The 123,852-nt window shown below is 37.2% G+C and overlaps 1 protein-coding gene across 3 annotated transcripts; it reads right to left on the reverse strand.

The window, feature by feature from the left end:
- Positions 1-3,072: 3,072 nt before the first annotated feature.
- Positions 3,073-121,160, reverse strand: TTC7B (tetratricopeptide repeat domain 7B). Of its 3 annotated transcripts, XM_036383856.2 has the most exons (22): positions 120,977-121,160; positions 106,671-106,825; positions 105,703-105,871; positions 93,166-93,296; positions 92,058-92,179; positions 81,621-81,699; positions 79,402-79,574; positions 76,087-76,150; positions 71,356-71,493; positions 69,073-69,156; positions 67,782-67,886; positions 66,385-66,502; positions 66,137-66,194; positions 62,538-62,610; positions 61,052-61,212; positions 46,893-47,009; positions 42,663-42,760; positions 39,107-39,271; positions 37,336-37,386; positions 32,268-32,408; positions 29,958-30,160; positions 3,073-4,072 (listed from the first exon to the last, which is right to left on the reverse strand). In XM_036383856.2, exons 1-22 carry the CDS (start codon positions 121,095-121,097, stop codon positions 3,851-3,853), a joined length of 2,748 nt encoding a protein of 915 aa, XP_036239749.1. In that variant the 5' UTR covers positions 121,098-121,160; the 3' UTR covers positions 3,073-3,850. The 3 variants fall into 3 exon arrangements, with proteins under 3 accessions (XP_036239749.1, XP_054371101.1, XP_036239748.1); XM_054515126.1 differs by lacking the exons at positions 37,336-37,386; positions 39,107-39,271 and adding an exon at positions 91,637-91,660 and having other exon boundaries at positions 120,977-121,158; XM_036383855.2 differs by lacking the exons at positions 37,336-37,386; positions 39,107-39,271 and having other exon boundaries at positions 120,977-121,157.
- Between the last annotated feature and the right edge of the window lie 2,692 nt (positions 121,161-123,852).

Consider the following 123,852-nt stretch of genomic DNA (forward strand, 5'->3'; position numbering starts at 1 on the left):
AAATTTCACACAACCAGCAGTGACAGCCGCACAGGACAAACCTGAACATTCTTTGTCTTTCCTGTTGTCCATGAGTAGAATCCTTACCAGCTAGTCTTTGTGATAATGTGGATGCATGTGGAGTGTAACAGAGTCCAGCAGAGACCATTAGTGAGATCAGAAAAGGTAGTTTGGCAGTGATGAGGTTAAATAGATGAAATGCTGGAGAAGTGCACTTGCTCAAAGCATATTTTAGCATTCAAGCTTTTAAACTTGATGCTAGAGGAGAGAAAGTATGATTGTGTGAAAAATATCATTACAACTCACAACTGAACAAACAAAGAATTAGCAAGGTAAATCTGGAACTCCAATATATCCAAGTTTCTGCTATCATTCCACAGTAGAACAGTCTACTCAGGAAAAAACAGATTTTCAAAGAAAATTAAAGCAATTTTATAAATAGCTTTGATGTTTAAAATGCATATAATTAATGACAAAAGTTTTCCAAGATAGAGTTGGATTAGTTCTGCTTGGATTGTTTCTCTTGTTCCTGTGATTCTCTATCAATCATAAAAGCAAAAGTAGAAATGAAATAAATTGTGGAGCAAAAATGGTTATCTGCATCAAAATTAGAGATGAACTTTTACCAATTACTTGAATGATAAATTTTCTTATTGCAGGCACTGCAGTCAGGCCTTTTATCAAGTGCAACAGAGATTGCTGCTACATTTTAGCATATGCTTAGTAAACGAAATGTTAATCATTTTGAGTAGCACAAGCACACTGCAGAATAAGGGGAGTCTCCCTTGCAACCCACTATTCCTGTCTTTAAGACTGGAATTTCAGAGAAGTGTATGCAATCCCTGAAAGGCAGGAGATCTCAGGCTTCTGCAACTTGTCTCTACATCGATACAAGTGCTCAACAATGCACTTTAATAACCATTTTATTTTACTTGTCTCCCAGCCAAAGGTTAGTAAAACCTTGAGACAAGGGAGCAAGGGGTTGGGGTGGTTTTCAGCCCCTGACTTACCTCACTGATCATTTGAACAGCTCTTATTCCTGCCACAGGCTGGGGGAGCAAGAGCACACACAGACTGTGCGTCCACATGGAGATTTTGCCAGCCACAAAGTCCAGGGGCAGCCCTCATGAGGATGACACCGACCCACAGGCACCAAGGAAACACTTCCCCAGGACTGGCTGTGCACATGGGCATTGTTTCCTTCACTCCAGTGACTGAAAAGCTATGGTGGTCTGAAAGCAGCAAAAGGCAGATCTCTCTGTATAGTAGTTAAAACAGATATAAAAATATCTTGTCCTTCTTACTCGATTTTGAAAAAAGAATGCAGCTGTAAAACCTAGGAACTTGTTGTTTTAACTTGAAAACTATGCTTAAACAAGCAATGCTCTTTAATTCATATGCTGCAAGGATTTCCTCTTCTGCCTGAAAATTCCTAAATGTACAGCCTTACAGAGATAATCCATTTTTAAAAATAGGTAGCTGAGGCTATTCCCAAGAGGTAGAAGCTTGTGGATTTACAGTGAAACTGATTCCAGTGCAAGAAAAAGGAAACAGATATTCAGGTTCACCTGAGATGCACAACACCAGTGACAACTTCTCCACTAATAAAAGACATGACACCATTAGATTGCTAACCTTTCCACATTGGGAGTTTATCAAAAGAGGCCAGGACTTGAAATGGAATGAGAAGAATCTAAACTGAATTCTGTTACAGAATTCTCCTATTCTCTACTTTTGTCTGAAGCTCTGTGGAAAAAAAGACCACCTGCCTCAGATGTAGGTGCAAATCGCCTTGATAGAAAAGCTTTGATATTATAGTAAAAGGTGAGTTAATACTGAGAAGGAGCACTCCTGTGAAAGGTATCACAAGTTAACTAATGGAATTGGGACAGGAAAAGCACTCAGGAGGAACTGAATTAAACCAGTAAAGGTTTTGCACTATTTTTTTGGTATCATGTAATGGGTGCCAAAAGGCAGCAGGGCCAGAACACAAATTACAAACTGGGACTAGAAAAGAGAACAGTTGGCAAATAGAAAAGAGAAAAAGAAAGCCAAGGACAGTAGGAAGAAAAAATGCCAAACAGGGACTTTAAATGGGAAAACAAAACTGATGTTTTTCGCAGTGAGCAAGAAGACACAATTTCTACTGCCTTTAAAATAGATTTGAAAGCACTACCTATTACAGGGTTTTGGTCCATTTTACAGAGAACATATGGTCCAAATACCAAGCAGATACATTTTCAAAGTAGCCTCAGCCTAAGAGGCATTTGAAATGCCAGGAGGAAAACTGAAGAGCTCCCCAGGTTTAAGTCTTCTGCCATTTGAAGATGCTCACTGGGAACCCACACTGCCACAGCAAGGATCCTCCATGTGTTTGAAGTGCATAAGCTCTGGTGAGGGACAAAGAACAACATTTGCTGTTATTTTCCTGAATCATCTGCTATCCTGTGCTAAGCACTTTAAAACCACCTCTTATGACAAATCAGCCAAGTTATCAAGGAACACCCAGTCTAATGGGGAACCTGGAATTCTTCCCAGGCCCCAAATGTGCCCAATGCTGTAAATGAGCGGGCAATGCTACCCCAGCTCACGCACCCTGAACCGTCACTGCAGCAATGACTCTTCTCACACCTCCCAGAGAATCTCTGGCAAGTATCTGTATACTAAGCCAGCCAACTTTTCTTTCAAGGCACACAAAGGGCAGGAGATGTTGAGAAAGAACTATGAGGACAGTAAAAACCCCAAAGAATATTGTATAAATATTTAACATGCTTTTCCCAATCACTACCAAGGTGTATGTAAATCTCCATGTATTATGTAGAGGCAGTGTAATCTGGCTTCATCAAGAGCTGGAGTGGAAGGAATAAAAAAGGAGTTGTGAAGATTTAAGGAAAACTGAAATCTAAGATAACAGTACCATTGGTAAAGAGTATAGCAGCTTCTTTTCTCTAGACTGGCCTCGGAATATCTAATTTTGGTGTTGTTCATCTTCAAGGCCAGCCAGCCACCTCATAAAAATGCAATCATAAACCATCTATTTCCCCCAGATTGTTAACCAAGACACAGGAAAGGTTCCATTTAAAAATCATTTTATTATTAACATAATCTTCCCATTAAGCCAAGTCTGGGTTCATGTATAAGGAATGTCGGTAAATATTCCATTTGAGGCTTCTTTTTACATATTTCCATTGATAAATAAACTCTGAATTCACATAAAAAAGTTAAACTTAAATAACTAATATATTTTTTTTGTAACAGGCATACATTGGTAAAATATAAATATTCTTGTACTCAGCCTTTGCTCTAGATAACAGTTAGCCACACATCACAGTTATTAACAACTAAAAACAAGAACTCAACTGATTTTCTGGCCTGGACTAAAATGGAGATGGAAACAGAAAATTCACATTTTGACTTTGGGCCAAAAGAGGTTGAGAGGCAGGAAGAGAACAGTTTTATTAACAGCCTTGTTAAAAATAGTCTGCTCTGCCACTGAATCTTAACTTATTCTACAATTGGTAGTCGATTCCATTATAATTTTATGTAACACTCAAGTTTCACTAACAAAATATGGCACATCATCCATGAACAATATAACGATGTTTTAAAACTACCAGGGCAAAACTGCAGGCAATAAGAGTGATTTGGCTCTGGCTCACCACTCTGTCCTCTCAGCCTGACATCAACATATGGTGGCACCTCCCTGCTTTGGCCACTTTCCCACAAAAGAGTGGAGTTTGTTACCTGTAGCTCTGAAGTTTCTCCAACTAACCAGTTACCAGGCAGTCTCACACAGTGGGTTTGCTCACCCAGAAGTCAAGACCAAAAACCTGTTGATGGAGATGCCCTCTCACAGGACCCTGGGGATGATGGTGAAAGGGACCACGGGGCTGCTGGCCTCGAGCTCCAGTGCCGTCAGGAAGCATTCGGTGGCGGCATCGTCATTGCCTTGAGCCTGCAGCACCTCTCCCAGGCTGTTCCAGACCTCGTGGGCTGTGGAGTTCACCTGGACAGCATCTCTGAGAATCTTCTCTGCCAAGCTATAGCGCCCAAGCTGGTGAAGGATCAGAGCCTGCAAGAAAACAAAGGGAAAATGGCTGAGAATGGCCAGGAGGGCTTTCCTGAAGCTCAAACAAGGTCACTGCAGTGAAATAGGGGTAGGCAGCTCTTGGGCTAAATGTGTTAGAGTCCGTAATTTTTATTTGTTTTTTAAATTTAAGAAATTACCTGATGCAGGACCGGAGCAAGCTACTCCACACCAACAAAGTCAAGTGGCTTTGGACAAGAAACAAAGACTAAGTAACAAAAACTCCACCTATTTGCCAAGAAGCAGGAAGTACCTGGGCTTTTGTGCAAGCTCCTGTTATCTGAAGTCCTAAGGTGTGTGCCCTGAAGTTGTCACACCCTCCCTGTGCATCTCAGCACAGGGATGCTGTAACAAGACTGAGTTCAGCTCAATGGGCAACAACCACAGTGCTTGATTTAATCTGTGGAACAGGAACAGGGACTGATATTGCCCCAGTGATGCACAAAGCACCAGCAGGCACAGAACCTCCTCATGAGCATACTTGTTACATATCCTCTATCTTCCTCTGCGAGATGGGATCCAAATCAACACTACACAATCCAGGGCATGTCCAGAGCCACTAGGATATGGGCTGAATGAGGCCATGGAAATCTCCATCCATCATATACAGCCACATTACTGTGCCAGAAAAGTCATGGAATGACCCAGTAAGAGAGCTTTATTTTGGGATTATAATAATCCTAACAATATTATGCATTTTTACATTGTGATTCTGTATTGCAAAACACATATGGAGTGCAAATCTTTGTTTTGCAGAGAGGTGTCCCAATTACATGCTTACAGAGGCCTTGTGCATTCTGCCCTCCCAGCCCCCACTCCTTGGACCACCATTTCTTTTATCTCTCTGCACATCTGTCCCTCAAATCCTTATTAACCTAAGCACTGCTGATTAGAAAGTACTGACATTCTATGCAGCCCCTGAATTACCCACCATACATTTCTGGAATTGTGCCCACCTGGCTGCGTTTCAGCTTGGGAAGACTGTTAACTCCATCCTACAGAACAACTGAGCACACCCTGCTCTGTAGAACAACATAAAGAGTGCTGTACAGTACTGGCAAGTGAATAAATAAATGCAATGCAGGCTAATTTCTAGCAGCCTGCAGATGTTCTCACATAAAGGTGCTAGAGGGCTTTTCTGGGTTTGGACTTTTTCTGAGCTGTCAATTGAGTCAGCATTTTCAGAGCAAGTGAACAGTACTTCCAATACAAAACCTGGATAACTCACAGGGTCAGAGCTTTTTTCCCCTGCAGTGAAGTGATTGGCAGTGACTGGTAGGTATCAGATGTGAAACTACAAAAAAATGAAGCAAGAAGATGGAATACACAAAGCTGTCACTGCAATGCACCTAACCTTAATAAAATTTAAGTGTTCTTATTCTTCAAGATAAGAAAATTTTCATAAGCCTTGCTTTTTTGTTGTGCAGATATGTATATTTTATACTAATTAAACATGTGAATTATTTGAATATTGCTAATAACTTTTTTTTCTTAAATATGCCAAGCCATTTTCCCTGCCTGCTAAGGATGGAAACTGTTCCTTTCCAGACCAAAGAAAAACCAAATTTTGCAGATATAAGCTTGTTCATAGGAAGAGACACATATTACATCACATCTGCCCTATTGTGTATGGCAAAAAGGATAGCTGAGATTTTCCAGGTGATAGAACTAGAGCAAATACTGGCAGTTGGCCTGCTTCTATACTTTCCTAAGAATACAAGCATTAGTGTTGAAATTAGCATTTATAGCAGTAGTGAAGGAACCATTCTTGCATGGGCAATGAGGCTGCATGCTGTTCCCTCATGTTTTGGGGACACAGCTTTCTCCAGGGAGTGCCTCCTGAAAGTCAGCCTTTCACTGGTGTCTCAGCCTGGGATGGGATGAAGGCTCCTGCCTCAGGTGGTAGCCCTGGGACAACAAGCTTTGCTTCCAAAGGACCAACAGAAAATTCCACTTGTTTCATGCAGAGCATTGAAAGGATGGTGACATTTGATCACTGTACCTGTGGGCTGAACTCAAATAAGTGATCTAGAGAAAGAACACAAAACACTCTCTGATTCATGAACTCTGTCAGAATGATGGTCAGATGTCACGCACTGTAAGTGTCCAGCTTGTAAATCCTCTTCCCAGATGAGTTCATTACAATTCTGAGGCACAGAACATTTAAGATTGTTTGCAGTCCTTGCCTGACTGTGCTCTATTAAGCATTACAGACCACAGGCAGAAGGAGCTGTGTCTATCACACAGCAATATCCTTTGGTGACCTCACACCAACACTCATCCAAGAAAACTAACTTCAGTTTACCAGCTGTCAGCATACAATTGCTTTCTGCATTAACTCTTCAGGAAAAAACCTGATCCACTAAAACTAACAGCAACAACAAAACCCACCCAACTAACCCCCTTCCCAAACCAAAATTCCTCTAAGATTTTCCAGAAATGATCAAATTTATATTATTATTTAAATTATCCCAGTCCTTCACTGTGTATATTCCTCTGCTTTCTGACTGGAAACAAAATCTCAAAGCTACCAGTTCGGGCCTTCACCTGTTTAACAGCAGATGTACAGACAACATTTATTTGCAGAATAATGTTAAGTCTTTTGCTTTATGGCTGAAGATGGGCCTGAAAAACACATCAGCTCTGCAGAAACACAGAAGGGTACCTAAGTGGCATATGGTTCACACCCTAAGACTTGGCATGTTACCTTAAAACCTAAGCAGAATGCCTTTTCTGTATATCCTCTCTATAAATCTTTAAGAAGATAAAATATGAGAGGGGTTCTGGAACCTGAATCAATTAGAAAAAGTGCTATATAGTAAATGTGCAAATAAGAAGATCCAGTCAACAAAATATAATACGACCAGTAAGTTCCTAAGGCAACCTATTTGTTCTTTGTACATTTAGACTGCTGCAGTACTTGACAGAGGTGTTCAAGACAACTGTTGGCATCTGCAGGAGAAAGCAGGATCTTTCCTGCTACTGCATCTCTTTCACCTGAAAGAACAATAAATGTATGACACTTGCTTCTAACACAGTTATAAAAGCCTCTAATGTGTGCAAACCTCTTCATTTTGCAGTTCAGTACAAATGTTGCTTATTACTTTACTCCATGTTTGGTTTGCTGAGAATTTGGGGGTTCCTTTGAGGTTGATTTTTTTTTTCCTGTCAAATCACTGATCTTCCCTAAGTTGTTAAGGCTTTCACTTTCTCTCTGGTTAGGATGTCTGTGTGTTGCAAACTCTCTATGCGAACCTTATTTTTGTTTTAGCCAGTTCTACATTGTAGGGGTGGATTTTGTAACTCAAAAAACTCCAAGAGAGAACTCTAATGAGAAATGGCACAGGCAGAAAGTGAAGAGAATCTCTGAAGAAACAAAGAGACTTTTTTATGCCATCATCACAACCAATGAAACCAGTGCAGTCCGCTGATATTTATCCCAGTCACTTTGAATAATCAAGAGTACTCCAAGATCTGTGGAGTTCAGATGCTCTCTGCTCAAGGAAAGGTCAACAGCCCTTTACAGTGCCCAGCCAGAGCTGGGGGTAAAAGGGATTTTGCAATTCTGAGAGCCTCCAGGGCCTCTCCAAAGGGGCTTTCTAAAACAGCAACACTGTGAAACACTGTGTGCTGCCCCAACAGGGAGGTGCTGCTGTCACCACAGACAGGTTCTATGCAAACTTCACATCCTAACAGAACAAACCCTCTAGGAATTGATCAAAATGGGGAGGAAAGTGCTTCCAAATTTTGCCACAAGTTATTTTCAAGATCTTGACAATTCCTTCCTCACCCTGTCGGGAGTCACAAAGTCTCCCTCTTGTTGGGCAATGATTTTACATGTGTTTCCTCCCTCTGCCATTGCATTTACACTTCATTTTACATTGCCCCACATACAAAACTGCTATTCTTTGCTTATTTCACCCAAACATCTCTTCAAGAACTGTTTTTTACAATGCTCAGTCAAACAGGGTCCATTTGTTCATTAGACAAATGTAAGCATCTTTTAAAAGGAAAACATTCAGATTAATTTGGATTTTCAAGTGGAGCATTACAGTCTTGAAATAAAATTTCCAGTTAGAAAATGCACTATTTTTTCATTACTAAAATATCATGACTCAGAACCTGAACAACATCATATAATAAGCAATTCTATAAAGTCATAATTGATTAAATAAGCATGTAGTGTAGTCTTCACTACAAAGGTATGTTTTTTCTGCAGAAGGGCTTTCTCTCTTTGCAAATTAACCTGTCATAATGATTAACCAAACAGTCAATGCAAAACACATATCTAGACAAATAAACATAGGACTAAAATTCTGTAAATAACTAATTTTTCATTTTGAAAAACAGCTATCAAAAGAACTATTAACACCAGCCATTTACAGCAGTCTACTAAGGTCACTTTTTTATTTGCTTCTAGGCAAATGAGAAGCTGACGTAAATTTTTTTTTCCATGGAACTGACATTGAAAATATTACAGTCACAGTTATTGCCCATCATATGTCTCACCAACCCAAAGCTTTATCATAAAGTGCTAAACTATATTTGCATTAACTGGAAAAAAAAAAGGTAGAAAGGTAACACTACAGATATCACTGTGGTTTCTTCAGTGTAACCAAAAAATTTGTCTCAAGAGAGCAGATTTCCTTCAGGTTTAACTGTCCGACTCCTTATCCCCTGTGCCTGAAAATAAACTGTTCTCAGCCTCAACAGAAGCACCACTTGAGATTTTTACCTTTATTCACTTGATATCAAGAGGAATCTTTTCATTTTCTTTGAGAAAAATATAGACTAGAAGTGGGACATGTTCTCAAACGCAAAGAAATTTATTTAAAAGGGAGAAAAAGAGGAACTGTGACCATGAGTCCGTTTGCACTCTTGCATTTTTCAGGGAGGCAGAGAAGAAACCTGGGAAATGGGAGAAATGGACAGAACAAGAACAAGAAATGCGGCTGATTTAACACACAAAAAAGTGCCAGAGATTCTCACCATGGTTAAGAAACAGTCTGTTGACCTACAGAAGTCTCAACTATGGAGATTTGAGTAGTACCAGATATGATATTCATATTAATTTATTCCTGGCAGATCTGTTACATGACTTGTTTGCTAAAAAGCTTCCTATACTTGTATGATACAAATCTTATTTAGCTAAAAAATAGCCCTCAGAGCTAAAAGTTTGCCTTGTAAAAACAACAGCTATGAGAAAACATTATAAGCATATGAAAATAAAAAATTGACTGATTTTGCTTTTAATGATAAGGGCAGGGAGACAGAAGAACAGTGGCCTGTTTTGCTGATGACTTGCTGAAGCCCAATAAGCTAACAGCTGATAATGTATAAGCAGACAGAGCTATTCAGATGTGGAAAACAATGATTCTTAAAAGCTACAAAAGATTTAAAGAACTCACTACATCCAACTTGACAATAATATCCCAGTTCACTACCTTACTGTTTTAAAGTGGGTCCCAGCCTAAGAGACGATCAACTTTAAGCTGTGAGAAATCAGAAGGACATGCTAGAAACATCCCCTTCCTATCTAAAAACTTCAAAATCAGGGATTATGACCATAAATAGTTACAAAACTCAATGTGCAATGTATGCATTGCAAATCCATATGCAGGGTAATTTTAGCATCAAAAAAACTGCCCCTTGTTACATGCTGCTTTTTCAGCCTATTTTGCAAGTGTTAAGGTGGCTGCTATTTTTAAACAAATCTATCAAACTTGAAGGTTTACCAGAGACTTGACAGTGTTATGCTATAATAATGAAACAGAAGTGTTAGTGAGACAAAATGAGAAGAATTTGCCATGATATATGGAAAAACAAGTAAAATTCTACAGCTGATGCTTTCCAACCTCTGTGATAAAAATACGCATTTTAAATGTAGTCTATAATCAATATTTTACACTTACATAGAGTGAAACAGAACATTATTTATATACTGTGCTTGCCTATTTTCATTTTAGCTGGTGACTTTGTGCTGAAACATGTCCATCTAGTCAAAGTATGACTTTGCATAAGAAATCATTTATAAACTCCTTTCAAAGGCACATGCATCTTGAGTCATTGTGCATAATTATTTTCTGCAAGTACGAAAAGATTGTGACACAGTACATCAGTTAGAAATAAACCATTCCATCAGAAAAATGATGAATAAACATAGTTCTGTATCTGCAGACACAGGTTGCACTTTAATGCAGAGATTTTGAAGGGTGGTGACCACATTATAAGGTTTAAAACCAACTGGACTGGCAACACTACACTTACTTTACAAGTAAAGGTGATAATAAATATGTTTTTTTTTAATTGGAAAAGAAACTGCAACATGTATATTATATACATAACACATTATATATATAACTTGCTTTCCAAAATGCAGAATAAAAACTACTTATCTTATTTTCTCTAACAAGGAAGTTCTTTTGAAAAATAAAAAGCATATTTCTTCAAATATGGTCTGGATAAAGCTTCCTAGCAGCTCAGTATGGATTTTCTTTTTTAAATGAGAACAACCAGCTAATAATACTACATTTGATCACTCACTAAACCAAACAAAGCAGCTGATGAACAAGCCTGTGCCTTGATCCAACCCTTTTGCTCAGAGCCTATCCCAGATCATCACCTGTGCCTCATGTCCCTCTCTGTCTCACCCCTCCCTCCATGCCCAGCCCACTCTCTGTGCTCTCTGTGGCCCTACTGGAGCCCCAGTTTGTTATTTCTCTGCCCTTCCCCCAGTGCTAACATACCCTCTAAGGTATCCAATTGCTTCCCCTGCTGCAAAACACTTGTTGCTAGGAGAAAACCTACTGCTTGGCAACAGATTCTTAAAACAACAACTTTGGCTTTGTTACTCACTGAACTTCACATCACCAGCATGAAATAACGAACCCGTGTGGCTGGGAGTGCATCTCTGTGCTTGTAACTCCCTTGGAAATGACTGACCCCTTCCCACAAGGATGTGATTGCCTTTTAGTTCCCTACTGCTCACAGCCCAGAATGCAGAAAGGTTCAACATTGAAGGTTGTTTTTAAAAACTGCTGATTGCAGTCTTCCACTGAGAGGGAAGCCCCTGGGGGACTTCTCTTCCTATTAAGACAACATATTCCTGCAATAATCTGCTGTAATTTTGATTTACACCTTATGTGAACGTCCTGATAGCTTTAAAAAATAGCATGACTACCAGGCTACACTGCAAGATTTGACTATATAATTTGACTATAGCAAGCACACTGGAAACAATAAAACACCTTATGATAAAATGAAGCAGTTAGAGACTCCAGAGCTCATTTAACTTTTTACCTCCATCTGAAAATTACATTGAGGGCCTTATTTTATACACTGTGGCTACCAACATAGTAACCCCACAATGGCTCTCCCTTCAGAAGTCAGATGGCTACAGCTGTGGCAAGTACTGCATCACCAGTGGCATCAGGGAATAATTAAGCATAGCCTTAGCCCTCAGATTATGGCCAGTCCTAAATTTGGAGTACTTGTCATCTGGGGCAAATGTTTTACATCTCGTCCCAGGTGTGACAGCATGAGGTGACACTGTAGTGTGTGTAGGTCTCTGGATCACCTCCCTCCATTTGGCACCACTGGATCTTCCCTTCCCTCCCTCCCAGCACTGAAGCCACATCATTGTCTTCTCACCCTTCCCACAAACCAGAAATGAGGATTTCCCAGATGTACCAAATACATGCACTTGTGATGAAAAGGGGTGCAGGAGATCACAGCTTCACACAGTGCTGTTTATGAAATGGGCCCATAGCCATTTCTATATTTTGGTATGTTCTGGTCTTTTGTGATTCATACCCCACCTCTTCCTCTATGTAGACAGCTCATAGATATCAACACATCCCAGTGAGTTCCCTACAGAAATCCTGCCATGTTATCAGTCTCATCTGTAGCTGCATTTCAACACTGCCTGGGTTCAAAGCAAGGCCAAGTTTACCACTTGTGCTCCATACAGAGACTCCAAAGCACTGTTTGTTATTGATGCCATTATTTTTACAGTATTGAGTCAAAGGGTCAGAAGTATAGCAAACTGTATTTCTGTTATTCAAAACCTAGGAGTAACATAGAAGTTTCAATATCCAAAAGAGGAAAAAAAACCCCAAATCCTCCAAAAATTACACAAGTACCAAACAGGATAAACAGATCAAGTTTTTGAAGTGAGGAGCCTCAAAGTCACCCCACTGAGTCAATATTCAATTATTTGAGCTAAAGCTGGATTTTTCACAAGAACTGAGGATACCAGGAATTCAGGATCTTTACTCCACTGCCTAAAACTAGGTTTGAGTTTAGAATACCTGAAGGTTCCTGGTTTTGAAAGCTTGTGCTCCATGCAAAACTATTATAATGTCAAGACATTAATGTTTTCTGTCCATCAGTCAATTAGAGATAGAATTAAAGAATAAATAATTAGAAATAGCAAGCAGTGACTTTTTAAGAAGCTGTTTTTCATTAATGACAGTTCTATACAACCACATTGAATACACTGCATTGTATGTGGCTTCTGGAAATAGTAATTAGAGAAATTGATCAAGTGTTTTAATGAAGAAATCAATCTGAAGTCAGGGGAATAGTTTGTGTATCAAAGGAAAAGCAGAGTTGCAGATCAAGTACTAGGCTCTGTGAGTAAAATTTATAATTAATAGAACTGTCAGAGTCTCCAAAGATCTCCAATTGAGCTTTGGAGATCTTTCACCAGATTGCCACTGTACTGAAAGCCAGCACTTGCAGTCCATCAGTACTACAGAAACTAGCATGCACTTGTCTGAACTTTTGAGACTATGGAAAAGGAATCAGAAGAGAATAATATTCTTCTGAAGTACCTTTTTGCATTTATGCATGTGCATTTCTCTCAAATATTCTGAAAAATGCTGTATTAAATATTCAAAGTCAGAACTGCAGTATTAGATAAAAGATGACCAATCTTTTCATTACTAAAATAAAACAGAAATTCTCAGATTAAAGCACATCATTCATTTTTTTATTCCTTTTCCCCTTAGCCAAAGAGAATTCTGCATATAAAAATATGTACATACATATGTTATAGCTATGACTAATGTCACTGTTTCAAAAGTGTTATGACACCACAGCAGCACTTACTACACTGGCACTGCAGTAACCTCTAAGAAAAAGAGATTATTTTTAATTCAGTATTAATAAATATATATGTTTATAGCATCCCCAGGAAACAGACCACTTCCTCCCACACAAAACAGATGTGAAGTGCCATCTGCTGCTGGGGCTCAGCACACTCTGCAAGGGCATCCTCATGGCAGTGTGCACAGCCCTCCTGGCAGGAGAGGGAATGCACCCCCTCTCTGCCTGGCTTCTGAGAGGCAAGGCAGAAGCTGTAGGTAGCTGCTAACCTGCCAGTCTGCCAGGACAGCTGCCAGCAGATCCTCCTTTAAGGGACAGCTATTTTCAGTGTGAAAGAAGGGCCCACACCCTCCCATCTGTGCACCATCAGGCACAGGTCAGAAGAGCCAGAGCCTAACCATTGGATAAGAAAGGACTTCTAGCACTTCAGAAAAATCAAACAAACACTTCCCTATATATTGACTTACCCTGCACAAAATTGGAAGAAGTTGAACATACTGAAAAATCTACAGGAAAAAGCTCTGACAACTAAAGGGAGAAGTCCAAATAGAAGTATTTTGGGGAAAAATTATTAAAGAGCTAAGAATAACATCAACATACCTCAACAAATCAGCTTTTGCTAGTACTGACCTGGAAGTAAACACACTACTATAACTGAAGCATCACCTAAGTTTTATAATTAAATTCCATATAAGCTTATCACATTTTCTCTCAACTCTTTTTTGTGGATTAATGGTTAATTTTTTAACTAAAACTTGCAAAAGTAAGGTATTTTCTATTTAATCAACATCAGATCAGAAGAATCCTCTTAGGTCACTCAATTCTATCTGGACAACCTTACACCAAGATTTCTTGCTCCACATTTTTTAGCCTGAAAGTGCTAGGAATCCTATTCACATCATCTTCTGAAATTTTTCCCTAGCTAGTTTGTTTTCATTTGCTCCAGTGCCAATGCCACTTAGCCTTATTTGGATTATACATATTCCTCCCAAGTTTACAAGGATCATATATTATTATTAAAATTTCCTACTCCTCCCAGACAGTGCTGCAGACATTTCCAGTGCCACAGTGCTGTGCAGTCACCTCAGCACTGGCCAAGCCACACACTGGGTTTGCCATCCAGCACATCACTCAGGATTTCAAGAGAATCACAGCCCCAGCCTGGGAGGAACCAAAGGGAAACCTCTGCCCTAGTGCACACTGAGGCTTCACTTGCCCCAGGGACCAGCCCCAGCTGGTTCCACTGGGCATGGCAGATTCTCTTCTGGGTACATAAAGCAACCAGTGGAGCACAAACACCACCATTCCACAAGGGAAGGAGAATCTGTAGGCTCACAAAACTAAAGGTGAGACTGCACTCTTGACAAGATCATGATGCTGATAATGGGGACAAGATGATGCCTCATGTTGTGCCCAGCCAGCTCACAAACAATTGAGATACAGCTCTGATCAAGTACTTATCCCCAGCTCTTTATCCTCCCCAGTCATTTCCATACTCAGTCTTGCTCTTGCATTTCTGAAAATTATTTTATTGCTTTCACTGAAGGGTCTCCAAGTCTCACTTTTAATCAAACCTTGCCTTCGTCATGCAACTCTTCTCACTGAGTAGAGGTACTGCATGAACTATTCTAAAATTTTCTGTTAACAAATCCAGTAATATTCAGTGAAGCCTCAGTTATTCCATCAACTAGTTCTTCCAGAATTCTGGTCAACTCCTCCATACTCTTCCACCAGCAAGTACTTACCATCATTTCCATACTTTCATTTCAACTGCTAATTTTACCTTTGCCATTCATGATGAATATCACATTCCTGTTGAAGATGGAGGCAAAATATGACTTGCAGTTATGGACTTTTTGTAAGTTTATATCCATCACTGTTCTGATTGACGCTGCATGTTAAATCATATTCTGTGGTTGGTTTATGGCTCTTGAAATACATTTTTCAGACTGTATAATAAATTAGTGCACAAGGTTGGAATCTGCAGAGAAAATGTAATTCCAAATGCAGTTTCTTCCTCAGTCCTCTCCTTTGGTTTACTATTCTCAGCTGACAGGCAGCTGGAATAAACTGGAGCCCTGCTTCCCCAAGTGTAAGAGCCTTGTCCATTTGAGTCACTTTTCTAGCTCACTGGAGCAGAGTTGGCAGGAAGAACAAGAGTGACAGAAAAGGCACTCCTCCACAAAGCTAGGATTTGATCAGAGTAAGCAAACTGGGAAGTTAATGCTCTCTGAGTAAAGAGCTGAAATGCAGAGTAGCAGCTTCCACTTTTCAAGGAAGGGATTTTCATGGCATAAGAACTACTAGCATGGGTTTGGTGGGGAAGGTGGGAATTCTGGAATTTAAGTGAGCTGCTGAGTCTGAGGTGAGATACAAACATTTCCTACCACCTATTGTGTTAAACAATGGATTAATCTTCACAAAAATATTCAGATATAAATCTCATATTAAATAAAATATAATCCACACGGCAGATAGACCACACCTACTCATAACACATCCCTAAATTTTTGAAGCTCAGGCTTTGATTCTGCACCAAATGAGGTGAGTTTGGATGGCCAAACTAAAGCTACCTCATTTATTTTCCAGAGATCACCAGCTGCTCATACTATCATATCACAATTTGAAAGGAAATGAAGTTTGACGTGTCAATTAGTTTAAAAGATCTGACAGCATTTCATACTGTTTTCTACTTTATATCAGAACCAGTTATTTCTGGCAACTGTAACCTACAAACTCGTGGCTAGGCATTCAGTTAATATAACAAAGCATCATCACAGACTGCCTTTGTGTCATAGCATTTCATAGCCCTCTGCTAAATCTTTGGGTCCATGACCCTCACAAAGCCATCTGTTCCAACACTAGTGTGGCTATCACTTTTTCAATGGTCATAAATTAAAAACCAGACAGAATCCCAAAGAAGCTATTGTCAGCTGTCAGGACAAACTGTAATAAGGACTATGGAAAAATGGAAATTGAAATGGCTTTGCAGCTGACAGAGGTTCACCTGCTCATCTTTTGAACATTTGTAAACACATGACAATACCTGCCTTAATTTGTTACTTGCACCCATTTAGAAAATAAGGTTGTTTTGTTTTTAAATGAGAGGATGTACTTTTAAAACTGTGTCTTTATTTTAAAATACTTATTTTAAGGTAGCAAAACCCACTTACCATCAGGGACATTTTAATTCAGAAGCCAGGGCAAAATCCATTTTTTTAGTAAGTCAGATCAGTTCTGATAGATGGCAAATATTATTAGATGGCAAGCATTCTTCCAAAGTGCTACCTAACACCACCTTTGTCCATGTAGATTTAGAGCTTTGCAATCATTTTCACACAGCATATTGTACAGAAGAAATGTTGAATCCACATGATCTTTTTGTTATTTCTGTAGCCCTTTACAGATAAGGTCTTTACATCACACATAATTCACTCTTTCATCTAAACATATTATGCAATGCAGGAATACAGCTAACTAAGCTAATGTAGCACAATACATTATGCTATGTTCTGGAATAATTTTAAACCATCAACTTTTAACAGCACTGACTGCAGTGAAGCCTGGTTTGGGTTTCTAATGACTGTGCCTTACTTCGCTGCAGCTGAGAATTTACAAACACTCACTCTTGTGTGTTTGCTCATACCTAATAAAAATCTGAAATAATAAAAGGTCTTGGTAGTCTTTCCTCCTGCCTCTATTTCTGTAATATTTGCACAAGCTTTTTTTTTTTATCATTCCTTGTTCTGTCCAGATGAAACAAAAGTGTTAAAGAATGAATTTGTATGCCTGATTTCCTAAGGATATTGGTCTTAAGTAGTAATTTCAATGTATGAGATGTAAACAGTGTATTAGTAGTGGCTGAGGAAGACTGAACACACTGAGCTGCAACAAATAATTTCACCAGCATCACTAATTAAAGACTAATTAATTAAAACCTAGGAAAAAAAACGGAACTCACATGTTAATTTCAGATACATCCATAAAAGAAGCATTTGTAAATTCACTTACAAAGTTTAGTTCCTGGAAGAACAGGAAAGCATTTTAAAACTTTTTGATTTTTCATCAAAGTATTTAGAAAGAAAAAATAGAAAGAATCAAATATCTGCATCCTAAAGGGCCTATTAAAGCTCAAGTGGTTTTGGGAAGTGTCTTTCCTTGCAGGACTTAGCTTTCACCAGTGTGAACAATGTACATGTTTTCATATTTCTGCTAAGTAAGTGCTTTGGTAATGAATTGCTTTGCTTTGTTCAGCTGAGCAGTACTGAAAGACTGAAGATTTCTTCCAGGTCAAATGCTTTCTGTATAGATACGTGGCTCTTGAATATGAGCACTCCATTTTAACTCTGTGCTTTTCTAATATTGCTTTTTCCTTCAATTCTATGCCAGCTCTTAAGAAGAAGAAAAGCTGCTCCTAAAATCAACTTCAAATCTAATTTAAGGGCTATTTCTTGAAAGCCAGCTAAGCATCACACCAGCATCTACCAAAACACAGGATTTCTGAGATTAGTGTGAAAAGCCACACATGTATAAACTACATATCAGAGATTAGCAGAAAGAAGCTGTAATGTGTGATGCAGAAAGTTTTTTCAATTTCCCAAAACTCCAGTAAGTGCATCTTAATACAAAACTACATTCAACCTCAACATCTGGGCAGTAGAATATACTCACAACCATTGTGACAATCCTTTTTCCTTTAGATTTCTATATCCATGTACTTGATATTTAGTCCTGGTTTGAAGTTAACTTTTCTTGAATTTTATCTTACTATCAAGTAAAAATGTAAGATAAGAAACAAAGATTTATAGAAGTAGTTTACCTTTATCACCTATAAAAGTATGTTACTAAAAAACAGTGCAATGCTTAACTGAGCTCTCAAAACCAGAGCAAAAAGTAATCTCAGAAACAATGTTCTGATGCCTCAGGTAGTTCAGAACCAGTCTGCTATCCAGCCATCTCCTGCACCAAGCATCTCAGCTGCAATGACTTGGGAAACAATATATTCATTGAGCAAATCCAACACTGACAAATCTTCCATAGAGGAGAGAACTGGGAGAGAGATGTGAAGTGATGTATTATTTAAGAGTATTGAAAGTGAATGATACACGCGAGGACTTCATTTTACACAGCTGAGCTGAACGGCTATCGAGGAGATGCCACAGATCCCTTCACTTAAACTGCAGGCAAAGGCAAGAACTATCAAATTTGTAATTTTCACTGATAATCAATTTTCAATGATAGAACTGATTTAATAATCTACATTTTAATAGGAGGTCCATCAGTGAGAGTACTAAATTCAAATATCGTAAGGGAAAGTCCTCCTAAAAGTCTGCCAATCATTTGCAAGTCAAAACCCACAAAAGACACTCCACAGACTCCTTTCAGCAGGCAGTGGGAATACTGATACAAGACTGACACTGGAGATGCCTATGGGGAAAATGATTTTCTACACATTGCAAAGGCACTGGAAAGAATAATCACAGGAATTAAATGTGAGTCCCATGAATGTGATGCTCAGAATGAGAAATCAGGAGGTTTGTACTGTATATATAGCCAGGTATGTCACAGCACCTACAGCACCACAGCACCTTCAGTTTCCCCATTTCTTACTGGGAATACATGTTCAGGGCCAAACATATTTGAAACTTAACATGTTGAGCACTCAAAATTATTATGAAAAAAATACTATAACCTTTTTAAAATATCTAAATTTTTGATTTAGAAAAAGAATAAAAAAGATTTGAGCTATTGTCTTACTGTCTGACATACCAACTCTTAGTTGCCATAACACTTGCAAATGCTCAGCTTAGCCACTTACTTTTTATTCTTCCAAATTTCCTCAGATACGTAAATATCCATGCCTGAAAATATAATAACTATAACTAATGGTATTTTTTTTCAAATGCCAAGAGTTTTTTGCAAAGCTAGTGTTTTAACAAAACATACAGACTAGAGTCATGGTTAACTGGTGAAACTAAAGAGCCCTTAACTCTTGGCTCTCTATAAAGTCCACACACATTAGTATCAAAATTTAAAAGGCGTAGATCAACACTGTACTGCTGACTGAAAAAGTGATGAAAGTTGAAAATAGCTTTCTGTTTTCAAGTTCATCATTACTTAGTCTCATTCATGATGTATTTTTCCACCCATCTCAGATTAACCAGGTTGTTTACCATGATAGAAGTAGCATTAAAAGCATTAACAACTCTAAATCTGCAGTCAGTTTCATTCAGAGAAGACACTGGCCTTCTCCAGTGAGATGAAGTACACAAAGTGGCCAGAGAGCATGTCTCCTCTCCCCTGCTGAGAAATCAAGAGATGGTAGATTTCTGAATAGCATCACCACATAATTTTCTTCATGCCATTTGTTGCTACTTGTTGAAGAGAATATACTCTAATAGGAATAATAATGGAAAAATAACCATCACACCTTCTAAATAACACAGTTTCCAGAGATGCACAAAACCCACTTCAGATTTTCTCACAAATTAAAGCTCCTCAAAATAACTGCTTTCTCTTTAATAATTTGTTCATCTAGATTAAACACATAACTTGACATAAAATATAGTCCATCACTAACCTTAAAGGCCAATTCCCTAACTCCATCTAGCACAAGTTTGCTACCAGAAAACACAGTCTATTATAAAAGAAATCTAATCTTGGAGAAAATATATTATGCTACTCACACATAGTAAGTTGGTTGAATTCTTCCAAAGTGCAAGGTGCAACTCATCTTTAAACAGTAGACTCATGAGCAGGGGAATTACTGCTTAAGTATAAAACTGGCTAGAAGAGAAGCTAAGCTTCAGCAAATGGAAAAGAGGTGTTCAAATAAAATTTAAAATGAGATGAGCTGAAGAGGGAGAGATAGACATAAGAAGACTGCTCCAGACTGGGGATTTGCAGAAAAAACTCTGAACCAGAGCAGACAACTTATCTGGGGAATACAGCTGCTTGACATAACCCTGCAAAAATGAGGATTAAAATTATTTCCTGGGGGACAGTTGCTTCCAGATCTCCAGTTTTGCATGAAGGTAAGCCACTTTTTGCTTGATAAGGATAAGATAAAGCACAATTTTCAAGAACAAATTGTTTATAGTTCCTAGTCAGAAAAAAAGAATTATAATTGATTAGGTAACTTCTGGTCCTCTCAAGAGCAGTCTGTTTTCTCAGGAAATAGCTTCTGCCAAAGCAAGTAAAGCTCCCCTGTGAGAAATACAAAGCAAAAATCAAAAGATCATTTAACCAGTGCATAGAAATGCACTGAAAACTGCATGAGATTTATAGCAAAATACATGCACTGATAACTGCTACACCAGTTTATAATAACAGGTTATTCTAAGAGAGACTGAGAAAGAGTCAGGGCTCAGACACCTGGTGTGGTGCTGCAAGTTTCTGACACTCATTTACTCACCACCTCAACTAAGCCACATGGAATGGTTTATCTCTTTCAGATTGCTGTTGATGGTAGTACTCACTTATATTTCACCAATTTGCAAAGTTATGCAGCACAAGAAAAGAAAAGAAAAAGAAAAGAGAGACAACATGTGTAGACGATCGCAAGCTTCAAACGTCCTGTAGCTAAAGAGTTCTTACCTACAGAATTCTACAACACAGCCTTTCTCAGGAGAAGGAAAATAAAATATCTCTTGTTGATTTAAAGATGAGGATGGCTACTCTCTCACAGCCTTTTTCCCATTCTTTATGTTTACGACCCTCCCATCCCAATCCTTAACAATATTTCTTTATTCATTATATGAAATTCAGTTATAAGTGATTAGATGCCAGATGTTACCTACAAGCAAAGCATACCAGGTGCTACATAGCTTTTATTGCTGTGTAAGTTCTCAGCCCCAGCTATACTTTAATAAATTCAATGAGCACAAAAATGCCCAGGGAACCAAAATAATCATAATTAGCTCAGTGCATACTTCAGCAGAATGACCTAATTTAAAAAGTGTTTTGCAAAGCAATTCTCATATTGAAAGGCAATTACACAGAGCAAAATAAAAATAGAACTTTTGAGATCCATGCAAAAAAGCACCAGCAAGTATCTATGAAAAGGGATGTAAGAGACTACAGAGGATAGCAGGGAAGAGCACACATTTTCAATTTTTTCCATGCCTTCTCTCTTTTCCTTTTTGTTCTTTTTTTGAAAATAAGGAGAACTTAAATATCAAGAACAACTATTAGCACTTCACTGGCACTAGGCCTCCTGGCCATTTCCTGAATTACTAAGACTACTGACATTTTCCTTATGTTAAATTAGTCATCCTTGTTAATGTTTTTTTATTAGTATAAATCTGTATGTTTTACATTCTATTTTAGGCAGCCAGTTACCCAGAAAAAAAGCAGAGAGGAAAAGGGATGTCAACAAAACCCATCTGTCAATGACTTTTATGTAGTCAGCCCTCCAGAGGGTAAAAGGCATAAGAAGCTGGAAAGACTCTGGAAAGACTTTTAACAGGAATTACCCTTTCTAAAACCTACAAAAAAAAAAAAAGCCCAAGAAAGGAATTTTTTTATGCTGTGATCAGATGCTTTTACAATTTTGCTGGCTCTTTATCATCTCTACTTAGTACTACAAAAGAGATACTTCCCATGTAAAAACGGTAAAGAGCAACAAATATTTTGTTTTCTTTAAATAATATTCGACACGTATCTGTCTACAGGAGCCTCAATGCAGATAATTAAGGTATACTTGAACCTTTAAGAAAAACATTGAGAGAGACAGAAGCCCAAAAACCTAATTTCTGGAGGTCCCAACTCAGCCTTTTCAGTTGCACTGTTTTGCTACTGACACTTCTGTATGCAAAGACAATAAGATGTATTCAAAATATTAAGGCAGATTTGTAGGACAGAATATATGTATAGATACATACATGTGGATATTTTACATGCATATAGTTGAGTGACATCAGTTGAGAAAGGTATATTAATCTCTTGCACCTTCCTTCCATGATTGCCATGGGTAATGTACCATGGAAACAAGAGAAGAAAGAACAAAATTTGTGCTTTATAGATTTTTACCACTGGTAAAAATACAAGAAGTCTTGCATAACAGGAAAATGTAACAAGACTTTGTCCACAAAGTGTTCCCATTGTGTTTCCTAACACAAATCATTACTTCTATCTACAAACCTTGCCTTGCTTGCATTCCTAGAATGACAGGATGACAGAAGTAGGAAGGGAACTTAAGATTTTCTACAGCCAAACTTGAAATAGAGTTAGCTACAGTGGGTTGCCAAGGGCTGTCAGATTTTGAGTATCTCCAAAGATGTGAGACCCCCAAAAACTCTTGGCGAGTGGATGCATCTTACATGTGCATCTAAAATACTGTCACCATCACACAAATGCAATCTCACCATGCTCCTGTTCCTGTCAATTACCTGAAACAGTGCAGGGCAGGGAATCCCAGCTCAGGTGCTTTGTTATCATGTCTAGAAAACCAAAGCCCTGTTCCAGACTGGGCCATCATGATCCCTGGATTTTTTCCTCAAATTGAAACTATACTTGGTTGCTACTTCCAAAATTATAATATTTGATCCATAGTTGCTGTATATGAAGTGAATTAATAATAGCTCAGTTTTGATTACAGAACCCGATTCAAAGACTTTATCCTATAAAATGGGAATCAAAGCTTGAGATGAACACTATTTATATTTCAAAAACAGAAAACAAAGATTCTTAAAATCTTCCAAGCAAAGAGAAGGAACTTTGGAGTAATACTGCACATTGCAGACTGACCTGCTTCAGCAGCAAATTGTCATGAATTATCTGGTGGGTGAAATTTTATCAGTTCCACACAATAAAATAAAACAGTGGAATGATTCGTGACCTGCCAAATAAAGAGCAGTAACTCTAGCCAAAGCATCCCTTCCTTCTGCCAGCATCTGCCACTAATTAATTTTCCACTTTTTAAAATGGGAACAAACAGAAGTGATAAAATGGTTTCTGGCAAGCTGTGCCTGAATAGATAAACTGTGGAAAAATCTATTACACAGATAACACGAAAACAGAAATTTAAAGCTGAGATTGTGGGCAAAAATCCTTCTGCTAAAAAACCCCTACAATCAAAAAAAAACCCCAAAAAACAAACAAACAAAAACAAACAAACAAACAAACAAAAACCCAACCCAAGAAACCCCAAACAAACAACCCCCAAAGTTAAAAAAACCCAAACAAACAACAAGCCTAACTTTCTGAGCCTTTAAGTGTTTTGGGGTGGGTTTTTTTTTTGGTCTACTTTTAAATTAACTTTCCTGAGATTTCTATTTGAAAGAGTTTCTCTCTGTATTCAGAAAGCTGCCTTCACCATTGCAACTAGATTCTCAATAAATAGTACACCTCACCAGCTTAGTTTCTCCATGAGAGTCCAGTTCCATTCAATGCAACTACTGTGCATGCAGCACAAAATCAGATTGCCTTTTGCATCTTCTGCTCCTCAGATTGTCTAACCCAAACACCCATTTAAGCAAGCTGCAGAATTCCTCTTGGAATGGCTGACAGATGAGGACAGCACTAATGAGTTGAAGAGACCTTAGGGAGCTCACTCTTTGGGTGAAAAGCATCCAAGAATGGAGGTATTTTCTTGTTGAAAGATCTGCTCCTGTCACAGCTGCTTTAAGCCATTTGGAGTAAATACAGAGTAATGTGAAAAGAAAGTCTGTTATGAAGCAGGACCTGTAATAGCATCAGCCCCATAATTCCACTTACAGAACAGTTCACAGGGCATCAACACAGTCCTGCCTGAGTAAATGGGAGCTCAGTGCTTCAAGCTATAAACAAAACTAGTGCTGCAAATTCCCTTTCTGTTTCCAAAAGGGAGACCAGGTTCTAGTTTAAATTCAGATTTGTAGCAGTTACTGTTGTCAAATACTGAACATACATAGATCTGTGTTAAAAGAGTACTGTGAAATTCAGATACAGCATTTAGGACTTAAGAAATTCTACTAATCTTTCTCCAAGTCAGTATGAAATAGTTAACTGCTGTATTTGATCTCAATTAAAAAATAAAATAAGGTAACTTTGAAACAAACAGGGAAAAACACTTCCCCAATTTTTCACCTTCATTTCCACTGTAATATACTTCAAGCACTAATGACCATGCAAGTTGATTTTATGCAATTTTTTACTGCACCAAGCACTGATGGTTTTCTCTTGTAAGGCTAAAAGGGGAAATAATATTTTCATGACAGAAGAGAATATAGCCTGTGAGTGCCTCACAGCAGATAAAGTATTTAAAATGTATCGAAATGGTCCTTGAACTCAATGGTTTCCACCTCAAAATGCAAGCAGAATGGCCACTGTTTTGTCAGGGTACTGAATGCAATCACTTGAAATATTTAGATGTTTAGATGTGGTCAAATCACAGTAAAATGCACTCTATAAGGATCAGTGAGTATTTGGCCAAACATGTATTTTGCTTTCTCTACATTTTGTGAAATGATTTTGAAGTTTCTGAAGGGCAAACCCACAACATTTTATACACAAATCTAACAAAACAATGACCTACATTTCCTCCACTCTTTGTCAAGCACCCTGTGCATAAGGATGCACTTAGAGAGTGAGTCAAAGGAGCACTGAGATTTGGCATCAGCATTTAGCTCTGTACTAACCACTTACAACCCAAACCACCCATGAGAACCAGCACAATGTGCTTAGGACAGACCTGTGAGGCCCAAACCAACAATGTTACTGTGCAGGGCCTGAGGATGAAAATCAAATGAGTTACTGAATGTTTTCCACATGAGAATACTGAATTACTGAAAGAAAAAAGTTAGCTGGGTGACTGTGTTTCTCTTCCTTAACTCCCATGACCCTTTCAAACAGGTTCTGAATTCATGTTTTAAAGTATTCTCTGTTTTTCCTTTTTTTTCAGTCAACTCAACATCTGTGACAGGCTCACAAGCACATACAACCCATACAAACCAGACTTCTTTCTGGCAGTGTCTTTGGGTTGAAAAAAAATATAAGAAGTCAGTATAGTACAGTAAGAAATAAATAACTGTATTTATAACTGAGAGTTAAAGCACACATAGTTAATCTAAGCCTTATGGGATCTGGTTTAGCTATGCATAATTATAGGAAACTAACAGGTATCTAACAGTGTGAAGTAGGAAATGTAACTCCCTAAGATATTGCTTTTTGAAAACTAATTTCTACATGAGCAAATTGCTTATGTAATTTCTCCCTTCCTGTTCTAGTTTTCTGCTCTTAGAACCTAAATTACTAATAAAATTAACTGGCAAGTGCTATGGTTTTTTGTGGTATTTTTTGATATTCAGGAAGTACTACAGTCTTCTGGGATTATAGCAGCATACAAATGCTGGATACCTATTTCACCTCAAAGCTAGATTTAAGTAGGAAATTTTAGCCTGAGAGAGAATACACAGATTTGTTTCCTGGACAATGGATTGAAATATTCATTGCCATTTCAGGCATTACTGAATGATGGTCTGTTTCAGGAGTTTCCAGACGTCAGCAGTAGGGCTACTTTCCACAACAGCACTCTGACTGCAGAAGATAAAAGAATGTTTGTTCCTTTTTTTTTTTCAGGGGAGGAAAACAATGAGAAAAGCAGGAAGGCAGCAATAATGCAGAAATCTGGACGTAGTGATAAAGGGTAGGGAGAATGGAGAAAGTTGCATAAATAAATCCATTCTGGCCAAAATCAGGCAGGTGATAACCATAGGTATATGACACTGAAGTGTAAATCATCTTTTAAAAATTAAGTAATTAAAGAAAATTTTAAATTTCATTAGGTGTGAGAAAAAATATTTGAAATACAGAAAACAAACCAAAGCATTTCAAAGCTTTAGAACACAAGTTCATGTTGTTTTTTCTGAGTGCACTATACAAACCTTAAAAAGAAGAAAGGACACTGCATTTGTTCAAAAGAATTCTGTAAAGTATACCTAATTAATACTGACATTATTGCTTCCCTCTTGACATCTTGTGAAGAGTGAGAGCTAGCCAAATAGCAAGTTGGTATCACCTCTGTCTTGGAGAAAATTTCAGTTAGTGACAAACAGGAAAAAATAGCACCTGAGAATAAGGCAGAGTTTAAAATGAGCATTGCTCAACAAAATAAAGTGAATGAACATATGGATTAAAACACTAACTGTGCAGGGAATAATTTAGCTCCACAAGGAACTGCAGAGAATTTAAACAGCATTTCTCCTTGAAAAAAGCTAGTTTTGTTGTTGGGCTGATTTAATTAATGAGCCCCCCAACATCTTAGAAGGGGTGGAAATAGCAGTGAGCAGGAACATGCTGCCCCTGCAGCCAGTTCTCTGTTGGAAGAGCTCCCATCTTAGATAATGCAACAGTATGGCCCAAGCAGCTCCATTTCCCAAGTTCAGTTGAGCAGAATACAGCTAAACCATTTTTCATTTACTCATGGATCAAGACTCCAACATTTGGTGTTATGTTGTCTTAGGCATTTCATTAGTAAGGTAAAAACCTTCCCTGTCAAACCCTCCCATTTGTGATCATCATTTTGTTGGCAAACAGATCTCTTTCATCACTCTTAACTGCTCCAATTTTCACACCATCATCAAGATCTCCTGGTTTTCATTTTAGTAACTTTCTTGAAACAGGAGTAAATCTGTGAAGACCTTAGAGACAGCAGCAAAATGAGTAAGGAATTGTTTCTTTAAAAATATTGTAATTTTGCAAAAATGATGATGCCAGCCAATAGAAAGCAATTTCATTCAGATAGTACACTAGACTTCTGCAGAGTCTTCATGGCCACACTGATAGAATGTGGATCTGCATGAGAGACAAATCCAGGAGTCTTTTGGCAGAAACTCCAAAGCACAGCACATGCTGTAACTCCCAGGAAGAAGTACAGCACCTCTGGAGCCACAAAACTAACCTTTCTGGTCTTTACTCACACAGTTCTCCAGTAATTTAAATTAACAAGGTTGTTTCTGTGTAGAAACAGTAGATCATATTCAGGAATAGGTGCTTAGAGAGAACTTATGGTGAAAATATTGTATGAAATGTTGCATGAAAAATAGTAAATTTTTCTAAGTTTAGGTTTTCATCCTTCTTACCAGAGTGATATAACTTCATTAAAAGGATGGATTATAAAAGGAGAAAACTCCTATTCCCAATATGCTATTTTTATTCATACAAATTGAAACATATATTTTATATAGCTTCCCCCCTCCCCAGACAACTACAAAGGCTCAAATCAAAGATCCAGATTTTCAAATCATTTAGCATGAGGAAATTTTGAGTGTCAGGTGTCACTCATTCTAAAATTTTAATAAAAACAAACAAAAGTCCTTCCAAACTGATTTCCAATTCAAATATTCAAGTAATTTCACTTGGAGAAGCAGGCCTGGATACAGATGCTACATGCTAGAATTCATGCCATCCTTAAATCTTTCTTGCTTTTTGTTGCATTTTATACATAAAGCTTCTATAATTTATACTCAGCATTTGCCCCTCAAAAGGAAATTCACCAAAACTTATTAAATAAATATAGGCTCTAAGGTAATTTTTATGTGGAAACAGTTGCATTTGATATTATTTTGAAGCATTGCTAGAAAGCCATATAAAATATTTTTTAAATATCAAATTAATCACAGAAAATAAAGGGGTTTTTTGCATAGAACTTTCATTCATTAACCAATTGTCAGCTTAGAATTGTGAATACAAATATTAGAAGTTAATGTTTGAGCTGTTGTCACAGAGGTTGGTACCTCTACATTGCTGTTGTGATAGCTCCCCTGCCACTGAGATCATATTTCTTTATAATAAATAGGTGAATATACACAAACAATGTGTTGGGATGTACAGATACTCATCTATACACACAGGCAAGAGTAAACACTGCAGGCCTCCTCATTAAAATAATTTTTGCAATAGTCAAAAGGTCAAGAAGGATACAGAAGCTTGTACTTTCTCCTGCATGAAATTACACAGACAAATATTTTTATAGCACACGTCTTGAATATTTGTATTTAAGCAGCATAAATCTCTCAGAATCTACTCAAAACATCATCCTAGAGCAGAAAAGGTGCAGAACAGTAGAAAAAGTTCTTAGAAACAAAATTTTAAATTATAAGAATCCTTTAAAAGGACTGTCCAATCCAATGAAATGAGCAGTTATCTACAAGCTAGGACCTGTTCTCAAACAGAAAATCTCATAAAAAGGAAACCTAGATTAGAAGCCCAGTAATTTTCATCTCACAACACATGTCTCTTAGACAGCTAATTTCTCAGTCATTCTGAAGAGCACTGTGAATTTACAGACTATTTATTCAAGAGTGCATTCAGAGGAGGGGCAAAAAGACACCCAGCAAAACATGAGCTTTCATTTTCACTGAGTTGCACTGCTTTAGATTGACTGCCTGCTTCTTCAGGAAAGGCAATCTTTTGGCATTTGTCAGCAGGCTCCAATATCCTGAAATGCTGAAAAAGGTGAAACAAAAAACTTTCTCTGCGCTGCCTTCCTATCTGATCTTTTGTCTCATATGTTTCCCTCAGGGATGCACAAGAAATTTATCTGAATAATTCATAAGTACCTAGGCAGAAACCAGCTTCTATTTCTGAACAAAAAGGTTGGGTAAGAAGCTGATTTCAGTTGTTCTATTCTGCTCTATCTGGAAGAAAACTGGATTAAAAGTAATTTTCTTAACATACTAAGCACACAATATATACATGTATGTATCCATGAAGTATATAAACAAACATATGTTTATACTGGGGAAGGTACCTTTGTACTCAGAGCTATACATTCATTTAGGGGCAAGACTGATTCTCTACCTTTCAAAAACCCAAGAAATGACATAGCACAAAGGTAATCAATAAACATGCAGAATGCAGAAAACAGCTGTACTCTGCACTGGTGTGGCCTCGAGTGCTGTGTGCAGCTTTGGGCACCGCAGTGTCAGAAGGACATAAAGGCACTGAAGGCATCCAAAGGGGGGCAATGAGCACAGTGAAGGGCCTTGAGGGGAAGGTGGGTGAGGAGGGCTGAGGTCACTTGGTCTGCTCAGCCTGGGGGAGACTGAGGGGAGACCCCACTGCAGAGACAACCTCCTGTGAGGGGAAGAGGAGGGGCAGACACTGATCTCCTCTCGTGAACAGTGACAGGACTGAAGGAATGGCCTGAAGTTGTGTCAGGAGAGGTTTAGGTTGGATATCAGGAAAACCCAGAGGGTGTTTAGGCACTGGAACAGCTTCCCCAGGGCAGTGGGCACAGCACCAGTCTGACAGAGCTCAAGAAGTGGTTGGACACTGCTCTTGGACACAAGTGGTTGGACACTGCTCTTGGACACATGGTGTGACTCTTGGAGTCTCCTGTGCAGGGGCAGAGTTGAATTTGATGATCCTTGTAGGTCTCTTCCAACTCAGAATATTCTATGATTTTATGAACTTAACTTTTACTTCAGAATACCAAAATGACTGGTCTTTCCTGTACACTATCCAGCTACAGTATCCAACTCTTCTCTTACCATAAGCCACCTTCACTTCCCAATGGCATGAATATTAGGCAGATGCAAATTGCTTCTTCTTCTATAGCCTCTACTAGGATTGGAATAGTCTTATGGCCTACAAATCCTTTGTATGTCCCAACACACAAAAGACAGAATAAATGCCAGGAAAGACTGTTTCCAAAGCATTTTGTAATAAGAATAAAGATCCCAAACTCACAAGTTATGGTTACCTACATCAAGTCAGGACTTCACAGTACAGTGTCACCAGCTGAGATGACATTGCTCATGACCATGGGCCCAGGACTTACCAGCCTCTGCATGCTTTTCACATGGGTAGGGCTAATGGATAAGGCCTCTTCATACCAGCGTTTAGCTTCATCAATGTTTCCACGCAGTTCAGCCACCTGACCCCTCATGTAGAGAACATAATGTGACATTGGAAAGAGATTAGCTGCTTCCTGGGTACATGCTGTAGCCTCAGCAGGCTTCCCAATTCCTATGTAGACTTCAGCTGTGGAAGGAATGTCAGGACCAATTAATGATTCTTGCTTCATCATACCACGACTAGATGTTGTCACATGTGCTTTATTTGTAAATAGTTTCACTTTAGATAAAGACTATTTTCCTAAAAATATTTTGCATCTTAAAGAGAAATTATTACCTAAATTATTTCAAATGCATTCCTCTTTCAGGAAAGTTGTTTTTTTAAGTGTATCAGGACTTACAACTTCTAAATAGCTGTTTGAAACCCCAGAATACTCTTTCTAGTTTGTTATTTTTATCTTAAGTCTTGGATTTTTTTTTTTTTCTTGTGGACAAGTCTCCACGGCATGGCGAGACTCCTCTCCCTAAGAGAACTGAAGAAAGACTATTTTGGAGGTGGTAAATGACTGAAAGTCCCAGGTTTTGCCTCTTTATGATGTTAGTGAGAAAGAAACGAGGGTGTGGGAGGAGTAGAAGTGTTCTGGTTTATTCTGATTCTCTTATTATTTTATATTTTAATTCTGTTAATAAAGTTTTCTTTATACCCTTTAAAGTTTTGAGCCTGTTTTGCCCTCCTCCTAATCCATATCTCACCACAGGAAATGAGTAAATGATTCTAGTGAGTGCACTGGCATTTGGCCAGCACTAAACCCACCACATTAATTGGTGCGTTGGCTGGGAAAGAAGAAACTCAGATTGGCAAACCAAAACCGCCACAACCCACAAAATTTTTTTTAAAAAACAAAAAAAAAAAACCCCACCAAACAGAAAATAAGTAGTGGAACAAGCTGCCACAGAAGGCTGAGAAATTATCAGCATTATAGATGCTGAGAGTTACTGTAGATGGTCATCTGTGGCAGTTTCTAAGTATTTAAAGTCAATGCTGCCACAATGCAGAGCAAGTGACTTTACTACACCCTGTTGGGCCTGGCCCTATTCTAATCTGTGTTGCTTTTGAGTAGCCCAAATGAGATCACTATTATTAATCACTGTAATTGCTTTCTTTCCAATCTTCTGGGCTTTTTCTCTAAACCACTAAACCATTTATAACTGAGAGCCATGACCCTGCAATGACTTTCACACCACACAACTGTAGATATAAATAGGTAAATTTAAATGCTATATAAATGCTAAATAAAGCACTGTTTTGTTGAAAACACGAAAGAAAAAAAAAAGTCACTGAAAAATGGTCTGAAAGCAGAACAAAGCATAACAATTGCTGGCTGATTTCTAAATGACATCTTTCTGATCCAGCTATCAATAAAAACAATTGCATGTTATACATTTTTAACTGTATAAAAATACACTGGATCATAATTTTCTGGTTAAAATTTTATGTAACAGCTACTTGTGATACTGCAGTTAGCTTGAGGCTTGAGGCATCATAAGAATACTAAATCCACTCAACATGACTCCACATTTAGACAAACAACCCTGAATCTTTAACATTAATGAAACCTGAAGGAAAAGAATGGAATTCAGGCTCATTATCACAGCTGCAAGGGACAGGTTGCTCAAAACTACTACTACTGTTTCTTTCCCTGCACATGCCGAGTTATTTCTTTTCTATTATAAAATTTTGTAGTTACAGGAAAGCTAGTCAAAAATCTTACAAACATATTTTTCCATTCAGCAGATTCAGTGATCTGGGATTAGCTCAGTTGGTTGGAGCATGGTGCTAGTAATGCCAAGGTCACAGGTTCCATCCCCATCCCCTCACAGATCATTCAGTTAAGAATTGCACTTGATGATCCTTGTGAGTGCCTTACAAATCAGAATATTCTGGGATTCTGCAAGGAAACCCAGATTTCCAAGCACTAAGATACTCTAGGTAGCTCAGAAGCTAAATTCTTCAGGGATAAGGGAGAGAGTACTGTATTTGTTCCCCAGAACATATGACTCTACTGGTAACAGCTACATTCTAAAACTACTGCCTTATCTTTCATAAATGATCTTACACAGAGAGCAACTCTAGCATGCTTTTGATTTCTTGGCTTGTTTCAGTGCCACACACATGGAAAAAATATGATCTGATAAGTGGTAACAGATTCTGAATGAAGCAAACAGATTTTAGTAAGTCCTTAGCCTAGCAATAAAGGAGAGGGCATAAAAAATAAATTTTACTATCACAATACCTGCATGTAGCCATATTTGAGCCAGAGTCATCCAAGGATGCAGGGGACCTTGTTTAGGGGCACTGCTTTGCAGGGAAGAGGCAACCTCGGACAATGCTTGCTCCACTCTGGAAGCTGCTATTGATGTGGCATGGACTGAACCTGTAGAAGTAACAAAAAGAATTTACCAGCACAGAAATAATGAACGCCATATGTATGGCATAAAACATTTAATTTCAACCCCTTTCATAAGAGGCTGTACCCCAAACTCAGTATTTATTTTACATTTACCATCTTGAAGAATTTTTTAAAATGCCAGATTAATTTTCTTATAAAAGCTTTTATATTGGTCTGAAAATCTATATAAAAAACACACTAAACTTTGGTAACTGTACCTGACATTTTTTGGGGTTGCTAATATGAATACTCTCTATTAAACTTGACACCTCTTTTCTGGCAATGTGCAATCCAAAAAAGGTTTGTGATGGTATCATACACTGTAGTCTTCAGGTTGCTGCATTCACTTTGATGTTAGTATTAACTTCATCTTTCCACAGAGTGCAATTAGAGGATTAGTTTACAATAATAACAGAACAAAAAAGAGAACTAAAATACACACAGTGATCACCACATACACTACCACAAATACACCATTAAACTTCACTGAATGTAAAACTTGTCTAATCAAGAAGGCTGAGTGTAAGTACCTTGTGGCAAAAAAGTCCACAAAGTTTTTTTGCATAGAAAACATTCCCAGAGCATATTAAGGATAATTCTCATAAAATGTATCATTTCCAAGTCAGATTAGAATCTCATTGGCAAATAATAACCTTTTCAAAGTACTGGAATTAAAAAGCTTCTATGACTAGAGAATATCTAATGGCAACTGTACTTTGGATAGTCAATTACTGCCAGCATATTTAGTCATGACTTTTTTTAAAAATCAAGACCATAAATGTTTTAAACTACATTCCTTCTTGTCATCTAAGCCTCAGCATTATCTCTAGTTGTTTTATAATTACAAATTACAAAATCTCATACTGATTAGGCCTGATTAAAAAATAAAGGCAGTATAATATTCCATAATGGATCAGATGAGAAATTGTCTAATCCCATCCCCATATCCATAATGATCAACAATGGCAGATACTCCAAAAGATAGTATTGAATCCTGTACAAGTTGAACTGCACCCAAAAGCTTGTCCTCATCATTACAAGTTAAGAAATAAACAAAACCTTCACTCAATGTTGCAGGTTTTCTAAGAATTTTAATGAGAAGAGATCTGTCACATGAAATATACATTTTTAAATGTGACAAGATAAATCAGCAAACCAGAAAGCACAGGAAATTCCTAGTAAACAGATCAGTAGGAAGAGGAAGTTAGTCTTAAAGTATGCATCATAGTTACCTTAATTGAAAGAAACAAAGGCAAAGCAACACAGGACATAATTAGCATTTCATGTCATTATGAACAAGGAATTGCCCTGGATATCTGAAACAGTGTCTGGCAGTAGAGTTTGCTTTCCTTTTTACTGGCTGATGAAACAACTCAAAGTTCAGCCTGCACAACTGAACATTCGCTATAGTTTTTGTGTCTCCTATTTTAAAGCTTAAATTCAGAAGAAATTTAAAAGGGAAGTCTAAGCAAGAAGCACATGGAGTGAGTTATAAGAAAAATACTAGCAAGTGTACCAAAAATAAGCACCAGTCACGAGTAATCCTCTTCTTGTCTGACAGCCATTTCTGTACAGCACATCACTGCAGCCTGGCACTTGTCAGCCTGCCAGGGACTAATAGTGAAAGCACCTTCTTCCCTCCAGAACAATTTGTAAAGAAAAGGTGCAATTCACTGCCATAAAGGAGATCATCTAACCTCTTCCTTTGGAAAAGCAAGAATGCAATTTAGTGTTAAAAAGGGCCTATATTTTTTATTATTTAAAGCAAGGACTCTGCCTGCTAGCCAGGCCACAAGTAATTTCATAGAGAAAGTGTGCTGTTGGATTTTATGCTTCCAGTATTTAACCATAAAGCACATATGATAATACACTATTAAAACTTTTTTAATATCAATTTACTTATAAAAAAGAACTATACTATGATAAGATTCTTAAGAGTTTCTGTGCCATCTGTATTAAGATTAAACAGAGTGAATACTGAGTGCTTCCTACCCTGGACTTTTTATAAAGAGTGGCATAAAAAGAGGAAAAAAAGTTTAAAGTATGTCTAAAATTTTTCTTTCAAGTGGTATTATTCAAATTGTTTATATTTCCTCTTTAGGAAAAAGGCATCCCTTAACATATTGCAGCAATTAGTTCTCTGAAGAAAACACACACATATACAAAGCAGTGACCAATCAGGCATCTTTCAGGGACATTGCATTCATGCTAATACTCTAACCCATAAAGCCCTAAATACTTTTTTAGTACTGCACAATTAGCTGTCATCTGAAAAATTTGTGGCTCTTTTTGTTAAAACCCATTTAGTAAACTTTAATAAACTAAACATCATTTAAAGATCTTGTGTACTAAGAAGTTTTTTCCCACCTTCCTTCATATTTTACTCAAGTATTTTCATACTAGAACTAACTTATCTGTACCCTTGTCCTTACCCAGGATGTCCTAACAGGTTCAGATCTTTTTATTCACATGACAATTCTAAAACCTAGAGTAATTTCACCTACACTGGTAAAGATACAAAGTGGTTTGTGAGAAATTGAGGGTAACAAGTATGTCTTAGAGTCTCCTTGAGGCTTTATAGATCCTATGAAGCCAGTTTATTTGGAGGTTCCCTGCTGGTTTTGTCACCAGCTCTGCTCCCTTGTCTCTGTCTTATCTGCATTTGGCTTTCTTTGGTCTAAGGTCGGGACCCACAGCCAAACACAAACATATCCTCACTTTCACTTACAATTCACTGTGTTGCAGCGTCCTTCAAATGCTCAGATAAAGTTGCAGCAATTTCTCATTTAAAATTTTACTGATCTTTCATGTACAAAAATACCTTTGCTCTTTCTGGGTAACTTCTATACCTGCTGTTATAGCATGTCATTTGAGACTCAAGAACAAAAAATTCCCTCCAAATAACACAAGTAGCAAAGAATATTTATTTTGAAATGGAAATCATGAGGCCTGGAAAATTAATATATCACCAAAATAGATCCTGGCTACTCGCTTTCATTTGTTTAGCTTTGTTCTGAAGCTTGTTTATACTAAAAATGCCAAGTGTGAAACAGGGACTGTCTTTGCAAGACCTAGAATTCACTAGTTAAATTGATTAACATCTGGAATCACAATCACATTGCAAAGTGTGACAGAAGGTCTTAACCATGACAAAATATTCCTAAACCAAAAAGGTATAACCTCCCACTCAAGCTTCCTATAATGGCACTTGCCCAGAATCTAGTTTCTTCTCATCATGCTTACATCCTATCTGCAACAACCATGCTGCAGATTCAATGTTTCAACTCAATCTCAAATAGAAAACCTACCAAGAGCTTTGAACAAAAACAATTTACCCAAGAAGTTAAGTCATGTCACAAAAACCTTTCTTTTCCAAGCCATACCTACAGTTAAACTTTTGTGAATAACGTATTCAGTTTATTCTCTTCAGGCTTTTTGTAAATGTTACATGAGAGTCCACATGAACTCACCCATTAAATACCATTTAGAAATACCACACACCCTATGGAAATGAGCATGTCATGACTTCTTCAGTTCTTTCCTTGGTCATTTCCACATAAATTCTTCACAACGCAGTGTAATGGACATAAACTAATATGTGGGACTCTATCAGCACCTAGATGGCATGGCAGCTTTGAGAAAAACAAAATCACTTTGCTGTGTACATCAATTTCCCTTCTGAAAATGAGTAATAGAATGGACTGTCATCCTTCATGGAACATGTACACATCAACTCACAAAACCACTATTGGCAGGATTTCTTTTTATGCCATAAAAGAGAATGTTACTCAATAGTTTTACATTCATCCCATTTCAAACATTTCAATATTTACATAAAGAAAAAATGCTTTAACTGCAATGGTCATGCAGGAGAAAAGATGAAAACCCCCATGACTCAACTTCACATGCACACAAAGAGCTGGAAGTAAGAACATTAGTGGTGTGACACACAGAGAACTGTAAGAAAAGCAATTACATAATACAAAGAGGCAGCACCTTCTGCAGGACTATTACATCCTTGAAGTGATGCATTTGATAAGACAGATTGGCAGATTTAACCAAAATTCACAATTTTTTTCATCTAAAATTCATTAAGAGTCTGAGATACTTTTCACAATCACAAATTACAAAGCTATCTTATCTCTTGCTACAAAGTTGTGCATGGAGACGACAGTAGTCAAGTAAGGACAGCATCATTCACAAAGCATCCTCTCAGCTCTTTGAAAAAGATTTTCTGTGCTTAGTCACTGTCAAACATTGGCTTATGTATCTTCTTATTTTTTTCTCCTTCACCAAATTGATCTCCTGTACTACCCCCAAGAAATTTATGCAAAGGTAAAGTAATCAATGAAAAACACAATTGAATGCTATGAACACAACTTTATAAGGTACCTTGGTTAGAGAAAAAAAATATTAATTCATATCCTGATTAGAACAGCAGGTTTTTTTATTGATCTATATTCTTCAATCTTTCTTATTTAGTCTGCTTTTAATAACTTCATTATTTCAAAGTGTACTCTTCATTTATTTTACCATAAAAAAAAAGTAGTAGCTTATTATGAGTCACAACAGTAGCTTCAGTATTGTGATCTGGATCAGCATACTTCTTTAGGAACAGCAGTGCTATAATACAATGTACTGGCAGTTGGCCATTGTGTTACACAAGACCTGCCTAATATATCTTTATTTGCAGTCCTCTAGAAATGAATACTGCCTCTTTAATTATTAAATGCAAGTGTTAGTTGAGTGCATTCAGGTCTCGTAAGATTACAGCCCTTAGGGTGACTGAATGGGCAAACAGCTTCAGCCTTGCTTTACACACTGATGGACAAAACATGTATGGCTTGTGCTAAAGGAAAAGGTGGTTTTAGTCCTTCAGAATTAATAGAACTGCACAGTCAATACTACTTACAAACTGAAAAAAGGGAGTAAACCCCATGAAAGTAAGCATCTGATGGATTGCCTTTGGATAGATCAAACCACAAATTACAATCCAAAGTAAGAAGCAAAAAAAGAGATATATAAGGCAGAAATTGTAAGAAAGTCAAAGGATTTCTGATAACCTTCAAACTGTAAATCAGGTTGACAGGATTTCAAAAGATAAAAAATACTAAATAAGATGCTACACCTCTAAAATCATGTTCCTGTTAAACAGAAATTGGAAGTCAAGTCAATAATACAAAATGCCCTTGGCTTTTTTCACTAGAAAAAAAAAATTGAATTGAGCAAGATATCGAAGATGAGATTTTCAGCCCCTAAAATTATATTAACATACTATAGGCATCTAGGAAAACTGCTCCTTACTCACACAGCTTTAACTTTCATTAATTATTGACACCATACAAAGGACTCCAATATCTTTTTTCTTCTTTTTCATGGTTGTGCTCTTCTCATACAAATGGTAGAAACTCCTTTCCCTGAGGATACAGGAACTTGGAAATGGAAAACTTGGGCTTCACATAATGGAATCTGTGCTGACTTCATCATTCTTTCAGTTTGCCTTCATTCTTGAGTAGGTTCTTACTAACTTAGTGCTTTGCAAAGAACAAGAACAAGTAATTTAATGTTAACTGGGAGGTACTGTTTACAGTATAGGTCTGAAGAAGTGCAACTCAATGACACCCAAACCTGTAAAAACAGCCAATCAGTTATTCAAATGCTTCAAGGAAGTCAGACTCAAACTTCTGTAGGACACAGATTTCCTGGCACTTCCAGTTACAGGCTTACATATGAGCTAGTGTTTTCAAAACTCTGGTCTTATGTCAGCTATTTAACAAGTGCATTTTGCTAGTATGCAAAGATTTATTTGCTATATTTTGCTTGGAATGAATATATTTGTCATGAAACCAGTCTAAAGACCAGGTGTCAAAATCAATTTAAGATCAGATTATAGTAAATTCAGTGACAAAATAAAGTGCTATTTATAAAGATATAAGTGAAGAACCATTTAAGAGAAATTAAATGCAGTTAAAATGTAGTGGCTGAAAAACTATGTTGATTTTACCCTGTCACCTGAACTCCTCCGGCAGCATTAGTGTACACTTTGTAGTTAAACACCATGGAGACTGATCTTACAGCTGGTTTAAATTGGCATCAGTTCAATTCACAGAAAGGCTCTTGACTTGAAACAGCAGAATGCTGATTTTCACTGCTCTAATGCCTCCTCCAAATCATTCCAATATGCCCTACCTGCATCATGACACACTCTGATATTTAGGCAATGGTTTCCTTCATGTGGATTTTCAGGGAATGTTTTGGTTGTAATTAGTTAAAGGCTTTCTGAAATTAAGTTATTAAAAACTGTCCAGATAAAAGGAGATTCTGTGGCAGGGACAGTCTTGTTAGGCAAAAGATGCAGCACTGGAAATAATTTACATCTGTAAATGCTACAAAGCAGCTTTGACCGATAATCTCTTTCACTGAACACCTATAATTCTCTGTAACATCCATGAGAACATGAATATGTCTGTAGCTTTACATCTTTTGGGATGAATAAAACAGTCTAACAGTCTTCTCTGATGAAACTCTTAAAACCCATGCAGTATTTAATGAAAAGCAGCTGAAAGGCCAGATTTCCCTGACACTGTTGAAACATAATCTATTCAACCACGGTTTATCAGCTGTGAAGATTATCAGAATAATACAGCACAAACATGCTCATCAGGAAGAGAAAGCCAATTTACAGTGAGTAGGTGAACAGGGCTCAGGAACTTGGTCACAGTATGGAGAGGCTGCATGGGGCCAGACAAAGGTGTCTGGTTTAGGATGAGGATGAGGAAGATGAGAAGATACAAACAGTTGGAGAGGAGACTCTGTTCTTGAGAGAGAAGATGAGGAAGTATCAGAGGCTAAAAAGCGAAACAAAGAGAATGGTAAGGGGGTGTGGAGGGGGACAGGAAAGAAAAAAGATCCAACAGGGTTTAATGGACTCATGGATGCCAAAACCGCAAAGCATTTGTTTCACTGCTCGGTAAGATCAAAATGGCTCCTACATAAAATAAACATCACTTCTGAAAGTAACAACAAACATACCCCTTTACTTATATGTGCTCTTCTTTCATACTAAATTCAATTTAAAAAGCAAATAAATATTTTGTCCTTATGTTCCACAGCATAAATTAAAAAAAATATATATTTATGGGGGAAAAAGGCCAAAATCTAAAACTCACATAGTATTGTTTCTTCCTATGATAAACTAGGTGGACTGCAACCAAACTGAACAGAAAGGTTTTAAAAAGATTGATTGGAATTTATCTTTAACAAATAGTCAATCAGTCTGTAGAGATTTGCATATTTTTGTCTGTCTTAGAATATGAAATGTGGCTGTGTCCCTGTGAGATTAACTGATTCATCAAAGCTCTTTTTCCCCCCTGCCCCTACATTTATTTCCTTCATTGATATACACAAATATAACTGCATGCCACTCATGGCAAGCCAACTGAAACAGACAAGCTTGAAGTAAATGTGACACAGTTATTGATCAGGACATTAGAATTGTAATTGTAATTGTCTAGCATTGTAAGAAATCCACAATACATTCTTTTGATACTTTAAAGGCTACACAAATTTAAACTTGAATCACTTAATCATTATAGGATTGGTAAGAGCTCCATATAAAGCAACTTTTCAATCCCTTTTTTTTAAGGGTCAACTTCTACTTAATTGATAGATTTTAAAAGAAGAATTTACATCAATTGCACCTGGATTTTTTGGAAGGATTTTACATAAACTTAAAATTTTAATTTTAGCTCTCATTTCTTGGTACTTGGATGACTGAATTCAGACTAGATAGGCAAGGGAGATCATCATCATCATCACAGATGGCAAGCAAAGTTAGGAACGGGAAAATTTCCAAATGTTTACATGTATCCAGACATACAAATGTATTCACAAAGTAGCATTACACGAGGAGGGGATCAAACATTTCCATCCGAGAGGATTTTCAGCCAGAACTTTCTTGCATTTTAACATTTGTTACTTATTTGCCAAATTCCTTCTGCATTTCTAAACACTGCTGATCCACAGATTTTGCAGGTGAGCCCTTTCAGCCCTACAAAGGTCCAATATCTTGACCATCCATTGTTTCTATCATTTATCTGTTGTGAATATTATTTTATTGACAGTCTGCTTAAGTTTTCTCAAACATTATGGCAAGCTTGACTGTTTTTATTCTTGCAGTACCATAATCTTTTAATTCCTGCAAAAGGTTTATATAATATTCTGATGAAGAATTCTGGACAAATACGGGATGTGGAGCTTTTTTGTAGATGTAATTACATAGATTCAGTAGATAACAAAGTTCTAGTCCTTGCCAGGAATTGAGTACTGGTACTGCAACAAGGTTTCTTCTGCTAAAATTAAGAATTAACAATTAAAAAAACTCACCAATAACCAAAATCAACTCTATCTCCCCTTAAAAAACACCCAAAAACTTAAGGGACATCTACCCACTGATCCTCCACAATTACCTTTTATAAGATAAATAATCAAAACCAGATCCCATATTTTTAATTTTCCATCTTGTTCTTCTTGACAATAGAGAGTTAAGTTCTAACAATACAGCTGAGATTCAGAAAAAAAATCAATTTGGACCTGCTAGAAAAATCAGAATGTATGCAGAGATCCTATTTGGATCAGGATATTGGCTGTAGGATTTGAATTTGGGGCAAACTTCTTGAAAAGCTCACTGTTTTGAATGAGGGTTTATTTTTACTTGAAAGCATTGAGGACTATGCAATCTTTAAAGTGCACCAATTCACTGTGCTCTCAAGTATGGCAGGCATAAAATGGGACACCCTGAAGGTATAAATCAAGGGCTGTATGTCCTCACTGGAAAAGAAACAAACAAAAACCACCACTAACCACAAAAAACCTTTCACAATACCCATCCCCAACAAGCACTTTTTGAAGGCATAAAACTTTATCGATAGTTATGTCTATCTATATATATGAAACCCATAAAATATAGTTATGCTCTTAAAAATGAAACAATCAGCTAGACTAGAATATGGAATGATCACCATAGCATGATACAATGTTATCTTATCCCTTTTAATTATAAAAATACAAGAAGACAGGAGATTCCATGTTAATTACTCCAAATCATATTGCTAGTCTTGAAATCAAGTGACCTGATCTTTGCAATTAAAACTGCTTGCACTATAGCAAGCAAAGAACTCAACTTTATATTCAAATTGAACATTTAATCCAATTTTAATTTACAGAAGTTAAATAATTAAATTGGATTTTTCTCTACTGCACTATTGTGATATTAAACATACAGTACACTTTTCAATATGTCTTAATTTATGGGTCAAGTGTAGTCAAATTCATAGGCTGTCATATTTTCCCAGAAGGTGTTTGTGTCAAATAGTGGTTGAGCAGAAATACCCCCCTGAAGGGTCCCAGGAAAAGCTTTCTATCATTTTAAAACCCAGAAAAAAGAAAACTCATAATATTTAGAACACAAGTAAGACATGGCAAAAGTTTTTGGAATTAGCAGCATCATGAGAATTCCTTCTGCAATCTCTGCAGAATGCGTGGCTCATGTACTTTTTGATTGCATAACTTCTAAGGTATATTAGTTTGCATTGGGATAACTGAATATATTAATACAGGCAAATTATATATTGTCAGTATTTACTGACATGTAACAATTCTAGATTTTATGTAGCATACCTGTGCACCACAATTTTTTATATGTATGTAAAAATACCACATTATGTTTGATTTACAACAAATACATTTTGCTTTTAATGTCAAAGAATGACCACAGTAAGCCTAGCCACCCATGTAATTATATTTTAACATCTATTTGAGATTTTAATTAATTAAAAACAATGTATTGTATTCTTTTGAGATTCAAATTTCTCTGAATTTTTTAAAAAATTATCTTTTAAACAAAAATGTGCAAATATCAAATGAATGAAAATGCCTAGCATTTTGGCAAGTAGGCTAGTTCAGCATACTAATTTTTAGCCCTTGCATAAGGAAATACTACTAAACTCAGCAAGATCCATACCATAGATATTTTAATTTATAGAGAACATCGTCAGCAAGTACTTCATAAGTTAAAAAGAAGGAAAAGAAATCTTATATCACACAATGTCTATTTCCACTTATATGACAATAATTAAAATATAACTTCATTTTGCAAAATCAAAAAAATAACTAATGCAAAATCTAGCTATGGCCAGATCACTTAACCTATTTTATTGTTCATATTGTTTCATTTCTTACCTGTTTCAGGATCACTGAAATCTGGTAATGTAATTGTATTGAGCTGTCGTCTGTCAGCAATAGCTCTGTCTAACAAGCTGCTCCCACGTCCAGAATCACTGTAATGAAGTACAGAAATTGTAAGCTATTAAAATACAAAATTATATACTGATATACAAGTTTCATGCTGCCCTACTCCCACAAAGGTTCTTGCTATAAAAGTTACTGTTATGACCAAATTTAGTAGCAAGCACCACTAACCACTCACAGAGCGATAAGCCAGTTGCATTAAAACAGAATTAAGCTGAGCAAAATTAAATCCTTATTTATTTCAGCACTTCTCTTTCATAATTAATACAACCAAAAAGAGAATAGTGGCTTTTAATTTAATTCATAACTAACACCTCTACAGAAAGAATCTATTGTACCTTGAATACGATATGGGGTACAGGTTTCACAGAAAGCTGAGAAGGCAGTTATAAGTTTGAAAATCCACACTTTCTCTGGAATGTATAGAAACACTAAAGCCAGGACATCCAATTTTAGGTAATGATGTTATAAAGAGCTTAGTTTTGTGGTTTTGTTTTTTTTTTTTTAATATATGCACATATTCATATTAACTGCCTAATGTTCAACTTGACTCTAACAGCATAGCAGAAACATTTTGAACACTTCTAACATCTCAGGAGCATAAACAGTAGCTGTGATTTTTACTGACTGCACCTGTGGGCAAATGCACTTCTACTTTAGCAGTAAATCAGTATCTGCCCCTCAGGCTTCTTGTAGATATGCCTCCTGGAAAACTAACTGCTCCTAGAACTACTATTAAAAATTCAGCACAAGAACTGGGACTGAAGAACTAAGTGTTTTTTCTCCTTCAGATGAGGCAAGCATTGAGACACATTGTCAGCAAAGTGTAAGGAAGCACATATGGGCATTCCCTCTTTAACATTCTATGGTTAATACAGTAATTTCATTTTTAGGATTGTTAAGTCTAGTACTATTCATTATCAATAACTATTTTCTTTAAAACCTCGTTAAAAAACCAAACCACCCCACAAACTTAAAAGTAATTAAGCTTTAAAGCAGTTGAACTGTTAGCCCAACTTAGCAGAGTGCAATCTTTTGTCTGATTCTCCTGAAGAGAAAGAACTGTACAAAATTCCTTTAAATTCTTACAAGTTTAAAGTAAAGCCTGAGAAACTTTAATCTAAACTGCAAGCCTGGAATTCAGCACATCTCTCCATCTGCCTTGATTTTACAACTGCCTCCTTCTGAATTTGGATTGAACTAATGACAAGAAATCTCCCAACAGTTCTTAATAGTTGCAAAAGTCAGTGAAACAACATTCCCTCTTTTTAGAGCTGTTACTAAAACGGTAGAATTAAAATTTTACATTACCATGACATTATTGCATTATTTCCTTACAAAATGACATCATTGTAGAAATCCACAGGAAACAGAGGGGAACTTTCTGGGCCATGCACTATCAGCTATAGCTGTAACATCACTTGGTGTAAATTTTCTGTGGTAATCACTTCCTCAATCCACATGCAACCACATGCCAAATGTTGCTGACAAGTAGAGCCAGACCTACTGTCAAGATCTTCTAAGCACAGCACTGGCACTGTGGTTTGTTCCTTTTTCAAATGCAAACCATGAAGTGGAAAAGAATTCAACTATTTTCTAATGCATTTTAAGCAGTAGACTAATGTCAGACACTTAAATCTTCCAAGACTTGCACCACAAAAAAATTTGAAATTCATATTAACCATCTAATGAGAAAAAAGTTTGTATTTCAATTAAAGACAAAAGTTCTATATTGACTGAACAAAGGTAATTCACAGGATTGCATTTGGCCCTTTTTAAGGTATGTCTAGGTATTTGTGATTTATTTTTATTATTAAAATATTATTGAGGACACTAAACCCATGTTCCCACTAAATCTGATTCACTGCAGAAGAAATATTTAATATAAACCACAGCTTATCAAAAAAGTAAATTCTTATCTTATTAGGAAAATGATACACCAAATTAGTTTTCAGTCTAAATCATAATAGAAAAAGATATTTCAAGTAAGCATAAAAGATATTTAAATCTTTGAAGAACAATGTTATAAAAAGGTTTAAAATTATTAAAAGACCTTTTATTACTGGCTCAAAGAACTTCTTTTAAAAGGCTTCCATTATTACCAGCAGGAGACATAATTTTCAAACGACGCTTTGCAACAAAATTAAGTCTGTGTTACAACTACAAAGTTTGAAAAATTAAAATTTTCACAACAATCCTACATCATCATTCTTCAGCACAAGAGGAGTGCAGCTGGGTGAACAGAACTTCCCAGCCACATTTCAGGTCTCAGTGATAACTGTTACCCCTGGGTAAGAGGTGGATGGATCTGGATCACTGTGATATAATATGTAGGTACTCAGTCCTTCCATTTCCCACAGACCAGTCAAAGGAAGACTCCAATTCTGTATCCTCATTCACTGCTTGATGTAACTCTAAATGTGTGATTTGGGAAACCTGGCTCCTTCTATCATGACACTTATCCACAGCTCCTGTTCATTCCATTCTGAATTTGATTTTAATGCACTACCATAACTTCAAGAAAAGACTTAGATGTCAAGATAAAAAAAATCAGTCTGAAAAAAAAAATCACATGAAAAGAAATCCTCACTAATTTTTCTACTTAGATGTTCTTGAAGGAGAATGGTGCCAAGGAGAGTTATCAAGCACTGCTGTTTGAAGCTGACACAGCCAAGAGTAAGTTTTCACAGTCCCTGCTGATGTCTGAAGGAGGCATTACTTAAAGTGTGTTTCATATGGCACAGTAGCTCTTAGCACAAGAACAAGAACAACAAGGCAGTAATGACAAGTTATGATTAGAGCCCTGACATGTGTAAAGGATATAACAACAGAGATGGAAGGTGAAAAGTTGTGTTGGAGTACATGCAAAGCCAGTCTGAAATTAGGCTTGCACAGAAACTGTAGCTATTCTGCAAAGTGCAGTATTCTGATACTAAACTCTTAACCCTGCCTGCCCACACACACAACCAGCTAACTAAAATAAAGCACCACCCACTAGGTTAGAAATTTTCTCCCTGGCCCCTACTCCACATTCAGTCACTTTGAATTGAAAAGATTCAGCTCAAGCCTGTCTGGTTGCTGACATATTTGCTTTCTGTAACCTGAGAGATGCTCCCTGCTCCACAATGCAGTGTCAGGGTCTCAATATGCTGTGATTGACTCAGGTGCCCTCCCAGGCTTTTCCTGCCGTACCCTCCAAATTTTGCTGCTCTGAAAGCTCACTAGCTCCCTCCCTAAGCAGAGAAGCAGTTTGCCCTCATCTGCCATTAGGTCAACTCTCTCAATCTTCTAAAAGAGATTCATGTGTTTACATGCCTGGACTCAAAGTACAGCAACAACTGAATGCCCATCACACTCCTACACAGGTATCTGGTGCCACCTGGTACAAAGCTCTTCTGCTGTAGCATGTCTTCTCCAGAGGCTGTCAACCCTTCAAACAACCAGAGAGCAGGAAATTCTGCTTGTCTCCTTCACCAGGTATTTGATAAACATATTGAATAATACCAGCATGGATTTCTGCTAGGTACCCTTCTCATTTGTTTCACAGCTTATCTAAGAATATATGGCAAAGGACTTTCACAAAAGCATTTTGGAAACCCTAACAGGACTATAACAGCTTATGTTTATATATTTATTAATGCCTTGGAAGAACCTAAATAGGTTCATAAGCAAGACCTCCCTTGAAAAAAACAGCCATGCTGACTATGCAAGCACATAATTTCTATCCATGTGACCACTGATGCTTCCATAGTTCTAATTAATGTCTTGTCTTCTTACATATTATTCAGTGAAAACCCTTGAACTAAATTCCTATTACAGCAATCTCTCCACTAGCCAATATAAAAGACTAAAACCCTGATCAGGAAACAAAACAAGACCATACCAGTACACTGAGAATTGGATAACTCATTCAAGTTACCCACTCTATATAACCAGTCCTTATCATTGCAGAATTTAGTAGCTTTGGCATTTACTTCATAGAACCCTGGGTAGTTCCACATGACCATCAACTGGTGTCTTTGAACCTGTCTCTAGATTTCAGAGGATTCATTTGTTTATATGAAACACCAAAACAAGTAAATGCAGGACTTCTGACCTAATATTGCCCTGAAAAGCTACTAAGCAAGGTAGTGAGCAGACCAGCACTCTACAGCATCTTACCTTGGGTTAGTTAGATTGTAGCAGGATTTCCAAATCTGGAGCATGTGTTTACAGGTAAGGAGTGCTTCATCTGGGCCTCTGCACAGGGACTCCAATTTGACTTTTGTAAACAGCAATCTAGTGAAAAGGAAAAACAAGTTAAAAGAGATTCCAATTCAAGAAAAACATTTTTAAAGACAGCATCATACCAAACTGGAGAAAACTAAACTTCAAATAAAATAATAATTAAAGTTTAATGAAGTAATTGCAATAAATGTCTAATGCCATCAAAGTAACAGTGCTTTTTACAAGATGCCTTTTTCAACTGGACAGAAGCAATAGGTGACAGGATTTTTTATTTTATTTAAAAAAAGTTATAAAACAATGCAGCTTATTGAAATTAACAGTACCACAGGATTCCACAGGATGTATCAAGTTGTAGGCTCTCCATCAAGATTAACCTAGATAGCTTCCTAGTTATTTAAAGAGTCCAAATACAATGTGACAATAAAGGAGCTAGTCCATTGGTAGGCACATTTAGAGGAGTCACAGCACCTAGGAACAGATAATACTAGAAAAATACTCATTTAAAGGCAATTTTTAGCAAAATCACAGATTAAAGAGCACAAAGCATATATAGGAGGAGAGCATGCATATAAAACTGTTAGCCTACTTTCTGTTTTAAAACCCAGGTGTACTTTGGCATTTTATTTCACTGCAACCTTAATCATACTAAGTGAAAAATTTATATGATTGCTCATATGGTTTGCGTGGGAAGACTGAGAAGGGTGTAGAGGGGGGGATGTGTGAAAGCTCAGAAGTTTCTTATCCCAAAGACAAACTTGGAGGCTGCTAATAGTAACTGAAAAGTGCAGAGAGTTTTCTCAAGAATAAGAAATTACATCAACTTATAGTAGTTAAATCTTCAGCACTGCGCTGAAAATCCTTGGCAGAAACTACCCAGCATGTAAATCCAAAAATGAATCACACAACCTTAAGTGTGCAACGTGTGCATTGTGGGACTGAGGAAGAAACCAAAGGCAGTTTGCTGTGTTAGTCAAGAAAATGAGCACCTGCCAGGTACATAAGGTCATAAGAAGTCTCCCTTGATATCTTGTAAGAATGTAGAGCAGTGTAATCACTCTGTAATGTAGAGCAGTCATACTGGCTTAGCTTTCTTCCTATCAGTAAATTGGATTTGAGTTTAAAGGGTATATATGGATCATTTAAAGTTGCATTTCATTTGGCAGGGATGTCCTCTCTAGATACTCATTTAACAGAGACTGTATCACTGAAAGAAAATCATGTCCAGGTCTGTCCATCATTTTACTGACAAGAGAAGGAAATATGACAAATTCCTTCACACTCCCCTCATCGAGTCTACCCTTAACACATGCATATGCAAGCCTCACCCAAAGAGCAAGACCTAGGCATCAAAACCTGAAACCAAAATCACAGGAATCTGTCTCATACAATCCCTTTCCTGCTTCTCTGTAAGATAGTACATTAGACATTTTGAAGAGCCTAGAGAAGCTCAATTTCTTAAAATTTGTGATCATAAAGCATTTTACAAAAGTTATGGAACATAATCAATTCAGAAGCACTGAATTTGGAAGTCATTCTACAGTCAACAATCATAATATATACCTTATTATGTACAGTTTACAGATAGACTGAATTTCCATAAACAGTATTCAAACATTTAAGAATTTTAGAGATTTTTTAGCAGAGGGAAGGCACAGGGTCAGCAAAATGCTAAGATTCAACAAGCAAAATTTAAAAGGAAAAATGAAGCAAAGAATAGAAAGGGAGGGGATTTGGTTATTAAGAAATTACTTAAAAGCACATGTACAACATAACATGAATCAGTGCAACAAAAATATTGGAACATGGGCTACTAGTGTAGGATTCAACTTCAAGACAGCAGAAGACAAATATACTTGTAAGAATGAAAGCAACACATCAGTTTGGTGCTTTTGGATGCACGTGTTGCAACATCATTCCTGTTTCTTGTGCATTATGGCAGTCAACAGGACAGGGTGTTCACACACTTTCCAAAATACAAACAACAAAGTATATGATGGAAAAATATTCAGAATTCTAATAAAGAAAGGCTAGGACATTGTATCTAATAAATAAAGTACACTGGTGGAGGATTATCCACACTATAGAAAAATTAATCTTGTGAGTAGAAAAGGTTGCATTTATAAATCCACATAGAGCAGCTTCCCTAGACCCAATTAATATTTGGACTATTAATTTTAGAAGAACTAAGACACCTCAGAAAACTGAAGCATGATGTTAATAATAAAATTAAAACCTGCCAACTACGCACACCTGACAAATGGGGGAAGGAAGGGAAGAGGAAGGAGGCAACAGAAAGAAGGAACACCATGTGACAAAGAGATCTCCCATATTACCTTAATTTTATCAAGTTCCCTTGAAACATGGCTGGAGGTATAAGCAGCTCAGGGACAAGTATTACCAGGAAGGTTTTAGAAACCAAGAGGTAAGTTATCTGAAAAAAGATTTTCTGAAAGGTCAACTTCAAGCATCTGTGAAAACAGCTCTTCTGGAATACAGCCGGCATTACAGACACAGAGAATTTTAAGCCTTACAAGAAGTTTTGATACACTACTAAAATTATGAAGAATAGATAAAAACTACCAAGTGATAGGATGATAAAAATTAAGCTGTATATTTTATGAACATCATTATCTGTTTGTGCCTGTTTGACAACCAGAAGTTGAAATTACTGGCACGTGGTGGGATAGCACTCCATTAAGAATAAAAGTACTGAAGAAAAAACAATATTCAAAAAAGAAATTAAGAGTAGAACAATGTGTGTCAGAGATGTAGAATAAATACAACAGACAAAACCAGAAATCTTCTTGGGTCAAATCCTTTGGGGAAGGGAAGTAGGTAAAACAGGTTCTTTCAAAGACAGACTAATAGGCCATTTGTTCCAGCATTAGTGTTTTCTATGGATGCAGATCCTTTAACATAGCTATAATAAAGTGAATTGTATCATTTTAGGTGACTAATTACCCAGACATAAAATAAAGAACAAATCAAACTCTTAAGTGGAAAGACTTAGTTATTCTTGGAGCTAATAGCTGATCAATTTATGAAATAGCTACTGAAGCAGCAAATGAGTCCATTACTTGAAGACTGTTCTCACTAACTAATGAGGATATTATAAAACACCTGCTCATAACCTAATCCATATATTACTGGATTTTTATTTAAATAAAGAAGGAAAAATTCCAAACAGGTTTAGTATTAGGTCTTTGAATGTCAGTGACAAATAACTTGATAGCAAAGGTTAGCAAAGACATCCATGATGCAGCAGAAGCCTAGTGTTTAACACAAGGGTGCTCAAACATTTAAGGATCTGTGTCTCAAGTTGAATGGGTAAAACTCCATGTGTGACAAGCCAATCATTGATAAGATGTGGAAGTAAGACATCAGAAATGTGCAGAGATCCTGTCAAGAACAGCAGGGGACAGGCAGGGGACAAAAGAGCAACACAAAAAGCTGCATCTTATGTACATTAGTAAAAAGCAAAGCTAAACTACACTTAAACAGTAGTACACTAAAATTATAGTATTTTAAGGCTTTTTTGTATCAAAGTAGAAAAAAGGAAAAAATGTGTTTACTAAATAGGGATGAATATTATGAATATTCAGGAATGAGCCCCCAACCTTCAGCATAATCTTTACCTATGTTGTCTGAGATGAAAACTATGACAAATGGGGAACAGGAACACTTTAAGAATGACTAAAGTTAAGGCAGTCAAAAATAATCCATTTCTCAGAATTATGGAAACAATGATGCATAGGATTGTCCTTTTCAAAGCAAAACTTCAAAGAAAATATCACTTCTTGAATGAGTGGGGAACAGCATCTATATTGCCAATTATTTTGTTAGGAGAGAAGAAGCATTAAACAACCTGTGTAACCATTATTCCAAACCAGAGCTGCCTGTCAGCTGGGCTCATCAAGGTAAGACAGCTGTGAAGAGGCCAGGTGCAATTCAGGGACTACTCACTGGAACAGAAGGAGAAAGACACAGTGGCATTGTACAATATCCCAGTGAGACCACACCTGGAATGTTATATGTAATTCTCATTGGAACAGCTAAAAAACCCACACACTTGAGGAATTTCAAATTAGAGCAGCTGCAGAGAAAGGCTGTAAGAGTGATCCATTTACTGGAAACTACAGAGTACAAAAAAATACTTCACTTAGTCAGTCTAGCAGAAAAAAAAAGGCCAAGAAGAAGTACAAATTCTTTCTATAAATACAGATGAGAGAAGCAGCAGGAAGGGAAAAGAGCAATTTATCTAGAGGAAATTGTTTCCACAAAAACAAGTATATCTAAAGGCCATTCAGACTACTAAAACACTAAGGGTGGGAATCAGGTCTCCTAATTTATAATTATGTTGTAGAAAAGACTGTTTCCTTACAGTTTGTTTTCACCACAGAAGAGGTGGTGAAATAACCTAACTTCTTAAAATACAACTGGTAAGTTCATGAAAAGTATTACAGATAGGACTACTATAATAATGGGGCCTTGTGCCATCTAAGGTTCTTGCTACTGCTTTATTGCCTAATCAGTGCAGACTAATCTATTAATCCATGATCTGAAGCTTTCTTTACCATCCAACCAGTGTAATTTGTAGCAAAGAACTTATGAATCTCCAAAATAGAATTGTTGTTTTAATTCTCATCCAGCCCATTTCACTTTTTGAAAATGCTGCAACCACCCCAGTTTTCTTCCATAGCAACTCTCTTACAATGTCAGGAGATCAAGAGAAGTTAATTGGTCCAATAATGGCTTAAGCTATTGAAGGTATTTCTAATCTGTTGACTGAAACAAAAATTTGAAGTATGGAAGACTGAACTCTGCTATGTGACAAGTAACACTACTAATACTGAGAACTCTTGGTTATGTCAGTGAACAGATACTGGTCACCTCAAGCATCATTTTAAAACCTGCTGCTTTGCTTTTGGGATCAAGTCAGCCATTTCCACAAGCTGCTGTGCACTGAGAGGCACAATGGCTTGGATCAGCCATAGTTGGATACCTGTATTAATTCACTACTGCATGGATGAGACCTGCCTTACATTCTGTGATCCTTTCTTCAAATCAAGCAACGTGACACACTGTGATGCTTCCCCCAGACCTGCCTGCTACAGCCCTGTCACTCAATGCAGTAGAAATCAGGAATCTCCCTAAAGTCCCTCAGACTAAGCAACATCCTACAGGAAACTTATAGTCCCTAGACCTCTTTTGAAGAGTCCATATCCCCATATCCTTATAAAAATTGATCAGAATGCTCTATTCTCACTTAGTGTTGGAAGCAAATTTCATTATTATTCTCTTATTATACAAATTATTTACATTGTTCAGAGCTTGAAGAAAATAAGAAAGATTTGTACATAACACTTAAAAGTATGTGCATTGAAAATTACAGTGTAAAGCATCAAAAGTCCTGTTAGGAAACCTAAGAACCACCCTAGAAAAATAAAATTTAAAAGAATGCATCAAATCTCCTTGCTTAGAATGCAGGATTAAAAACACAACTACTTTGGTTTATGTTTAACCTACTTGGAGTAAACTTAGTAAGTTTTAAGAGAACCTTTTTAAATAATTGAAGAGTTTGCTGAGAGTAACTTCAGCTAACAGTATTTTTACATGACAATCAATTATTTAAAATGTTAGGAAATAATTAATATACTGGCAGTCCCATAAATATGGGTACAAGCAACAAACAAGCCACACAAAATATCAACCAACAGCCTGATCTCCCAGAAAACCACATCAACTTATACAATAGCTTAACTAGAATAATAAACTTTAAATATAATAAATTCTGATATATAGTCTGCTACTTATGAGAGCATAAAGGAAAGGTGGCAAATATCAGTTCTGTGTGGAGTTATATAATACTGCATTTTTCACTTTTAAGTGCTTATTTGATATATTCCACAACTTCAAATCCTCCAATGCTCGAAGAATTCAAAAGAAGTTCTGGCTTTAAAACCAAGCACTATATTAAAAATGCAAAGAAAACCCCCTTAAAAAAACCAACCCCCACAAAAACTATCAAACAAACAACACCCCCACAAAACCCCCTCACCAAGTCTTATCTCATGACTTGTAAAATCCTAGACTAACTAGTTTGACAATAATTCTGTACTAAGAAAAAACCACAAAAAGGATGATGCAGAATGTAATGCTAAAGATACTGAACTCTGAAAATAAACTCTTTTTTAACAGACAATGTAGACTTCAGATTATCTGAATTTAAGGAAAAAAATAAATATGGTGATGTAGAACTTACATTCACCTGCATACTTCATACAGTTTGATGTCATTTCTGTAACAAACTGATAGTGTCACCTGCTTGTGCAAATTAAGGCAGGTTGACTTTGAGAGCCCACAGAATAACTGAAGTGGGAAAGCAGTACACAAAATTAAGGTGGAACAAATATTATTCAAAATTGATTATTTGCAAGAATATAAATCTATTGACCTTTCTAGATAAAGTGTTAGCAAGGTGCTCCTTGCACTCAACAATTACATACATAGGAAAACTTCTGATGATTGACAGGAACTGTAAGAAATGAGGAAGCAGGAGGGAAGCCAAATCTTGGCATGGTCAGTTTTCTCTGTGTCAGTACATGCTGTGAGCAAGTGTCCTTCTAAAATCCTTGTAATTACTCATAAATGCATAGTTTAGAAGAAAAAAGCTAAAATGAGAAGAAAATCCTGAAGTTCCCAGTGTTTATGTCATTCACAATCCAGATTTTGGCAATAGTTTACTGTCTGGAGGTTGATAGCTTCTTATAGAAGGAGAAGGTAGAGCTGACTGCCTTAAAATTCTTTACTTGAGAATTTCAATTGAATCCAACAGGACTCTAATTTACATGTAATATACCCCCTAATGAAAAGATCCTTATAAAACACAGTAGGAAACTTTATGAAGAAACTGTTCAGCAGCATGGCTTAAAAGCTGTCAGGCCAAATTTCTTTTTAAAAATTAAATATATAGGTATTGGAACAAATACATGTGCCTTTGCAATCTATATGTGGAAACACATCATAAAAATAACAAACCAAGACAAATAAGAATGCCAGCAAACTGGTAGTCGAATCAAAGTCCCCAGTGAAGCAATTATGCTCAAATTAACACAACCCTTCCCAAGAGATGTGATGCAGGTGCTTCTCTGTGTAATGATGCAATAAATGTTATTGAAATATTTTGTGCAGTTCTGGCTCACATGATGTAAAAATGGCTACAGTGCAAGGCATAAGTGAAAGGCTGGAGAACATGCCCTTAGAAACATAAGAAAGGATGTTGGGAGGTGGTCTTATTACAAAAGCTACCATCAAGAGAATGGAGTCACCAGGACTGCAGATGGATTAGCAAACTATGATATAAAAACCAATGGCTGGAAAGAAATCAAGAAGGGATCAATTGAAATTGGAAACAAAAATGTAGTCTTAATGTAGAATGCAACTCCAACATTGAAACAAGCTACCACATGCTACAATGGCTTCTCCAGGTTTTGATGTGCTCTTACCAAGACTGAAATTCTCTGGAAGGGAGGCTTTAGATAAACCTATATTAATATAAAAAGTAAAGCAAATGTAGGAACTTCTAATATATAGACAGTGAGGGGGTTTAAGATTTAATCCTCCTGGCCTCAAACTATTAATTCAAGCATCCTGTTTTGACAGCTCTCCCTTTAACACTTGCTGTAGAAAGCTTACAGCTGGCTCCATGTTAGTCCACTCCCAAATACCTGCCTCATCAGCAAAACACAAAATGACACAATTGTAAAAATTTAACCTACAGGGAGAATGACAAATGGAACTGGACAGACTATGAAAGATATATAGTTTTATAAAGGATGTATTTATGCTTTCAGTGATCTTAGATGCAACCATGATTATCAAACTACAGGAAGAAACTTATAGAGGTGTCTTCTGCAATTGCAAAGTGAGCTGCTGCACAGCCAGTCTACTCCATGTTGAGTATTCAAGGAAAGTGCTATTATCAGGAAAGACATAAATATAAAGAGTTCATTATAAAACATGAAAAAGCATCATTTTTAAGTACCTTGAAATCACTAAATGCCCAACACTGGCAACAGGAGGTCAAGCAAACAAATCTAGTTTTTTAAAATCTCCAGGAAAGCATTTAGCTTAATAAAAAAATAAATGTCCTGAACTGTTTCTCAGTCAATCACCAAACCTTCTCCAACCCTGGCTGCACAGATCCCAAGTAGTGGGAAGCCCATATACACACAGAAACATGGATGAAGTAAAAATAGGCCGCTCAGATTGTTATTTGAAGCATGACTCTCAAAAAAGCATAAGAAGCAACAAAACCAGCCCTCAAGCCCCAAAATAACACAATTTTGTTAAAATCCTGAATAGGTTTGTTTGGTATCCATTGGATGGCCTTCCTTGCACCCTATTATTCCCCATATATTTGTTCCCAAAGCAGTCAGACCTGTGATTTTTGGTGCAGTGTATGTATACTGTATTCCATATCATGAACTCAATGTCCTTAAGAAAATGTAGATCTCTAAACTATAATGAAGATAGCTTCTGACTAAAGCCAGAACAAATTAGTTATACTTGAAAACTTTTTGTTTGCCTGCCTTGAATTCCCTGCAGCATCCAGCTCATGACCCAAACTGGGATTCTTTCAATCAAGTTTCAAAGAATCTACAGCCTAGCAAACATAATTCAGGGGTAAGACCCTGAGGCCAATGACCAATTTGTTATATAAAGTAATATCTACCTATCAACAAAGTCTTTTTTAATGGACCATTCAGTAAAAGCATATAACAACAACCAAAGGGGAAGAGGGATGGGGGAGTGAGATAGAAGAGCCCAGGATAAAAAGGAAAAACACAAGCAATGATACTGTGCTTCATGACTTACAGAAAAATAATTCCTGAGAACTAATTCATTTAACTCCCAATATAAACAGGATCAAAATTGAATAAATTTGAAAATTCCTGTTGTCAAATATTGACAAGAATGCATACACAAACCTGTAAGGCATGATTTTGGCAAACATAGAACATCACTACTTCTTGTCCAATCTTATATTATCACCCTTTCCTTAAATAATTCCCAGTGCTCTATTTATCAAGGGAAAAAAACGTACAAAAGCACAAGTTTTTCCAGTACCACATCTGCAGTGCAACTACAACTGACCTTGGGAAAGCAGAACAGGGTAGTCCATTTCCTTCAGTTGATAAATATCTTCCTGTCCCATAAAACATTTTGTGTATATGTATAATCCAACACTGCCTGTACCAACCAGCTCTTTTTTATGCCCACCTGGACATTTCCAAGAAGGAAACAAGTTTTTTACTCACTGAACTGAGAGGAATGTTAAAAGGCCCTGTGATTCTGGGAAATCTAATGTAGCTCAAAAGAGCCCTTGAGGGTCAGGAAGGAAAGATTTAATAGTTTTCAGAGGAATGACATATTGGCCTGATGCTTCTGTGAAATATTCTTGGAAGAAAAAAAATTTCCATCACACTTCAAGAAATGTAAATGTTTAAACTGTGAACTAAGTCTTCAGTTGTCCTCAAACCTGTTACCATATGCCTTTCTTTTTTGAGTGTACTTAACATTAAAATAACATGCTTGCACTCCTCAAATAACCCATCTGCTGTTCCCTACTTCTGCTACTTTAAAAGCTTGTCAGCTGCTATCCATTGCAGTTCCAATTTTTAGCATAAAATTAGCAATTTACTATTTATTTTGCCTAATTACACTAATTGTAGGCATTATATTTGTATTTAAGTGCCCCAGCATTTGAAATGTTAAGGGAACCCCAAACAGTTAAGATTAAGAAAACAATATCCCAAGTACTTCACTAGGAAACCTGACTCCACCTCTCTTGACTGAGATTAATTATTTTTAAAATGATATATCTATATATGTAATAATTATGAATTAAAAACAGAAGTGTTGTTTCAAGATTTCCCATCATTCAATACACCACAAAGATATAAATTCCTTGTAACAAGCAGATAAAAGAAAGAGGGACTATTGTAAATAAGGCTGCTCAGGTAATTGCACATGCAGGGTATATATGGTATATATCACAAGCCCAATATGAACCAATGCAATGTAACCACCACTATCTTGCATCACTCTAAACACATCCTCAGACTGGAATGCACACCTCTGGGACTCAAATAAAACTCAAGGAAAACCCAAGCAACTGACCTGAAGCCTTGCCCATGGCTAAGTACTTTAGCAGTTGAGGATATATTGTGGCTCCTTCCTGCCCAGTCTCACATTCAGAGCAGCACGTCCCGGCTTCTGTTTCAGGAGGAGAAAGGGATCATCTCACTCAGCTTCCCACATAGTTTGATGGTTAGGACTCTGAGCTGCATCATTTGTGGGTTAAAATCCTGCCAAGCTGGAGAACTGAATTTCCTATTTCTACTACTGGGACAAGTTCCTAATGAAAAGAGGAAACCCTTAACTTTCAGTGAATTCAAACAAAGTAGCACCTGACTGGCATTACCTATTCAGGTTTATTAGTGCTGGCACCTTATTCCCACCCATCTCAATATTGATACTGAGTACAGTATTCATACTTTTCATTATCTTAACTTGTTCAATAATCTTTTGTCTAAAGATCTTTTTGTCCCTAGGTTAAAGCATGCTCGGATTGCAGGAGGCTTCAAAGATTAGCCAGCATTTAAAAGGAGATTGATTATTTTCACACAGCTGATTTCTTTAAATAGAAATAGAGTGGCTACAACCTAGCAATTTAAGCCTACAAGAATTTTGAAAAAATAGTGCTATAAGTATTCAGCAAATAACTTTCTTTTTAGTATCTCTGAAAAAAAATTACTACATATCTATTTCACTTTTACAGGTTTCTTGGATTTTTGTCAATAGTTTTCCCAATACCTATTCAGATCTCAGAGCAAACTGCACATTTATGCTGCCAATATAATGAATATAGGAGGAACAAGCAACTCTCTATTCAAAGAAAAAGCTATACCTTGCTGCTAACAGCCCATTGTGTTTGCTCATTCCTTCCATTCCTTTAGATAATGCTTGGAAAGAATTCTTTGGCTCTGAGGAATTTCTTTCTACTTATTGACCTAAGATGCCCAGGGCAAAATCATGATCTGATTGGCCAACTCTCTAGCTTTATAGTGCAGGAAGGGTAATATTAATTGCAGATCCAAAGGTATGCTTGCTGTACACTGCAAATATTGAACTTGAACTCCAGGAATGCACCAGGTTTTCAAATGTCAAAAACTGACAGCCAACATATTTACTAATTGATTACAACAGAAGAGTGCTGGAAAGGAGCCACTTCTCTGCATTATTCATGGTGTATCCTATGAGTTCGTTGCAACCTCTGGCATTTTACAAAGGTGCAGTATTAAACTCGTGAAAATGCAGATACTTTTTAAAGCAATGCAAAACAAAAAGAACATACAGCTGTGAAGAGAGCAAGAACAGCACTCAGTGCAGCAATGCAATGACAGCATACAGAGGTGTGTAGATAGGAATAATGCCCAAGAAATGAGAGAAATAAGAAATAAAACTATAAAAGCATTATATATATATATATAAAATATAATATATATAACTATTAAAGCATAACTATGCTTTAAGATTTCAAGTATAGAGATTTATTACTCTGCAAAGCCATCACAGTATCAATTTGCATAAAGCTGTAGTAAAGTATCCTGACAGAAACACAGAGAATATCAAGAGAACTCTTATGGTATTTAGCTTACTGGATTGCAGACATAACTGAAAGATAAAGCATAAAGACATCTGAAGTGTTTACAAAACCCAATAAAACACCACAGGATAATAATGAAATGTTTCAGTGTATCTAAAAATCAGCAAGCTCTAGAGGAACACAAGAGGATCTATTCCAAATCAACCAGGAAATACCATGAGATTATATTGTTTATAGAAGTTGCAAAATAAGAACATGGATTCAGCAATACACTAAGCTGTTCTGTTCTGTATTCCATGTATACACACGTACACGTTGTCAACCATTTCAAGAGCATTACATATTGCTTTCAAAAGCTGATAAATCCTTGCAAAAATAACCCAGTTATATGACAGAATCAATCCAAATTTATATTATTGACCAGATGTGCCTGTCTGGCTGTCAGTATCAATTGGAGACAGCAGACAAGAAATCTCAATCATATTTTCGACTTCTCTGGGAAATTGACAGCACTTTCTAGAGATACATTTAACTGTTTCACCTTGGATTCTTCAGCATTTGTTACTGCATCTGATGGTGATTACTACTGCCAAGAAATTCCCAAATCTGTACCAGTACACTGTAACACAGCACACTGTATCACCACAGAGTCCATATTATACAACAGGACCAACAATTTAGAACCACTACTATATTATATTATATATTATATATTTATATTTATATACACATACCTTAATACAAAGATCATTACTGTAATGAACAACTTGGACAACATGTTTAACCAGAGTTGCAGCATAAACTACTCTGGAAAAGCCCTGAACCACATTTGAAAAACCCATAAATACCTTCTGAATGCCCACAAGAGTATTTTTAAACATTTTACTGAATGGACCCTTGTTCTCCCATTACAACAGAGATTAATATAATAGGGAGTCCTCTTATAACAATAGGGAATACTGAAAGTACAGTCTCAGAAATACTTCTGGACTATTACTACTCTGAGACACAGAGCAGTTACAGCTACATTATTTACACTGCCACTAAGTGGCAGAAGATGAAACGAGAACAGACAGAAGATGACAGTCAAAGTGCTTTGAACATATTTGTCTTTAACAATAATAGGGTATAAAATTAGGAAGCTGATACTTCGATTACCTCTCAAACCTTGACTTATCGACAAGTCTCTCAGTCCTGAGGAAAGCACAAACAGAATTGAAGAGAAACTACTACATAGTTCTGAAATTGTGAAACATGTATAGAAGCCCCTGATAAGAACTGAAACACGTGACAGGTGTGTAGATAAACTAGGAAGTGAGATACAGCAAAAGGCAACAAAAGCCATTGCACAGAACTGGCTGCAAGCCACAGAAGTTCTGACAAGAGGCGATATCAACAGAGGTCCTGGTCAGATTTGTGAGGGAAAAAGCAACAGTACCTTATAGAGACAGTCAAATGGAGACATGACATGTCAAGGAACAGGAAGGGCAACCATCATAGTTTCTATTTTCAAATGAATAATACTTAAAGAAATCATGTTTTGCTGGTAGGCTGATATAATAACAATTTATGATATAGGCTGGTCATTTAGAAGTTAAGAATGAGGTAATTTCAAAAAATTGTCCAAATAAGCATTTAGGATATGTGTAATATTATGTATTACAACCTTAGTGACAGCTGCTAAAGCACCAAAGCAGAACACTGAAAGTTAATGAATTAATGGAAGCTGTCCCTGAGATATTTTCCTATAAAGAATTTTATTAGATTTTCTTAAGAAAATAATTTTTTAAAAAACCAACCAACCAAAAAAGCCAACAAAAAACCCCTTACAAAAGTACAAAATCCAAATGCATGTTAAGATGTACTTAACCTGAAAAATAAACAGAAAGAATGATTTCTTTCTTAAACAAGAGAACATTTAGCAAATATGCTTCTTCCCTGTTCACTTATGTAGTTGTTCACGAGCTAACTTCAGATGACTGTTATCTAAGCAAATGAGGAGATTCTCTGTTTTATGATGTATTTTACAAACAGATTCCATACAATATCCATAGAGTTATCTGTAAGATGGATAAATGTAGCCTAGCTAATAGTAAAGTCCTGTTTATACTTCTTGCAATGTTGCATAAAAATAGAAGACACAAACATAGTACAAAGCATGCAACAGGGAGAATTTATTTACACAGATGGTGTAGAAAAAAAACAAAGATCAACTATCCAGTTCTAACCTCCCTTCCAAAACAAATCCTTTATCACAAGCCTTTAATAAGCAGACTTGCAATAAATGGGCAGGAAAGAAGACTGCTGGAAAAAAAAAATTGACCCATCTTCAAATCCATCCCCTCTTGAAATGAATGAGATGAGAATCCAGGAAAAATAAATACAAGAGAAAGCTTAGAAAGGAAACATGACATTCACTCACATAAAATTTTCTGGATATTCACTCAAGGCCATATCAATGATATTCAAAGCATCGTGATAATGTTTCTGGGCTGATAGCAAGAGTGCAAGGAGATGAAGAGAGTTGGCATCATCTCCTTGTAGCTGCAGAGCCTGACGAACATAACCCAAAGCTTCTGGTATCTGATTTAAAAAAAGAAAAAAAAGGCAGAAAAAGGAAGCATCACTGTTAAAAGTATTGCCTTTTACTTGACTGACATCCACAAAAATTTCAAAATGCTCACTCAGGTAACATGTAGAATTCTATTCACTCTTGTAAGACACTACTCAGAAGTTTAAAATGGACCTGATGCTCTACAGTAACACTGAAAATTAAATAATACATTAACCCTGGAAAGTAAGATTAATGTTTTTATAAAACAGTTACCTTCAGCCCCTTAAAATATTCTCTTTCCAGTCCTAGCTGTATTTATATGTTTTATATATGTTATATGTATATTTATATTATATATGTTTAAATATACATATAACATATATACATATATGTTATTTGTATATTTATATTATATATGATTTTGAAAATATTTTAATTGCAATGCTTAACTGAAATGGACAGCAACAGCAACTTTTCTTTATGTAGAATTTCATTGTCTCCTCAGCCGTCTGTGGTTTTGTTCAAAGTACAGTAAGTGTTAAAACTAAGAAATTTAATTAAGCAACACAAGTATTTTGGAATTCAAAACAGAGTCATAGCCTGTTCCTCAAAAATATTTTGTGCTAGTAAAGTGACAATCCATTCCACTCTTAAGTGACATAGTCCAAGTTCTGCACTACTCATTAGCAATGAAAAGTAGTCACTAGAGAATATAAACAACTGTGCTCAGGGGTACTTCGTGAAATAAATACAACATAGGAAGAGACTTACTATGATACACAGAAAGCAGTTCCACATTAGCCAAATTCATTTGATGTATGGTAGAATGCCTTAAACATAACAGCTGTACAAGCTGGACTAAGCTCTGATCTCTTTTACAGTGATAAAGTATTTTCCAGTTTTCTTAAACACTTCTTTATAATTTTGTCCAAAATAATCAAGCCTCACACAGGTATTCAGGATGGGCACAGATATTAGCAGGTAATCAAGAGCACCATAAGGATTGTTAAAGACTGGATTCAAGAGCTCCCCTCTCTAGGATCTCAACAGAGATTACACATAATAGGTTAAAACACCTTAAAAACTGACTTTTTTTTCTCTCTGTCTGATGAAGTAAGTGGAATTATTTCTGTCTTATTTCTGATCCTAGAACTGGAAGTAATGGCAGAATTCTGGAGAACTGCGTAAGACTGAAGGGGTTTGGAGAGAGTATTTCAGGGTTTTTTCCATATATGTGAATATGTGCACAAGGAAAACCATGTTTTTATTGAGGAAATATTCATCTCTAATCATCAACAGATACAAATTCTAATCTTTGTATGGCAGCATGATGCTGCACGTTTAAACAACTAACCTGTCTGGAAATGGCAAGCTGCAGTGCCAAGTAAAATGCTGCCAGATGATCTGTTGGAGACAAACTGTGAGCCCTTAAAAACAAAGAAACAAAATAAAATTAATTTTCCCCCTGTTCAGACAGGTTAGACAGACCCATAAATGCATATATATTCATTTATTTATAGTCAGATCTCTTCACTACATGCATACTCATATTTTGATAAAAGTGGTGCTAATTTCAGCAACTTTTCTTATGCCTCTCAATCATCCTTGATTTAAAGGAAGCACCTTGGGACATGAAAAGTAATTTTCAATAGAAAATAATTATGTCATTTCTGCTTGCATCTTAAAATAAATCTTTAATACAAAATGATTCTTCAAATAAATTATACTCCTAAACAAACACTAGATGTCATTACTTAGAATATTTATAAGAAAAATTAATTTTAAAAAAGTTTTCTTACAGAAAAAAGGGGGAAAAAATCCAAACATGAATTCCCCAGAACACCATGCCTTTAAAGAGATGAATAATATCAACTTTTTTCCACTTTTTAAAAAATTACGTTTGTTATCTTCTTTTTAATATTTTGGTCAAATGCACACTCTGAGTCTTAGTCATTTTAGTATCCCATGGCAATTGTCCTTGTAATACACTCTACTATTTCCCCCTGTAATACAATCTTTCTGCTGCAAGGTGAGAGCTTTTTAGCAGGGGGATGCTTGAGCAGAAGGACAAAAATAAAATTATGGCTGTATCCCAAATGATGTGCAGTAAGTACTGGGCAGGAAGCCTGGGACTATTTTTTTATTTACATTTGTTGCATTCTTTTAATGGAGTCTCACTTAGAACTCAAATGTGCAATAATCATCTTTGGAACATCTAGTGAGTCACTTCCGTTGGGAGGAAGCATCAAAACTGACCTTTAAACCACAAAAGCCACAGAGAACTTTCTGCTTCTGACCTGTGCATTTCTGCCCTCTCAAGTCCAAACAGCTGTAGAGGTCCATTAGCTTAGTAACTACACCCAAGATGTGTCAAAAAAGTTTGAAGTTATTAAGGGACAGCTCCATATTTTGTTAACTTCACCTGTAAATTGGAGACTAGATGCACAGGTAAAGCCTAACAGGGTCCAGGATCAGTCCTTTTTTTAATTTTAATTCACAAATTAAACAATACTAAACAAGAAGAAGAGATTTTTACTTAGAGAGTACATCTTCAGTAACCCAAGCTTCAGATAGTGAATTATTACTATCTATCTACCATTTGGTGAGTTCTGGGAAACTCTAATTCACACCAGCTACTGGAAAAGTGCTGAAAGTCTTCTAAAATTTAACAACAAAAAAAAAAAAAGTTAGTGAGAAAAACACCCCTCAGTACTGTGTGAAGACAGCAACAAACACGTTCTTGAATGGCCACCAATGCAAATTGGTAAGCCTTGAAATCTGACTCAGACAAGGGTCCAAAAGGCAACTGTATTTCTTCAGCACCTCTATTTCCTCAGGAACTGGCCCTCTAGGTAGATGATTTTAAAAATCCACAAAAAAATTTATTGGAAAAAAAAAGCACATCAAAATACCAAGTCCAGTAGAGGTTGCTTGCTTTATGAACTGGTAGAAGACAGAGAATTTAACTTCCATCTCCTGGAAAACTTATTTTTCAGATGTGGTAAGAGAAAGTAGGCATGACTGGTGTGCTGGGTGAAAGACAATGTAACACACAACCAAATAACAATATTTGAACAGAGATTAAGAAAGAGTAATTTCACAGTGATAAGAACTGAACATTGGCAAGACCTGGCGATGTGCTTTTACTGGCCACAACGCCAACCATGTGTTGGGCTGCATCAGAAGAAGTCTGACCATAGGACAAGGGAGGTGATTCTCCCCTTCGACTCCACACTGATGAGACCCCACCTGGAGTGCTGTGTCCAGGTGTGGGGTCCCCAGCATAGGGAGGATGTGGACCTGTCAGAGTAAGTCCAGAGGAGGGCCACCAAAATGACCAGAGGGCTAAAGCACCTCTCCTTTAGAGACAAGCTGAGAGAGGTGGGATTGCTAGGCCTGGAGAACAGAAGGCTCAGGAAGATGCTACAGCACCTTCCAGTACCTAAAGGGGTCCCTCAGGAAAGCTGAAGAGGAGGTTTCTACAAAGGTATGTATAGATAGGAAGAGGGGTAGCATCTTCAAACTGGAAGAGAGTAGGTTTAGATTAGCTATTAGGAAGAAATTCTTCACTATGAAGATGGTGAGGCACTGGAAGACATCCAGAGAAGTTGTGGATGCCCCATCCCTTGCAGTGTTCAAGGCCAGGCTGAAGATGGCTTTGAGTCATCCAAAAAGTTGACTCAGAATTCTGAGAATCACTGTTCTGAACTGGAGAATAGGGTCAGCAGACACTGAACTGGAATGGGTTAGCTTCACACTATGGTCCATTTCATCCCTTGCTGTTTCAAAGAACCCTCAAAAGAAAGCAATTCACTGTTAGGGTCTCAAAAGTAGTGAATGCACAGAATTGGTGAAAAATGGTTAGCATACTATTTTTGAAACTGTGATGATTAAGTCAGTAGTTGTAAGAGGGATAAGTGAGGAAGTGAGGTATAAACCAAGAGGTAGAAAGCTCAGTTTCAACATGGAGAAAATACTGAAGTAGTAAAAAAACTATTAAAAGCACGAAGGAACAGAAGAGCAAAAATGTTAAAACATATTTACATACAAAGGAATTGCTAAGCAGGACAGGAAAAAAAAAGGACCAACACATACCAGCCTCACTCTGAAGTTACCTGCAAAACACTTTTTCAACCCTACCCCCTCAGATATAAAATCACCACCAAAAAGCCAGGGCTTCATTTTCACATTAACGCACAAACCTGCTTCCCTACATTTAGGCTTATCTCACCAAAGAAAGGTTTTCAAAGGTATATAAACATAAAAGACTTATTTAGATACCGCAGCACTTTTGTCAGCTTTGTCACCAAGAATTTTTTCTTCTATACTTGGGGTAGAAATGTCCTCATTCACCTGTTTATTGTCATTTCATTTGCAGAGTCCATGAGAATGAACTACTGTCATCCCCAATGGCACTGCTTCCAGGCAATGCACCTGGAACATGACATTTGCACTGCCATTGCCTACACTGTTACATTTCCAGATAGAATTTTCATTTTCCCCTAGCTTACTACCTCAAAACCTGCACTTCACCCTCAGCCCCAGCAGCACAGCCTCCATTATTGCTCTGCTTCTACAGAGATAATTGCAAAGGCCTCCTATACAATCTGATCAGTGGACAGCTTTTAGAAACATTATCTCATTGAACCATGGCTTGAAACCTTACACTGTGTACTTTTTCCTACTAGATGAAGATATTTGAGCAAATATTTTATACTAGAGAGCAACACAAATGTCTTTAAATAAAGGGAAATCCTTAGAAATAAATTTAGGTAATGCTGGCAGAAAATGATGGAAATAAATGCTAAAAAATACATTCTGTTCTCATGATGGGAGACTCCCAGAGGTGAAGTTGTCATTACACCATCTTTTACAAGCGTCTCTTTTTAGAACATAATAAAGGCTTTGCACTACATATAGCAGAACAAAATGGAAAGATCAACACCCACTTACCTCTGAAATGCAAGAAGAGCCTTTCTCTGCAAGACCTCTTGCATCCCTCGCAAAGATGCTGAAAAGGATATATTTAATCAGTGACACAAACAATGAGGAGATTTCATTCCACACACTAATTGAAGAAGCTTTTATACATTGACTGAAAAATGGTTGCACACAGAAGATTTAATGTCTATCATTCTGCCAGGTATCCTTCTTTAGGCAGCATTGGAATTTCCAAGTGTGAATGCTTATTCCTATCTTACCATCAGTAGCCTGCAGACTGTAAGTCAATCCCAGTGCCAAGTAGCCTTTTGCTTTGAACTCCGATGTTTTGTCCCCGAGATCAACAACTGCTTTGGCAAACCTTTCAGCTTCTTCCAACTGGAAATATTACAAAACATCCATGTGAGTCTAAAACTAGCTAAATCTTACATTATAATGACAAGAATTCTCAGAATGTATATTATGCACACTGAACCCGTTAAAATCTCAGCCATGATTGCTTTGAAGGATTACTTCATTTTTTATTAGACTTAGTTTTCTTGCAAAATATTGAGTAAAAACCACAGATTTTAAGCTGAAACACCTGTTCCTATGATTGAGAGAAATCTGGCACAAAGCACACTTACTGTGCTTTTGCCTTTTTTCTTCTTTTTTCCTTTACTAGAAAGGTATTTCTGGTCCATATATGCCATCTACCATTTTTTCACTTTATATATAGAGTTCTTGACCCATGGACCATTTATTTAAGAAAATCAATCACAAGAACTATGGCTCCTAACCTGTAAAAAAACAGTATACCATGCAGAACTCTGCTTCAAATACTGTATTGCTGAATGAATGCAAACTCATAAACAGAGAAACACATAAAAAAATAAAGGTTTAGCTGCCATGCTAGCACATTATTTAATAATCTAGAAAGAAAAAAAGCCCATTTGAATCCATTCCAGTAACTGTAAATGCTAAGTACAGTAAGCTAGTCCATACGGACTCAATCCACAGGGAATAATTTACAGAACTAGGATATACCTTAATTAAGGCTGTATTTTCTCAGTCTCAACAAGTCATGTTTGTGCTACTGCACCATTTTCTCAGTTTCTCTATGTGACCTTTCCCTTCTTTTTCAAATATACTCATTCTTGTAAAAATTACACAAGTATCTTGAAAACATGATGATCTTTGATCACTTTAATGTTTTTGTACAGATATACCCATTCCAAGTTTATCTAAAATACTCAACTGTCCCTACTACAAATTCATAAACCACAGCTACCTGTAAACATGGTACCACCAGAAGAGTCTCTTGATTGTAAGAGATTTGTCTCATTATCTTCCAGAAAGTTATTTTTCCCTTGCAGAAAATAACCAAAATCTAAGTTGCATTTATGATCTTCCAGTCTTCCACTGTTTCAACTTCAACTTCCATATACTTAAAGCAATGTCTTAGACCAGTATCAGAATATGCTACCTTGATAAACATAACTTCTGTCAAGTATTTCAAATTAGCTATTCAAACAGGGATGTACATGTGCATGTACATTCTGTGCTGTGTTTTTAGATATGCCCAAGTGCATGCAGTCACTGTGCAAAAGTATTTGCTGCATCTGTAAGTCAAGATTTTAGTACAGGTCTTGCTGAGAAGACAGAGGGCAAAGCTTACCCAGTGCAGAGATCCCATGCAGAGCTTTGCAGCAAGGAGTGGAATCGTTGCATCATCTGGTTTCAAACGTATACATTCCTTCAAGACTTTAACAGCTCGAGCAGACTGTTTAAAACATTTTCCATTTAAATTACTGAAAACATAAATGTGTTTCACAGATACACAATTCCTGTTTACACCATTTACTTTTATTTTTCCTTTGTGAAGTAGACATTACTACACATTTTGTTGACAATTGGTCAAAGCTCCTCAAGCCAGTGAATGACAAGACTTTAGGCACTGCTGTTGTTATTTAACTCCTACAAACTTTCATTAAGCATCCCCAGAAGAATGTAATTCCAATAGTTCACAATTTAGTTTTGAGATGCATCTAAAACTTTGCTAGGGCTGTAAACTTACAGCATTTGAGCCAGACAAACGAAAGAGAAGGAGTGGGACAGCATTTTCTAAACAAGTAGTGTTTTGGTGTTCTTTGGGAGTCAAAACAGCACACAGGAATAGGTCTGATATAAGATAGAATGGCATTGCTCCTCTTTTTTTTAACTTGTTTGGCTCCATCCAATCACAGTTTGGAAAATAACTCAAAGTAAATAGAGTTGGAAGAAAAATCAAGTCTCTTCAGAACCCATCTGTGCTGCTACAATATTTCCTAAGGAAAATACATTCCTTTCCCCCATTCTGAAAAGAAGCAAAATATCCCACTGAAAATTATATTTTAGAAAATTAGTTGTTTACATTACATAATGAATGTATTTTCCATAACATGACAGCAAAAAGCAAAAATAACTGAAAACAAAGAATTGCATCAAAAAGCTTAAGTTCCTGGTTTATATAATTTTTTTAAAAATCCATTAATTGCACAGAATACACAGTCTCAAAGGCAGCAATATTAAAGAAGATAAAGTCAGAAATTTCCAAAGGAAAAAAAAAAAGAAGAGCGTCACGAATCAGCATTAATTTGTACCTAAGTATAAAATAAATTAAGTCATCAAAAGCACACTTAAACAAGTTTTACAGGATAATAGGATCTGGTATAATTCACTGTTTGTACTCAACCAGCTTATTTTAAGATTATTGGCAAGATAGTTGTTATCATCCTCTAAGTTAGAAACTATTGAAATAACAAAATCCTTTGTACAGCACTGGGAACAAATTCAGGAGTACAGAATACTTTGTTGATTCAAGAATTAGTATTCTTTTCAAAAACACTACAGATGAAAATTATGGAAGTGCTAAACATTGTTATCAAACGCCATCAATACAAGAATTATATGAAAAAATTTAAACTTACTTTTCCTGCTGCCATCAAGGACAATGCAAACTGATACCAGAGATGGAACTCTTCAAATGCAAACTTCATGGCTCTTTCTAAACACTAAATATGGGGTGGGGGGAATTGTTATTTAAGCTCATGTTCTTCAATTACTCAGAAGACACACTAGTATTAAGATTTCTTACAGAATCTTATCTAGCATACATGTAATAAAAAAATTAAATTATTCAAATATATTAAAATAGCTGGCAGATTCTATATGGAAAACAATTTAACAGGTCTGGAAGACATCTCTTCTTGTAGGACACTTACAAGCTCAGTATCATGCATCCTACAAAGTTTAAAATGAAATTGATTGCAACCAGAGTACTATTGTTTAGAAAAGAATTGACAGTATAAAGTTCCTTCATCTAGTTGAAGCTACCCTAAGAAATTGAAAGCCCATTATATACAAACTTGACAAAAACATGAGCCCTTTTCCGTAAAGAACGTGACTTGGCATTAGAACAGTTTAACAAGGATGAGACAGATTTTTGATCATTTCATATTCTTATATAACAACCAACTACTTCTGTAAGGAATCAACTATAGCTAAACCAGGAGGGAGCAATAAGATACTGGAACTGGTGGGTGAATACTATTTCCACAGTTAGAATAATTTCCCAATTTCTGATTTAATCTACAACAGCTCCACCAGAGCAATCAAAATCAGCTCAAAGACAATGAAGCCCTAAAAAATTAAATGCCTATTAGATAACTGAACAGAATGTTTTAACATTTCTGAATATGTGTTTATTACAATACTTCAAATTTTAAAAGTTACAGACTATTGGGAGCAGGATTTGAGGGCAGATATCTTCTACTCACTAAACCTGCAATGTTCCCATAAATATAATGGTTCTTTAACATTCTAAAAAAGACAAAAAACCCACAACAAAAAGCCCTGCAAAAAAACCATCAATGATACCAGACAAAATGTAAGAATCAGATTTGGAACCCAGGGCTGCTCTATCCCTGCCTAGCTGTTAGTCTACTATATCAAATTGAAAGGTTGTCAGTCACTTAGAGAAAAAAAGAAACCAAAGTTTTCAAGGTTTTTTGGTCTCATTTGTTTTTTTAAATACTTGTTGACATCTTTTGTTTAAGAAGTTCTAGACTGAAATATATGGAGGCCACTTCTTGCACCTTTACTGCAACCACCTAAAATTACACGAAGGTGATTGTGTCTGTAGTGACAAATAAATGGAAATATTCCTGATTAGATTATGCTGTAGGGTTGGTCCTGTGTGATCTTTGCACTCCTTTGTTCTGTGAAACACCTTCCATTGTACTGATTTAAACTGACTTGTATCCCAGCTGGCAGCTATGAAGTACTTTCAAGAAAAAGAATACACAAACTGAGTGTTTAACATCATGGGAGATGCAGATAAATGGGTGACCATCAACGTATAGCAGAGAAAAACTAGAGCACTTTTATTCCATCTTTTTCTTAATAGCAGTCCTCTTATATGGTAGAGGCAAACCATTTCTCAACAAATCAATTCCTGGGTATGCCTTCATATTCTTTCTGGAGACTAATAATTAATTGTGGTTGGCAACAGTACCGTGCTGCTGGGTGAGCACTGTTTCAGCAGTAGAAAGATCTGCTCTGCCCAAAGAGCTGTAGCTGTTTCACAGACATAAAACTGTCAACAATACTTGGCAGTTTCCTGAAGAAGTTGCCACAAACAACAAACACAAGCAGGCTACATAATGAAACAGACACTGAGGTAAGTAACACACTTCCCAAAGACCTGAAAGTTTTTTAACTTTATTTTCTTTTTATTAACTTCAAAACGATTATAAACTGTAAGGACTATGGATCACCTCAAATATTAAGAAATGTAAAAGAAAGTTTTCCTCTAAAATCCTTTTTCATTCATTAATAATATTTTTTCTAGGAAATTATAGTTTCTATATCCAGAACAGCTTTTATTTTTTGCCATTCCTTCTTGCTCTCTCCATTAAATGTGTACCCTTTTAAGCAGATCCACGCATCCCCACCTAAAAATCATGTGCATTTCCGTGGCATTAAACATTTACCACACCTTCCATGCAACTTTTCTTGTTTGGCCACCTCAAGTCACTTGTATAAATTTAGACAGTAAACATTTTGGGGTGGAAACTACCTCCTGTATTCATAAAGCAGTCAAAATAACAGTGTCCTATATTTGTTTCAGCTCTTTCTTACTACCACAATTAACATGATTAACAGAAAACAGCAAAAATGCCACAGATGAATATTCACTACTATTAACAAACCTCTGAAAGCATTTCATACTGGCCTCTTCTTCCCAAGGCTATTGTAAGTAAATCATAGACTACAGATGCACTTTGCAAACTGATGATGCGATCATTCTTGTGTTCTGGTATTCTGCTCAGAACAGCATCACGGTTAGCCTGAAACACACCACAAAGAAAGAAACCAAGGCAGCCATTATAATCCAAGCTATTTTTTCACCCCAGTTACTACCATTCTACTCAACCTTACAATCAGTAGTTGCTATAAGGGATACAAAGATATCTGATACTAATTTATAGATAGAAAGAATTACCAATTTTATATATTAGTGGCAAGACTGGTGTTTCTACATGGACCTATTTTTAATTACTTCATTCTAATTCCATAATCTAAGTAATGTATTTAAAGTTATTGTTATCAGAAAAAGAAAAGAAGGTATATTTTCAATATAATGGATATACATCTACAAAAATATCTCTTTATTTTTTGTGTGCTAGTAAAACACATTAAAAGGATCTTCAAGTCCTCTATTCCAGCTTCTGTAAAATAAGGCAATCAACTTGTTTTCTCTTCACAACATTATGACACTCATCTCACTTGTGAATGGTAACATGCCCAGGATAACCCACTATCACCTTCAGCAGTTACTACTGAGAAGTGAAAACTGATCCTGGTTCTGGGCACAGCTTTGGAATCAGGCCATGTTTGCAGTAAGAGTTTGTACTTTCAAACCTGTTTTGTGAAAGGCATGTTGCAAACCTAATTCCTTAAGTAAAGTGTTCCTTTTGGGAAGGAAGAAAGCTGAGCTAGAAATGGATTAAATGAATTGACCATGGTCACAGAGAAACCATGTTCAAGAGCAAAGAACAAAATTCAGGTCTCAGAGTAGTTAGTACCTCCCTGAACTATCCAGTGCTTCTCCCAGTTTATGATCAAGACTCTGAAAACACATTATCTTGCTATCCTAACTATTTCTAGTTTTCTTGGTGTTTAATATTCCCATTGCACATTGGTACAAATGCTAGTATATCTGGCAGTCTGCAATCAGAAGTCAAAGATACTTCGCTCTCCTTATCCCCCTCTTTATTTTTAATTTCACAGGGCATGGCCCCCTTAGCATATTTACTTAAAATCACTAAATTCTAATAGGTAGCTTATTTCCTCCTCTTTCAGATGCAAAAAATGACACACAATAAGGGATAATAGATTTTTTCTCCACTTTAGCAGGGTAACATTTTAAGCTCTGAACAAACTCAGTACATCTTTAAAATCAGAATAAATAAATACTAAAAATTTTTCTAAGAGATACATGGAATGTAAAATGCACAGACACGTCAGGAATTATGAACTGAATAATCCACATCTTAGTTCGAAACAACCCCACACATGCATGCACACACACAGACACACCCCCCCAAAGAGATATTTTGCTTTCTTTTGATCAAGAAGTCTTTGGCTTTTACTTTTTACACTGCATAAATATTCAGTCAACTTCAAGAACTTCTTTTTAACTCCACCTCTAATCGCTATTTGACTCAGTTCCTTGCAAGTGTTGAACAAGCTGTGAACTAGCACTTCTTGTGAAACAGTGGTTGACAATGCCAAAGCACAAGGATGTCTCATAATTATTACAGATATCTTGTGTATCTGAACAATCATCTTCTTGGTAATTATAAACAGAAAGTATGTAGGAATGGAAGTGCTCAGTATTTCAGAAGTGCCATGGTCTCAGCCACTCTGTGGTGGCAGTCAAACTGCAATGCCTCATCTGGCCACACTTACACCTGTAACACACTTGAGCAGTGTAACTCAGTGCAGCCTCAGAGCAAGGAAGGATGTGCTCAGCCATCTTCCCACTGGTTAAGAATCTCCCACAAAGCTGAGCCCAAGAGGTGGTGAGGAGTGACACAAAGTCTAGTTGGAGGCCAGGAACTAGTGGTGTGTCCCAGAGATTGATACTGGGTCCGATCCCAAGCGTGTTTGCTGATCTGGAATGCCAAAGGGCTGAGCTGCCATGCAGAGGGACCTCAACAGGCTGGAGCAATGAGCTGACAGAACCTCAGCAAAGCCCTCAGCAAAGTCCTGCACCTGGGAGGGAACAAACCCAGGCACCATACAGGCTGGGCACTCCCCAGGTCAAAGGCAGCTTGACAGGGATACACCTGGGGGTCCTCGTGGACACCCAAGGTGAGCAGGAGCCAGCAAGGTGTCCCAGCTGGAAAAAAGGCCATTGATAGCCCAGGCAGCATCAGAGGAGTGCTGCCAACAGGTTGAGGGCTGTGATCCTTCCCCTCTGTTCAGCACTGGTGAGGCCACACCTGCAGTACTGGGTCCAGTTCTGGACTCTCTAGTACAAGAGACATGGAGCTACTGGAGAGAGTCCAACAAATGCCAACCAGGCTGCATTAGACACCAGAGGAACTCTTCTATGAGGAAAGGCTGAGAGAGCTGTGACTCTTCAGCCTGGAAAAGACAATGCTCAGGAGGGGGGCCTTATCAGGGTTAGAAATATCTGCAGGAAGGATACAAGGAAAAGGGAGCCAGGCTCTTTCCAGTGGTGTCCTGTGACAGGACTAGAGGCAAGAGGCATGAACTGAAACATTGAGGGTCTCCCCTGAAGATCAGGAACCTTTTTGTTTTTTGCTCTGAGGGTTAATGAGCAGTGGCACAGGCTGCCCAGGGAGGCTGTGGAATCTTTCTCCTCAGAGATACTCAAAAGATGTCTGGAGAGAGATGCAGCCTACTCCAGGTGGCCCTGTGTGAGCAAGGGGCTGGACAAAATGACCTCCAGAAGTCCCTTCTAAACATAATAATTCTGTGATTCCATTACCACAACTCAGCTGACATGCAGCCACACATACATGCACCGTTAACTTGAGGATGTCAGATCACAGAACCACAGGATGCTTTGGGTTTGAAGGGACCTTTTAAAGATCATCCTGTCATGATGGGGGACACTTTCCACCAGACCAGATTGCTCAGAGCCCTGTCCAACTTGGCCTTGATTGAGGTGTTTTCTTACTAATTCACAGACAATGAAAGTAAGGGATCATAGTACTTCAATAACACAATAGCATATCAGAACACCAACCATTACTCAGTCTTCTGTAAGTGCTATTTCTTTCCCAGATACTGGTTTTAGAATCATAAATCACATACCACTTCACAACTACTACAGCTAGAAAGTTAGCATGCACTAAGCTGAAATTACAGGTCTCAACTCTCAGAAAGGTAAGTTTGTAATGATGTATATTTTTATGCTCAATCTTCCCCTTTTCCCCCTCCAAAACTAATTTGAACAAATGACTGAGCCAAAGTAAGTCAATCATGTCAAAGATTATACTCCCCCGAAACAAACTCTTTTGCCTGAAATAATCTGCAATAATTACTGTAAAAAATTTGAAAGCTTGCTAAAGGTATATGCTCTACAGTGACAGCATTTGATATAATTAGGCAGAATTAATTCACAAAGGAAAAGCTGTAAGTAACCTGAAATGACACTTAACAAGGCAGTACTTTTAATTTGGCTTTTGGCTTCTTAATGATGATATGTAAGGAACTACACAGCAATCAGCAGTCAGATCTTTCACTTCACACCAAGACCACAGTTCACATCAGAATTCTCTACATCTTCACTGCTGCACATTACAGAGACACAGGCAGCACCTCTCAGTGCTAAGCATATACTGCAGCAAAACCAACATAGGATAAGTGGAAATGTTTGCTCAGCAGATTTTTCTGTCTTTGAAAATCAGAATCTAGACAGAAATTCTAGATTCTGTCATGAATACTGCAAGGCAGATCACTAGGAATGAGGAAAGCAGTTAGCACTACAATGTAAATATCTGCCACTTTAAAACACTTAAACTAGGACAACATTCACTAAAATGTTCTGATCCTACTTAACTGTAGCAAAACAGAAATTATGACAAAACATGTAAGCATTTGAATCACCTGCAGAACTTAAAAGACTACATCTCATTGATGTGAAGTGAGACAGACTGCATGATGCCTGAGACTGTAGAGATTTTATCCCTCTAGCTAAAAAAAAAAACAGCAAAAGCTCCAGCCTTTTATTTTATCTGAGAACATAAAACTGACATGGTATGAAAATGTCAGTATGTGGCAGTTGATTGATGACTAGCAGAAAATATGGCAGGCTGATAAAGGGCACAAGTAGACCATTGAAAGAAATTGTTTATTGAGGAAATGGGGATATTTAAAAAAATAATTCAGTAGCCAAGACTGAAAGTCAGTATCATTAAAAATCATTTACAAATTTGAGTGACTGAAGTTTAATGCACAAAGGAAGGTACTTTTTTGATGATGTTTATTATGCTCTTCTAGTAGTTTTTTATTTGCTTTTTACAACAAAAATAACTTAGATTTTGTGTCTGTCTGAATAGCAACCAACTGGTGCAACAATGCTTCATACTGGTAAGTAATGCCAAATGAATGCCAAATGAAGGACCTGGCTTGTTCACCTGCCTATGGCTGGAACAAGGCTGGGTACAGCCAGCCCAAAGGAGAAAAACTCCATAACACTTGCAGACCTCATCTAGCTGGCTCAGAGGAGCAAAAAATTTGAGTTTCAGAAATAACTGCCTGCTTTCCTAACAGAAAATAAAAGAAAAAGCAAAGGCTTGAGAAAAAAAAAAGGTCCATTTTAATTAAAAACAAAACAAACCAACCAAACCAAACAAAGAAAGCACACACATACAGCAAATGCACATTCACTCTATTTTACCTACCATAGATTCACTAATAAGCAGCAACAGTAAGGCTTCTTCTGTATTTTCTTGAGGACAGAAGATGCTGTTCAAAATGAAAATTTAATTATTTAAGCAGAACACATTACTTTTATGAGTAATTCACACACATATATTAAAGCACTGTAAAAACTGGAAAATGTCCAAAAAAGAAAAGGAAAGTAACTTGCATTAAAAAAATCAATTGGTTAAAATGCATTTCCTTGCAATGCTCTATATTTGCATTTCAGAAAAGGTGGCTGAACACAATAAAAGAACAAAACTACCACAGCTGTCAGAGTTGAACTTATTCAAATATCCCAAAATTGAACATAATTTGACAACTGTAAACACTAAACCCATAGTTTAACTAGCCTGTTACACCTAATCTGTCTGAGCTCCATCTACATCACTGATTCAAGTGCTGGCAAGAGGAAACTCTCAGACAAGAGCAGGAGAACTTTAGTATTTTAGGCTGTATGTGGAGAAGAACTTCTATCAGTCTTAAAAAAATTTTTGCTGATGCTTTCAATAGCTATGAATATTTTTAAATAGATCCTTGACAATCTCCACCTGTTTGCCTTAGCTACTCTTAGCTCTAAGTAGTAGAATTATTTGCTTGTAATGAAGTACAGTTCCGTCCAACTTAATGCTGAAGGTTTGCATAGGACTAGTTTCCAGACTTTAGTGCTTTCTCTGAATACTTGATACTTCCTGAAAACTCTTCTATGCTGGTGGACAGACAACAGTAATCTGCATTGGGTACTGGAAGAATTCATTAATCCATCTGCATACACATTAAAAAGTCCCCCAAATCAGTGACTATGTTTTATCTGTTCAGCTTTCTTCCTCTAAACTATTTCTGAATTAGCCCAAGCAGTATTTCCTATGAATTCAGTCTATTAGTTCCACAATTGCCTATTTAAATGGAGAAAATTATTTGTTGCTGTTAGTAATCAATTCCTATGGTCCCAAGGATGTTTAAACTACAATACATTATAGATAGGAAACAAAACTTGTCTGACATTAAAACATCTTTTCAAGTTTTTTTAAAGCACTAGAAATATAAGCAGTAATTCAATGCCTGAAAGAAAACAGAAACTAAAAGACATCTTAATTCCAGGCAGTTTGAAAGCAACATTGTGAACGTATTGTGGTAACATACAACAGCTATGACCCCAGGGCAGCTGTTCTGTTGTTGTATTTTTATTTTTTAATCAATGCAACTGCTCACCAGATTTTTAAGAGTATTCCAAATCTTAGAATTTAGCATATAATTTGTTATTACATAACAAAAGAAATTTCAAAACACAGTTAGTCATGAATAAGAACCACCCACGATAAGGAATGAGGAGTGATGAGGAAGCATCAGAGTGCTCCTTATTTAACAATCCACTCCTCTATGCAGAATTTAACAACCTGGAAGAGGATTTAACCTGACCAACTGACAATGGCACCCAGAAAGCAGAATTATGACTGGAAAGAGTTGCTGGAGAAATTATTCTCTCAGAGAAAGAAGGGATGCTGCCCCAAAAAGAGCTACTAAAAAGCCACTTATCAAAACAAAAGCAAACATTATTTCCTCTAGCAATTTCAAACATATTTTTGTAGATATGTTGATGTTTGTCTCAAACAAAATCCTCCCCGTGCAGAAATTAGTGAGACATTTCTTTGACCTAAGCAAAAAAGCTCAGTTAAATTGACTGAACTCATTTTCTGTTTGTCCTGATAGATGCAGGCACATGAGTAAAACAATTTCAGTGTAACAGGGCAAAAGAAGCAACTGAAAACATGAAACAGCTATCAACCAAAGACAAACCATGGAAGTTATGTTCATTTGAAGAACTGGTTCAAGTAAACTGAAGAAGCAATAACACACAGATCTAAAAAACTATAAATGCTATTAGCCAAATTACACCCATAATCCTCATAAGAACACAATGCAGTTATTTAATGTCAGGCAACATACTTAAAAAAACAGTGCATTGCAGATTCAGAGTTGGTGGTCAAAAGAATACCTAGGAAGAAATTTCCTAGACATCATTGTCTTTGACACTTGCTTTCAGCCACTGCTGGAGATGAGATGCTTGGCTGGACATATTTTATGTGGTATGGTATTAACCAGTCTGACCTGATGAAAGGACTTAATTATATGCTCTGTTGAAATTTTGGAACTCCTCATCTGCACATGCCAAGAACAAAAGAACTAAACTGAACAAAATCCCACTTTTGCAGGAAGCATGTTGCTGTGAAGGATGAGTTGAGAATGGAGAACATAAGTTTGAAAGACTGAGCCTGAGAAATCTGCTGTAATTATTCTGGATGCAGGAAGGAGAATTTCTAGAAGTCTTTGAAGATAAAGGCTATTCTACTTGATAATATTAAAGACACCATGATTGATGTGGGCTTGCTGCTGTGTAAAAGATTCATTAATGGAACTCTGAAATAAATACAGCAAAAACAACTCAAACGGCGTCATATTGCAGGCATTTATGTTACAATATAAAGATACTGTAAACACTAAAACAAAACATCCCTCTGTTAAGTAAGTAGGGCTACTTCCATAGTCAAGATACTAACTTCTAAGAAAAATTTCAAATTCAAGGAAATGGCTATCTATATTTAATAGTAATCCTAATGGTGATGAGTTTGGGAAAAAAAAGTTACATTTTCAAGAAGGAAGAAATATACCATAGCTACTCTAGAATTCACTATGAGATATATCAGACAAAAATGAACCAAAAAGTATCACTTACCTGATTCAATGAAAGATTAATACTGAATTAAAAGGTGGAATCATAAAAGAAATGCCAAAAGTAATCTAAGATAATAAGCTAAAAGATTAGCCTTGGAAAATAAACTAGCTTTGAAACTGCTAGATACATTTCTAGATACGTTATTTTTTTCATAATGCTTCCTGGACCAACTTGAATCTCCATATTTTGAATCTTTCCTTTCTATGATAAAGCACAGAATAGATGTCTAGAAGCAGCACATAACTTTTTAAATGTGCAATATCTGATTTGCTACCCAGTTCATGTTTTCTTTTGTATCGCACACATAATAAGAGCTATTGAGTCTATCACATACACCAGGATAGAAAAAAAATATTTCTACAATTGAGAACAAAAGGTCTAATGTATGCAGTGCAAACTTCCCCTGGGAGAAGCATATTTCTTCCCTGGCTCTCCTCAGGGAATCTATCTATCTACACACTGCCAAATTCCTTCTACATTTTCAAAAATGTAAACTAAATTATCCAGTACACAGGTAACAACTGCAATTATAGGAACAAAAGAGGTTTAAACTCAGCCATACTTCTCTCCAGTGTATACCCGTGGTCTCCTACTGAGTGCATAATTCTTCATATTTGAACCTTTTCGCAGTGGATCATCAAGGGGTGATTGGTGAGGAGGATCTTCCAGGGGATTCCAGTAACTCTGTTCACACATACCTCGTAACAAAATTTCTGCAAGTTGTCTTGCTATTGTCTGTAAAAGCAAAAGATAAATATTTTCCCTAGAAATGCTGAATACAAACTCTTAAAAAATGCTCAGATTTTTTCTAATGAAGACTATTTATATGGAATGTATTTTTGTACTCTATAACATCCAAAAAAACCAGGCATGATGCTCTTTAAAAGGTAAAAGTACCCAGTTCAATTCTCTAAACACAAATAAAAATAACAGCAATAACAAACAATTTTTCCATTTTGTCAGTTAATCCACATACTTCTGAAGTATAAACAACCCAGCTGCTGCTCCTAAGAAAATCAATAACCTAAGATGCTCAATAACCTCTACTGCCTCTTCAGACCTGGAGCAGTTGTTTGCATGGGAGAGAACACAGTGGAGCAGTCCAAACTGCAGCCTGCCAAGAGAACCATGGTGAAAAACAGGATGATATTCCCTGAAGGAACTGCAGCCTGATGGAGGGACCTGATGCTGGAGCAGGGGAAAAGTGTGAGGAGCAATGAGCAGCAGAGAGGAGCCCATCACAACCCTCCACCCTCAGGCACCACTCAGGGAATGGGAGGGTAGGGAGAGGAGGTAGAAGAGTCAGAAGTCAAAGACTGAAGTTGAACCTGAGAAAACGGGGTAGAAGGAAGGTGTTTCAGTTTTTTTCTTTGTTTCTCACCATCTCACTCTCTTTTAAGTGACAATATATTAATTTCCTCCAAGAAGAGCCTGTTTTGCCTGTGCCAGTAACTGGTAAGCAAACTCTCTGCCTTTATCTTGGATCTATCTCAGACCTTTTGTAGGATATTTCCTGCCCATGTGTTAAGGAAGGGGAGTTTGAGGGCAGCGAGGTGAGCATGTGGCGGCCAGACAAGGTCAACCCACCACAGACAGTTATGGTCTGAGGGTGAATGGGGCTTCTGACAACTCATACGTGAAGGTGCTGGTGTTAGCTGCTGTTAAAGCTCAGCAAGACTGAAACAAGGTTGAAAATCAGCATGACAAGTTTTACTTTGACCAACTATTATTGTCACCACATATTGAACTGTAGAAATACTTACATAAATATTATTAAATTAAATAATACTAATTTAAAGCTTTTAAGTCATCCAATAGTCCATAACTTGCAGGTTAATCTCCTCATTAATGTTTCACACACATGCACAGACCCCCCATGACTACATATCACGATGATGAAAATTCAAAGGTTTTTCTATCAGAGCAGTAGAAAGAAGGCAAGATCTAAATTTGCATCAGAATTGGGAGAATTTCCAGTAACATTTCCCAAAAACAGATGTGTAATGTTTAAGTCACAGACAGCACCCTAAGATCTGCATCTTCCACCTTAACTCCCATACCATAAGAAGTCCTTCATCTTATCTATTAAAATTTGCAATACTATCCCTCTCCATTGAAAGTCTATTATTAAATAATTTTAATATATTTACTAGGAATCAGTTATTGAATTAATTAAGAAATTACTTACCTTCCTTACTACCAGTTTGGAAATTTTAAAGGCCCAGTATTAGGAAACTAATCTAGGATATTTTGAAAATAATTACATGACAGTAAAAAATATGAGCCTTTACTTTTTATTATATAAAAGATTCAAGGTTCTGACAATATAAGTAACAAATCTTCATGATTTTGCTTTTATGGTTTTCCCTTAAGAGGCTTTATAACTTGATAGCCTTCAACTTTATAGAAACCACACAAAAAAGATGCTTTCTGTTCTCACCCCCACTACCTTACAGAACATAAAACTACATTGACTCATAAATAGGGCAATTATAACTAAGGCTGAAAGCATGGTCAATCAGAGACCAGTCAGGTTCTAATTATAACCACAAACAAGAAAAAGGAATAGGGAGGAGACTGGGTACAAAACATTCTTCACTGTAATAATTTATTAATCATTCTTAAGCCAGGAAATGTAACCTTATAAAGTGTTGGCTAACAGGTCCTTATCAATATGCTACATATCCAGCTATTTGTCTCTAACTCTTCCACTGTATTTGTGCTTTCTCTGCCTACTGAAACTCAGATGGTAGAATAGGAAAGGGGTTTAATATAACTCACCATTCGCAGGTTTTGTGTAGTTCTTGTTTCGACAGCTCTTAGTAACTCTCTAAATCTACCAACTCCTCTTGTCAAGTTCCTGTATACAGACATAGAATTTGACAGTATTCCAACTTGGATGAAGTAACACCTTAAAATATTACTCAATAAAGTAGTTAAAATCCATGCTACCTTTTTTTCTTTTCCTTTCGTAGCCTCATTGCCTTTCTGTGAGATGGATATATAGAGATATTCATCTGGGAACCTCACCTCTGATTACTATAACAACATTCCCTGACAGTTTATTGAAAAAAGAAACATTTTCATGATCAGTAGATAGATCAAGGGAAAGCAAGAAAAAAAGTAAAAAGCAACCACCTCAAAAGAAAAAAGACAAAGTTGTTCTCATTGCTACAGTTGTTTTAGTTTTCAATTACATTAGGCTTCAAGGACAAACTTTGAAAAAAAACCAAACATTTTAGCTGCCCCTTGACATCTTAAAAGAAAGCAATACAAAACATAAAATTTTGAACTCCTTTTCAAAAGTACAAGAGCACAAACACTGTAAGGCCCACTGTGTGGCCAGAAGAGGACTGGGGGATCAGTGTTCTGTTCTTGACTCTGACTTGCTTTTCATGCAGCTTCTGCAACCGAAGTTTCTCCATCTCCATCTCCCCATCTACACTTCTTCCACATCTGCTGCCTGAACAGCTTTGACAGAGATTCAAGACCCTGAGAGGCATCATTGATACTAACACTTTTAGCAGGTCTGAACTTTCTTCTCAAACATTAGATTATATAGTGAATGGTCTTATAGCTTTACCTTTTTCTCATCTCTTTATCAGTTGTTTGGAGGTTTTATTGTACATAAAAGCAGTTGAGAATATTCTACTTTATATTAATACAATTTGTCTTTGAACTAGTGAAGGATTGGGTTAGCTTTAGGCTGTCCTGAACAACAGAATTTTGCAATGTGAACACAACAGATAGGGCAACCATTTCACTATTTCAGGTTTAGTTACAAAAGAAAATTATTTGAACAAAAGTGTATTTTGTGTTAAATCATTGCTGTTACATCCATCACATATTGTCTTAAGATGTGATGTTATGTGCAAGCTGCATAGCATTTACCTAAGACAGAGCCAAAAGAGACAAGAAATATTACATATTGTGTAAGCTTTCTATAAGTAAAAGCACTATTGCACTGCACTATAAATCAGATGTTAAAACTGCCTTCCTTGTTGCTTGTCTGTATTTAAAAATATATTTAAAATACTGACTTTTGAACTGCAGCTCTGTACAAATTCAAAAAAAAGCCAGCATTTTTATACAGGTACTTTCTTTCAACTCAGTTGCAGAATATCTGAAACTAGTGTTTGATGCAAGAGAGCTTGCTATAGGACTGTAGGACTCCTATCACTTTACCTAGAGACCTACTCATTTATTTTATTCTTCAGATTACATGACAGCCCTCATCTCTGTTCTGTTTTACATAATAAAGATCATCAGGATATTTCAGAAACTTTAGTTTCCACACATCTCTCACTAGCATGGGCATCATCCTTCATCAGCACAAGTTCATCTTCTAAAATACTTTTGTATAAAAGCTCATTTTAAAAGAAGTAGCATGACCAAGTAACAAAACCCATATGAATGGTTCAAAGTTATGCTAAAGAATGTTACGAGTTGGCTATAGAGAAATAATCACCAGTCACACAAGACATAAAAATGGCTTGTAAAAAGCCCACATGCTACAGCAGAGCTTGACCACAGAGTGACTAGCTACTACATACTAAATAAAATTCATCTTGTGCAAACATCTGCATGGAAAAAACTGTGTGAAAAATTATATTAATTTATACATTTCAAACAGGCAGCCTCAATAGCTGATGACTATTACACCAACTTCGTATGCTAAGGAAGGACAGAAAGTCATTAGGCCAGATTTCAAGAAAACCTCCAAACTCATTTGAAGCTGGATACATTCAGCACTTTTGTAAAGCCAAAATACCATTCAGTAATGCCACATTCCAAATATTTTAGAGAGACAAAACCAGTCCACTGGAATCCCAGCTTTAAGTCCTCTGGTCTAAGTAGGTATTTCTCATTAATGGAGTTCTCTCTCAAAGACTGCATTGCAAAGTCACGAATGTGTCCCTATAATGAGATTAAAAAATTTTAAAAAACCCCAACCAAACAAAGCAGATTCGCCACAAAACTCCCTGCAAATGTTCATTGCAAAACTGTTGAAAAAAGGTTATGAGCAAGAACTTATCAGCTTGAAATTTAATTTTCCCAGTGTAGATGAAACACATACTATGTAGTAGAACTTCAAATCACAATAACTTCATTAAATTTTAGGAATTGGCATTTTTTCCATATGAAGTTTATGTCTTTTGATGGGTTACAAGAACAATAACAAAACACTTTATGAAAATGCATGCAACTTTCACAAGCCTTCAAACACTTCATGACATGTTACTTTTAGTTACCCATTACACTTTTTTAAGCATCTGCAAGGGAATGAAACTTGTGACTGAAGTTCTACTGTATTATGGAAAAAGCAGTAAGATTGTACAAGAACAAAAAGCAGTTAAAATATAGAATTAGCTTTTGCTTCATAAAGCATTTAACAGTGATCCACTGCACACATCAAGACAAATACAAAACAGATTTGTCAAGTATCTTCTACATGAAATTTACTAAAAAAAACCCCTCAAAACTACAATCTAAATCACCCTAAAATTGCGTTAAATGCTTTTAGAGACAAGAAATGAAGCAAAATATACCATTGATAATATGGTAGATCTCCACATCACACTGCTTTTAGCAAAGTACATTTCCTGTATTTGTTAACAGTTTGTAGCATTGAGAAGAGTGGTGGCTGCTCTGGGACATGGTTTCCTTCCTAGCCTGGGACACACACAGCCTTTACCTGCTTTTCACTAGGATGTGCTTTCATGTCAGCAGCTCTCCCTGTGCCGATGGAATGCCAGAGCAAAAGGGCACACTAACTTAGACAGCAATGTCCCACAGTGTCTGTAAACGACTTTGAGATCCCTTCCTTTCAGGGACAAGGAATTTTAAGGTACATTAACATTGACTTGGAACTGACACGTTTTCAGTGATTTCAGACAAGACAAAGACAGCCCACTGATGGACACTGATAGTAATGTACATGTGTGTTTCTATGACTGCCTCCTGCCAGAACATGCTCAAATCAACTCCTTTGAGTTGTATCTTCCTCATTGTTAAAGACAATTAGAATGTTTGGTGCTTTAAATCTTCAAGAAAAACACCCCTACTTTGACTCTTTAAGTAGCAATCTGCCAGTTAGGCTGAAAACCAAAATCTACTGAAATTAGGGCCTGTTTGCATCCTTGTGTCTACATATTTGCACTCTAAACCCCAAATACTCATGTTAGAACCTAATTTAATTATTCTGATAAAAGATCAGCTTTTAGGCTCCTTAAAAATTTCAGACAGTATTTCTGTTTTGAATAATGCAAATATCTTAACTGCATCTATACAAAGGTGCTCACTCCTGAACAGAGACAGAAATTAATAACTGTAGATATGATATAAGTAAAGTGCAGGAAGAAAATTAGGGGCATCATGGATAAGCTTTCAAGGCAGGATCAGAAAAGGTGTATAGAAGCATGAAGGCCAGCAGTAGCAAACTTTAGGCACAAACAAATTTGTCACCATCGTCACCAAGAAGTTTCTTGGTTTTAAAAAGCACGTTTAGCATCAGACAACACAGTGCTTTGGCATTACTGGTCCAGATAAACTTCACCCCCACCAATACTTCTTATTTTTGTGGTTTTAAACACATACAAAAAGTAGAAATGAATGAAAGAAACTGCTCAACAAAAAGCAGCCTATGTTTGAATGATATTAGGACAAAACCCCCTAACACTATTCTCTATAACAAAATTAGTGAGATCAAATCACGGTATACTCAAAACAGACTAAAAAAGGAATGTTTGAAAATTAACCTTAGAAAGGTTGATAAGATTAATTTACTCTGTCCTTACAGCATGTTTTGGTAATATCTTCTCAATTAGTGAAAAGGGCTTTGTCAGGCATTTCCTTTATGCTTCTCAGTCAAAAACCTCAAACATTTAGTCTACCACTGCCTTTCAGTGATTAAAAATTTAACTGGAATAAATTTTTGCAAACTGAGCTAAACCAAACCTCACCTACTCTGCAATTTGGTGGCTAAATTGTCAAAGCTTCTCTCATTTAAGAGAGAAAAGCACATCCAGAACCATGCTGGTGAATAGGCTGAGCTACTTATACTACCCTATTACTTCTTTGCTGAGACTTACTGTATCACATTTTTTAAATATTCATCTTTTAAAAGGGGAGAGAAACCAATAACAATGACATCTACAGGGCTTGACCAAAGCAATGAAGTAGAAGTTGCTTTTGGAATTGAGCTCACTTCCACCTTCTCCTGTGCTTTCTCTGTCTGTATTTATAAACCGAAAAAGAAATGCAACGTTTGTAAACTCATAAGGACACTGCAAGTTTTAAAGTTTGGGGTTTTTTTCCTCCCAAAAACTCAAATATGAAAGGAAAGAAAGAAATTATTTTAAAGGTAAGGTGTAAGGGACTCTTAAAATGCATGCCGATCAGAACAGTGACATTTCAGTAACTTCAGTATAACTGACATGTTTACAAAAAAATGCAGTTATTAAAATCCATACACTCTAGCTATTACTTTTAGCCAATTAAGAGTCATTTACATAGTATTAAGGCCAGAAGCAATTTCATATTAAAAGAAGTTACTACCTAAGCAAAAAGCAAGAAATGTGACAAATCAAGAGATTAATTCTTAAGCTGTAAAAGAACATCCTAATACCAAGGAATGCAATTTACCCTACTGCTTTCTATAACCCTACAGAGATGGAATTAAAAAAAAAAAATTTAAAAGGACTGCAATTCAGTGGCTCGCTTCCATAACTTTATTAAAGGCCTGACCAAATGGACAAGACTACATACTCTGCACAAAGGATGGTGCTTTGGATGATTGTGACTAATGTCTGTGGGTTCCATCAGGTTTAAGAGGGTGGAGAAGTATAACTTAATCCACAATTAGAAAAACATCCTGGTAAGCATTTAGGTACCTATATATGAGAGGCAGCATAGTTGCAACTTCAGACAGTTCTGTTTTCCCACTCTCCCTTTCATACTTACACTTTCAGTACACCCACAATATTATATAATTTTCACAAAACATTAATTAACACTGGGCATTATATTCTGAATAAAATGTAGAAAATCCCAAATTTGCTGCCAGAATCTAAACTACTCTTAAAAAAAAATTTAGAAGTCTACTTTAAAGAATTATCATGGCATGCTTCTTATTTTATCCATTGTTACCTCATGCAGAAAGAAAAATCCCAGATATCTCAAATTTGCTCCAAAAGATGATGTTTGTTTGATGCTTGAAAGTTCTTAATACATGTTTGAGCTTATAAATAAAACATCTTCGATGTGCCATTAGAGCTACACAAGCCTAAGTATTTGAAAGAGCACAATGAAGCAGCAATTCTGGCATTCATGCATTCACAATGAAAACACTCGCTGCCTAGACTGCAGTTCCACTGGTAGTTAGTCCATCTAATGGCTCACGACCTGAAGAGGAAGATCTCATCCTCCCCATTCTCATCTCTTAGTGTTTGTTCCCTTTTCCCACCATTCTTCCTTCTTGGTATTTTCCTACTCTCAATTGCATGGTCCCATCTCTTTTCTGACAGCCACACCAGCCATTATCAACCTTCCAGTGAATCAATTCTTCCCGCCAGAATGACAGAAAGCTGTGATTTCTTTGACAACAAAAGTCCACAGAAGAATCAAACAAGCACCCAAACCAGGAAAAGGCAAACAAGGAAAATGCACACTAGGAGGGTAGGAGGAGGGTGGGTCTGGGGAAAATGACAATAGCAACTTCTCTGTACAGGGGAAATACAAGAACATTAAGTAGGGTAGTAAAATGAACATTTTGAGGGGAGCAGGGGAAGTGTATGAAATACTAACTCCCTATTTGAGGATGCAAGACCATTTTGTTTGCCACCCATCACAATTCAACATAAAACCAAAAACTTTAATCTGATGCTTGCAAATGCAATAACAGCCGCTGTCAGCAAGACATGTGGCACATGGGCAAAAAAATGCTAAGTATCTTCTTAGAAAAAGTGAGCTGGAGTCAGAATTCCAACTACAAACTATTAAGAGTATCAGTCTTGAACATAACTCAGATACTAACATTACTTTCACTGTTCTTTGTATAACTAGTTATTACAAAGTTGATAAGATTTTGAATAAAAGTAATTCCTTCATGTTTATATCCACCTTAGTCTTCCATGGAACACTGCCAGGTTTCCCACCTGTAACTTCACAATGGAATCTTGTTTTCAACTCTTGAAGTTAAGACACAATTCTGAGTAATAAACATACAGTAAGGTTTGAAAGAGAAAGCATTCCTAATGGATGATTTTATCTTGAATATCTGAGGGAATAATAATTTCCTCTCATGTTCAAATAGTTTTTCAATGAAAACTAACAGGTGAGAACAGTATTGGAAGCAAGGATGAGAAAAGCATCTGATATGACAGACAATAAAGTATCCTTTGAAAACTTATTTTTGCTCAGAATCACAGAGAAATTATTTTTGTTCCTATCTTGAATATATTCCTGCCTTAGCTTCCTAACCACACAAACACAAAAGCAGGCATATAGAAAACAAAGCTGTGTTGAAAACTGCAACAGAAGTGATTTTGTTTGCTTTCCAACACACAGCAGTGATATTTTACATATAAGAAATGTGATACTTTGTAGGATTTCAATGTTTTCGTCTTACTTTCTATTCTTTACTTAAACACCAACTTGTTTTGAGACTGATGTAGGATGTGTAAAAGGATTTCAAGAGATGCAGAGTGATGGGTCTCTAGCACTATATTCTAATACAGCAGAGAGCTGATCTTACAGGATCTTCATGTGCATTTATGTCAAGCATTTACATAAATCTTTCTCTCATGGACTTCATCCCTATAAAATCCCTATCTGTGAGCACTGTCTGGATATACATGTGGAACAGAAGCACCTATAGACTGCCTCCAATCCACTGTTCCTCTTTTATCAGAAAGAGAGCAATGTTCTTATGCTATTTCTGTTATATGCTATGGTGAAAAGAAAAAAACAGATAAAAGAAATTCTACATAGTTAAGTCCCATACTCTAAGGAAGGGTTTTGTTGTGCTTCTCAAACATTTAAAGTCAACATAAATCAATTATCTCAATTATATGAAAAATGAGAAAAAATGTTTATTTTTTTATTCCTTTTTTTCAGGGCTAATTATCTATGAAGAAGAAGCCAGTCTATAAGAAACAACTTGCTGGAGGAGACTAGGAATGTCTTGCTTCACTGTGACAGTGCCAGCACAGGTAATGGCCCCACGAGGAGTACAGACCATCTCTGGGATGCTCAGGTTTTGACTGAGTATGTGAACCGTGATGGAGACTAGACCAAACTGCAGTCTGGATCCAGAGCAATATCCATGGAGGGGGTGTAAAATAAAGGAGAAGCCAAAAAATAGCTCTGAAATCTAGGTAAATCTGATTTTCACATGATGGCCTCCTGATTTTAGACTTCAACCAAAATGCCACTTTGCTTCAAGAGCATACATTTCCAGTATATTTGTGAATATTTCTACCTCAAAAATAAAAACCATAAACCAGACAAAATCAACTTGTAAATCTCACAGCAACACAAATACTAGGATAGAAGAAACACTGGGTACCTAAAGAGCTGTCCTTTCTCAGGGGCATTGTACTTGAAAATAGCTATGTTAAATACCAATGTCAAAGTTCCTGCGCTCACAGCTTTTCTTGGAAAAACATCAAGGCTTTGAACTCCTTCAATATGAAATTACAAAGCAACTACTACACAAGTTATGTAATCAGCCTGAAAGAATGGAAAGTTACATTTCAGAACATTTTTTAAAAAACACACAAACCCTACTCTAAGTTTTTGAACAACTTCTTCAACTTCTTTGTTACACATTTCCAGGCTGAAATGTTCTTCATCTCCCAAGTGAAAAATGGGTATGTACTTTGTTTCTTTAATAAAATTCTGTACGCTTCAGAAGAAACCATTAATTTCAGTTTTGTGTCTTATTAGCACTAAACTAACACTTTTCTGGTTCAGACTATTTCCACTTCAATTTCTTCTTTTTTTCTTTAGGTAATTGCATTTCCATGTATTTTCAAAATACCACCACTTAGCAGAAAGGCTAAGTTAAGTTTCAAGCACTTTCTAGTTTTTTATACAAGATAATGCATACTTGAAAGATAATGACTGAATTCTCTACAAAATCTCGATTAATCGACTTAAAAGAAAATCTCTGTACTGTTAACAAATGAAAGGGAAATTTGAAGTAGATCAACCAACTTTATAGGTAGGCAGCAATACTCCCTATGTTACTTTTGAAATTATGGACACACATGTACAAAGATGATTTTAGATTACATTCAAACTTGAAGTATGTTGCAAAGCTTCCTGGAAAGATCTCTACTCTCTGTAACCTAACATCAGGAGGGATGATATATTTAAAAATGAAACAAGACATCCTTAAAATAGATTTATTAAAAAGCAGGCTATAATTTATCCCTATTAGAAAAAGTATATATTTGAAGTTCTCTTCAGTTCTGGTTAACCCAAGATAAAAAATGAAAAAAAATAAAAGCAGCCACATAACAAGCAGCCTGGAACAATGACCATATTAGGAAATATTGAAAGAACTGTGATTGACTTTGAATTAAGGAAGGAAACTAAAGGATGTAACAGCAGGAATATGTGAAATAATGATTGTCACATAGCTATTTTTCCTAACACCTTGCTTCATATCATACAGTACCACTGGCCAACGGAACTAGAAGAAGAAATTCAAAATTCTATATATAATGTGGAATTAGCTTACAAACTGCAAGTGACCACTGTACTAAAGACTGCAAAAAAAATATATGCTTGTGTAGGAGTTAACAAGCTCACCAACAACTTCACTGTGAAGAATTAAAATGCACATGGAATAAAATCTTTCAAAGCTCACACCAGACCAGCTGATACAGTCTAGGAAAAACACTCCTGTCTGAATATTCCTTAACAATCCACTGCATGACTCTTTTTGTGCAGTTCTTTTTGTTTTCTTCATTAATTGCAATCTGCTATGTCTACTGCTGGCTGCTTTTACACAAAACATGTCAGATTAAATGCACTATTTCCATCCCTGGCCTCCAATCAAAATCCTTCAAAATGTGGAATTCTTAGCTTATTCTTAACCATGACTGCCACTGGAATTTTGGCAGTAACTGTATTTTATTTATTTTTTTGTGCAGACATGAAAACAGAGATCTTATTTTTAGTTCCGATAAATGAAAAAAAATTAGCTTTCAGAACATTCCATTCCTCCTGCAATTAAATTATGAAAACAGATCTAAAGTGTAAGTCTCAGATCATGTTAATGCACCACTACTTCAATACTTTAAGAAAGAGATTTCAGAAGTGTAGTGATTGTTTCCATGTTGAAATTCCTGAACAGCTTAAAACTCAGCTACCTTCAGTACATTAAAATCTCGAACTCTTTACAGACACTGCATTATTTCCTTCATCTCTGGTTTATGTATTTGAAAGAATAAGATGCATTTTTGGTACAAAACAGTAGTCCCATCAAGAATTCCAGTATTTCAATAAAATGACATTTTCCTAATGAAATAAGAAGCCCCAGACAAAAGTTTTTAAACTATGTGCTTTCAACAAATCTCAGAAATGTACTTAAAGCCCATTTGTGCCGAGTTTTGATGTTCTTAAAAATGGAGAGTTGTATTCTTTTTCTCATTCTGTGTGGCAACTGAATTTATTTTTAGGCTTTTAAGCAAAGCCTTATTTAAAATAAATTATAAAGGAAGTCCCATGCAGAATCTAAAGGGATCTACAGAGCAGGTACAATAAAGATTGTATACTTGTATACATACTGTTGATCTTCATGCACATTTATCCTGCAGCATAATGTTAAAATAAGTGATAACTGAAGAGATTTGGAAAAAAATTACAAAATCAAAATTATAAATATCAGCAGTTTCAATATGTTGACAATCACTCTTTAATGGTGTTTGATAGCAAATTTCAAATAGTTAACGCTTAAGGTACTTTAAGTTCTTACATTCAGTAAACAGAACTATAAAATGCTTTCTGCTTAACATACTTTGACTAAACAATTTTCCAATATGTAAATAAATACAATGTGGGCAGCCCTACTATTCTAATTGAAATGTTACTACTTTATTAATAGGAGAATTATAGAATCCACAAGTGCTAAAAATTATGCCCAATTAAATCACAAATACAAAACAAAAGCAAAAAAGTAAACACAATAAAAGAAGAGTCAAATCTCACCCATTCTTGAAATATAGAACATGTGCTCTCTGAAGTCCTGTTTCCAGGAAAAAACCAAGCTCTTGCTCATGTGCAGTGGGCCCCGGCTTAGGGCTTCTGTTTTGTATGTTGGCATTAATTACCTAAGAGAACACAAGAAATGGTGGGGGTGGAAGTGTATTTAGAAAAAAACCCCTTGAAATCAAGGTTTGTGTACTTTTCCATGGAAGCTAATATTTAATGTTGGAGAAATCTTTGCCATTTGTAGGTGGTGGCTAATAGACCATTTCTAGCTTTACCTTCATTGCCACCTAAATATAAACCCTTTTGTTCTTGCCTATACCCTTAGAGAGAATTAATTTACCAAGCAGAAATACTGCTAAGCAAAATTTTATACTACTTTTTCAGAAATTTTTGTGAAGAATGGTATGCAAAGAGAAGAATATGAAAAAGCATATTTGCTTTTTTTACTGAACCTTATTCAGTAGCAGGAGGTGATGGTATTCAAAAATTTAAAACTCCTGTTAGGTTAGAAAAAACTGCTGCAGAGAGCAGTAAGAAGATTAAAAGCTATCTCCAGAGTGATTGCCAAAAAGCAATTTAGAAATAATTGTAAATATTTAGAAATAATTGTATTACATCAGCATTAAAAATGCTGTCAAAATGTAATCAGCTTTCAATGGTGCACACAGTCTACCAGCCACTACAAGAAAATAATAAAACAGCAAAACCCCTCAGAAAATAAAAACCTGTATGTATTTTAAAAACAGTATGAATTACTTTTCTGCCCATCACATCAGTTTTCTTCCCCCTTTTCCCTGTTTTTCACGACCCTAAATGTGTCTTCCAACTCCTTCAAAGACAGCTGTGAAGTGACAGGCCTGAGGCTTGCAAGCAATGGGTCTCAAAGAGGATCAGAGGGGTATTGTCAGCTCACTTCACTCTAACAGCATTCACAAGCCAAAGAACACAGCCCCAAGTGTACTGCACTTTGCCCAAATGTACCTCAAAGTCTAAATAAAAATCAACAGTGCCTATCTCCTAGAAATAAAGGGTCACACAAATTTCTTTCAAAAAGGCATTTATACCAATCTTTAAATGTTTAATTTAGAAGACCACCCCAACTTACCCTTTCTATCTCCTGAAGGTACAGAAGAGCAATATCCCCAGCCTTCTCATAGCATGTGACAATTTCTTGTTCTCGGTCCACATGGAGATTACTCGCTGAGGAAGATATTGGCAACTTCTCAAGACAGAGACCTTGAGAGGCAAAAAAATTTCAAAGCATTAAAAACTAATGTCATATAATATTAATAGCTAAAACATAGTCCAGGTTCAGCTCCTTTAGTTCAGGGGAAGAAACAAAGGAAATGAAGGTATGGTCCCCTAAAACAGACACTAATAAATATATAAATAAAAATTACTCCTCCTTAATAATTATAAATCCAGAAGCAGCAATTTTTAAATAAATTTTGATTTAAAAGGCATTTTGACAATCTACCATAAAAATATATAGTGTCTTTCTAGACCAGTTTTACATTACTATGTCTTCAGTTTTCCAGAATGATCATAGAAACCAAGGTACAGAGACAAAAGGCACTCAAGGTAATATTAACTCAGTCACTGTGCAAGACAAAAGTATCTATAAAAACAAATACATTTAAAATAAACAATGTGTTAGGAAGTGTAATTTTTGTATTTAAATTTAGAAGAGGTAGTTCACTCATCAAGGCCATGTAAGTCTTTTCTGCTCGGGACCTACCCAACAAATACATTAAATGGTGCTTTGAAGTAAAAAAAAAAAAATCTTCACTTGTCTTAAAAAAAATCCAACAACTCTTACTAATCAATACTAACTCCTACACAAGACACTTCAATTACAGCTATTTTCAAGATAATTAAAGTGCTGGAAAGGACCTTGAGAATATAAATCCATTTATCTGATGGAGGAATCAACCAACCCCTGACACTGGACCAACCTGTTCTTAAAACTTCTGACACTAGGGATGCCCTGGCCTTCATATGCAAATTACCACAGAGCTCAACTATTCTCACAAATAGTATTTTTTCCCAGTTCTTAAGTCTCCCTCTCTAGATTAATTAATTTGATTCATCCTCATAGAAAGGTTATTCTGTTCTTCACAAAACATTGCAAGTTAGAGCACAGTGCCAATAACACCAAGGTCATGGATTTGATCCCCCTATGGGCCATTCGTGTACAAGTTGGACTCCATGATCCTCCTGGGTCCCTTCCAACTCAGAATATTCTTTGATTCATCTAGAGAGAGAGACATGCTCTCAAGAAGAAATAACAATTCTCACCAATTTCTCTTCTCATGCTTCTTTGATAGCTAATCATTTTTGTCTCCTCTGGACACTCTCCAACTGGTTACCTCCACCTTGACTCACTGTGCCAAAAGAGGATACATGGCTACACTTGGAGGCCTCAACTGCACTGAGCAGAGAAGATGAAAGACTTCCTGCTTTTCATAAGGGATACTTCTAAAAAAAGTATTAAAAATCAGCTGAACTTTTGTGACTTCTCTTACATATTAGTAAAAATTATCTTCCACTTATGATCTGCAAGAGACCACCAGCTCATATCCTTCAAGTCAACTATTTCATCTTATATTTATTTGAATAATTAATTGCATCTGCAGCAGCACTATCCACATGTTAAGAGATTTATTTCAGGTCATTCTTCCAGCCTGCCAGCAGTAAATGCTAGTCCTAAAGTGCCTTCAACTGCTCCCACATTAATATAATCCACACTTTAAATTACTGTATTCTCTATTCATTGTTGAAAGTTTTGAGAATCCATTGCTGGAGAAAAAACAGAAAACATCAACAAAACACATAGTTATATATTGGGCATATGTCTGTAGAATGCCAAGTAGTACAAATCAAGATTTCTGGCCAGATTTCAGGCTTGAGAGGATGCTTTAAGTGTGTATCACAGTTTGTTGGCCACCTTTACCCTTCTGACCACCCTATTACCAGTACAAACAACACATATCTTAGAGCTTTATGTGCTACACATCCAGTTAACACAAAATCCCAAATCCAGTATGAATCCTGAAACCAGGACTAAAAGTCCTGCTAATCCTACATGTACATCTTCAGACTCGGAGGTGACTAAAGAATACAGTAAAGGCACTGCAATAAACGCATCAAATGACTGAAAGCACCAGGTAATTTGTGTGTGAATCACTCCTCCTCATTCCTTCTCTCCCACACTATGAACAGCCAATGCCCCCAAGTAACCATCTCCTACATCAAGCAAATTACTCAACTATTTGTAGATCTGAGTCAGATTTATTCTTTCTATTTTTAAACTCTATGGCCGTAACTAAAATATTTAAATCTGAAAAACCTCACTACAAAGACATTTTCTTATTTTAGCTGAGAATTTTTCATTATGATGTGAAAACACCTCAGTGTTCAGCCAGAAATTCTAAGTAATACAGCAGGGACATAGTAAATTTTAAATGTTCTTTGATGAAGTACAGAACACTACTTCTTAGAGAAATGCTTCTATATAACTAGCACTCACTTTTTTTGTTGGTATGTTTATTAAACCCAGGAAATTATATATATTTTAACCATGTGATGCTTTGGAGAAGGAAGTTTATTTGGAGATCTATTCTGAAATGACCACTTAAAAGAATGGTTTGCATGCTGTATTTGTTTTGATGACACAAGTAAAAACTGCAATTTAATGCTGAATTCAAAATGAAAACATATCAACTAGGGGAAAAACCTTTAATAAATTATGCTTTTCATAATTATGATTTTGTTAAAACAAGTCACTCCAGACTACTCTTTTTTTTTCTTAAATACAGATGAAATTTAATGAATAATGTATTAAAGTATATAAAAGTACTATTTAATTTTAAATTGATATACAGAGCAACAACAATTGCATGGTATACTGCCCACTTCCTCATAAGAATACTGAGAGATGAAAAGATGTTAATTAAAATATGGATCATTATATTAGGCCCTCAAAAACAAGAACAAGCACATGGTAACCTATACAAAAGAGAAACACATGAAGTTCAAAACACACATATAACCCTTATTTATCTGCTGAAGACTTGTCATAGAATCAGACAAGTCAATTGTCCCTTTTGTGATTCTTCCCACACCTGCCAGGCAGGAATCTGCCATTCTCCCCCAAAGGATAGGCATTTCTTTAACTGTTTATACACTACTTAAAGATATTTGGAAAAAAAAAAGTACAGGTTATTGCTATAAAATGTTACTGCATTTGCTAAAAAGGCCATAGCTATTGCTTTATTTAACTTTTATTTTGTTTGATTCTGCATTCAAGAGTATCATGACACCTGGTATCACAAGTTGACTTTGATATTCAAGGCTTTTAAATTTAAGCCCTTCCAGTTAAAATCATTTTCAGATAAAAGCTTCCAACAAACTGGGTCAGTTTTAATTTGGGAGACACTTATCTCATACATATCTAGTCTTGATATCAAGCAAGATGACTCCTGAGGGAAAAGAAAGTGAGAAGCAGTGAAACAAATACGAGTCCATACTAATTAAGTTTACATGTTTTGCAAGGTAACTCTAAAATTGCTTGTCATAAGAGCAGAGGAGCAACAAACAGGAATAAATAAATATCAGGAATATTATTTTGTTGTATTTGGACAACAAAATAATATTCCTGATATTTCAATTATAATGTAACTTGCAACGGCATTCCTTAAACTTTCAAAAAGTTACCCATATTTTGTAAAATATTCAGAAAGCAAGCACTAGACAGTTTTATCACTTGGAATAAGTGGCATTCTTGTGTCTGTAGTCTCAAATCAGTGGCCAAGGTTAAGCCAAGTAAACATTTTTTACAAATAGAAGACCAGGCTGGTCTTACCTCTGCATTTGCAGAAGCTGACCACTACCCAAAAAAAGAGGATGCCCCAGCAAGAACAAGTAAGAAACTATTTTTAAGAAGTCCTCACACCCATTTTTATGTCAAAAAAACCCCAGACTTCAGTTCTGTAGGAAAACCAATTAAGCCACACTCCCATTTCACCATAGTTGCTCAAAGGTCAAAAGGGAATCCACAGCACAGTTCAGACCTTTACCAAGTGCTCCTACCACACAGATCACTACTGATATCATTCCAAAAAAAACCAACAGAACCACTAGAGCATTGTGTATGTGAGGATTCTCCATTATCCCAGCCAGTACCTTGTCTGTATAACATTTTAGAGACCACAAATAATAATGGACCCCATTGTTTATCTCCTGTTTCCAGTAGAGAAAGCAAAGGACAGAGGAAAAACAGTGAACTACTGTTCTACACTTAAGCCAATAAGCATGCTTTTTCAAGAGACAGAGCTGCCTCAATACATAAAGATTTCTGGGTTTGCTTCGTGTTTTCCTTACATAGACATGTAAAACCCAAGTGTATTTTAGTATACAGAACTTTGTCTTCCCTATATACGATATGCAAAGTGTTGATACATTATATGGTAAATGTTCCAAATGCTGTACACAAAAAGCCCCTTTTCACCTCCTTCTAAAGAAACCTCATGTTTAGCATATTGTTATTGCTATCAAGGAACTCCCACATTTATTTATTTCTGAACTTAGAACATACACTGCTAATCTCACTGAGGGAAAGGACTAATTAAGTCCTCAATCAAAGATTTTTCTTGCTTGCAGAGAATTTTTTTCAGAGATTTTTTTAGAAAGCAAAGCATGGGGCTGTTTTTGTCTTCAATTCCCTACTGATATTTGCAAAGTAATTATTATAAAGGAAAAGAGAAACAGAATAAAATTTAAGCAAATATATTTATAATAAAGTACCTTTTACAGTTACTCCAGATACACTGTAGAGATTGCCTATTGCCTGTTGGTTTAGACAATTTAAGGAAACAAAAATAAGTTCTCTATTTTTTTAAGTACCTTGTACTGCCCATCCCATTATGCCAAGACTCAAGGGAAAACATCTCCAACAACTGTCAGAATGCAAAGTCTCCTATTTTATGGCTAGTTTAGAACACCTGCTTTCCAAAAACGCCACTGGAAAAAGGCCAATATCCCCTGCTCTTAGCACACTAGATTTTAAGGGAAGCTCCTCTGGCTACCCACTCTTTTAAACACAGACTACTTACAGAGAATTAAATTCCATTCTAGACTAAACCCAGAGTAACATAAGCACAATCTTTCAGGTAGAACAGAGCATTTTATCATGCATGCTCAAACTGCAATGTAATTTCATTACTACATCTTTTCTAATGCCATAGTTATGCTAAAGCTTCTAAGTGTCTTGAAGTTTCTTAGAGTTAAAAAGGGATGAAAAATGAGAAATAACTTTTTTTCTGAATTGAATACCTACTTATTAGTCCAAGTAAAAAAAGCATAACAATATTTTGGGATTTCTTTTAACATCATCTGAGAAAACTGTTGTGAAACAATTGGTCACACTTTTCCTCTAAATATAATGCATTCCAATTTTTGTATTTTCTTAAGAAACAGACTTTTGAAATATCTTTTACATAGAAGAGATCTGTATTTTTCCGCACACACATTTGTTTCTTAATAACCATATGCCAGCCAATTCTTGCTACAGCATAGCCCTTTAATAGGCCAGCATCTTGTGGCAGAGCTGAAAAAGTTCAAGCTAGAGCTAAAAGCTGGAAAAAGGACTGGTTGTTGCTGCACATCCTGGAGTGAGTGGATCTCTGCTGAACACTCCCCAAAAGCAGAAATGCTGCACACCAGTATATGGAATGGGCATCAAGGAAGCTCTTTGCTCAGGGAACAGGAAATTATATAACTATGAAATTTACACTGTTCTGCTGTAAAGTGTTAGGATTGCTCCTACAAGCACCTCTAAGGAAAAAAGACAAGCTCTATTTAATACCTGTTATTCCTGTGGCATGAGAAAAAGAGGCCAGAATCACTACTTTTTAATTGGAGCCCACCATTTTTAAACTCTCTTCACTCTGCCAAAGAAGGTTTCTGAAGAAATTCTAAAGATTTGAGAGAAACTAAGAATAAGACACCACCAAACTGCCCAGGTCCTAAAGAATTCTATTTTAATAAGAAATACAGTATTCTCTTTTAGAGTTTAGCTTTCAAATAAGAGAGCTAAAAGCAGTACTTAGGAAAGCAGGACAAATGCCTGGGTTCCTTCCAGTCCCTGCTCCAGCAGGGCAGATGTCATAAATGTAGTCTGGGGAAAGAAAAGTTTTAATGGAGAAAATCTGAACTCCCTACGACACAGGCCTTCTAGCCATGGTCTGCAAAATGCTCACTGACAGTCTGCAACACTTGCACAGCAAGACAGGCAGAGGGGGGGAACCTGAGTTCTTGACCCATTGCCTAATGAGTCTAGAGATCCCCAGCATAATTACTAAACCAGCTTTCATTTAGCATTCTTCCATGAGAGTTGCTTGGTGTCTGCTGACACAGGCTAGCAGTGCACAAGATCCCATTACAATTGCATATGATTAAAGTTAAGTGCAGCATCTTTTCCTAGCTGCAAAGTAGCAATCCACATGCACCTGACACTGCCACTGAACCTAATGAGTATTTCCATGTTTCTGTAAACAGAACTAATTAATAGCCAATCATTTAACTTGGTAAATGCAACATTAAATTTGAATATGGGTGAGCAGCAGTAAAGACAGCCTCACCTTTCTCAGCATACATCATTTAAATGTAAACACAGTTATTCAAACAAAGATGTAGGCAATAAAAATGTAACATGACCTGCAGCAATAAGGCTAAAATTCTGTAATGTCACAATCTAACTTATAAAACAATATCCCTCACACACTTAACAGGAATTCATTACTGTAATGCAACAGTCATCTTGACAGATACCTGAAGTTGTGTGTGAATCTATGCACTGTGTTAATTATAAACACTTTACTAAAATCAAGTTTACTAATTTGCAGACTTTAAGAAATGTCATACCTGCAAATTTCTATGTTCCTCTACAAGCATTTTTAGAAAGGATCACTAATTTGTAATGCCAAGTGTTATAAATTCATTTTTTCAATTATGTCTTCTGACTTAGGCAGCAGTATCAGAATTACGTTATCTAAAATTTCAATAAGCTTATTTCCTATTTAAATAAAAGCTTGCTATTGCAGAGTTCCTGACAAGTTGCTCCTCCCCAAAATAACACCTCAATATCCCACTGTGCATGCGTTTCATCTCTGCTTCCATAAGCAACCAAAACTGCTTAGAAACATAGTAGATACTGCCTGCACAGTATTTGAATAATGCCTATGCATGCTTTCCAGTATATTACCTCATTCATATACTGCTGAAAACTTGCAGAAACTTAATTGTTCTTTTCCCAGAGGCCACAACCCTAGGGGATTATTAGCTTCACCCAATATTAAAATGGATTATAAATACATGCTTCTCTATGGCAACAGCACATAAAAGATTTTTTCTGATTGGCCTTTTAAGAGAAGGAAGTAGGAAAAGTTGGAGCTAGTAACACAAGCTCAACATGAGAAGAAAAATACATACATACGCTTTACTTCTTCATGGATTCATAACTTGTCTTATTTTCAATTCTTCATGAGTTTAAGATCCTCCTCAATCTCAAAACTGAGCACTGCCAATTAAACTGATCTAGGGAAGAAAGTAAACAAATAGACCCTAAAGAGACAAACTTAACCTTTTGAACAGGGGAACCTTCCCTACCTATCAGAAAGTAGTTCTTCCTATGAGGATACTTAAATATCAAGTATTTAATGCATCCAGAAATGCACTAAACACCTCTATGTTTTACTTTGAGCCAAGACTTGTCACCACAATCTCAAGACTGGCTTTCCTTCCTCCTTCCCCTGCCCAGCCTCATTTCTTAGCTTTGCTCAATCCACATAAGACATCTCTAATAACCATACTGATAGCCAAGTAATACTTGTGGCAGAAGAAAAGAAAATCTGATTTTTTTTGTACTGCTCCTTAAAATTTCATATTAAAGGTATGACATGCTCCTCTGACCAACAGGCAAGAGCTTCAGAGAGCCAGCTCCAGCAATTTCATACATCTGCTCTCAGGCTAACACATTGCCACAACAGTCATGCAAACCTGCCTGTCTCCTCAGCAATGTCATTCTTTTATGCCTATTTTTCTCTCCCTCATCACACCCTCTTGAAATAAGCTGGCAACTCCAACCAAAGGCATTTTGCTACAGAAAATTGTTTTATTCTATGCTTCTCCTCTGCTTATGTGTCAAATAAATTTACAAGCAGATGGGGGAAAAGCTAACCAACAGATCCGAATAAGTATCCTCATGTTTTTGCAAATACTAAGTGGTCCATTGATTTGAAAAGCTTCATCTTCTCAATTTATGTTTTATACTGTATTTTAAATATGTCCCACTGAAAATATGTTTTCAAGCAAGTCTTTGAATTCTTAAAAATTATGCATTTAATACAAAAAGTATGATTTTATTAACACTCTATCCCACACAACACCTTCTACATACCCATACAGAATCATTACTCAGAAGCACAGCATCAAAATTAGCTCCTTCCTTAAAGAAAACACTAGGTGTAATTATTCTATGGGCATACACATAAGAACATCAGTGTAAAGTCAAAAAGGTATGCTACTCCATGAAGTTAACTAAATAAAAGAAAATAATCTTCTTCTACAGCTCTGCTTTTAACATGTGAATTTGAGGAAAAGTGTGAAGAAAAGGCAGGAAAATATTGGAATTATACTAACCGAGTTTCTGAGGCTTTGCCTCATGCATTCACAGTTAGTCTGCTCCCCATTGTTTTAATGGACACAGAAGCAGATACCTTTTCATCAGATCATCCCACATCTTCTGCAAGTCAGGATAAAGCACAAGACATCACTACTAGAAGTTATTTTTGTTGCCAGAAACCAGGAAAAAAAATTGAAGCCAAACAACTTGTCCCATAAACTATTTCAGTCTGATAAAATACATCCATGCATTCATCACCACAGTAACAATTTTGCACACTTTTCCTAGAACGAGCAACAGAAAGGAACCACTTTCCAGCACTTCTTGGGCACTGAGAGCCTGTGATTCCCCACACACCAGAGGCTTGCAAAGGGTCACATGTAATGGAAACAGAAAATATTTCAAAAGGTAAGTTGATAGGATTTTCTTTTAAATTTGTTGAAATTTTACAATGCTGCATTTTGACAAATCTAGCAAGAAACTTTATTTGGAAGAGTTGAAGCAGCATTTCACTAACTAGATATTTCCAAGAAAATAATAGCAGTCATTTAATCTTCCTTGCTGGGTTTGAGAGTCCTTGAATCCTTGGATTGACTTACTATCATTCCATATCATGCCTCTTATATATAGTCTTCTAAATATGCTGTCCTCAACTAAAGCTGTAAGCAGCATAAAAAGCTAAAAGCATTATTTTAAAGATACATATATGAGCATTTAACTCATTTATGTAATAAAAATGTGAGGACCCCTTCCATGAGTGCACCACGGGCAGTAGATGGCTTAGTTGTCTGGTTTTCCCTTTCATGTTCCAATTCCATTTTTTCTCCCCACCATTGTCACTACTGCTGTTCTTCCCCGTCTTTTTAGCTGTCAGTAGATAAAACTCCAGCAGAATTTAGCTTGAAGCTGACCCTGATTCCATTTACTACTTTGCTGCATCCATACACACATACAGACCCTTCCTTGGCTGTGAGGAACAGAGAGACACCCTTGGTGTGTTCCATGTGCAGGAGGAAGATGAGCCATCTGGAAAGCAGCTCATTTCCAAGGGCTTGTTGTGAGCTGTGGAACTGTCTATGGTTACAGTCAACATGCTCATATAAGTACCCTGTAACAACTGTAGAAAAATAAACATGTCAACTCCTGCATCCCCCTCAATCCATCACCTCTGGGGTTACAGAATGAAGCATCACAGTGAAAAGTAAGTACATGGAGGTGGTCCCACATTAAATAATTAACTACCATTTGTTATCTGCCCTCTGCCTTTCTCAGTGGTAAGAATATCAGTATTTGACCACTATACAATAGTATACAAGACAGCAAATCCACTGGAACTGGATTCAAACAGGGAAATTTCAGCAGGTACCTTTCACTGCATGGTGCAGCATTAAATGGTGCATCTGGGCCAATGCTTGCAAACAGGCATGGACAGTCCCTCACTGCTTAATAACATGGTGCTATGACTGCCAAAGAAATAAAATCTAAATCCTCTGAAGAGTTTTATAAACCTTCTATGATCTAGTTTTCCCTGTACATACAAGCAGAAATAAAAGTCCCAGTGAAGCACAAAATCTCTGTAAGAATAACTTGTATTTGGTTTGGTAATACTTACAAGCCTCAGTCACCTCTGAAGAGACTCTGAATTCAGACTGTAAAGTTTACAGTCACTCTTAAAAGGAGAAAGAAAAACATTGACCAGAAATGGGCAAGAGAGTGAGATTAAATGCACACTACTGGGTAGAAAACATATGCTATTTAGTTGTCAGCTACTCTAAACCTGTCCAGACTTTGAATACAAAATTTAAGACTGAATTTAAGGTGATTTTAATTCAAGAATTAGAATTTAAGGTGATTATCACCTCATTCTATATCACACAGAAGACTATAGTCTTGCAATCCTCTACTATGAGAAGAAAGGAAATTAAAATTTTTTAATCTTCTGAGAGAGGTCAGGTTGCTCAGCCTGGAGAAGGCTCTATGCAGACCTTAAGTTACCTTCCAGTACCTAAATGGGCGTGCAAGAAAGCTGGAGACAGACATTTTGCAAGAGTATGTAGGGACAGGACAAGGGATGAAGGCTTTAAATTGAAAGGGAGCAGGTTTAGATTAGCTGTCAGGAAGAAATTGTCTCCTGTGAGGGTGGTGAGGCACTGAAATAGACTGTCCAGAGAAGCTGTGGATGCCCCATCCCTGGAAGTGTTCACAGCCAGTTTGGATGGAGCTTTGAGCAGCCTGGTCTAGTGAAAGGTGTCCCTGGCCATGGCAGGGGGCTGGGAATGAGATGATCTTTGAGGTCCCTTCCAACCCAAACTGTCCTGCAATTTCACTCAAACTGGAAATGAAATCCCATCACAACAAATCAGGCCTAATATGACAGAATTCAATGTTTTAAGAATAAAATTTGAAATCAGAAGAAGAAACCCCACACATCTAGACAGCAAATACGCTGTATTTCTGTTGTCATTTAAAAAAAAAAAAACTGAACATACAAAATATTCCAGAGTAGAAAAGGTATCTGTTTTTCTATTTTCTAATACATTATGTTTGAATTAAGTAAAATTAACAATACTAATTTTATGCACAAAATTTATGCCACTATGTTTTCAACTGGTTTATATCCTTATGAAGCCAAATAAAACAAAGCCAGAAGAGTTGAGCTCTGGGAAAAGATTCAATTAAATTCCTTGGAGATAAAAGCAAATTTAGATTCTTAAGTTGTTCAAGTCCATGGAAAGAACATGACAAATTCAACAGACATCCTCATAGATTTAAAAAACAAAACAAAAAGAACAGCCAAAATCCACAATCCTGAGTGAAAGTGTACCCAAAGCAGACACTGCTCCAAAGCCCACAGAGATGCTGTTTGAGAAAACTGAGCAGATTTACATCATATACAAGAATTTCCCCTATACTCCCACTTCTCACTTTAATCTAGTGACCAGACTTATGAAGCATCCTTTTGTCCCTGCTACCAGTTAGTTCCCTTATTTCCTTGACATCTCTATAGGACATGATTCATGCTTGTCTAACATTTACTGGAGGACAGTGTTGGTGGAAAACAATCCTTGATCAATTGTCAGTCAAAGCTATAGAAGTCTCTCACAAATTTTTTGCTGCCTTTGACTCTCCTCTTGCCATAACAAAAAGTACATATGCAACCAAAGCCACGCTTAAACACAGCAGACCAAAGCAAACACTTCACTCAGTAAATTGTAATAAGCCCCTGGCATAGAAACTGCCATTCTCCCCAACACACTGGCCAGCCCTAAGTCTATTACAGTTTTCTAAACTGAAGTGGCACTGCCACCTTAAGACATGAGGCCAGCATTACAATTTTCACTATACTGGAGTACTAAAGAAAAAAGTCGTTTTTAATTACCTTTACTTTCTGAATTTTTTAAAAAATCTATATTCATATTAGAAAAAATTAAAAGTGCACGAGTGATGAATTGCTTTAAGTCACTTATCATGTTATTAATACTCTTCTCAATTAAGTGGCAATTTAAATATGCAACCTAGCTTAGGCTGAGCATTTTAACATTCAGTAAAAAGCATCACTGTGAATCAAAGTTCTCCATTCTGCCCACAGCCAGCACAAAAATGCACTGCATTTTGTAACCCTTAATTTTCAGCAACAGTGATAATACTTTTGGCAACTAGCCACAGCTACTATGACATTTATGAGAGGACTTTTAAATACATACTCTCAAAAAATTTGATGAGATCAGAGTACAGTGATATCACAGTTAGAATATTAATTGAGGTAAAAGTCTTGTCAACTATCAAAAACTCAGAATAATTTAAAGGACCCAAACCATCCTCTTATTTTATCTACAAATATGGCATTCCACTACTGTGTAGATGGCATTCAAACTAAAAAGATTCTTCATCTTTGGACAAGATATAAATTAACTTTTAAAAACTACTTCCACATGATGATACTGGAAAGAGCACTCTTACCCTTTGTAGAATATGCTTCAGCAATAATCCGTAGCCGATAAGGTGCCACTGCAGTCAGCTGCAAGTCATCGACACCAACTCTAGCATATATGTTCAGAGCTTCTTTGTAATCACCTTCCACATAGTTTAATTTGGCCATTATTAGGTTGGCTTCTTGTAGGAATTCTGGCTAGAAGGAAGAGAAATAAGAAAGGGTTTTCCCTAAGAAAACACACCTAATTCTTTCTGATAATTATTACGTATGTTTTCTGTTACCCCCAGAATATTTCTTCTAACAGAGCAACAAATGAACAAAATCCTGTCTTGTGTAATATTTGAGAAGCTTGAAGTAGGGGGGAATTCACTAAATCTCATTCCAGCAAGCTACTGAAAAGCATTACCAGCCATTTTAGATATTCACATGCGTATTTACACGGGTACCAGAAATACCTCTCAGTTGGAAACCAGCTTTTCCAGGTGATAAAACTATTTAAAGGCAGCCTATCATTACAGCTCCTCATATGACTTCTTTTTCTAACACAAGCACAGTTGAAAATAACATAGCATCAAAACTTAATGATATATGTTCCACAGCCTACATATTTAATTCACACCATTTCAAAGTATCAGGGCAGAATAAATGTGTTGAAAAAAAGAACTAATGGAGGAATGAAGAGGGAAAAGAAAGAGAAATTAATACTCCCAAAAGCCACTGAAAACATAATGTTACAGATGAGTGTAAAAGAAGCTTCTTTTGATCTCTGAAAAGATGGATGTTGGGTACAGAAGAGGCAAGCTGACAATGTAGGTACAACAACAGTTAAGTAAAAGAAGGACCAGAATGGTTATGAACATTAGAAGATTCTGACAGAAATGCTCTCTTGTATTAATCTCACTTTCAGAATCTGCAAGTATACTTTAAGGAACCTTTCCCCAATACTTCAATCAATTTCAACTTTTCTAATTGTTGCTCAGGCTGACTTACATACCTTGAGATTACCCCTATCAAGTGCTGCCGTGAGATGTTTCCTGACCTCGGTCAGCTTTGGCTGGGGGCCCCGGGGACTGTTACTGTACTTAAGAGTATTTTCCTTCAAATATTGTTCTAGTTTGGATTCCCCAAGAAGAAGCTCTGCCATGTCATCTGTAAAAACAACAAACACAGGAAGTATTAGAAACAATTTCATTTCACTAACATTGCCTGGATTTTAAACACAAACCAACCAAAGCAAACACAACATTAAGTATTCGGGTTTATCACGTCACGTGATATTTTGTTTTACTTCTCAATTTATCTTTTCCCTGCCTGATTCACTGTAGAATCAAGTCTCCTGTGTTCTAAGATAAAAAGAAGTAAAACATTAACCTCAAGTCAGTATTCTCCCCTTCCTCCTCAAAAAAAGCAGACAAGTGATGCTGTACAAGAATTCAAAGCAGGTTAGTTTGGTTCAAGGAGTTTAACATGGGCTGTGTGAAAGGCTCTCAGATCAGAGGCCCACTCCAAACTTACAAAACTGAACTTCAGTTCACTATATGCAGTTAATTGCCTTTCAAAGAGTCAGTCTTTGGCGGGTCCTTCCAAGACAGTTATTTTAGTCATAATATTCAGAAGACACCAGAGTCTTGCTCTGAGTAAACAATTTTTGTTTATGAGCCCCTTTAAAAAGGGGATTAATAAACAGGAGTGAAATTTGAAAACAATGCTTTAAGTCAGCATGGTGATGTCCCACCTAGGAGAAGAACAATGAAGATTAATTTTGTTAATTGTACTTTTAAAGCTAAGTGGCAACTTTTTTAAAGGGTATAAATATGTTAAACTGGTTACTTTATGTTTTAAGGGATTTGCAAGTTGATACTTCCTCTCTCATCTGTACTTATGGAAACCAAAGAATTTCATTTAACAAGTAACATTTCTCTTTCCTTTTACTCAGTGTAATGCTTCACTGAGCAAGCTCCATTTCGAAAGATGGTCGAGGAAACAAGACTGTCAAACATAGCAAGGAATCTAAATGACACTCTAAAACAAGTGCTTTGGTCCAGGAGCTGAAATACCACCAAGGCTGTTTACAATGAAAGAGTGAGGTCCATCACTGGCATTCTTTAACACTTCAAATAGCAGAACTTCGGAAGTGCCAAAGAAGAAAGTATCACATGTACATTTCACTCTCATATGCAATCCTTCAAGTAGGTCCTAAAAATTGCTCTGGTCCACACTCTTGTAACAAGCATTTCTTTACTTAAGTTAAATACAGTAGATCTGTCTCTGTGGAGAAAGAGGGAAGAACAACTGTACTGTTGAGCTAAGAACAGACCCAGCTGCCAGACATGTTTTGTTTATATAAACTGCAAAACTGTCAAGGAGGCATGTGAAACAACTAGTTTGGATTCTTACAACACATGAGCCAAAGAACAGGTCAGGCACAAAATAAAAAGAAAATAAACCTCTCACTGCTAGGTATGAAAATGCATACCTTGAGGCGTGAGGATTTGTAAAACAAACTGCTGAAATCATCTCTATTAGTAATGGGGAAAAGTAACCAAACAACAGCACTGGCACATGCAAGAGCAAAGTGTAGCCATATCAGCTACACCACAGAAAGAGTAAGACCATCTTCTCACCCATTTGTGGGGCCACAATAGAACAAGACAGTGCTAGACATAAATCTAGCACTCTAAAGAAAGTCTGTAAGATTGTTCCTCTCTTACACACTGCAGAATTTCTCACAATGGAGAAAGGAAGAGGAGAGAAACAAGAAGCCACCTCTGGAAAATTTAATGTATCCTCTCTCTCCTTTTCCTCTCTCATCCTCCCCCCCCTTGACCCTATGATAAGCTTCACCTCCCTGATAATGACTTGAAAACTTTAGAAATTTGATGTTTCTAAAGACAGGACATAAGCAAGAACAAAGCTGGCACATACTCTGAAACTATCCTGGCATCTTAAGATGAGAATCAAAGTAGTCTATAGGAGCCAGGTATTTTGTTCCCATTCTTGATGCCACTCAGAGAAGCTGATGATCCACACAGAGCTAGAGACAGTCACAGTGCAGTGACATGTAGTGCCCATACTTTCCTTCAAAGGAAACGTGGGAGAGGAGAAAACAGCAGCTGCAACTTGCACACAGATCTGAGCAGCAAAACAAAAGCTGCTCTTCCAGGTCATTCACACCCAGCACAGCTCAGCCTTTCCCTGTAGCTGTGTCATGAGACACAGCACCATGAGAGACAGAGGCAGAGTTACTGTCAGACTGGCTTTCATGGCAGCAGTGCTCCTCTGGGCCAGCTGCTGATGACTAACACTTGAAAACAGCAGGTCACAGACTGCAAACCATAAAAGCCACTGCAAAGCAGAATTTTCTTATTTACTGAATCTCTCATCTGCTAAGTCAGTTAATCAGGGCCAGATATTGGCAACAAACTTTTAAATCAAATTATTACTGAGTGAATACTTTATGAAGAAAGCATTGGCTTTATGCATCAACCTTTCTGTGCCAGAAACAATAACATTCAATGGTGCTTGTAACAAAATTCCAATTACATGGACATTTCTGAAGGAAACCATTTATGAAGCCATAGCTCTAGAAGAGTTTTCCATTAGTTATAGCTATCCCTTAAGACATCCTGAAATCATGTAAGAACTGTTTGAGAAGAAATTGCTTTTCTTTTTCTTCCAGCACAGTATGAGTGATCTAGATTATATTCTTCTATTAGACACTTTATAGAGACAGAATTAAACTGTGTAAAGTTGATAACTTGAAGTTTAGTGTTCCCTCAGCCAGTTTAAACAGATGTTTCAGAAGAAAAACTGATCAAAACCAGTTTCAGTATCATGAAATCCAGTATCCCATTTTCAGGAAATTCATGCAGTTATGGCTTAGTATAAAATTCTTGATTAAAGAAAAGACTCCTTCTTATTCATCTATTTCTCTGCTGAAGAATTCATCAACAACAATTACTTAGCAGATTAAGGGGGTATTTTATGACTTACATCACAGCTGCATTGCAGAACCATTTTGGACAAGAACAACCTAACCTGCCCATCTGCTTCTGCAACATCACAGTATCACTGAAACAATCTCCTGACTAATAGGATGTCCTCTGCCTTAATCAAAGACAACTCCAAGCACCTTGGAACATCCTTGATAAACTCAAGGATGCTTTAGGTGAAAGGCCCATTTCTCTTAGCATTCAAAGCAAAAATAAAAAAACAGACACTTCATGTAAGCTGCTTTCTTTCAGCTTAGAGAAAGCTTAGACATTTGTACAAAATGGCTTGAGAAGAGCCTTATGTACACATGGCTGTCCCTCTGTGCAATATGGATCAATATGAATCATCTTCAAAATAAGAATACAGGCTGGCATAAATAGGGGATAGGAAAAAGCACACAATGATGTGCCTTCGTAAAATAGTCTCTAAAAATATCATCATGAAAGCCACTTTACTACTTTATTTTTAATATCTGCTTTTTGAAGCAAATTCTTCACCACAGTATCAGAATCTGAAGCAGTTACTCACAGAAAAACAGAATTAAAATAGAGGATTAGTCTTCTTTTATCCTTGGTCAAGAATGATGAAGATTACTTATAATACTAATATTTACTTAGTTTAAAACCTGGTCTATCTTGAACCATCCACTGAATCACATGCTAAAATGCAAAATAGTCATTTTTCTGATGAATGCTACCACAACCTCCAGGCACTTGTTGAAGAGCCCATGGGTTGTTAGCAGGCTAGGTGAGAGGAATACCTAGCTCTAAATTCCTTTCTAAAAGTAAGGTTAGCAAGAAGGAGAGAGAAAGAAAAGAATGGCAACATTGTATACAACTACAAAAAAAAAAAAAAAGCATAGCTGAATACAGATTAGGGAGCTCTCTCTTGCCTTCAGAATTCACTCCAAGAAGTGACTTTAAAAGTTTATTCAATTCCAGAGTCCACCAAGACACATTATAGTGAATGATGATGTGGTCTCAATAGAACTAATGAACCTGCTTGCTACCTGTTGCTCTGTGGAGCACCAAGTAACTGTTCTAGTAAAGTATTACTTTTCCTGTGGTGGTTCAGATAAAAACCAAAGCAAAACACTGACATTTGTCCAGATCATGACTACTATATATGTGGTTTCTCAAGTGTTCCTATTATTAATGCACAAAAACTTTGAAGAGTCTGATAATTACTTTTTTCAGAAGGAGATACTTGGAAGGTATAAGGGAAACACACCTCATGGATAACAACAGCTATCACAACTATGGCAACAACTATCAACAACCCTGCTCCTGTTATCAAGTCCCCATGCACCAGATGTTTCTCTGCAATTAAACACCCATATCATGCTGCTGTGGAACACTGGCAAGAATACACATGAACCTGTGCTATCAATACTTACATGATAGTTATGGAACCTCCCTCCACAGCTCAACATCTACAGCAAGAAAGACTATGCAGAAAAGCACCCCTTCTTCCTTATATGCCAAATGGCATAGATTAAAAGAAATATTTTTAGTATTTCATTTCCCTTTCCTCTGAAATACACAGCTGCAAGAAAAATAGTGCATAATTAGGATAAAATCTCCTACCACAATGATTTAAGCAAAGAGGCTCAACCTCAGACTCAGGCCCTGGGGAGCTGAATTTGAATAGGAGGTATTTAGGAATAAGAAATACAGAACAAAATACCTACAGACTCTGACTGGCCAAACAAACTTTAATCTTTCCTTGTAAGCAAGCAGATAAATCTAGAAGCACCTTCTATCCCATGTTGTATTACTTCACTCACTCTTCACCAAAATCTTAACTATTTCAGGTAACATATTTTAGACTCTTAAAAAGCCCAACTGTCCAAATGCATTGAAGTTTAAAGATCATGGTTTTCATTAGTCTCAAATGAAGATAATGCATCAGGTGAGATTAATTAAATGAAGCATGGAGTTGTGGGAATAGAAGATGCTGCTGCTTCAACTGCTCTGTCCTAGAGCCCAGAAAGCAAAAAAAAAAGATGAAAACTGAAGTCCTAACTCAGGACTATTTTAAAAAAAGGTAAAATGAAAAAAAAATCAGGGTAGGAAAGGGACAAGGGATAAAGAGGACAAGTATGAGATTTCCAGGATCCCAAGGGGGCCATACATTGATGTGCAGAATTCCAGGAAGTTGAGATTTGCTTTGTAAACTCCCTTCTGGTGCTCCAAGCCTTCCCAGAGGGAAACTAGCTTGGAACTGAGAAAAGAAACTATTCCTACTCAATCCCTAAAACTCTCAGTCTCTCTAAAGGTAAAACTGAAAGCTTAGAGTACCTGAAGGGCTGCATGCTGCAGTATTTTATGATGATTTTTCTCTCAGATATCCTAAAACATTTTGGAATATCATTGTACCCAAATAGAAAAACAAAAAAACCCAAAAAAACCCAAACAAACAAAAAAACAAACAAAAAAAGGCAAAACAAAAACAAAACAAAACAAAAAAAAAAACCCACACAAAAAACAAAACAAAAAAAAACCCTAAGGAATTTAATCTAGGAGTATCTAGGAGTGGTATACAGCAAGAAGAATCCCAAACAGGTCAATTACTCTATATAGTAACCAGACAAATATTTCAGAGTGAGGTTTCTATAAAACAGCTGAAAACAAGAAAAATTTGTAGCCTCCTGCAGAACAGTTACTAAGAAGGCCATTTAAAAATTGAGCTTTCTTCCAGAGAAGGATCTGGAAATCCTGGATCCAGAACTGATTTCATATTCACCTAGCAGAAAAAGCATGAACCACATGGTTTTTCACCCAGGAACAAATGGACTATGCACTTAAAGCAGACATTGGCTTTGTTCAAAATGTATCAAACCATGAGTTAGAGCATTAGCTTGAAGAGGAATGTCAGTACAAGTCTCCAAGTACTCATTCAACTTTGTGCTCAGCACCCAATAAATCTGGCCCAGGAGCTACTTAAATCAAAATGAATGCTAAAACTATTCTTAGATTTCTACAAGGTTTATATTAAAAACAAGAAAAACAATATACATATATACAGAGATGTCACTTAAGATTCCATCACTGACTACTCAGCAGCAAGAATTCACAGCATCAGAGGATGGCTGAGGGAGGGACCTCTGGAGATCATCTAGTCCAACAGCCCTAATCCAAGCAAGATGACCTAGAGCAGGTGGCCCAGCCAGGTCTCTGGAGACAGCAGAAAAGTATCCAGAGAATATGTGCAACCCAACAAGCACTACTGGTAGAAAGGTTCACACTGATGCAGATGTCACACATATAAAACCAGAAGCAGAAAATACAGAGTCAGCTGTTCAAAGAAATTTAATTTTACTCACTAACACCTTTAATTACATACAGTCATTCATTTCTCTGCCTCTTAAGTACACAGTGGGCATGGCACCTTTTTACTGTGCAGCTATGTAGTGTGGACACAATTTTCCTGCTTGACAGCCAAAACTTGCTTTGAAGAAAAATATTATAGGCTTTCCAATCTCTTTATGCATAGGCAAATTTACCTCCAAAGTACCACTACTACTGAAATTTATTTTATGATGACACATATTAAGAACAGAAAACTGTTTCAAACTATTTTTTTTTCATACTCAAGCTCACCAAACTTTGTGAAATGTTAAGCCCATCAGAACAGTAAATAATCAAGCCAGGGAAGTCACAATGTATCATCTAGAAGATTGACAGGCTTACAATTGAATAAAACTTGGCCCCTTCAGTCCAATACAATGTAAAACCAAGAAATAAGAATGCATGTCAAACCCAAGACTGGGAACACAAACTGTGGGAAACAGGACCACCATCATCTTTGAGTGTTTAACTGGCAACAATTCTATCAACCACAGTGAGGAAGAACAAAATTTAGCCTCTTCCCATCTATGTTTTGTGTAGGTTACAAAGATCAAGGAATGACTGGGAGAACAGAAAGAGCACATACTCTGATAGCTAGGAATTCCTTCCAATCTTGCTTCTTGCCATGATTTATTTCTCAAAGGGTAAAACAGTTTTCCTGTTGCTACTAACAACAACAATAAAATACTAGAAACAATTAGATGGAAGGCAAAACCCAAGCCATGTCATAAGGACAGTAGCTCTTGTCCATTCTCTACCAAACAGCTATATTGCAGCACAGTGCAAATTTGAGAGATGATGACAATGGAATCAACTTTTGTTGTCACAAAAAGATAAAGAAAATTACTGACAAAAACCGAAATCACTAATTAATTGCCAGGTCAGAAGAGAGTTTTTTTGTGTTTGGGGTGACCCAAAGCTCAGATGAAAGCACACAGATGAGCCTCTGTTCCCCAGAAGGCAAGATCTTGCAGTTCTCTACCTTTTCCAATCTTCTCCTCCTAGCTTTCCAGGTGCACCTTGGAAGCCTCAAGTAAATTCTTGAAAGACAGTACCCTACATTTGTCAGTCTCAGAGACAATTGCCTCAGGTACATAACTACCAGTGTTAATACAGAAAGTACCTTTTGGCAGCTTGGTTGGTTGGTGATTTGGTGGGGTTTCATTTTGGTTTTTTGTTTGTTTGTTTTGTTTTTATTCTACCAGCTGTTCTAAAAACAACAAGTCCATATTTTGCCTTTCCTTAAACCCAGCTCTAATGCAGTCCCATTAAAGCCTTGATTAATGTACACCATTTTCTTCCCATTAAGGTAAAGAGACTGCAATTAAATAGTAAAAAGAAAAACAGAAGTGTAGCTGCAAGCTAAGCCCACACAAATCTGAGTTTGAGATAAGGTACACTTAAAAGATGAGCTACAACTTGTTCATATAATTAACTGCCGAAAAGTATGGGAGGGCCTATAAGCTGTTGTTGTTTTCATATCTTGGTTGCCTGTACAAAAGTTTTATGGAGGTAAACCAAGTTATTGGACTCAGGTGAGCTGTATTCAAAATTCTAGAAATTAAAGGTATTGTTGACCCATTTTGTTGTTAAAGAAGCAGAGTTTACAACTCTAGATAATATGAGATTATAGTAAAGGATTTCAGCTTATGCACACAAATTCTGAGTGGAGTCATACCAATCACACACAGGTCATCAGTGGGGTGGGAACTTGCAGAAATTCATGCAACACCTCCTGAAGTAACTCCTGAGCAACTGATAACATTGCTGATCAGAACAGCTACTAAAAACTGCCACTATGCATTCTGCCACACATTTGCTAATGCCAGAGAAATGTCCAGATTCAGCATCTCCCTCCACAGCCTGGAGCAGAGATCAAATTCTCTCCAATTATTAAAGGTCTGGCTACTCACCTCACACTATTAGCCAGACATCCTTACTTCCTCCAACTTATCTCAGCATCCTGCCACTTTGCTTTTTACAAAGTTATTATCTTCAGTCACTCCTTATCAGCTGAAATTAAACAGTATTCAGTGCAGAGAAAACTGTGACGAATTGAACCACTAAATTCTAAGATTTTATTCTTAAAAAGACAGATTTGTGGGGAGGAGGAAGGGCCCAGATTTGGCAGGGAAGGAGAATGGCTCATAGTTGGTAAGTTAAGGACCTTCTGTCCCCTTGTTTACTACCATGCAAATCAAACCCAAATAAAAGTGGTATCAATGACCTTGAGTTTATGCTAGTGAATTTATTTTCCTAAAGAAAAGTTAATCCTAACCTTTAATCCTTGACGTTTGTTTAAAGGAGCTGACAGCAGCTATAATACAGATATATACCAGTATCTATTCATGGATAAATCTGGTTACCATTTCTTTTAACTTTTAAACAAGCAAAAGTGCAATCAACCTAACATTACCACATGAGACATCCAATTTCTAAAATAATTACATTCATAATATATAGAAATATCCTTATAAATGTAATCAGTTATAAGCCTCAAATATCCAAAATATTTCTTTAATTCCACTTAGACCAACTACATGCTTCCTTCACAGTTCCCCTCACCTTTGCCCTCCACTGGCTGCTGCTACTGTTCTTTCCACCAGCTGTTACACTACTCAGACCCCTGTGGGAGGCAAATGAGCTTGGCAAGCCAGCAAACACAGTAGGCCCCAGAACAAGAAGCACAGAGTTTTCTGCTGGCCAAGCACAGTAATTTCCACCTCTGGTGTTCATCAACACAAGGGAGAGGCCAGGAACACATAACCAGGAGGAGAAGCTGCTCAGAGAAGAAGCAGCTTGATTAAAGGCAGGAAGAAAGAACTACTCTACATAATAGCAGCGAGGTGTTAGACCAGCCTGGTTACTTGTGAAATCACACGCTAGCATTTTCTCTTCCAGATGAACATGCAGTGTGAGTACAAGCAGATGATCCACATCATCACTTACACTGTTGTAACACCCCTGGCTATCTGAAGAAACAAAGCTGTCAGTCAAAAATAAGACAACACATCTAAGTACTGTCACCACCTTTGCTCTTCATTCAGAAAAATGTCTGTCCTTAGTAATTTTGTACTGTAAATGTGACAGTGAATGCAACAGGAGGAAAACAAAGAAGATAACATATGAAGAGAGTCCTCCATTTCTGCTGTGGAGGACATGCAAAAAGGCATGTCACATGGTCTGCAAACTTTTCTGGTAGAGATGACAATCTCTTAGGAAAGCTTTGCATATACAAATCACACTACAAACTCTATGTATAAAAACAAACAAACTTGGTAAACACCTTCTAAGTAGGGCATGAGTCCTAAGAGGTTTAGAAATCCCTTTTTTATTCTGAGGATAAGCTTTAACCATCCATCTGAGGTCTTGTATTTCACAAGGCTGCTAAACAGATGAAAACTGGTAAGATGTTTCTATTTTTAGGTCCTACTTATATCAAGATAAGGGAGCAGCATAGAAGGTGACAAACAAAATTAGACATGTAAAATAATTCATAATCCTTTGGGTTTGCTACTCTGCTCCTAACTCCTCTGTGTTCAATTACTCTGCCAGGCTAAATGTGAGGCTAGGTCTAATAGGAGACTACAGAAACAAGGTGTTGAGAGGAAAGGAGTCAGCAAAAGATACCAGACAAGAAAAATCAAACAGAAATGGGATAACAAAAGTAGTAAGAAATTCACTAGGTAAAAAAAAACATTGTGTTACCACGTGGGTGTATTTCCATGAGCAAACTTGATACCTGTAGGTAATATTCTATTTTCATGGCAATGTCACAATGCTCTTGGTAGCATATAGATCCGTGAACTTCCTGGGCATGCATTCTCTCCCCACAGTAATGCAATATTTCACACTGCTAAGGTTTCTACAGAACTACACCATTCTACCTTGTTTGAACTATAAAAATTCGCCCCCTCAGTGTTTTTCCAGACAGAGCCATCCATCTCACTGAACTTGAGCAAGGTCACATTCCAATTACAGCAACAATGAATGACCGGAAACACCCGTGGAAATTCATGGATCCTTTATTTTATCCATTCAGCTGGCTACTGAACCAGCCTAAGGTTTCCTCACTTTGTTTCCAAAGGAAGGAAAGAAAATACGAGAATATTCATGTCCTGAAAATGCCCTGAGCAGATACAACCTTCATACTGAATTCCATTGTAGACACTTCCTATGAGACGCTACTGTTTCATCAAAAATACATGATGGCCTCGCAATCAGCTTTGCAATGTGACTGTTAGCTTCCAGTTGTGTTTCTCAGTTCTGGGAGCCCTTCAAAATACATTCAGATTAGTTTCAGATATCCAGCATTTAGTAACCTCTCCCAATATTCTTTGAGCAAACAATTATGTACTCAAAGCATCCACTGTCTGTCATGCCCATGCTTCAGCATCATGCAATGTTAGACAAAATTCAACCAGCAATGAAAATTTCTTCAGTTCACTTTCTTAGAAGGAACTTTTTAAGTTAGTTAAACCAGTTGGGAACACTCACAAAGTTTCATTAGTGAAAACTGCTCTAAGATTTTATTTCTAACAACTTGGGGTTTTTCTCAGTTCCATTCAAGAGGTGATACTCAGTAAGTGAACACCTGCGGACGGCACTGAACAGGCTACAGATTATCCAAGGACTGCATCTTTGTGACCCTTAGGGCAGCACCATGATTTCTTTGCCAGCTGCTACAATTGAAAATCCTGCTGTACTGGTTATAACCAGCAAGGTTCTGGCAGCAGAGGGGCTGCAGGAGCAGCTCTGGGGGGGAAAGGCCAGGGTTACCCTGCCCCAGGCCCAGCTGGTTCCAACAGAACCACAGCAGACACAGCTGAGCCCCTCCGCAAAACTGACAACACCTTGGGGAAAGTGTATTTAAGAAAGTGCAGAAAATGCCACAGAACAAAATAAAAGAGAACAAAAGCAGTGAGAAACAGCAGAAAAATGCAACATGAAGGTCAGAGAAGGAGAGGGACAGAGGTGCTCCACGGTGCCAGGGAGGAGCCAGGTGGAATGCCCTGAAGGAACTGTACCACATGGAGAGCCTGTTCCAAAGCAGGACCACTGTCAGTGGGGAGCTTATCCAGAGCAGAGCAAAAACGTGAGAAGGAAGGAGAGGCAGAAAGAAACTATCTTGCACCACAACCCCTTTGCCCCCTGCACCACATGGGGAGGGGCACAGGAGTGAAGTTCAGCCTGGGAAAGGGGAGAGAAAAGGTGTAACTCTCATGTCTGTCTTTCTGTCTTAGTATCTGACTGTATTTTAACTGGCAACTAATTAAATTCAGTTCTCCAAATCAAGCCTATTTTGCCCAGAACAGTAACTAGTTAAGTGATCTTCCTGTCTTTCTCTGAAGCTCCAATCTTACTCTACATTTTGCCCCTGCCCCTCTAAGAAAGGGGAGAGACTGAGCAGCTGGGTGGGCATGTGCTGTTAGCCAAGGCTAACTCAGCACCCTGCACATGGCAGTTTTAACCCAATCTTTTAGCAGAATGCTGATGAAGCAAGAGCTCAGACCAAGATTTGTGTTACATGGCATGAATCTCATTACTGCTACCGAGTCCTGGCTCTGAAGTAGAGAAATACAATACAAACAGGCTAAGTGGCTAACAAAATCTGAGTCAGGTTAAAGACCCTTTTTTCATCCATCTATCTATTTATCCATTGTGAAAAGCAATGCAAGTCACAGGCTTGACACAGAACACACATTTTCTGTGATCCAAATTGTGAGAATAGCAATTCATCAATATTTCTCTTCTCTCTTTTACTTAAAGTTCAGCAAGTTCAGAAAACCTTTCAAATGCTATCAATCAGACAGAGAAATTTGTTCTAGGGTCATTTTTATGCATCCAAAATCCTACCTAAACTGTCATTTATATTTGATCCACTGCCAGGTTTTATACATAGGCTTCTGTTAGCGAATAGATAGGATCCATCAGCAGAACTAAACAGAATAAACAATACAATAATCAAGTCCACTCAAAACACTGCACTTCTCAAGTGCTGCATTTCATCAGAAGTACACACTATTGCCTTGTGTAGCCACACAGACCTTTGTCTGGGAGCTGTCATTGCTGTTTCTTCCTGCATCTTATTTAGGCTGCAGTGTCAAGAGATGGGAATTTGCTAATGCAAAACAGCCCAAATAATAACTTGGACCACTAAACTTTTTATCAAGTTGTCTAATCCCAATTCCAAAAAGGACCTGTAACTGAGTCCTAGTAAAATAAGTCTATTCTTTTGCAATAGTGCAAGATTGAAAAGATTTCAAGAGAGCTTCCCAAAAGGATTCATTCCCATCTGTGTTCAAAGAGCAATAAACACTACTCCAAGCAATGTTGATATCCTCTGTTAAAATGCTCCAGCATTCAAGAATTAAAGCCAATTCCCTACACACTAATACATGGTTAAAATAAAGATCCTCTTCCCTCTCCCCCATGCTTTTAAATCGTTCCTATGATTTAAATATTCCATATTGTTACACATTCAGCCAAAAACCAGATTTTTGTTATCCATTCCCAAGTCAAAACTGAACATCAGTACAGAAGGATGCAGTAAAGTTCAGGGTACTGAACTTTTAAGTTAATTGCTTCAGATTAAGTAGCAACAGGGATATGCATCAGAGTGCCTTTCAGTTCACATGTCTCTTCATGGGTGGAACAGAGGCACTGCCTCTCCTTGGTAGTCTCACTAGCTGATAATCTTGGCCTGCAACTTGTTAGGTACACCTGGATTTGGAACACAAACTTCCAGTTTTCCACACTCTCAACAGCCGGTGAACGCATTTCATTAAATAAATTACTCTCCTCCTGTGTTACTCCAATACAGAAGAGTCCCATATGACCAGTTAATTTCCTGTTTATGTTCTCAGTTAGGCAGGCTTGGAAGTCATGTACATTAACTTAATCCTTCATGTGCTGTCAAAAAGTGATAAAATCTGCATGTGATACTTTCCCATGTTTTAAGGCAAACACATATAAATGTTATCTACTACCCATTTATTCTTAAATTCTTTTCTCTTATTTGAGTCAGGCTTTTCCTCTTTTATTTTTATTTCTATTTCTATAGAGCTGAATCATGCAGTTTTCTTCCCCATCTAAACATGCAAAGCTATCACTGCTTCCACAACAAACTTCCAGTGATGTCAATGTTATGCTTCATCCTCTCTGTTAACTTATCGCCTCTGAATTCACATCAAGTTCTGTCTTCACAGACTTGACTGCTCTCTCAAAACACCCCTAGGTCCACCTCAAGCAGATGAGTGAGCCCAGAGAGGCACACACTATCCCCATATTTTTTCTCACACAGAATTAAGGCATCCATGCTAAAGACAACTTCCCTGTATCTCTCTCGTTTATTACATACTTCCATACCTCAGAACGAAGGACTGCTTTTCACCTCCTTCAGTTAAACATACAGAAGTTTGTGACATAAGAATTAAGACAACAAGCAAAATATTTGTAGTTTCTACAAAAAAATAAATGAAGCTGCACTATATTGCTGAGGTTTGCTATTAAGAGAAAGGACAGAAGCCTTCCCAGAACACGCTGTGCACAGACCCTGTGGCAGGCACAGAAGGCAGAAGGACATTTCGGGCTTTATGCACACTGTCAGCATGTGCGCCTGCAAACTGCAGGCTCGTGATAACCCCCGGGCTGCTCCGCGCCCCGGGCCGGGAGCGCACAGGGCCGCGCTGCTCCCCCGGCCCGACGGAGCACGGCCCGCGCGGCTCCGCGGGGGCTCCGCGGGCGATGTGCGCGGAGCCTCCGGCCGGGGTCGGGGCCGGGCCCGGGGCGGCTCCCGCCTCCCTCCGCGCTGCTCCCGCCCGGCCGGGCCGCCCCGAGCCGCTGCCCGCCCCTCCCGCCGGCGGCCCCGCCGCCTGCCCGGGCTCCGCAGGCCCCTCTCGCCGGCCCGCCCGGCTGCACCTGCCGGGCCCCCGCCGCCGCCCGCCCCGCGCCGCACCGTTCGCGATGAGCTTGGCCGAGAGCTGCTTGACGAGCTCGGGAATCCGCTCCCACTGGCACTCGGAGCGGCACCGCTCGATCTCCGTCTCCAGCCGCGAGCCCGCCTTCCTGGTGGCCATGGTCGGGCCGAGGGGCCCCGGCGGGGGAAGGGGCCGGGGCGGCGGGCAGGGGGAGGCGGGGACGGGCGGCGGCGGCCCCGGCAGCGGCGGAACTCGAGCGCCGCGGCCGCGCCGCGCTGGCGGCCCCGGGAGCGCCGGGAGCAGCGCCCCCTGGCGGCTGCGCGGGGCGGGGCGGGGCCAGCGGCGGGGCCGGGCGGGCCTGGCGGGCCGCGGCCCGGGCTGAGGGAGTGGACGCTCGGCCGCTGCCGCCGCCGGACCGCGCTGCCCGGGCACCCGCGGGAGGCCTAGGGAGAGCAGGAGGGACTGGGAGGGAGGGAGAGAACGAGTCTTCTAATGCGAGCGCCGCGCCGCTGAAGGTGGCGCTGGTAGCGGGCCCCGGCAGGAACTGGCCCTTGAGAAACCGCTCACACCAGAGGTGGCGATGGCACCTTCGGCTGCTTCTGTTCCTCCACAGGCGAGGGATGACCACACACCGCCTCCCTCTGCTACACTTTTCCCTTCCACAAAAGGTAACTAAAATTAGTTCCTGCCCGTCGCTGGTCACCTCCTCGCCCCCCTTGGAAGAGCTGATCCCCGCTCGCTCGAGGGGTTTCAGTCCCTTTAATGGCGCTTTCCCATTCCGTGCCCACGGCGTGGCCTCTCCAGTCCCAGTAGCCCGCAGAGCTCACACCGTGCTCCAGACCAAGCAGAGCCCAGCACGGCCACCTGCTCAGGGCTCACCTGTGCCTTAGTCAAAAACCAGAGAGAAAGAAAGGTACAGAGATTACACCCTATGTTTTGAGAAAATAAATGGATTTCCAGTGTTTGGCTAGAATAAAAACAACTAGCTGAAACAATTCCAATGGTACTGTGTATCTTCATCAAACACGGCATCACACAAACGTGACACAGCAATTCCACAAACTTACATACATCTTGCAAAGCTGCAGCTATGACTGATTTTCACCGAAAAAGTAGCAAGAAGATGTAGCTGGGGGGAAAAAATCTCACTAATTGCTTCTTACTTTTCACAAAATAAGGACAGAGCCCATTGCCAGAAGGAACAGTTTTTGCAGAGATATGGTGTAGCTACATACAACATGAATTCAAATAATTCAAGTGTCTCACTCCACATCCTTGGGTCATAGTGCAGACTTGTACAATTAATTCTTCCATCCACAGAAATGAGAAGTCAGTGAAGCCACAGGAATTTGGTTGAGTTTAGTGAGGATGGCTGTCACAGATGATGATGAAGATTCAAAAAACAGGCTGGATCTTTGCTTTTACATGCATTGCACTCCTCTGTATCTAGCACATGTTAATCTTCAGAAATTACAAGTTCACAGAGTCAGAAGTCACATTTGGGCAAACAAAACTACTGGCTGTTCTATAAATAGATCTGTTAAATACAAATATGACATTGCCTGTGGGCATTGGGAGAGTTGTTTACATAACAGAATTTCTAAACAATTATCTGTGTCATGTGTGTTCACATATACTAGAGACAGGTGCTTTCTGAAGTTCTGCTTAGTTTTGATCATCAGCTGAAACATGAGAAACAGCATGGATTTTTTTTAAGAGATGCAATTTCCATTGAACTGACCAGGAACAGACCCAGGCTTACACAACTAAAAGCTTGTTAGTGTGTTTCCCAGCTATATCCTCAATGTAATAAATAGTACCTCCAACAAATCCTGTTTTGCTTCCATCATCCTTAGACCATCACAACTATTGCAACTCTATGACAGGCATAAAATATCTTGTTCAGTGTTTCAAGAAATTTACTTTTCATTCCCAGTGTTATTAGAAGCACAACAACACAAAATTCAGATACTGTAATTTGCCTTTTAGTCAAGATGCTTTTATAGCACCTTCAGGTTACAGCCCCATTTGAAACAAAATATCCTTCAGGTTTTAAAAGTGAAATGAAATGGTAGCAGAACATAACAGTGTTTAAAAATACAAAGGAGTACTGCAGGATTGGAGAGAGGATTTAATAATGTAACAAAAACAAAAGGATAAATAAATAATAAAGCATTTTTTGCATACATGAGTTTTCAGAAGACCCAGAGAATGTCAAACTGGTTATAACATGGGTTTTTTTTATGGGGGAGAAAAGATAAGTTAAAAATTAGAAAGGAGAAGAATGATAATTCAAATTGTTTGGTATTACAACTACTATTTCTTTTACAGATAAGACTATGAAAACTAAAATTTCAACTTTCTAAAAGAGTTAATTTGCCTATGAAGATTATTCATATTGATTCACAATAATTCTAACACATTTTGTTAGCACTGATCACATCATTTCACTAAAAGCTACCAGCAATAGTATTAAAATATTTACATTACAGCTCATCAGGCTTATTATCTCAACAGCTCCTATTTATGAAGTGAGACATCTATGCAAAAGGAATTAGCACATTTTGAAATGCTTAGGAAATCTGCTTTAACATTAATGAAACTTCCATGCACCCAAGACTGCTCTGAGAAGATTCCATTGTAGATGACCCATAGTGGAATTCAATAATGGATTTGGAATGGATAGCATAAAAGAGAGAAAAGAAGCACAATCCTGCATATTTCGTCAAATGTCCCTTATTTTTTTTCAGCCTTAAATAAAGTATTTTTTTCTGGAAATGGCCTCTTTATTACACTGTTGGGGCAGACCAAAGCATGCATGTACTTGGCTAGAAAGAGTCTGCTTTTAAGGTGAGGCTGCTGGCTAGCGAATATAGAGATACCTGGTTTGTGAAAGGGAGGGAAATTCAAAATG

This window comes from Molothrus ater, chromosome 6, assembly GCF_012460135.2.
Source record: "Molothrus ater isolate BHLD 08-10-18 breed brown headed cowbird chromosome 6, BPBGC_Mater_1.1, whole genome shotgun sequence".
Classification (NCBI taxonomy): Eukaryota; Metazoa; Chordata; class Aves; order Passeriformes; family Icteridae; genus Molothrus; species Molothrus ater.

Bases quoted from the DNA above. Each gene is read 5' to 3' on its own strand.
- TTC7B (XM_036383856.2), bottom strand. From the start codon at position 121,097: ATGGCCACCAGGAAGGCGGGCTCGCGGCTGGAGACGGAGATCGAGCGG. The intron at 66,195-66,384 runs GTAAGATAGGAA...TATCCTTTTCAG, and splicing joins CAGTCTGCAGGCTACTGATG to CATCTTTGCGAGGGATGCAA. The intron at 47,010-61,051 runs GTGAGTGAATGT...CCTTTTCACTAG, and splicing joins GAATATCCAGAAAATTTTAT to ATTGCTGTTTACAAAAGTCA.